The sequence below is a fragment of the Rhinolophus sinicus genome, linkage group LG11, assembly GCF_036562045.2.
Source record: "Rhinolophus sinicus isolate RSC01 linkage group LG11, ASM3656204v1, whole genome shotgun sequence".
NCBI classification, from domain to species: domain Eukaryota; kingdom Metazoa; phylum Chordata; class Mammalia; order Chiroptera; family Rhinolophidae; genus Rhinolophus; species Rhinolophus sinicus.
Window position 1 is genome coordinate 57587530 of NC_133760.1, and position 124888 is coordinate 57712417.

The window sequence follows — 124888 nt, forward strand, 5'->3', positions numbered from 1 at the left end:
TCAGAAATAAAATTCTAACAGGTTAACCTAAGGCCGTTCCCCCTAAACCCCATCCCCCATGCTCCATATGTCCCCTTCTGGGTTGCCAAGCAGATACTCCCAAGGGCCTTGGGGTTTGTTTTGCAATGCCTGCTCCTTCCTTCAACCTCACTGAATACTTTATTATGCCTAATACTACATCTTCAACTCAGACTCCACTGATCTTTCTTTTCTCTGGTGTCTTGTCTTTCTCACGGGTGTTTCTCAGAGCCACAAGCATGTGTGGCCGTGTATGCTATAAAACATGCCACACAGACCTTCTCTGACAGGTATAAGCTGGTCCTGGGCCTGTCCCTGTGAAGACCTGCTAGAAATCTGATACTGGATTTCCTGTGCATGTTGGAAATTGTGTCTTGGGCTTTCCAGACCAAAAGTCTCATTGCCGAGCCTTCAAAATACACCCACGTGGAGAAAAAAGGAAGATGGTTTCCAGATAGCGTCACAAGAGGAAAAGCCATCTACCGTGTAAATGTCTCATTAAGGAATGTGCCTGTGCAAAATATAGTATAATTGTTAGGCAGCTGAACCTATTTATAAATCAAGAATAGAAGAGTGCGTGGGCAGGCTTAGTTTTACTGACAACGAAGAGCATTTGGGATGCAGAATATTAAAACTAAGAGGTTTCAGCCAGCCATTCTGAATACAAGGAGAAACACTGGGTAGCCCAGAAGGTCAGGTTCACTAGGCCAGGGTGTCACTAGTGGACCTGCAGGGTCAATGCTGTTAAAATGCACATGATGAACAGGAGCGGCCCTAATAATTATTAGGTGCTTAAGTAAACAATTCTAATTGATCTCCCCAGGTTGTATGTATAAAAGGTAGCAAGTCCGAAGGTGTTCCCACCTAATCATTTCCAACATCTTGGCCCCAGGCAAGAGAGAGGACATAAGAAAATGAGCAGGGACCTTTGCTACCTAAAACATCTCTACACATCTCCAAAGGTTTATGTCCACCAGGTATCAGAAAGTTTTCTTCAAGGACACACAACCTAAAGTAAGAAGTCAAGGAAAGAAAAAAGAAGAAGGAACGAGCAAGGGCAGTAGCAAAAGAATTCTGGAATTAACTAGGGATGGTATCACGAAGTTCTTTCTGTACGTGGGCTGCAGGTGGACCGAGGGTCAATTATGTGCCGGGTGCTACGTGAGGCATTAACAACATCAAGAAAAGCCACTACCACCATCATCATCATCGTCATAATAATAATAATACACACTTAGAGAAAGCTTAGTCCATGACGCTAGGCATAAGACTAAACACTTTAAATATATAACCCCCATTTAGTTGTCACAGTGAACCTGTGAGGAATGTACATTGTCCCATTTTTCAGTTAAGGAAACTAAGGCTAACTAGATGTTGCATTTTTCACCTCCAAAACTGCAAAATCTTTTGCAATGCAGATATTTTATTTGAAGACCCCTTTGCCTCCCACTTACATCCTTGCAGTCCATCAACTGCTCCCCTTCAGGGCCTCCTGCCTGTCCACCAACAACCTCTTCTCCATCCCCCACGTTAAGCCCTTAGGCCACCATTTTCTCTTTCCATCACATGGTACCATCAAATTCTATCCGTCTGTCTCTCTGTATCTGTCCATCTGCATGTATGTAGAGATAGTGCGCTAGAGATAGAGACAGAAACAGACAGAGATAGAGATACAGAGAGATGCTTTTGTGTAATAGAACTTTTCCAGAAGGTTTCTCCAAGAATGGTTAACAGTGGTTGGTGTTAGGTTGTGGAATCGGGGGAAGGCAGAAAGCTTTTATAACTGTCGTCTTTTTCTCCGTGAATGTATATTACTTTTATAATTTTCAAAAAGGAAAAGAAAGACAAGTGACAGAGGCATCATCTCTTTTTCCTTATATCAGAGGGTTTTCTTGCACTGAGGATGGGTGCACAAGCTCTGTAGCTTTCCCACTTTCTCCCAACTTTACTCCCCTCCTAATCCCACTTGCATTTGTTAATCAGGACAAAAGACATCACCCGTGGGACTGCAGACACGATGGGTGGGTTGGATGGGAATGGGGATGAGGGAGGGTGAAGCATCCAGCAAGACCCAGATAGCCTTGCTGCCCCAGGGACCCTTCCTATGAAAGGGATGGACTGACAACCACAAATGCCCCCTTTTCCCTCCTTTCTCTCAGGGCCAGCCCAGTAGTCTGACATCGAAACATCCCCTGTGTACTTTTCCCAACCTCAGATCAACCAATACTTACCAATAACTTATATATTCCAGGCACTGGGTATGAACAAGTAAACCCAGTTCTTGCCTTCAAGAAACTCTTCATCTAGAGGAAAAAACACTTCAGTAGATATTTTAGTAGGTAAGTCTAAAGATTTTTTTAAAAAAGTTCACCCCTCCCCTACCCCCAGTAATGCTTGCTCGGTGTGGTTACACGAATTACAATAGCTGGGTGGCCGTCTGGCCTCAGTATTATTTTCCCGGGTCCAGGCAGCAGTGAGCAGAGCCCGCGTAGGGAGGGCATCTAGGAAGAGGTCAGAGGAGCAGTAGAAGGCGGGGACCCATACCTCCCAAGGTCTGCGCCAGATGGGCACCCAAAGGCACTGAAAGTGGCAGCAAGGCAGCCATGTGTGGTGGCCGCGGGGGTGCAGTGCAGGCAGATGGTCAGATGGCAGAGAGTCAGCAGCCGAGGGAGCAGGGAAGGGCAGACAGGAAGCGACCCAGGGCACCAAGAGCGGCACAGGCAGCCTGCTGGCTCCACGGCAGCCGCTCCTGGAGCATCTGCTGCCTTTTTTCTTCCTTCTCCCTGAACCCAGGGGATGTCAAAATCACAGAGAGGCTGGCTAGGAGCACGAGTGTTTGTACCGAAAATAGCTGACTAAGTCACTAGAGGGAAGTAAACATGTCATGGAGGGGGGGTGGTTAACCATGGATAGATAACCTAGCAACTTGAGATGAGAAGTACTTCTGTTTGTCTAGTGGCTCCCACCACCTCCGCTCCCTTTGATAAGCTGAGCTTCCTATGAAGAAACCCTCCATGCTCACCTCACACAGGAAGTGGGTACCCCTGAGCAAACCCTCAGACCTTGCTCAAGCTTCCTTTAGATCACCCTTCCTGCCATCTGGTTTGCTGTTATTTACCTGCCGTGACGTAACGAATGCGGCAAATGAACAGCCAGTCCCAGAAAGAGAGAAAGAGATTCACTCAGAATAGCAGATGTTTTCCTACTTAGACTTCTCAACATGCTAGAGATGGGCCTTTGTACCCAGGTGTGAGATGCCACCGGAAGACATGTCTGCCACCGGGCAGACCGACCCGGTTTCCAGCAAAGTTACGACTGTGTGCTCAGTAGTAGCACAGCATGGTGGACCCAACACATGGTCTGCCACACAGCCAGGGCCTTGTACATTTACTTAGTGCAACTGGGTTCCAGAACCATTGAAATCTTATATTAGATCAAGGGAGGCCCCATGTGTGGTAAAGTTTAAGAGCTTTCGAAATATGATGGACGCCATCTATGTAATTTAAAAAGAAACTGAAAAAGAAACAGGTGCTGTTATTTTAATAACATACTTTCACCCACAATATCCAAAATATTATCATTTCAACATGTAACCAATATTTTAAAAGATCCAGAGGCAAATTCCAGCTCCCACCTTAGAATGGAGAAATTACTTGCACCCCTTCCTCAACACAATTTGCCACCAGCAGGAATCACATTCAACTCGGCTAACTCTAGCCACTTCAGGGTATGTGTCTACATTTTTGCTTGTCTGCATTTTAACGTTTTTCTCAAATGGGCACGTTATTACTTGAGAGTAATACCTATACACCACTTGGAGTTCAAAGTTTCCAGGCTCTTTTCTTCTTTCCCACCTGGGTGGGTCCACTGCCCACTCACAGGACAATCATGATTGACTCAGCAAGTGAACAGCCCTCGAGTGGACTCACCACCTTCCAGGAGAGTAACAACTTTGTTCCCTGTCAGCTTATCAGCGTGCAAAAAACCTTAACCAAACAATGACCTGAACGCATACATAAGGATTACACACCCATTCTTAAACACAAAGAACAAGAGAATAGTTATTTCTGGAACTCCTAAGTTTGAACAGTGTTCTTTTTAATTTTGTTAAAAACCCTTAGCATGAAATCTACCTTCTTAGAAAGACGTTCTTTTTCCTTCATTTTATCCAAAAGGAGCTGATCCATCTCCGTGAGCAAAAGGAGTGTGGCGACTGAGCATGTTTCAACAGTATTTAATGGTACAATAAAATTCAGAAAAATAATCCAACATAAATTTAGCGCGGCATCATAAGATAGGGAAAAGAACGCTAGAAATGAGTTCGAAGACCTGAATTTTGGTTGCAGTTCAGCCACTTACTGTCTGTGTGACTGTAAAAGTCTGAGACGAATGTTCCTTTTCTGTGAAAGTACAGGAACGGACTTGATATGTAAGTTTTCCTCCAGTTCTAACACTCAGCGATCTGTACTTAGTGTCCTGTACGTCCCCTGCTCTTTCACTGTCAGGAAAATGCCTCTGCTGTCCTCTCTGTTCTTGTCATCTTGCTTAAAGGTGGCAGACTGGGAAGGACTGAGACCTGGAGACCGTAATAGTGTTTAATTATGTATTAAACACCTATTTAGGATCAGGACTAATTGCAGGAAAGGAGAAAGGGTCTCAGGGAGTTAGACTTGGTAGCAAAAACAGATCCTTAGCTGAGGTTATAGGATATCCACAAGCTAGGGAAGGCACAGGGATGGGGCACAGAATGGGTGTATATTCAGGAATCTGAGAGCTGGACTGTCAGCTGTTACCTGGTGATGGAGAAGTCTGGCAAGTGGTAAGAGAGCATCAGCTACCAGACTGTGAGTCAGTGACAGCCGGTAGTCAAGAACAAGGCAGGATATCTCTCCTGGAGGAGTTTAGCAGAAAGGTGGGGCAAAAGGGTCCCAGCAGGGCCAATCAGAAAGCTCCAGAGGCATGATGTGACATCAGCTGTTCCTCTTCCCTGAGTTCGTAAATACTAGCCAGGCAGCTACCTGTGATGCTCAGGAACGAGCCTTCCCATTCCAGGTTCCCACTGGCCCTCCTGGAGACAGGAGTAAAATACTGGCAGGTAGGGTCCCTGAGGCTGGAAGAAGCAACTGCCTGGTGTTCGCTATCTGAGTCTTCCCCTTGTCCGTCAGTGGCTCTGGGATTTGTGAATGCTGAGTACTCGCTTCACCTCTGAAGATCGCATCTGATCTGCCCTCTGGGATGGATGAACTGCGCTTGACTCGCTTACCTGGCCTCTGACTCATGGCTGCCCAGGCCTGCTTTCTTGGTGCTGGTATCCTGCCTGGTCTGCTGCTGCCTGTGGCCTGGATATGATGGCACCCCAAGGCCCTGAGTATGCTTTTGGGCCTGACGGACATTGTTCCAGGCTCGCTGGACCCAACCCTTCCCTTCTCTGAGAAGGATGTGGAATCCCATTAGCCCAGAACCCCTGGCCTGGCCTTTCTCATTAGAATGTTTGGATGGAACCCCCAAATCTGAAATGATTCTCTTCCCTGCTTTCTCACACACCTGCTTCTCAAAGAAAAGATGGGGCAAATGCATTCCCTTGATAATCTAGTAAAAGGACTTTATTAGAATCACCAGGGAAACATTTGGGCATTCTCTGCTGAATGGAGCCACAGGATCCTGCAAAATGTGGGTTCAGTGGTGCTGAGCTGCCCATGAGCAGGAGGCTTTGCCCTCATGCATGGAGCTGTGTCTCCAGGGCCTGCACCAACAGGGGGTCGGGGGTTTACCCCCCTGCCAAGGGTCCTTCTTTCACTATACATGGGAATGAGCTCACCTTAGAGCCTTAGTATTTTGCAAAGCTTTCAAACTTCATCCAAAAGTCATACACCCAATGACTTCTGCTGGTTTAAAAGGTTTTATCTTGTACAGTGTCCAACAGGTCAGACACAAGTCAAATGAGGACTTTTCGTCCCCACTACCAACACTGGAACCAGAGACCTTCTGCCATGGAATGTGTCTTCCTATATAACTAGCTGCCCTGAGATGTCCTTCCTTCCCTCAGCAAACTTGCTCTGCCCAGGAAAGCCTCTGCCTCAACAGAATGGCCAGCGACCTCATCTATGGATCACACGGGGAATCCAGCTGAAGGTGGGGGTGGTGTGGGAAAGAGCACTTCTTAGACCGCCAGCGCATTCTGTGGCACTTCCTACTCTGTGGAAATACAATTTACACACTACCAACATCCCCACCCATCCATGACTTAGCGGTGAGTCTGCTGCCATGTGTCAGCAACCTAAGCCCCAAGCCCCATTTTTTGTCTTCTTGTTCACTGAGTGTGGGGACAGAGTCCCAGAGGGCAGTTGCCAGGCTCTCGGCCTCACGTGGAAAGGTGCTGGCTTGGGTAGTAGATGGCCATCAGCTGTAACCAGTTAGCCAATTAGCCACTGATATGACTGCCGTGGCTATGTTGGTAGGTTGGTTGGTTGGTTGGTTGGTTTGTTGGTTGGTTGGTTTGTTGGTTGGTTGGTTGGTTGGTTGGTTGGTTGGTTGGTTGGTTGGCAGAGAAGTGGACGGTGGATTGCAAATCGTGTGGATCCTACTTTGTGTGTCTTACCTGGCCGCCAGCAAGAATATAGTGGTATGACTTCCCTATCTATGGCTCCGTGGGTGTTCCTTTTTGGCCTCACCACATCCTGCATTCTTATGTGGAGAGCGGGACCAGAGACCCCACATGACACCCCGCATGACACTGAGCATTAAGGAAGTTACTCCCATTGAAAAGAATACAGACTCTTCTGATTTCCACCCAGACCCCACACCATTCCAGGTGTTCCTCTGCCAAAATCTCCAGCCTTTTTCTCAAGGTTCTCCAGTATCAGCATACCCACTTCCGGTTCCTTAAGCACATAATGCCTCCTGTGAGACGTGAAGAGCTGCCCCAAAGCTGACTAAACTTGGGAGCAGCCTGAGTCACCTCCTTGTGGCCCCGAGACACAGATATTCTGATACAAGGCATAGACTTTGACAAGCTGGAACTGAGACACTCTTCTCATCAATACTTTATGACAGCACCCAAGAGCTGGAGTAGGGCTGGAAATTACCTGAGGGAAGACCCTTGCTTTTCCATTTTCAAAATTTAGGAATGTAGATAGATTCATCCCTCTCTTCAGTTTATGGTCCCACCTTAAAGCAAGACAAGAGGAAAAGAATGCATACCAAATAACATGTCCTAAACCCAGGAAATCTAATATTTAAAAAACAAATGAACGAACACATAAGTGAAGCTTTTTCCTACATCATCCAGGATGAATTTTCCATCTGGGGATCTGAGTTGAAGTCCTAGCTCCTCTTTCCAGCTGGGTAATTTTGGGGAACAGAAATTTAATCGGCCTCTAACCCCAGTGTTTTCCACCCAATTCCTTATTGGGCTGTCACAAGAGGAGACTGAAAATTCTTTGTCAGCTGTAAGGTGATACAGGCATATTATTTTTTATTATTTTCTTCTCTATCTCCCCTATTCCCAGACGCTTAGTAGATGATTTCGCCTCCTGTTTCTCAGAGAAAACAGACGCCATCAGACAGGAATCCCTCATCTTCCTGACACCAAATGTGCAACCCTCTGGCATCTGTTCCATCCTTTCTGCTAGACTACAGGAGCTGGGTGCCTTTATTTGAGTTTAATCCTCCTTACTGGGCTTTGCACCCACCCCTGGCGGCTGCCTTGGCATTTACCCTGGGTGCTGATTAATCTTCCTCTCTTCAGCTTTGAACCTCCCCCTCTCAGCTGGATCTTTTCATAGGCCCTTACCTGTGATCTACTGTCTCCCATTAAGCCAAAAGAAATACTTGATTAAGCTGTTGTGTTTTAGAGCTGCCTCTCCATTCGGTGAGGGCAGGCACGAAGCTTGAGTTTGGCTCTTTCAGTCTTGCAGATAAAAGGGATGTGTCTTTGTTATTGAGGATTCAGGTTTCAAAATGGAATGTTAAGTGTCTTGCTTGGTCATTTAAGTTGGTACTATTAAAAGGAATATTGAGCTCCTGCAGAATTAGAGAACCCCCTCCTCCCTCATATGTATTTAGAGGCCAGGGGTTCTTAAGCTTTTTGTGCCTTGGACCCCTAAGAATACCAAATGCATCGGATTACAAAGGGAAACAATTATATCAAATACAGCTATTATAAAATTCTGATACAGTAATCTATCTACTTCTTCTTAAAAGCATCACATAAGGAAATGTGTAGGCAAGTCCAATGCTACCATAATTTCAAAGTAGTGAACACAAAAAAAGTAAACAATCTGCAACAACTGTTGTAGAATAGAAACGTCTGTGATTTTTATGGGTAATAAAGACAGTACAGTATCTCTAAAACTGATGTGGTTTGCTGCCTATATGCAGAACCCAAGTGCATGGGGGAATTTCAGTTACAGGTTACTGAACGTAAGGGTGTAAGTTTTCCCTCCAATGTGGTGGCCTCTGGATTCTGTCTGTGGATTCTGGGACAGCAGTCCCTGTATTAGTATCTCTGCACTTGGTTTCTTCCTTCTGTCTATGGGCGTTTAGGAGCGGGAAACAGCAACCACAGAGAAGATGGAAGTATAATTTCACCTTGGGGGTGTGTCACAAAGGCGACAACTTAGGAAGTGCCCAAGTCTTATATTTCTAGACGTTGGAAATGGACTGGTTAATATTGTGATTTCATCGAGGGTCAAATTGTACCCGATGAGTGGGATTAGACATTTCGAAAATATAAGCTTTCCCTAGGGAAACCCATAAATTACTTGGGATGGAAAGCCCCACAAAAGGCAGGAGAAGAATTTTAAAACAAAAATCGATGTACTATAATTCTTATAGCCTGATTTTTTTATAATGTCACAATATAATTTTCTGTCAACCAATACAGTTATAAAATATTATTAATGGCTCCATCGTATTCTATTATAGACATACGCCATAATTTATTGAATTAACCCCCAGGTTTGAACATTGGGCTTATTATGTACAATCTTTCATTCTTATGTAAACAGTGCTCTGATGGGTGCTGCAGATTAAATCTTTGTCCACATTCTATTTTTATTTCCTTCGAATATTTCTATAAATGGAACAGCTGTGTCACAATGTAGCAACAACATCAATGCATATTGTAAAGATGTTTTTCATCAGTACTGTCAAATTGTCCTCTGGAAACGTTGTTCTCATTTATAGGAGAACTGGAATCACTGACCTTGGCTCAGAAGGTGGCAAAGAGATTGGGAAAATGCCTCGAAATGGTGAGAAGAGGATCCTGTACAAGAAGCAGGAAGGAAGCGAGCTAAGGTTGTACCTATGATATTCTACTTTTCTCTGGTGAAAAAAAACAGAATGTGGGATGGGACTGCGTCTTCAAGACCTGAAATCCCTTTTGTTGACCTTGATATAATCATTTGGATAAATCCAGCCTTATACAGCTGTGTTAAGGCTGTGTACGGGAGGGGTTTATATCCATGTTTGGACCAGAGTAATACTGAGAATAGTGGAATCAGAGTGCACTTTCAGGGGGGAGGGCATGAGCAGAGCCGGCTATTTGGCCCATTACGCCTGACCTGGAAACTCCCCTGGCAGTGTTTTGTCTGCTCAAACCTTAGGGGTTTGGGTGGAACCGCTGTGGTAATGGAGGTTGTTTTCTTCTTTTCTTTTTACCATCTTTACATTTTCTTTGCTTTGCAACTAGACAATATATTCCAGGAGAGCAGAAACCAGTTGGTCCTTCTTTTGTATAACCAACAATAGTAGATATAAGGAAAAATACTTTCTATTTCTCTCCACTGTCAAAAGAAGGACTGAGATCCTGTCACAAATTATACTGGACAATTAAAATCTAAGCAGACCTCCAGCTGACTATTCTGTCTTCTCTCTCGTGGTTGTATGGATGTGCGAGCTTCGGTTAATTGCTTCCTGCACAGAGACCAAAGATCAGTTCTCTCTCCAGAATCCTATCTGCCAGATCTGCATTAGGTTATTGGTATCACCTCACATATTTCATGTGGGATCCCCCAAAACGTAGTGGTTATCACCGTGAAGTTGAGCCGTCCATTCATAACCTAAAGGTTAAACATTACATCCACAAGACCTTCTCTCACTCTCGCTGTTACCTGCCCACACCAGGGACCCCCTAGCCCACTGCCCTTCTCCCTGTTCAACCTCAGGAGGGACAGAAACGCAGGCAGGGAGCTTTTGGTCTTTGGTGCGAACCAGGTCTGCTCTCACTCTGCATTTTTTCTGGGTTCTGCTCTGGCAAGAGTCTCTTGCCCTTCCTTGCTCACGTGACTTTTCTGGACTCTACTTCTTATCTGCTGTAACTACAGTGCCCACTTGACCCCTGACACCTATATATCTCTCTCAATCTCTTAACCCAAGAAGCCCTTGGAACCTACCTGATCCTCCCTACCAGCCAGAGGGCAAGCCTCCCCTCTCTTGACTGTTTCATGACATCCATAGTCTTATTTATAAAAGAAGACCAAGCAAGGCTCAGCGAAGTTGAATTGGATTTAAAACTCAGTCTTCTAGCCAGTCTTGGGGCTTGACATTTTGATTTCATTCTAGTTGACAGTGAAGTAGCTTCATTCTGCTCCCCCAGCCCCAGTCAGGCCAGGAGTTAGGTAATCTGCATCCCCATCCCCATCCCCATCCCGGAATTTCCAGCGAGCGCCGAGCACAGGTTAGTCTAAGCAAAGGCTTTGCGATCTCCTGAGTGGACAAACCGAGCACAGGAAACGCAAGCATCCTCAGCTGTATCCAACCACGCTTCCGTTTGTGTCCCAGATGCTGCCCCAGGAAGAAAACAAGTGTTTGCGGAATTTGGCGGCAAAGGCCCTTGACCCAGGCTTTATTCTCACCCCACCCCACTTTCTCTCTGAACAGACCCTGAAAATCCATCCACCAGAACTGAAGGGTGGGCCCGGGTTTCTTTACGCGGCTCCTGAGACGCACGGTGGGCACTCTCCGGGGCTCCCCCGGCCCCCGGGCGCGAGCCCAGCCGCGACCCGCGAGGGGCCCCACGTGGGGCTGGGGAAAGGCAGGCGGAGGGAGCGGCGCGAGGCCCGCAGACGGCTCCCGAGGGAGCGCGGCGAAGTGCGCGGGGAGTGCGGCGGCGGATCCCGGGCTGGGGGGAGGCGCTGGGCGCAGCCAATCCCCGGGCCACCCCCTCCCCGGCCGCGAGCAGAGCCGGGGCGGGGGAGCCAGGCGGCGGCGGCAGCGGCGGCGACGGCGGCTGCCGCGGGGAGGGATGGAGAGGGGCGGGGGGAGCGGAGCCGAGCGGAGACAGCCGCGGTGCTGCAGAGAGGCTGGGGCGGCGGCGCGGCTCCCGGTGCTCCCCCCGCGCCCGCCCCGCGTCGGCGAGGGCCCGGCCCCGGAGGCCTCGCGCCATGGGCTGCATCGGCTCCCGGACCGTGGGTGGGTACCGCGGCGGGGCGGGCGCGGGCGGAGGCTGGGCTCGCCGGGTCCCGTCCTCCGGCCCCCTCCCCCACCCCCTCCGCGCCCCTCCGGGTACCTCGCTCCGCGCCGCCCTGCCGGGCTCGGCTGCCTTGCCTCACTTTGTCTCGGCTCCACTCCTCTCCTCCCCGCTCTCCTCGCGCGCCCCCAGGGCTTGCATCCCTCTTGGCTCTCGGCGTTCTCTCGTCTCCCTCCCAGCTTCCTTCCATCGCCCTCCCCCAGGCGCGGTCCCTTTCCATCCTCTCTCCATCAGCTTCCTCTCTCCTCCGTCGCTCTCCCCTCCTCTCCCGTCCCCTCACCCACCAGCTCCAAGCCATCCGCCTCGACTCTGCTTTCTCCAGCGCCCTCGCCCCCATCACCAGTTCTTGAGCAGCCCCCTCCTAAACCCCCCAGCACAGTGTCAGCCCCGAGTCTCTTTCGCACGCCCCCCCACACCCGCCTCCATCTGGCTTGTGTGTTTGGCCCCTTTCTCCTTCCCTCTCCGTTGCCTTTTTCTGTCGTTCCTGCCTCCCCCGATTTGCTTTGTTCACGTGCATTTTCCCTTCGGGGCGGGGGCGGGATGCGTCTAGGGCCTCGGGGAGGCAATGGGTTCCACGCCCGGAGGGAACGGGCCTGGGCCCGCCGGGCCTGGAGGGGAAAGCGGTGGGCGCGGGCGGGGAGGCAGGGGTGCAGAGGGGTCGGGAGCCGGCTCCCAGCAGGGTGGGGCCGGCCCAGTGGAGGAACTCGGGACTAGACTGCACCTGTCAGCGGGGGCTGGCGGGGCGGGGCCGGCCCTTTATTTACCTCTGACTGGGGGTGACACGAGCGCCTCCTAATTCGTCTGACCCCCTCACCTTTTTGCCTTGCTACAGCTTCCTCATCCCCTGCGCCCTGCACCTACTCCACTCTCACAGCTCAACAAATTAATCCAACCCCTCAGTTTTTCCCATTGCAACTCCCCATTTCTCCCGCCTACACGCCCCAGTGACCTCAGGCTGAGAAAATAATTCGTATTATTATTACAAACAAACTCACTCTCTGGAAGCCTGATTTCTCTGAGACCTGATTTATTTCCATGGATACCCCCCTCCTCCTCTGCTTTCACCTCTTCTTCGGGTTCTCTCCCTCCCCCTCCCTGCCCCCCAGCAGAGCTCTGACTCAGCTCTCCCTCCTCTATGAGGCCCCCTCCCCCTCCCCTCTCTCCCACTCTGCCCTCCCCATCTCCCTTCTCAGAGATTGTTCTCTGCCTGCCCCATTCCCACTCTCTCTGCCCGGATGTCCATCTTTCTTCTTTCCCCCAAGCCACAGACTCTGGTGTGACCCATCGCCCCACTCTCCTGTAGCCCCAAGGGAGAGCGGGGCCCATTTTGGAGGGGTCCTACCTCCCTGGGACCCCTTAACCAGGAGCCCTTCCTCTTGCACTAGCTATGTTAAATGCCTCCTCAGGCCCAAGACAGGGTTCAGTTCACCCCTTCTCAAGAGTGGACCTCTCATCCTCAATTCAGAATCATAAAACTGCTTGTGTAGAAAGGATCTATCCAGGCAGATGTCTCTACAGCCATCTGATGCTTGAGTCTCTTTACAACCATCTGAGTGGTTGTTCTCCAAGCCTTGGAGGAGGTACCACCCTGCCCTCCTGCCATTAGTTTCCCTTCACCGGGAGCTCTGGCCTCACCCTAACAATTACCTTCTCAGCCCTCCACTTTCCCTGACAGCCCTCAAGCCTTGTCCACCCCCTCCCATTGTTTTCTGTCTTCTCTTTGACTTGAATGCCTACTCTTTTGGTTCCTATTTTTAAAAGTTCCCTTCTCTCCTCCCGCTGTCCCCCTCCCCGCCTCTTGAATCCATCACTTGTCTCCCAACAGTCAGGTAAAATGATTCTGGCTCACTCTTTGTTTTCTCTGCTCTGGCTGTTTCTGGGTGAACACACCCAACTCTAGCCTCTGTCCCCACCAAATCCTCGTCAGACAAATTCACCAAATCTCTTTCCTCTCAGACGAATTCTCTAACACCTGCGGAGGGTCCACAACATTCCTTCCACCTCACAAATAAAGCCAGCACACAGTGAAGTCCCACCCTTACGTAGAGAGACATAATAGATGAAAAGCACAGCTTCTGAGTACAGGCACATAGTAGAAACCCTCAGAAGTTCCTCAGGGCGGAATGGAGAATTATTTTCCTGCTAAAACCCAACCACTGACCCCTCCATGTAAACAACAACAAATAAGGCCATATACCACTTGTTCTGTGACTGCTCTTCTTGGTTGAGCTCAAACTGAATCTTTCAGCTCAGCATTAGGATTTCTCCTACTCAAAAACTGGGAATAGGGATGGAAAAGGAAGGAGCAACCGGAAGGAGGAAGGAGTCCTAGCTGGAGGGAAAGGAGGGGTCTGCAGGGGCTGCCTCCGTGTGTGGCCTCTGCACTCTAAGACCAAGGAGGGGCCTTTGGGTCAGGCTCACCTAATGCTCTGGCCACTTCAGGGAATGAGGTGATTGCAGTGGACTGGAAGGGCCTGAAGGATGTCGACCAAATCAACATGGACAGCAGCAGCTCACTGCACGGGAGCAGTCTCCACCGGCCATCCACGGAGGTGAGCCCCCTCCCCAACTGCCCCCTCCCCAAAGGACCTCTAAAAGACCCCAGGATCCATCACGAACAAAGCCTGCCAGCTGCCTGATACTTGAATTCTCTTCCTAAATTCCGAGACCACATCCTAAACAATCCTTCAGACTGATGCTTTTACAGAACATTTCTCCTCCATTCCTCAAAACACAAAGCCAAATGTTCTACACTGAGATCCTAATTCCCTATGCTAATCTCAGGAAAGCCTTCCCTCCTTCACACACTTCTGGAAATCCCTCTTAAAGAAGGGGGGTGGGGGGGCACTTGCATTCCTGGAAGTGCCAGGGATACCCACTACCCACTTCATTTCCTCTCTCCCCACAGCAAACCCGAACCGACTTCTCCTGGGACGGCATCAATGTGAGTGCAGCTTCGGCCCCCCCCCCCCCCCCCCAGCTTTCCCCTGTCCAGCCTAACTCGGCTGCCTTCTATTTCCCCTTAGGCTTTCCATAGCACACAGTGCCCCCTCACGCCAACAAGCACTGTGAGCCCTTCTGTTCTCTACCTGCCCCACCCCCTATCCCAAATTTTCAAGGGCGGGTGGGGGATATGCCTCCTGGGGACCTCTGGCTGTAATGGCTTTCTGTCTCATCGGCCCTAGCTCAGATCCTTCCGCCTGGAAACCTCAACTTTCCTCCGCGCGTGTAAAGCAGCCCCAGGCCCTCATCTTCTCTCCCCTTCTCCCACATTTCCCATTCCAGCTCTCCATGGAGGACACCACTTCCATTCTTCCGAAGCTTAAGCGAAACTCGAACGCTTATGGCATCGGGGCCCTGGCCAAGTCATCGTTCTCAGGTGAGACTCCTTACCTGGCGACTCTCCAGACAGATACTTACAGGCTCCTGTCTCAGTCTCCCTGGTCCTTCGGGCTTGAAGAGGACCCGCATCTACCTACCCCTGACCTATTTGCCCTTTCAGTCAAACCTGTCCCATCCTCCAGGCTGCTCTCCTATATGAAGACCTTGGGGACCCTGGCCCCCCTCCATGGGATGGAATCCTCTGGGTCTGGGGTGGGGCTAATGAGATCTGTTATGGGTATCCTGTAATATTCTGGAGGATGTGGGACTGTCTGGCCCCCTCAGGGATTTCAAGAAGCATGAAGGACCATGTGACAAAGCCCACAGCCATGGGGCAAGGCCGAGTGGCCCACATGATTGAGTGGCAGGGCTGGGGGAAGGCACCAGCCATTCAGCCGCAACACAGCCACGAGGCCGTGCGCAGGGATACAGATGCCTACTCCGACCTCAGCGACGGCGAGAAGGAGGCACGTTTCCTTGCAGGTACTCGTTCCCCCAACCCTCAAGAGGCACATTTCCGGGTGGCCAGAGACTGACCCTCCAACCTCACTCCCTGTGAACATTGGCTCTGTCCAAATGAGCACCAGCAGACTTAATTTCCCAACCAGCCCTAATTTCAAAGCTTTGACTTGATTCTTACTTTGATCATCTCAGAAGGGATGTTATTTTTATATTTTATCATCTCTGAGGGGAGTTAACATGGGATTGTGGGTCCACCTAATGCCTTTTCCCTACACGGTGGGACTATCCAACCTCTGGACTCCTTCAATACAGGCAAAAAAGGCAGGGGCCATAGACTTCAAAAGACTCTCTTTCTCCTATTTTTTGAGGAAAAAGAAAGGAAGGCCTTGGGGATTTTTTTTTTCATCCTTACCCAATTAGCATACTGCAGTCATGGATTCACATACTGGGCTCATTACTTGTGACAACCACGAGAAGATCAAGGGACCTGGGTGAAGAGAGGGGGGTGTACAGAAGAGGTTTCATTCCAGTTAAGTAGTATAGATTCGAGACCGGCATAGAGCGCCCCCACAATGGCAGGTCTCAGTAAGATGCCGAGGGAGAATGATAGATCTAGAAGAGAAGGGAGATAACCTTTATGTTGGTGGAAAAAATATCAGTGAGAGGGGAGACAGCATGTAGGGGTAGGGGGTGGTGTAGGGTAGCTAGCAATGTAAGCTTCACCTTCCTCATGGCTTTGACTAGAACAGCGACCCCCAAGTCTCCCCATCCTCACTATCCCACCCTCCATCCCTGCTTCCAATCCCTTGAACTTTCAACTTGATACCACGTTGGACTCATAATCCCATGATGCTCTCTTGGGGATTCTCTGGTGATCTTGGGCTCCACCCCCCTTCCCATCTAGATTCTTCTGTCCTTGACTACCTAATAGTAGCTGTCATCCCTACAAACTTCCAAAAATAAACTTCTAGAAGTCACTAATTTCAATCCTTTAGGATATCTCACCCGAAGACCCCCAACTCTTTCCCCTAGGAATCCTAACTCTGGCCTTCTGGGAAGTCCCCCACGATTTTGCCTCATTTGGGGGCATATATAAACACTGTGCTGTCTAGTACAGTAGCCACTGGCCACATGTGGCTATTGAGAACTTGAAATGTGGCTAGTCCGAGTGGAGATGTGCTATAAGTGTAAACTATCGACTGGATTTCAAAGACTTCATGTGAATAGAAGAATGTAAAATAGCTCTGATTTTATATAGATTATATGTTGAAAGGATAATCTTTCATACACATTGGGTTAAATAAGATGTATTAGTACATAGATGGCTTGCATTATTATTTGTATTGAACAGCGCTGCCCTGATGTCCCCTACCCCATGCCTATGTCTAAGGGTTCTTGGAAGTGTCTGGTGCTAGCTACAGTTCTTCTCTCAGGTGTCATGGAACAGTTTGCCATCTCTGAAGCCACACTCATGGCCTGGTCTTCCATGGATGGTGAGGACATGAGTGTCAACTCTGCCCAGGAGCCATTGGGCTGCAACTACAGTGACAACTACCAGGAGTTGATGGAGAGTCAGGGTGAGGAATGGTTCCAGATTCTTACCCCTGAGGCCTAAGAGGCCTCCTCAACTACCGTGGCTGCTTCTGTTCATCTCTGTTCTTCTAAGACATTCTGTTCACCTCAGCTTTCCTACTCCCCTCCTTCCTCAGTCTCACCCTCAGTTCTCTGTGCTGTTGTTACTGCCTTTGATAAGCTGTGACCCAGCTGACCTCCATGATTCTCTTTACAGATGCCCTCGTCCAAGCTCCCATGGATGGCTGGCCTCACTCCTACGTGTCCCAGGGCATGTACTGTCTGGGGTCATCTGATGCCTGGGAAGCAAGTGACCAGTCCCTCATTGCCTCTCCGGCTACAGGATCCTACCTTGGCCCAGCGTTTGATGACTCACAGCCAAGCTTGCATGAAATGGGGCCTTCCCAACCTGCTTCAGGGTACTGTGCTCAGGAGCCTCCTCCTTTGCTGGGGGGAGACACTGACTGGGCTCCAGGGGTGGGCGGGGTGGATCTGGCAAGGGGCCCTGCTGAGGAGGAGAAGAAGCCATTGGCCCCCGAGGAGGAAGAGGATGCAGGATGTCGGGACCTGGAGTCACTTTCCCCACGAGAAGACCCTGAGATATCCACTGCTCTCAGCCGGAAAGTGTCTGATGTCACATCCTCCGGCGTGCAGTCCTTTGATGAAGAGGAGGGCGAGGCTAACAACTAGCTTCTTCCCACAAGACGCCCTGCCTTCCACTCCCACCTGAGGGGCATGGCTGTGACAATACCCTCCCTTCCCCGGCAATACAGCTGAAACCTGGGCAAAAGACTGCGAGGAACCCAGGAGCTGCCAATCCCCGCCAGGAAAATGCACGGCCAGGATGGCATTTTCTCCAGGCTTGTGCTGTAGAAACCACAGATCCAGGGACCGAGGCCCAGGCAACCAGATGGCTGTGAACTTGACTTGGCTGCGGGCTTCTGGGTCTGTGACAATGAGGCTCCAGTTGGTATCGTGGGGACAGGAGCACAGAACAGCCTGCGGCCATCGACTACATCTCACTCTCTGATTTCGTCTTCCAGGAGCTTTGACTGTGGCTGTTTGAACGCCCCCTTCCCCATGTCACTCTTGCTTTTTCCGACTCTGTGTTTTCTCTGGCTGTGGCCCCAGTGGGACCCTACATATGAGGAACAGACCTCAGGGGCTGTTGAATGTGGCTCGACAGGCACAGGGAAGCCACATCTCCTTAGAGGGTGGCGAGTCTGCCCCCAGTGGATAACGTGGCTTCTGAGATCAGGACTCATAGGGAAGGTGGACGTGGCAGCTGGGACGCACAGGGGCACAAACAGGATTCTTTGTATAAGGCCCACCCCGAGATCAGAGAGTCACTGATGGCACCAAGAACCAACATGGCCACCGGTTCTGGGATCTTGACTATCTTGTGGCTGAAAGGAGGGGCCTAAGGGTCTGGGAAAAGACCCAGTGAGCTGGCTGCCCCAGCTCTTGCTTCCTTTGTCTGCCTTCTTCCACCCCCTGCTCTGGGGACCCCCGCCCTGAGGGGGTGACACAGATTGCAGGAGTCCTGCCAGGCGGGGAAGCATGAAGGCTGTGCCTCCCTCCATCTACCCCCTAATTCTCTGGAGCTGTTTACACTTTTCTCTTTGCCTTTTCTACATTTTTATAACTTCTTGGGGACTCAGGTTGAGCGGAGTGGAGGGAGGAGTGTGGTGCTGTCAGGCCCCCCCCAGGTGGGGTGTTTGCTGAGGAGCAGTGTGGGCACTTGGCTCCTTTCTCCTTTCTCCCCCATATTCACAGTTCCTCCCAGGACTCCCAGGAGGCCCTCACAGGTGTCCTTCCTCCCTCACGGGTTTACAGTGATGCATAAGCCCCTGAAACTGCTTGCCCTTCCACACCGGATCCACCTCCACTGGGGACTTCCCTGCAGAGCACATCAAGCCCCGACATGTGTAAGGGATCCTGACGACAGGGACAGGCTAGAGCGAAGAAGTGGCAGCTGTGGAGCACACTGCCCCTCCCTGTTGCAGTGGGACCCCATTCCCTAGCCCCTGGCAGAGGGAGAGTCTGGGTAGCCGTGAGAAGCTAAGACATTCATTGCCTGCCTCCCCTTTTTCCTGTCTGTCTGCAGCTCCGAGTCCTGTCTTACCCAAACTTCAGCAGGGGACCTACTGCCTATGTCCTCTGCCAAAAAGGGAGCACTCTGTCACCTCTCTCAGACCCTGGGCACAAACTACCCCTCCCCAGAGACCTATTTCTTTGGAATGAGGAGGTTGAGAGTTGGGGTGTTTCTGTCCATCTATGACCCTACCCCCCCATGAAGTTCACACTTTCATACACGCCTGTACCTGAAATGCAATCAAGGCTGGGGTCCCATGTCCTCAGGGGAGGAGGTCAGTTGTTGGAGTAACCAGAAGTAGGCATGCTGAGCCAGGTGGGTGGCGAGTGGCTTACCTCATGTAAAGCTGTGGCTTGTGTGTGACCACGTGACCTGACTCACACGGTCCCAGGACCTCCTGTCTAGGAGCTCTGGGAAGTGGCCTGTGCCCATGCTCTGCACTCCTGCTGCGGCTCTTGGGGTTTTGCATGCTCAGGGTTTCCTCCTCCCAGGGGGTCCCTGTGTCCTCGCCTTGAGCAACTTGCTCTCTCCACGCATCATCTTTTCCTCTTAGCATCATCCCCTTCGTGCCCCGTATTCTGCCCCCAGACCGCAGTGGACATCCACTCCAGTGAGTGGGCTCATCCATCACAGTTCCTTTTTGCTCAGGGCCCTGGGAGTTACAGGAGGTAGATGAGACGCTCTTTCCTCCTTCCCTTCCTCGAGGAAGCCTTCCTTCGGTTCCTGCCCAAGGATGACTGAACTGTGAAAGAATCGAGCAGAGTTAAGACACCAGCAGGGTTCCACGTCCCCAGTGCTGCCGGCTGGCATGTGTGCAGACCAGAGGTCCACTGAGGGTCTGCATTTGCAAGGAGCTTCCCTCCCACTGGAGAGGGAGAAGACCCAGGGAGCTGGCCTGGGACCCTCTTAGGACTCTTCTGGAGGGAGGGGCTGCCTCTGGGGCTGGGGGCAGTGTGCATGGGGTTTGCTTATAGCCTTTGGGGGGGGAGGGGGAGCATGTGCAGGAAGAGGCTGTTGGGGGTGGGGGAGGGTCGCTTTTCCTTTGGGGTTAAAGGCTGTGCAGCACGATTTACAACAGTCCTGGGAACAGGGCTGTTTTTACATTATTGTGAATGAAACTGCTCATGCTAAATGATTTTCTCATGGTGGGGGGGGGTGAGCTTTTATTTTCAATTCACTTTATTAAAGGAAAACCCGAATCTTCCATTCCTCCCCTTCCACTGCCCCAATTCCCGGCCCCTTCCTTCTTATCCTTGTGTTAAGGAGGGAATCTTGATGAATGAGTTTCAGACCCTCTCCCTGCCCCCACCTGTTCAGCCCATACTCGTCTTCCAGGTCTGGGGAATATCCATTCTTATGGCCAGTCTTAGCATGTTTTCTTAATGTGACATCCCCACCCCAGGCCCAAGAGAGATTCTATGACATATATTGCAGAGAGAATTATATATAAATATATATAAATATTATAGATTATATACACATGGGCATGGGCTTGAATGCCCACTGCCAGCCCCCGCCTCAGGTTGCAGCCTCTCTTGGCCTGGGGAGGGGGCAGGAATGGAACATTGGGGAGGGCTCCAGGCTGTGTTCAATGGCACTAAACAGAATGTGGTGGCATCCTCTGACTTCGAGTGTCTTCTTTGGGGGATGAAGGAGACTGGGCCCCTCCATGAGGGGATGGAGGGAGGAGAATGTCATGTTGGAGATGGGACACAACTACAGAAGGCATCAAAGCAAGGAGGGAGCAAAGCGCTGGGTGTGGAAGCAAGGGTTTCAGATGCTGGGAGCCCCTGGGGCCACTTACAGAAAAGGCAGGCTAATGACAGGCTCCCTGTTGCTGATTTGGGGAGGATAAGGTTCTGATGTGCCAAGTGTGGAAGCTCTTCTAGCGGCTCCCCCCACAGTCGCTTTATGCACGTTTTACTGGTTAAATGGGGGACAAAAGAGGGGAAATGGGGTTGGCCTTCCATTGCCCTAGTAAGGGCCCTGGCTTGGGGACAGATAGTGGGAGCCAGATAGAGTCTAGAGGCAAATTTAGGAGAGTGGATGTGGGCAGAGGGGAGCCCACCAGGGTGGTGGGGGACTCAGAGAAGAGGCTGTCGACAGTTTGCAAGTGTGTTCTGGGGCCGTCAGTCTATGAGGCCAGAGGTGGTCCCGTTTCCTCCTCCAATATGGCACTTGCGGGGCCTAAGTGGTCCTGGGCCTCAGTCCCCTGCGGAGACTGAAGGACAGATGGACAAGACCAGGAAGCTGCTGGGACAGAACACTAGGGAGTCTGGGGGAGTGAGGGGAGGCGCAGAGAGGCAGGGAGTTCCCCAACCACACATCAGGAAAACTCAGGGAGCCCCATGGGGTATCAGGGACTCTTCACTGGGATGTCTGGGAAGGGGGAGGAATGGCCTAAATAATCGACCACAGCTACTCTCTGCCCAGATTCCCACGCCTCCTCTAAGACTATCACTGTCACATTTTACGATTCCCAGGAGGGGCCGGGGTACTGGCATGATCTCTCCAACTCGAGGACATACCCTCTCCCACACAATTGCACTCTCTGGCCTGGGCCTCTCTCAACCGCCATCTCTCAGGAGGCGGTCTTGGGAGGTGGTCAAAAGATCAATTCATCTTCCTCCTCCTCGTCTGTGGATCGCAGACTGGGGCCCTGCAGGATGTCAGCCAACTCCTCTTCCAGCCCTGGACTCTCCACCAGCTCCAGCTCCTCCAGCTCACCTTCCGCCTTGGCTGGAGCCTGGGGGAGAGGGGTATGTGGGCAAGGGGAGGGTGTGCGGTTCTCTGGCATGGCAGGGGTCAGGTCCTCTGGCCCAGCGGCCCCAGTTTCATCCTCAGGCAGGCTCCAGGCCTCTGTGGGAGGGAGCGGGCTCCCAGGAGTCTTGCGAGTTGAAGTTGTGTTCCGGAAGCTGGCAAGGGGAGGGCGGAGCTGCACCCCCGACTTGGTGTGCCCCTCGATGGCCTTCTGCAGCTGGGGGGCAGAAGGAAAGGGAAAGAGGGTACCGAATTGGGAAAAGAAAGATGAGGCAGGGTGAGAGAGAGACAGGAGAGGAGAACAGATACAATAAAAGGGAAAAGGAATGGTAAAGATGGAGAGTGGCAAGAAAGATGGACAACACGGACAGATCAAAGAAGACAGAAAAGGGAAAACAAAGGGGTATGACCAAAAGACCCCCCTGCAGAGCAGTGAATCTCAAGCCTCCAGGGCCACGTCCTCCTGTGGCCCCCTTCCTAGTAACCTTCAGGCCCCCTCCAGCCACATGTCATCTCTTCCCCCCTTCCATGGCCCTCCCCATAGTACACTCCTGTGAAACCATCACTCAGGCCCTGAACCCCAACCCCAACCCATGCCAGCCATGGACAATCTCAAGGGCTATATCTGGGGTGGAGATCTATGTCCCCTTCAGGACTGCAGCCATAAAAGACTTGGCCGTCCTCTCTACTCCCCCGACCCCAATTGTTGTACCCCCAATCTCTGTGTGAGAAATAGAGAGGGAAATGGGGGATTAAGGCCATCCCCTCACATCCTGTGCCAACCTGTTCCTCCTGCTGCTAAAATGGAACACATCCCTCTTACCTCCTCCAAGGCCAGCACCCCCCGGAGCTTCCCCATATTGGTCACGTAGGCAAGGTGGAGACCCAGGAGTGAGAACAGCGTGTGAGTCTGTGTAGAGAGAGCAGGGGGTCAGTGCAAGGGGAGCCCCACACCCCCCACACCCTCCCAGCAGCCCTGAGTGCTGGGCAGGGACTAGCCTGGTGCAGAGACGCCTGCTCCACCAGCTGGAAAGGGGACTGGTCAATACAGCAGCAGTCAAAACAGACAGGCTGGCTCAGCTGCTCCTGCTCCCAGGCCTCTATCTGTCGGGCAGAGTAGGGGAGTCACCCCAAATCACAGGAGTCCCCCTCACCTCAGACAGGAGGAGGCTTTGATCCCCAAGCAGCCCTCCTAGCCCCAGGCCAGAATCCTGAAATCTGCGAGGAACTAGCACAGACCTTCCAGATCACTAGACCGCCTCCCTCCCTTCTTCCCAGGGGATGGCCCCTCCACAGGCCACAAATCAACCTTCAGCCTCAGGCACTGGGACCCCTCTCCCGTGTCCACCCCTGGTGCTCCAAACACTTGCTATTAGGTTGGTGCAATAGTAATTGCGGTTTTTGCAATTATTTTTAACCTTTTAAACCGCAAGTACTTTTGCACTGACCTAGTGTTTTCGATGCACCTTTGCAGCCTGTTCCCCTCCTCCGGTCATACCCACTGCTCCAGCGAAACCGACTGCTTTCTGTTCCTCAGACATGCCTTCGGGCTTCCGCGCTGGCTGGGCTGCAGTTCCCTGACCTGCCCCCCCTACGCCCACACAGCTCTCCTGCCACTCCCAGGCACTGGCTTTGCCCCTTTTCAATTCCTGCAGCACTCTGCCAGTCTCTGCTTTTCAGAAATGCACAGACCATGCTCCCTCTTGCATCGGCATTTGTCTAACCTCTGCCATTGGACGTGAACTCCTTGAGAGTGTTACTGGTATCGATGGCTGCATGTCGTGAAAATAGTAGCACATTTGCCTTTCACGCCGCCGATCATACGAGTATTTTTTGGGTTTGAAGAGCTGTACTGAGTCGCACAAGTCAAAAAAGCTATCCTTTAAAACACAATGGCCAATTCACCTCTTGACTTTAGATACAAAGGCCAAATCCCCAAGCTTTCAGGGAATCCAGTATAGCTCTGGCTTTCATAAATGAATCTAAAATTTTCTGAAATTCTCATCTTGTCTGAAAGGTGCACATGTGAGAGTTTGGCCAGCTCTCACAGCACATGGTGACCACTTAGCAGGTATGTTGCAGAGACAATTTATAGGACGGGCTAGACCCTTGCCAACTCCGCTTTGGCTGCTCCTGTCCTGCTGGACCTTTCTGGGATAGTTCCTGGCCTGTCCTAGTTCCATTTTTGCCTTCCCTTAAAGAACAGCAACAACAGAACCATTTCTAGCACATGTTTCTAGCAAACATTTCCTCTGTGTCAGGCATTATTCACATTGCTTTACACATCTTCACTCATTTAATCCTTTCCAACAACTATCATTATAGCCACTCGACAGCGGAGGAAGTGGAGGCACAGAGTGCTTTGGTAGTTTGTCCAAGATTATACACAGGAGGAGCTGGGCTGCTGAGGTGGACTGCCGACAGGGTTCCAGGTATCCCCCCAGCTCTTGCCCAAGGGGAGGAGGATGCCTGCTCTTGGCTTTGAACTTGACAAAGCTCAGCCCCAGATACACACTGGAGCTCCAATTGTGTGGACTCCTGACAGGGTAGCAGAATGAAGTCGTAGCAGGGACTTCGGATGATTGATAACTGAATTCTTGCACTATTCCCATAGGTATCACCCTTGGTATTACCAAGGATGTCACCTTGATCGAGTCTGAAAGCCATGTTCAAAATAATCTGAATTTTGACTCCTCTTGGGTCTGATCCCTCTCAAATGTCAGCTGGGAGCTGCCGAAAGTCTTCCTTGGGAAAGATATAAACTAAAAATGTACGACCTATTGACCTATCTTCTTTTTATCTCTGGCTAAACTTTTAATTTCCAGCACTTATAAATAGACTTGCTGATCAACTAGCTGGCTTCCTCTCTTTGGAATAATAATAATAACAATGGTATTATTATTGGTTTTAGCACCTTAGCAATGTACTTCTTATTGCAGTTATGACCCGTCAGATTCCTGCTTGTGGGCAGATGTAATGGTTTTTCTTTTTCTTCCGTGGTCATTGATTTGACTTTTCCATACGTCATGTATTAGACGTGTACGTGTTTTGAAGGGTGACACGGAGAGGATGGGGAGGTTTCCTTTCTCTCTTGTCATTCCCCAAACTCTCCTCTAACCCCGGAGTACTTTCACTTTTCAACACATTTATTCTGGACGTCCAATAAGATGTCCACTGTGAAATGATCTCCATTGTGGTTCTGTCAGCTACAAAGCTCTACCTTTCAGCCCTCACAGCGAGTCTGCATTCTCCTTCACTAAATGGAATGGCCGCTAATGGATTTTGTTGTGTCTCCACACACCCGCCAGGGTATCCCAGCAGAAGTATTCCCGGTCACCGCTCCACCTTCTTTCACTTCTCACAGCCAAGCCCATTCATTCGGTGTGCTCAACTTTCTCTCTCGTGGACTTGATAACTAACTCTTTTGGGAAATGGGCATGAGTCCCAAAGAGGCAGCACTGTCAATATTTGTCCTCAGTTTGTGGTTCTTCCCAGTCTTGCTTCCTGGCATCCTCCAGTTGTCCACTGTCTCAGGGCCCGGATCCCTCAGGAGAGTAACCTTCACCAGGCCCTGATTTGCCCCTTTTAGTTTCCATGCTGTTTTTCCACAGTGTCAAGGGCTGGTGCCATTTTACTTCAGGTAAAGCTCAGCCTTCCCGCATAGCCTCTGCCTGGTCCAGAACGTCTCTGATGTCTAAAGGGTCTGAGGCTCATCTTAGCACCATGGTCCTGTCTACGCATGCAGACTCAAAACTTACCTCTTCAGAAATGATGACAAGCTATCTGAGAACACACCAGGTCTCCCTCATCTCTGAGCAGTGTGTCCATCACTTTCCCCCTAAGCACACCTCCTTTCCAATCTCTGAAAATGCTTTCCACCCTAGACTCGCATCTTAGTCTTCCGACAACACGATGAACAAGGTAGAAAAAGATGAGCAATATCTTCATTTGACAGAACCATCCACCCCAGCTTGCTGTTTCGCTTACTTACCTCTTCCGGTGACATGTTATCCACTAAATCCGTTGAATCCTAGAGAAGAAAGACAAAGGTCCAAGTTGTTTCCCAATGGAACCATAGGCACATCTCCCCGACCAGGGCCACAGATGCCTGCTTTCCAACTCCTCATCCCTTCCATGTGCTCAAACTTCTCTTTGGTGGGACCCCTTCCCTCCTGATCTAAGGACCATGGGTTTCTCACTCCTCAAAGACGAGATCCTTTCCCCTGTTCCCTCCCCAACACATCTCTCACCTGACTTGTTTTCTTCTTTGTGGGGCGAGTTTTGCCCAGCAAGCAGCATAGCAGAGACCGAAAGATGGAGGGTCTTTGACCTGAGACTAGTGGGGAGCGGATGGAAATGGAAACAAAAATAATACTCATCCTGGGAGGAAATGGCCAGGGGCTCCCGAGTGGTCCCCCGATCCTTTGCCACAAAAGGCCATCTCTGTCCTTCGGAGATGGTTTACCACCACAGACGCCCTCTCTCCTACTCTCCTAAATCAGCCCTCGCCCCACTCCTTGGGTCAGTGATATGGAGACTCAATGAATAGGAATGCCCCCACACCACCCTGGCCTCTCCCCTCCTCCTACTAGCAGCCCTTAGGCTGAGTGAAGGTGCAGGATGGGAGAATCTTCACCTGCAGGCTCTGGGGCTTCTGGCTGCTGTTTGTGGCTGGGCAGGGGCCCATTGGGCTCTTCGGGGTGCAGTGGAACAGTAGGAAGGGGGTGAGGAGGAGGGAGAGGAGGCATCTGTAAAGAACAGGAACAATTCTCAGTCCCTGAGAAGAGGGCTGCCTGGTGCTTTCCTGCCTTTACCAGCTGGTGCCCTGGGAAAACGAATTCTATTCTTCCTCCCCAGTTCAGAGTTCCTCTATCCCTTTGAAGTCTTCTTGGTACCATCATCTGCAATCTAATCTAGTCCTTTGGGCTCAGGGGCACTGGTCTCCAACTTTCTCAGTGACCAGCATCTCCACCCCTTCTCCCTATTTCCCTTTGCACCGATCTCTCCTGCACCCCTGGCCCTTCCCAGCTCGGTCACCTCAGGCTTCCCAGAGAGGTCCTCCTCTTCATCCTCATCCACAAAGGCGAAGGACTCCGGCCGGCCCCCGGAGAAGCCGCGGCACCCCTCCCCAGCCTGCCGCGTCTTCCCGTCATAAGGCAGCTCAGACAGCTTCCTGGCCAGGTCCTGGGCTTCCCGCAACCTCCGCTCAGGACACAGATGGCGCTGCAGGAGGGCCTGCAGCTCGGACCGCTCCACGGAGCCCAGCAGGATCATTGAATCTGGGGGCCATCCAAGCTAGGCCTGAGGATCTGCTCATTACCAGCCCCCAACTCCGCCCTTTTCAACAGGATGGGGCAGGGACAGAAAACAAGCAGCCCCTCGCTTCTTCCCAAAAACTCATTTTAAAAATCTGCCAGGATTGACCTCACTCATTCCCTTATAGTTCACCCATGTAGCACTTAGAAACCCAATTAATCGTATACTAACTGGTGCTAATTTGTACTTATTTTGATATAGCCTGTTTGCAAATAGGTGAACTTGGGATTAAAGTACGCTAATCAACCCCATCTCCCAAAAAAGAAACATTAAAAGCCATCCATTTAGGTGGAGATAATAGTATACTTTGAAAGAAATCTACAGGGATATCCGATGTTTAATCACTTAAAGACTCTGTCCTCCTAGGATATCGTGTTTCCCCAAAAATAAGACCTAGCCGGACCATCAGCTCTAATGCGTCTTTTGGAGCAAAAATTAATATAAGGTCTGGCATTATATTATATTATATTATATTATATTATATTATATTACCCGGTCTTATTTTATATAAGACCCAGTCTTATATTATAGTAAAATAAGACCAGGTCTTGTATTAATTTTTACTCCAAAAGATGCATTAGCGCTGACGGTCCAGCTAGGTCTCATGTTTGGGGAAACACGGTATAAACAGAATGCCTACTTTTCCTGGGAAGATCTTTTATATGTTTATCAACATTCTGCTATATTTATGAACATTTTCATTAAGTTTTAGGGCCATAAAATTGTGGCAGTGCTATTGCGACAAATCTTACCTTTAAGTTTTAGTCATTATTATGAAAACCCTGAACCTCACTGGCTGTACCCCTGTCCAATGAAGAGCCACTGCTTTAGAGGTCACTTAGCAGGTATCTGGGATTTGGGGAAATATTAAAACTAACCTAACTTGGGCAATTTGGGCACTCTGATTATCTGAAATCAGAACTAACCATTTTAATGGCTCCAAATGGCCCTCCATAATTTTTTGCTATCACACAAATTCAAACATTAGGCAAGTAGCTATTTAATATCTAGTGAATACCTATGAAGAGGTGGTCTGAGGGAGACAGAAGTTCTAGTCTCTGGGAATACCCACTCCAGTGAGGGAGATCAGATAGAGATCTATAAACCACAGTAAGAAATAATACAGAGCAGGATTAAGTGCCAACGGTGGGCAGGAAGGATGGTGAAGGAAGTGAATTGTGAAACCACTGCTTACTAAAATTGCCCACTCCTTCACATGGAAGCTTCATCAGCCCCTCAAGTGGGGTATTAAAGAACAGCTATCATTTATCTAAGTAGCAAAGAGAACCACAGAAGGGGCTGTAAGACTTCCAATTGACCCTCATTATTTGGGGATTCCCTATTTGCTAATTTGCCTACTGGCTACAGTCGTATTTGTAATCCAAATCAATACCTGTGGAGCTTCCGCCATCATTCACAGACATGCGCAGAGCACCAAATATCTGAGTCGCCCCACGCACACATCCCGGATGAGGGTTGAACACCCTGTATGTCCTCTAGGAGCCATGGTTCAGTGTCATAGCCCCAGTTCAGTGTTCATGGCGACTTTATAGAACATAACCATAACGAATAATGAGAACTGACTGTATTTCTTTAGTCGGGTTTTAACCTCCTTCCTGTGCCTGCATGACAGCTGTATTTTCCCTTCCTGGAGGATGACCACGTGCCCTAGGAGGACAGGCTGGGTGGTCCCTAAAGACGCGCCCACACCACAGGGCCCCCTCCACCTCTATGGGACCTAAGTTTGGGTCACTAGCTCAGGAGTGGCCTACCTTTCTTCCCACTGACCTTTTGAATCAACCAGTGGTAAAGTCTTGAGTGTGGTTGTCTGGAGCAGGGTTTGCAACTCCCCATACGTGCAAGAAGCTGAAACAAACTTCACATCACGGACCATGATGTCTTCAACAAAGATTGTAAATTTGCTACAGAGGGAGAAAGCGTGGGGCGGGGTTAGCTCCACCATATGCTGTCCCTTTGCTGTCCCTTCCACACCTCCCATGAGGTTGGCCAGGCATTCGATCACTCACAATATTTAGTAAGTACATGGGAATAAAAAAATCAGTAAAAAGCGGTGCTTCCAAACACTGACCCTAGCCTCAATCTCAACCTTACAATCTCCCACCCCCACCCCCTCAAAGCTGAACTAATTCCAGCTGGTGCCCCTGACCTGAGCTGGTTCCAACCAAGGTCAGGCAAGTAGGGTAGCTTCTTGACCTGGATGATGCTGTCATAGAGGGAGGGCTGCAGGCTCTGAGCCACCATGTTGGCCAAGATAACAGCCACCATCATGGGTAGGATGTGAGCGATCTGACCCGTTAATTCGAAGCAAATCACAGCTGTGGAGACGGTGTGGGACACGGCGCCAGTCAGCGCTGCTGCTCCTAGAACGAGACACAGGAAGGTCCTGGTGCATTAGAGCTGCCATTCTTGGCATGGAGGGTGCGTGGGGGTGTGATGGGAGTGACACAGAGTAGGGAGACATGACCTCGTCAGTGTCAATACTCCTGAGATAACCACTTGTCAAGAGGAGGGGCTAGAATGCTGAACTGTCAGGAAATCGTCCTTTTGATTTCATTCTATGATCTTTGACAAGCTATAAAATCTTGGTGTGTGCCCTAATTTTCATTTATAAAATGGAGGTGGTGATGTCCTATCTATTCCTTGTTTTTGAAAGTTTGGGTCATTCTTAGCTGAGTATTTTAAAACCCAGTTATGGCGGTCTACTTTGGAACTCAGGTTTTGAGCCAACAATTTATGGGAGAGTAAGAGCATCATATGAGCAATAAAGCCGGTTAGAACTCCTCTGTCGAGAGGAGGCATGGCCTTAGACGTTATGGGATTTCGGTGAAGAGAGGAGGGAAGAGGGAAGAATAATAATTCCGGGGATTACATTGGTACCTGTGTTAGACATAGTTTTTGGTTGGATGGGATAATAGATTAGATGAAAAGGAAATCATAGACTCAGAATAGTAAAGCTATAAGCTATCTCAGAAGTCACTTTACAATAAAGAAACTAAGGCTCAGAAAAGCAGATAACTTGTCCATGGTCATCCAGGTGACAAGTGGCAGGGATGGGTCCAGAGCCCATGTTCCTTAGCTCTTAGTCATGTGCTCTTAAGTCTTGTCAATATTAGCACATCTGCAAGGTGAAAGTAGCCAAGCCAGTCACCTGCATTGTTGTTTCCATGATTCTTTGAGGAGAAAAAGAAAAACAAACCCTTACCAAACACTGAGACACAATCATAGGTGCTTTCATCCTTATTATTTCACTTAATCCCCATAATCCCTTTTCTCCTTGAAGAAACTAAGTTTCATAGATGTTCAATAAATGTTAATGACAGTCAGAACTAAGGGTTGAGTATTTGAATAGAAGTTGAATTAAACAGCATTAAATTAAAACCATACTGTGTGGCATGGAATGAAGATGTCATGGGAGAGTTTGAATGTGGGCATTTGAAGGACTCAGTGTTTGGTTACAGGAGGGTGGGGTGTGTCTCACCAATGACCGCGTAGCCCCCAGGTAGAATCTTGTAGATGATGTCATCAAATAAGATGCCATCAGGAAATATCATGGCCATGATCTCTCCTACCAGCCTTCCAAATGCAGCTCCTGGAGGAAAGACAACAGGAAGGAAGGTGTTAGAGATTCATGTTCCTTGGCCTCTGTATTTTCAGAGCCAATCCCTTCTTGGGTGCTAAGACCAAATACAAGCCTCCAGCTTTCCAGGCCTTTCTTTATTTTCCCAGGACCCTAGAAGGCAGCTATCAGTAGGCTCCCAGGCTCCCCATCAGAACTTACCTAGCACAAACACAGGCATGAAGCCTCCACAGGGTATAGGCATAGTAGTGGCCACGATGGACATCCAGAACTGGGGTAAAAAGAGGCGTCAGGACACCTTCTCAACTCTGCCCAACACACAGATGCACATTCAGCCCCTTCCCACTATCTTCCTTCTTGCTTCAAGAGTCACAGAAATCCTGGGATGGCTCATCCTTCTGGAAGCCATCTTGTCTGTCCCCCTTCCTCCAGAATCAAAAAACCATGGAGCTCTCAGGCTAAGAGATCACCAAAGACAACACAATATGAAACTTCCTCCAGATGGTTACCCTAAAGCCTGCTACTTGGAGTGACGATATTTGCCCCTAGGCAATCTAGAACAAGGACTGGGGCCCCAGAGTTCTCCTCTGTCACTGCCCAGAAAAAGGGCCTTGGCCCTCTGTACCCTCTTGGCTTGAAAAGCTCACCTCAGCAGAGCAGGCTGAAACTCTTGTAGCTGAAAAATACCTTTTTCCTGGTCAGATTATGTTTCTGAAAAAGATCCCCCGTTCTAAGTGGCAGACACACCTTAAAGTCTTAGTGACTCACTGTGTGACTAATTGAACTTTGAGACGGTCATTTACAAGCCATTTATATGATAACCCTCACAGGAGAAGCTGTAGTGGAGACTGTCCTGCCTGAGCCACTTCCTGTGACATCAAGTCACTTTAAACCAAGGATCCAAAAATCAGATCTGGCCTGGCCATACTAGAAAGGCACATTGAGAAAGCCAGGTGACTCAGCTAACGTAACAGAAAAAGCGTCCAAGGCCAACTTTGTCAGGTAGTATTCCAACAGAAACTGGGATAATTTTAGAAAAAGCAATGTGTGCATTTTGTGGCAAAGGATGCAAATAAACTGACAAATAGAGTGGGGAAAGGAGTAGTGGTTGAACTTTTGAAACATCTGTAAAAGAAATAAAAATACGAGACATAATATGTAAATTAAGCAATAGATGTATATATCACTTCCAAAATAAATAAGCCAATCTTGGAAAAGGATCTCAAACTAATTTGGTGAAAGATGGTAGAAGCTAAAGTTCAAAACAAATTGCCAGGATCAAAATAGTTACAATTTAAAAACCAATTGCATTGTAAACTAACGAGAAATAAATTTCTTCATTTCCTGAACCTTAGAAAGTATTCCCTGGAGCCAGGGATGACCTCAAGAGGCAGTGACGAGAACTCTGAGGTTTTATCCCAGAAACTCTGAGATGAGGCAAAGTACATACTTCATGTCAGAATATCACTGTTTGAAACAGTTGAGAACTGAAAAAGTGAAATGTACAAATGAAGAGAGTGTAGACTGAGAAATCCTTGAGTGTATATAGCATGAGTGTATCTTGTTATCTCTGCCTTCTCTTTGCACTGGCACAGGGCTCAGTAAATGTAGGTAGGATGTAGGTAGGTAGGTAGGTAGGTAGCTAGGTAGGTAGGTAGGTAGGTAGGTAGGAAAGAAGGAAAAAAGAAGACAGCTTAGTCAAACAGTATTGATGCAAAGCAGAAAAGTCTTCTCAGAGCTAATATCTGCTGCAACACCCAACAGTAATGCTCACAGGGAACTTGTTTAAACTACAGATGACTTGACACCACTGGAAGCCACCACATCAGACTGTCTGGAGACAGTTCTAAGCACTTGTAGTTTAAGCTTCTAAAGTGATTCTGACCTCTGACAGTTTGAGACCCCCTTCAACTATTCTGTACCATCTCTTTGGAATACATAAGGGATTCTGAAAAGCCATAAGGGATTTTCTAGGCTCAGGTCAATCTGAAAACTCCAGTAATACAGATAATAGGTGGCCGATAGGTCTGATTTCAGAGGATGAACTTTAGATTAGCTTCCAAGATCTATGTAAGACCAGTATAGGATCAGAGGATAATGGAAGCTCAACTCCTATAGCACCAAGAATGACACGAGAGTAGCTGGCTTTTGAGCTATTAGCTCTTGCAAGGAAAGATCCAGACTCAGTGTAAGTGACGTGGGAACACAAATAACTCCCAAGATTTTAAACACCCAATCCTAGAGAACTGGGAAACTAGAGACCCATGATTGTAGGTTCCACTTTCTTTAGACCTTTCACAAGAAGGAGTGACAGATATGAAGGTCAGGCAAAAGGAATTCTACAGAGCCTCCGGCTGTGCTCCATGATACTAGGCAACCACGTTAGATGAACTGAAAGGGAAACTGAGAAGTTGCAATCATGTTCATACTCATTGTCAACGCTCCCGACTTACAGCATAATGATACTTTCCATGTCTTAAGATTGAGGAAGATGAAAGTGCCCTTCGTCAATATTATAAAAGGTCGGAACTGAGACCCTTATCTTCATGCCCTGACACTGTGAGTGTAGTTACCACATAAATTTTAAGTCAGACTATGGAAAAATAGTTCTAGTCACTTTTATATTTTAATTTGGCTATGTACCCTATTGCCCACACTCTGGAAAAAATAAGGGTATGCGTATGTGTCCAATGGTAAGACAGGGAGAAATGCTGGAAGCAGTGAGGACTGAGTATTATCATGCATTGGGAGCCACGAATGGTTTTATGTTTATAAATATTACAGACCATTAGAGGCCTGCTACAAACTGTTGGACTTGAAATACAGCCCAGGAAGTGTGTGAATCCCTTTTCCTGATACACTTATGATGTAAACGTTATCAAGGATATAATTCAGTGAGAAATTAATAATAGTGACAAATACAAATAAATACAGTTGAATTGTTCTGTATAATCCAGGAGGTTTCTCAGAGTAAACTTTAATCCGTGAAGTGGAATCCACATATATACTTGGGAATCCTGGGAGGTGAGGTGAGGTGTGGATAAAATGTTGAAAAATGTATTGTGTCGCTCAAAAAATTTTCAAAAGCTTGACGCTTTAAAAGTATGGATGACCTCAAAATTACCATACAGTTCAGTCTAGAGGAGTATCAGAAAAACACAATTATTATTATTATTATTATTATTATTGAACAATGAAATTCTGAGATGCCATCAACACTTGGAATTGGTTACTGTAGGTGGGTTTGCATACTCAACAGCCAATTATAGGAAGCTGGGATTGATAAATCAGAGAAGATGAACTCTATAACGAAAGCCCAAAAAAGTCCCTAACAAGATATTGAGAACTTATAAATAATAAAAATATCAAATCTGTTGAAGGCAGGAATTAAAACGGTATAATTGATAAAGTGGGTGTGCAAAATGTGGAAGCTACAGACCCAATTATCCCCCCGCAGTGAAACAGGAAAGAACATACATAAATTCAGCTTCTAAAAACCCACAGCAAATCCTGAGAATGTAAATTACAGTGTTGGAACCTGGGGCGTCAAGAACCTGGCATCTCTCATCATAAGATCACTGACAAGGACATTAAATGAGCATCAATAAACAAAAAAGGAAATTAAAAAAATTTGTTTCAATCATAAGCATCAGATTTGCCAAATATTAGTGATTAAGTATTACACATTTGACACCTAGAAGGTGTAAAATAACATTTATTGAATAAATGAATAAACAAACCCACTATAGTTATTACAGTATAAATATCACTTAGTGACTCATATCCTAGGGAAATATAGATTCATAGAAAGTATCATGAATAAGGTAATAGCAAGGTATTCAAAAGCATGAAAGTTCAGTGTGGACAGACTTTTAAATGAGAGCCCTAATATACAGAGAAAAATGTTGGCTTATTTAGGCAAGACATACTATTAGTAATAAGGCAATTCACCAAAAAAGAAAAAAAAATGCGATCGGCAATTGTAATAGACAGCATAACCAGGGGTGGAAATAAAAGCATCTTTGTACAAGGCAGTCATTGAGAAGTCTATAAATACATGATCCTTGACGGGCAGATATGAAAAAGAACTAATGTAAAAAGAGATCAGCTTTTGTTTCCTAATTGGAATGAGAAGAAAGTGGTCTGAGCATGGTAAAACCCTCACAGCCTCGCTACCTAAATAGAGAATATCAACATTTATAAAAATTATTTCTAGTCACTAATAAAATTAAATATTTTATCTCTTTTGCAATTCTAGAAAAGAGATTACCGACTAGACTGGGGGGAAAAGGGGATATGCCAATTATCTAAAAATGGATTACCCAATACATGGAGAATGAAGTGCCTAATTATATAATATGTGGGGGTCCTGGTTAATTTAGCTGAGGTTTTCACAGTTATCTGTATTGCTAAACTACAGCTTGTTTTTTTTGACTTGGCTGCCGTGATGTCTTAATAATTTAGCAAGTGGAACCTTTAAGGGTGAAATAATTACGGCAACATCACTAAGCTGACATCAGTGGAACGGTTAAGCTAGATGTTGGTTCACTTATATACAGGAGCAACTTACTTATGGTCTGGTTTCCAAACTATTTCTTTTTAGGTTGGATGAAGACCGGATGAAGACTGACCCTTTCCTGCCCTATGCAAACCCCGGGTTGAAAACAGAAGCGTAGGGGATCAGGAATGTTGGGAGAGGTACCTTCATGACAAAGAAGAGGAAGATGATGATCACGACGTTGACCTGTGGGTGGATCCACACAGCTGACGGGCCCAGGCTTTCGGGGTCACCTACGTGTTTTACCCACGTATTGTTGTCAAAGAGCGTGCTGATGGCTTCCCGAGGCATCAACTATGAGAAGAGAAAGCAAAAGGGGGCAGTTCTCCAGGGATGCTCTGTCCTTCCTCTTTTGACGGAACTGACCCCCATTCTCATTTTTCAAGAGTCCCCTCTGCTCTTTGCTCAGGGACAGATGCTACCCTTGGGCAAAAGTACATATGCTCAGAAGCCTGAGGAACATCTGTGCGCTTTCCTCCTTTGCATGTGGCCCAGTCCTGGCTTCGTCCCTGTCATGCGCTCAGTGACCTGACCCTCACCCTCAGACCCTCCTTGGAGCTGACCTCTCCAGCCATGAATTGACCCATTCCTGGTGGAAAGGTAAACGAGGCGATGACAAAGGTGACAATTCCAGGATACAGCAGGCGGCTGAAAAAGGAACAGAATGAATCATCCCCCAAATTTAGCCCATCCACAGAACGCTGGCAAGCTGAAGTTTCCTGCAGTCCAATGTAGTCTCAATTCTTTAAACACTGCGCATTCTCTCCCAAACGCCATCTTGAAAGGGGAAATCACACCACTCGCTCCCTACACAGGGTATCAGGGCTTCTGTATTTTATTATAAGTCACTGAAAGGCATCTAATGCCTTCCACAAGATTAAAAAAGAGGAACTCTTGGAGAAACCATAAAAGTGGGGAGGGTAAAGGAAGGGCAGTGACTCACTGCTTCGCAAGAAACTGGCTGAGGGCCTTGTTTTTTCGGACGCCGAGCATGACTTGGCGATGCAGATACACAAATACAGCTCCCAGGAACCCACAGCAAATCCTGAGGGTGTAAGTTACACAGAAATTAAACCCTCAGACCTAGCCACCGGGGACACAAATACCAGGCATCTGCCTTTCCGTTCTACCAACCTCCCACTAACAATTTACAGTTCATCCAAGCCACCCCACCTTCTTCCCAACTTGGGTCCCTTCCAATCCAAAGCCACACCCACCCCCAGCTCACCACTCCCAGACCAGGTGACCCCACTGACCCAATGACGGCAAAGGCTGGGAGTTCCTTCAGGTCAAAGGGGAAATCCATTCGGAAACTGGTTCTGAAGAGAGCAGTGATGGTGTCTATAGGATGGAAAGGCCAAAGATCATGGTGGGAGTGTCACAGAAACCCACCAAGAGGGAACCAGAGGTCATTAGCTTTTAAGGATCAACTCCTTTCTCCCTCCAAGCCCAGTGGCTCCTCTTCTATTTAATTTCATTTTTCTGTGAACAACCAACTACTCCCCTACTCCATGACTTATCTCCTTGTCTGATATCCTTGGGTCTTGGTCCCACGTCCCACGTCAAGCCACCATTCCTTTTCTGCACTGCTCCCCAGAGCTTCCTCCCACACCCCTCTGCAAGCCTCCCTATTGCACAGCCCTGCAGCCCGGGTCTCCCGTTACCAGCATCCTTGTTCCACACAGCTAGCACGCGGAAAACAAAGGCACTGAAGGTGGCCGCAAAGAACCCTCGCCAGTAGTTGTGCACTGCAAAGTAGGTAGAGGTGACCTCGATGCTGAAGAGCACTCCTGTAGGGCGTGGAAGTCGGTCAGGGGCAGACAAGCCTGAAACACTCGCTCCCACGCTCCCACCCCGCGGGTCTGAGGAACGTTCCCTGACACTTGACTCACAAGGGGAAGCAGTAGTGGGAAGGAAAGATCTCTTAGAGTCCCTGCTGTAAACCGTCTACCTGCTCGTGGTAGCAGCTCTTTGCAGGCCAGAGGTGTGGCTCAACAAGATCCAGGGAGACTGGGACATGAGGGACCCTCAACCCGTGACACACGAGGATCAGGTGGTCATGTCCTCTCTGTCCCTTAGAAAGGAGGGTTGGGTGGGAGTCACGATTGTCAGATATTCACAGGAATTTAAGGGTCACTGAAAATTTTCTGCAGGGACCTTGTGAGAAAGAAATCGTTCAGAGCAGGTGCGTACCAGAGTGGCCGAGCTGAGCTCTAGATTGTATGGGGACTCTCCTTAACACCCCTTCCAATCTTTCCTCCCTCCTCCCATGCACCATGTATTCCAGGGCAATTTTGTCAGGAAGAAATCAGAAAAATGAATAGGAAAGGGCTTCACAAGACTTGACAGGGCTCCACAGTCCAAGAACATAAAGTAGAGGATTCATCTACATTTAAAAAAAATTAATATTAAAAACTTGACTTCAAAGGACCAAAGCGAGGGGAAAAACCAAGAGGCTAGAAGAAGTGAAAAATAATTATGCTGAAGAAAGGTGAGTGAGGCAGAAGGAACACCAACGTCCTAAGCAGCACTGTTTCTGGGAACAGACACAGGAGCAGAAAACAAGGAGGCAGATATGTAGAAAAATAGCAAGGGTTGACAGGGACGCAGTTCAGAACACTAGTGAGGACATAGGAAGCAAGATTCAAGAGGAGCGAAGAAAATAATCTTCAAACATATTAAAAATAAGGGAGTGGACTTTGATTAGATGCAAAGTAAAGATTGATGACAAAATTACCTAAAACCTAGCCAAGCCGCATCTTTATCAAAAAACTAGGGAAAGGCAGCATGTAATCAGGTGAATGGAGAGGACACCTGGCCCCAAGAAAGATCATGAAATAGGTAAGGCCGGTCTCTTCCTTCCGCTCCGTGGTAAGTGGTTTCTGGTCTATAAGGACCACTCCTCCCAATCCTGGTTCCCTCTTCAGGTGGTGGCTCATGTCCTAGCCAGTTTCTTCTCCCTGTTCCACATTCAAAGCCATATCTCTTAAACTTCTCAGGACTCCAGCCCCTCTCTTCCATATGTGACAGTCAATAGTCACAGGGGAGGTTACTCCCTCGTGGAATAGCTGCAGCATTTTGGCAGAGGACTCCTAGAGGTCAGCTTAAATGTCAGCTTCTCCTGGAAGCCATCCCCAATCCCCTCCTCAGGTAGACACAGCCCCTCCCTCACCTTGTTCTCTCAGTTTTGAACCATCAGAGCACTTCCCACTTTCAGATGTAGTTATTTGTTTGCATCTCTGAGTCCCCCCAGGACTGAACGTCTCTTGGACCCCAACACCTAATACAGTGCCTGGTACATAATCAGGGCTCAATGGATGAACAGATAAGGAGAGGACAGCGGAGGGGAGGGGAGGGGAGGAGAGGTGAGGAGGGGAAAAAAGAGGGGAGGTGAGGCCACGGAAGAGAAGGAAGAATGAGAACAGAAGAGAATAGGATGGGTGGAATTTCAGAAAACAGAGTGAGGGAATGGGGAATCTGGGACAGACAGAGCCTTGCCAACCACCCTTCTGCACCTGCTCCTCGAATCTCACCAGGTAAGGCAGCTGCCTCTTTGCCCTAAAAGGAAGATTTGACACAGTAGAGAATCAGGTAGATTCTCCTTTTCTTTACCAGAAACAGCACCAAAGTCGGCTTTGATGTGTCTGGGTGTAAACCATCCAAGGGAGGACTATATTACAATCATTTTTTTAAATCCTAGGCTAGATTTTTCTCTCCCACGATGTGGTTCTGGGACACTTCCCCTAACAGTCTGTCACTGTATACTCAGGAATGAGAACTAGTTTGAATATTAGCCTGAGCCAAACAGAAAATGTGCTGCTGAAAGGAAACACAGCATTACAAACCCAAACAGCTTCTGGAAACTCTCTGATCTCTTAGGTTCAGGAATTTCGCTCTCTTCTCCCACTCTGCATGTTCCCCGTTCTCCTCTGCTGCTGTTACCTCTGCCCAAACCCAGGGCCTTGTCCTTGGTCTCCTGTTCTTGCTATTCTCAGATACACTTTCTCTCTCAAGTTCATTTATGCCCATGGATTCAACTACCCCCTATAGGCTACTGGTTAATAAAAGTCTGTTTTTCAGCCCCGTTCCTGACCTTTAGACTTGCCAAGCCAGATATCACTTGGATGTGCCCCAGAACTTCAAACTCCACACATTCAAAGTGAAAATTACCAACTCCCCAGACCTGTTTCACTTCCTATATTCCATCTCTTGGTTCCAGCACCGCTATCTACCGTTTCCTTGTTATAAATTTGGGAGTTAGCCTAGCTTCCTACTTCTCTCTCACCCTTCATAACCTCACATAAAAGCAACCACGAGAGTGCACCAATTTTACTGTCTCTTGTCCGTGTATTTCATCCCCTTCTCTATCTCTCTGCCTCTGCCCAGTTCAGGTTCTTAACATCCAGCATTAGGCCTATGATGATGGCCTTTTTGTTAATCTTGGATGCATCCTGCTCATCCACAGGCCAGTTCTATGCTGCCCACATATGCCAAAGGGATTGGGTGACCATGCAAAGCAGGCCATGTCTCTTCCTTGCTCACAAGTCTTCCGTGGCTCCCCTTCACCCATGACAGCATTTCCCAAAGTCAGGTCCATGAGATGCTCTAAGTCCCACGAGAAAGTCCTTGCAAAAGGGATTCTGTGGGAAATGCTGACTCGGAGCCACATTTTGGAGAGTCACAATGCACGTCAGCATAGCAAACGTTCCGATAACTTCCCAGTTTAAAAACCTCTCTGTTTAACGCAATAGTTTTCAACTTATTTGACCTCAGAACCTTTTTTACATGTTACATCTGTTAACACCATGAAGATCTGTCTTCTGTAAAAACACATTTGGGCAAATTGTAGCCAGAAAATAAAATCTACATCCTTGTGCATGGTCTATGAGGACCTTCATGATTTAGCCCCCATTTACCTGTCCAGACTCATTTCCTGTCATTCCTCCCCTTCCATCCTCATCGACTCGACTGTAATTATAGCTCCCAGATTTTGATTCTGCAATACTGTTTCTTCTGTCCAGAATACCCTCCCTCATTGTCTTCCTTGGAAGTTCCTACTTATTACTTAAGTCTCAGATCAAACATTATCTCTTTTGTAAAGCTCCGCTGCCACCCTCGCCCCCACCCAGGCAGCTTAGCAAGAGGTGCCCACTGCACTTGGCCAGGCTGCCATGGAGACACCTGTGCTTGCCTGCCTGCGACCCTCGGGAGGTGAGCCCAGGATCCAGCAGAACCTGGAAAGCACACGGCACAGAAAGCACATAATGGATGCGAGAAGATGCTGGTCATTTAGGTAATTTGTTGACTACATAGTGAACAAATGATCTTAATACTAATTTCTTCTTTCAGAATTCGTGTATGTCTATGAAATAAAACCAGTCAAGTTATGTGATTGGCAAGGACATTTAATACTTGCCACTTAATACAAACATTCTGAAGACAGCACCTTAACTTTTCTATGTTTAACATTTTCGGTTTCAAGAATCACGTTGTAGGCAGAAAATCCAGATCCTCTTCACTTTAAAAGAATCTGGCTATAAACAAAAGCAAACAAACAAACAAAAATTCTACCTGTCTTTTTAGCTCTTGTGGATGTGTAAGGTGAAGAGTAAATAAAGGTGAAAGTGGGTATAAATGGGAATGCGACACAATGTGTGTAGAAATTCAAACACACTACCCTTCACTGATGGGGACCAATGACTCCAAAGACAAGAGCTGAGAAGGGAAGTGTAAACAGGGCGCCAGCTGACGCATTTGCTGAGCTCATCTCCTTACGGCGTGCACTGGCGCAGTGTCAGGACGAGTGAACGTGATCCATTTTCATTAACTCGAAATGCTTATCCATGCATCCTTCCTGAGCCAAGCCATTATAGCCACCTGAAGACTCTACGCTAGGACCAACCACCTTTTCATAATTGAAAAGATACCTCTAACAGCTGGTGCGTTGAAGAAGCATATGCCTTTCCTGAAATTGATTTCTCCAATTGTCAGCTTGGTGTCCTTTTTGTCACCAGTGAATCCAAGGACTGGCCCATATAATCTCTGTTCAGTTAACCTGGCTACAATAGATATTGAGAGCAAATAAACACACACAACAGCTCTTTCTGACCACGCCCACTTGTCAGACGTCCCGGACAAGGAAAGTAACCTGTAAGGTTGCCCTTTGTCTCGTACGTGTAGAAAGAGCTAAACCCAACTTTAAATTGCAATCGAGGAACAGCGATCCTTTAACTCCCACGAGTAGTCCTCCTGCAGAGCTGACCATTCATCTAAATAAGCTCCACCTAAAGTCATGACCGAATAACACATAACAAAATGTAAGCTTTCCGTTGGAGAAGAAAGTACACAGACTCCTGTGAGAAGATGTGAAAAGTGGAGGGCAAAAATAGCCAACAATACAATAAAAGGTTGTAATGTATGTAGGGGAACTGACTGGGATTGAATTCCTGGCTCTACCACTTACTAACCTTGCTCAACTCACTTACTTTCTCTGTAATCAGTTCTCTCTTGTATAATCTTGGTCTCATACAGCTTTTGGCAGGAATAAATGTCAAGTGCTTAAACGCTGCCTGCACACAGGAAATGCTCACTACAAGTTGGCTATTCTTGTGATACCCTTGTTTTAACTGGTAATTCCTACACTTGGGGATGCTGACAATTGTTTTGGGAGCAAGATCAGGCAAATGGACTGCTGTTAGAGTAAACAAATCACTTGCCTCCAAGTGGCGTCCCGAAGCAACAGCCGACTCCAACAGCACAACCCACCGTCAGCATATCCGTATAATAGTATGGCTGCTACTAGGGGGAGAGACCAGGAGACAGGTGGGCGAGGTGAGGAAGGAGGTGGGGGAGAAAGGAAAGGAGAACAAGCAAAGGTGGGGAGAAGGCAGAAGGAGAGGCTTAAGTCACAGGGGATCTCAGTGGTCCCATCGCCCCTGCAATTCCCAGGCCAAGAGAAACTCAGTGAGTTTGGCAAACAGGAAGTGACCTCACAACGCAAGGCCAAACATAGAAAATAAAAGTTAGGCAAATATATGGTGGGCAGGTAAGCCAATCAATCAATGATCACCAGAGCAGGGCTGGAGGTTGGGACAGTCAGGGACACGCGTGTCAATTGCAAGAGACAGGAAAGGACTTCAGACAAATAGTGCTACTATTAAAGCCTGCATGAAATAGTTACCAGCCTTGAAAGAACACAAGGCCCTGTGGTAGAAAAGTGTGGGTGCCTGGAGACCAGGAGCTGGGATCCAGGGTCACTCCCTGATTGCCCACCCACCAGTCCCTCAGCGAACACCCTCCTCCACCCCAAAGCTTGTGGCAGCCACCCAGACCTTACTTCTAAGTCGTGCTCAGGCAACCGGGATGGGGAGGAAGTGGGACTTGCCTCCTGACAGGGGCTGCAAAGCAGCCTCCCACGCCCACTGCACAGGCTGACACCAGGAAGTCAAGCTGCTCAGGCACGGTCTGCAACAGAGAAGCACGCGGGACGAGGAGGGCAGAGGGCTGCGCAGGGGGCAGTCGTAGAGAGACGAGGTGGGGGCCAGGAACGACAAAGGGGCAGCATGGGAGGCAGTTGTGGGGGGAACTGATATTGGGGGGCATGTGGACTGGCAGATTAGCAGAGGAGCGGGCCGTGTGCAGCCCTGATGCAGGGGTACCGAGCAAGGAGAGGGCGTTACTGGACAGACACAAGCTAAACAGAGGCGTCAGGTGGTGAGCATAGGTGGTGGGGTGTGTGTGGAGCACAGGGGAGCATGGATGAGCGCCATGCCCCATTTCAGCATCACAGCCAGCCCGGAGCAAAGGCAGCCCCTGCCCTCCATTTTACTTTCTCAACCTTACCTCATAGACCCCACTGAACACAGACATAAACTTGCTGAGCACAGCAGCACAGATGCTGGCGATGTGGACGAAAGGGCCCTGGGAGAGTTGGAGGGCAAGAGGTCAGGCGCAGGGGTCCAGAGGGGGCCTTTGTGGCATCCCACGGACTAACATTTATTGTCCCGGGCACCGTACGAGGTACTGGGAACAGAGAAGGAAGACAGAAGTCCTGCCCTCACAGAGCTTCATCCCAGAGAGGAAGGGAGACAGTACACCAGCATGTTAGCATTTCAGAAAATTCTAAGGGCTAGGAAGAAATGGTGGGAGGGCAAGGGGCCAGAGAGAAACAGGACAGAAGAGGCTGGGATGGGACGGGTTTCTGGAGAAGGTGCTCAGGGAAGATCACAGCTGAGTAGGGCCTGACGGAAACGAGGGCGTTAGCCACGCGGGGGTCAGGAGGAAGGATGTCCCAGGCAGAGCAAGTGCAGAAGCCCTGAGAGGGGACACGCTTGCGTGGTTGAAGGACGGGGAAAAGGCCTTGTCACTCAAACGCACTGAACAGGGGCAGCCTGGGAGAACAGAGGGGGGTCAGAGAGGAGCCAGGTCACCACAGGCCTCCGAGGCCTCAGTGAGAAGTTTGCACTTTATTTTAAGAATGGAAAGCCCTTGGGAGTTCTTGAGCAGAGGTCAGACATTACTGATTCCATTTTGAAAAGGGGACTCTGGCTGCTGCCGCAGGACAAGAACGCACGTGAGTATAACCTTGAAGAAAGCACAGCCTTTTTCCAGGTCTCGGTTTCGCATATTAAAACAAGGGCATTGGTGTGGAGTGTTTCTAACGCTGTGGTCTTCAACTGGGGGACATTTTGCCCCCCTCCCCCCAGCAAACATTTGGCAGTGTCCGGAGACATTCTGGTTGTCACAATAGGGGTGCTACTGGCACCGAGTGGGTACCGCCAGGGGTCATGCTGAACACCCTACAGTGCACAGGACGGCCCCTCAGGACCAATCACCTAGGTCCACGCTGGGAGTCTCTGCGCTAAAGCCCTCCCAGCTCTGATGACTGTTATTCTGCCTCAGGACTGGGGCCTCCCCCGTATTTCCCCTCCCTGGTCCCTCGTGGCCCTGGCCCTTGTCCCGATGCCCATGTCCACGTCTGTTCCCAGAGCCACTCTCTGCCTGCCGGCCGCCCAGCTCCCACCTCAGTGACTGCCCACCTACCTCCTTCCCCACAGGGATGCCACTGCCCAGCCCAGCAGTCAGGGCCACAACCTTGGCGAAGAAGGCCTTGAGGGTGAGATACTCCTTCAGGATAACCCCACGGAGTATTGTCTTCATTTCAGGGATCCCAGAGCCTAAAAGGGTTCCAAAACGATTATGTGCACGTTCAAACTGGAGGCTAACAGGGAGGTGAGCATCCAGGCAGGGGACCCGGGGATGGGGGCAGGGACAGGGCTGTGGCGGGGAGAACAATGGCAAAGCAGGTGCATGAGCTGTAGTAGGGCTGGGCAAGGGAGGGGTGGGGTGGAAGGGTCAACAGGACAATGAGATTACGCGGACCACGTGCATGGAAGCAAGTTCTCACCAACGGCCTGGGGAGAGATGAGTTGGCAGAAGAGGGCGCTGAAGAGGATGAGAGTAAGTGGGAAGGCGACCCAGACGAGGTACTGCAGAGGCAGGTTGGGCTGCACCTGGTAGTAGGTCCACTTGTAGGCTGCAGAGACACGCGCCCGGGCTCAGGCCAGGGGGGTGGGACGTCGCTGCCAGTGCCACGCCGCCGCACGGGACAGTGCAAAGAACATGCGCGCGCCGGGGCTATCCCATTTGACCTCGCGAGATGGTGCTATTGTCATTTGACACGTGCGTGGGGAACCTGACTTGCCGGAGATCCTCTGACCCGTTCACGTTCCCACCACTCATAGGGATGGAGACCCTGGCAGTGCTGCAAACCCCACTGGACGCTGGGACTGGTCATGTTAGAGGTCACCCAGGTGACCAACCACCCCGGTTTGCCTGGAACTGAGAGGGTCCTGGGACCCAGGACTTTCAGGGCTCAGACCGGGAGAATCCTGGGAAAACTGGAGTGAGTAGGTCACCGTATTAGAGGGGCGCCCACAGCTTGGCTGGTAGCAGGTGGAGGGGCAGGAGAGACGGATGTGGGTCAGGTGGCCAGAGTCCCACCTGATCGCTTCTGTGCAATGTCCCCCTCCCAAAAGCTCTAGGCACAGCCTCAGTATGGGGAAAGGTTGAGGGGCAGGGCTGGGTGAAACCTACCCTGAAGGGTTTTGGCACTGACATAATCCATGCTCCAGCTAACCAGAGCCATGAGAAGTCCCAGAAGCACCAGAAAGATCCAGTCTTCCCCTAATTTTCTTCTTACCATGCGTCCCAGGCGGCAGATACAATCTAGGAAGAGAAAGGGGTGAAGAAGAGCGGTAACCCCTCACCGCTCAGGTATGTGACTGAGGTCTTGTTCAGACCTCTCATTCACTTAGGGTCTTGTCCATACGTCTCATTCACCGAGTTTCTCTTCACCTCTCTGCCAGGTGTGGCAGCACCGGCCCCTTCCAAAGGCACCGAAGTCCAGCGCCCCACTGGATCCTTGAATGCCTTTGTAAAACTCATTTCTTGGGGCTGGGTGGGCGGGAGAGTGGGGAACAAAGCAAATGAGAAAGAGATGGGGAGAGATGCCTCTCCTGAATGCTGGGGTGCACGTGGGGAAGGGGGAGGGAGGGCTATATGCAGTGGGGCGTCCAGCTACTCTCCCAAGCCTGCACCTCCTTCTCGTCCACACCCCTTTACTGCTCAGGCCCATCACCTTGACACTTGGAATAGTGGTCCTCGTCCTTGCTGTCCGTGCTAGCACTGGAGCCCGTCTTCTTCAGCATCCCCATGTCCTGCTGCTTGTCTGAGAATTGCTCTTTGTGATGGCCATACATCTGGACAGAGGGAGAACGGGAAATGTCTTCCTTTTGAAAAAATCCAAAGGACTAGACAGAGGGAAGCACATAGACCCACACACAAAAAAAACACGAACGGCTTTGTAGACTCCTGGGTGTTGAGGGCCTCATGCAGGGTCCCTGCCCTGAACTCCCCACTCTCCATCTGCTCATTTCCCACTCTTTCCCCTGGTCTGTCCAGCCCCACTCCCTCTCCATCCGTCCTCATCTTGGTCGATGACAGCCTTCATCAAGGAGGCCAATTTCTACTCTGCAGCAGGGATAGAACTGTGCTAAGGCTGGGTATCTGTGTCAGTTAGGCATTTTCTGTCACTCTGCTTACTGTCTCTCCGCCCGTCTCGCTAATGTCCCCAGACCGCCTGCACTGACTCCCTCCTAGGAATGCTGACATGAACAGGGTGAGGACAGACCGGCCCGTGATTCTTGGTTGCACTGAGACTTGGTGTGTCTAGTCTCACTGGAGGCCCCTCAGATGCTCGGCCAAGCTTAGAGAAAGCCCATCCCTCACTCCCTGGACTTGCATGCACAAACAGGAACCAGTCCCGACAAGGGAAGTCAATCCACTTCTTCCCAAAACAGGATAATTCAATGTTCCTCCAAATGTAGAGGGTGGAGCAGTGCCCCTCGTATGTGGTCGCCCTCTGCTCTCATCCCCAGGTAGAGCAGGTGAGTTCGGAGTTAGGAAGCAAGGGCTCTAACTTCTTTCAGCCTGCCCCACCCCCCCACTGCACTAACTCTGTCCTCTGGGGCCAGGGTCATGCCAGGCCGTGTTGCTGGTTCTGAGACAACCTGGGTACAAGAGATCTGATTTCGCAATATAAGCACAGCTCTGAAGCCTGGGCAGTGGACAGGCACACACTAATTGCCCTGCTTGTGTCTGTTTCGTCTTCTGGGATGGGGTTAGTAGTGGCTGAAGGAGGCAGTGTTTCCCTCCACGCCCCACGTGGGACCCAGAGACAAGGCACTAGCAGTGGCACTCAGTGCACGCGCTTCCACAGGCTGTCTCCATCCCTTGGGACCCAGGCTGAAGGAGTTGAAGAATAGGGGTGCTCTCTACCAACCCTGGCCTGGAAAACGCTAGAGGAGCTCAGTCTGTGCTGGCTGGTTCAGGGCTAAGTACCACAGCGGAGCAGGGCTGGGGGGGAGGGAGGAGTCCAGCCTGAAGGGAGGCCGAGTCTGGGCTTGGTGTGCTGGGGTGGTCCTGCGTGTGGGTGAGGGAGCTCGCACATGCACAGGTGTGGGATCCCTGGCCAACCACTCGTGCAGCTTATGTAAGCACAAGCTCGGCACGCATGTGTGGCTTTGCTGTCCCCCATTGGATTCGGGTGCTCTGTTGGGAGAGATTATATAAAAGGACGTGTGTGTCTGGCAGTGCACAGGGAGCTCGGCGCAGCCCTTCAAAGGACTGTCGCCTTTTGAACACAGTGCCATGTACTTTTTTAAGTGAAAAAGAACATTGCTCCCTCTTTCCCCCAATTTCCTAATTTCCCCCAATTCATCACACCACTGTCTCCTTGAAACCCCTGCCCCCCATTAGGACCTTACCTGTGTCTGGTGGGTGTTGGGGTGGGGGCCTGCATCCCGCCGGAGCCTGTGCTGGAGGCCCCCATTCTCAGAGGGCAGGCCGTAGCTGGTGCAGTGTTCGAAGGCCATGTACTGGTACTGGGGGGCGCTACCCCACCAGCTTTGTTCACCCCCACGCCTCAGGGACTCCGATGGCTTCATGCTCCCTCCCCAGGCCAGGCCGTGGCCTGCTTGGCCCCGTCCGCCCCCCAGTACAACTCCTTAAGCCTGTCCTCTTGCCTGTCCCCAAGGCGTCTGGGGCAGCATGCCCACCCCCAGCTATTTATAGCCATCTCTCCATCACATGACCCCCCCACTGCCACATCTGATCTGCTTGGGGTCGAAGCAGGTGTGAGAGCAGTGCGGGGGAGGGGTTGGGATAAGAACCTGAGGGACAGCCCCACAGGGTATTCCCTCGGCAGGGCCAGCAGCACTGTCCCCTCCTTGGTCACTAGGAGGCTTCCAGCCCCAAGTCACTGGTCCCTCTATAAATATCGCCCAGACCAGGATGGGAAACTGCTTAGCATGCTTGCAAACCTCTGCCCTGGCAGAGTGCGCAAACTCGTCACCCTGTGTGTCCCACCTCTTCTGTCCAGGATGGAAAGGTGAGGCTTGGTGCTGGATGGCGTGATTCTAAGGTCTGGGAACACTGCAGTCACTCACCTGGGAGAGTAACCTGTGCCTCTCTGCCATCTTTCCCTGTTGAGTTGTGCCCAGCTCGGTATCTTCCCAACGGTTAGTCCTCCTCTGTCAGACCAGCTCTGCCTTTTCTGTCTGCCTGGGGCTAATAAGGCTTTGGTGCCGTCTCCGTGACCCACCCTTATCACCCACGGTGTGGGGTGCTGTGGGGAGCAGGCTGATAGCCTTGAGTTCTGGCATTTCTCCCACTTCCCAGACTGACAGGTGCCAGCCCCACCAGTCGCCTGGATGGACGGGGAGGGACTGAGCTTCTGTATGGCCTGTGGAACACCGACCTAGGTTTATCGGGGCACATTAAATAACGGGGGGGAAGAGAGTATGTCTCATGACGAGCCAACAAACCTGAAAGATAATGGGGAAGTACTGTGCTATTCTTCCCTTTTCAGGTTAATAAATAACTTGTGTCCAAGGACAAACTATCTGGCATTACATTTTCTTTTTTCTTTTACCAATTTCCCTAGGACATTCCTTCCCCTATGAACTCCTCACTATAGAAGCAAAGTTACCTACATGAGCCAATGTGTCATTAAGGATCCATCACCAAGCAGGGTCAGTCCAAGTTCAGGGACAACAGGGTAGGGACACCAAACAGTGAAATTTTGATCTTGGCTACATGGAACTATCCAAAGCAGGTGGGACGATGGATACCATTGGAAGCACCTTTTCTAACATAAATCCTACAAGCCCGAAGGCCGCCAAATCACCCACCAGATAACCGTGTGCCAATTGGAGGGACTAAAGGTGATATCTGCCTTCTCTTCAGGCAGAAAATAAGAGATCTGAGGGGTTGGTAAGATGAAAAGAATACTGTCTTAATAAAGAAAACAGTGCCAAAGTGGAATTATATATATATATATATACACACACACATATATATACATATATATACATAATATTTTTTTGGGGGGGCGGGGGGCTTGTTTCAGAAACAGGAAAGGTTTTCAACTGCTTGTGGAGTATGGGTTTCTTGAACGTAGCCAGTTTCTGTAGGGCCTTGATAATCCCAAGGAACAAATATCTAAGGCAATTACCATTTTCCCACTATTCCTGAGAAAGGTCCTGGTGACGAATTCCAAGATTTGAAGGCTGAGATCAGTGGGGCTGGGAAAGCCCTCACACTTGACCAAGCCAAGTGGAGGCACCAGCTGAAATTCTAAAAACCAGATTCTGGAATTAGGAGGGTCACGGGTAACTACAGCTGCTAGGGCAAGGATTTGAGAGGAATTATCTTGAGTTTGAGATTAGAAACAGTTAGAATCTCATAGGTTATCATCCTGTAAGAGAAGAAAATAAAATGTGAAAAGCTCCTCGATGTGGAAACTAATTCACAAGCATACATGTATTCTAAGACATGCATACTGTGTAAGATGTATTCTTCTTGGGTTTTAAATACATTTTCTTGAGGTCCGTGATACCCAAGATTGAAACCGATAGGCTTATGAATTGCTCTTTGAAGGTTGGTTGTCAAAAGTGACCATATAGGACACACATGCAGAGGAAAGTGTGTACTGGGGTGTAGGTGGCTGTGAACAAGCCAGCTCTGTGGCACCCCCACACCTATGTAAGCACGAATCTTCTCCCAGGGTTACACCTTTGTTTGCAGACTCCCACGTCTTCAAGTCTGGCTTCCCCTAGACAATACTCTGTTCTACTCTCTGGAAGGGAGTTTCCAGTCGTTACTTTCTCTGTACTTCCAGCCCAGCATGGAACTCATGACCACCTTCTTTCTGAAATTTCAGTTAGGCAACTGCAACTTCCTCTGCACTTTCTCTTTGTAATTGTAGTCATGTCTCATTTCTCCTCTACTCCCTGTTGGAACTTACCTTCCAGATCCTTTAAAAATCCTTGGTCCTTTCCCCACGCCCTGCATATGAGGCTTTCCTGATAGCACTGGACAGGTCTTTCTCTCCCCCTTCTGGTTTTTCAAGCACCATGCAATTTGCCCCTATTCTCTGCTAAGATGGAATAATAAAGTCTTTGGTCTCAGGTTTATTCTCTCGGCTCAGTGGGAAAAATCTATAGCCCCCAAAAGTGAAGAGAAAAATCTCATGCTAGGGAAAGTCACAGAAGCACTATTGTTAAGGACGCACACTCAAGGTGACAGATTGATTCACACCCTGGCCTCAGTTTCCTCAGAAAGGCAGTAAATTAGAGGATTATGGAAATGAAAGAACGCATGCAAAAGTTACCATAATATTTGCCCCACAGTTAGCACTGAAGGAATGTTATCTCGTGTTATGAGACTGAAACGCATTCTGAGTTAATGTGTTAACAGCATGTAATTTACCAGGCACCATCACAATGAATCCTATCTTTTAAGGTACAATTTTCCTCATTTCAGATAAGGGAGATCGAGATTCCATGAGTTTAGGTACCTTAGCCAAGGTCTCCAGTATCTTAAAAGGCTAACATTCAAAATGTTTGAATCTAAGTCCATGCCCTCACAGCTACATTTCTTCCTTTTTTGTACAATTGAAGTCTCTGAGCCTCCTTTGCCTCTCCTGTAAAGTGGGAAGGTAATGGCCTTGTGGGGTGTGGGGAGGCTGGACAAGCTCCCAAGCACAGGGCCGGCTCAGCTGTAACTATCAGCGGCTTCCTCCTCAGATTCGACACCTTCCCCCTTTGCTCTGACATCCCAGTTCATTTCTTCCTGTTCTGTCTTCCCCATCAGAGGAAACAGGCCGGGGGAGGGCAGCACAGGGCAGCCCCCAGCTCAGGGAGGGGATAATTTTAGAAGAGAATCCCTGGCAGAGGCGAGCAGAGGGGAAGGGAACTGAGCAGTGAAACTGAACTTGATACCCTTACTCAAGGGCGGGGATGGCAGGGCCACACAATCCAACTCAGACGGACGCTGCTGTCACCCCAAACATCACACCTCCAAAAAGCTTTCCTGTCCCGAAAATGGGTCCTTCCTGTCCTCCTACTTTTCCAGTACTTTCTTAATGGCTCCGAGACTTCGTGTCCCCCGTCCCGCGAGGCCAGCCCGCCATTCCTTCTCACAGCACAACCACCGGTTCAGTCAGTCCTTGTGCCGTGTGCCCTCAGCGCTGCCTGCACCCGTGATGTGACAGTGCCTCTCGCTCTTCCTCCACGACTGGCCCCCAGTCCCACTGCCGCTCCTACAGGGCCCATCTCTTGCTGAACCTCCGTAGGCCATGCGCACTTGCCTGCTTGCCTCTCCAGCATGTGGTTTGGACACACCGCATCCCAACGGCTCCCCGACTCACGCAGCCCACTGCTCAGATGGTGTCCTGGCTGCCCAAGAATTCTCTCACAACCTGTGCCCACCCTACAAAATCTGAAATCCAAATTGGACCACGTGAGGTAAGCAATTCTATTCCCCATTACCACCCTATTCCAGCCCAATGTTTCTCCAGCCTTCATCCCATAGCTTAAAATGGATTCATCTCAGGTGTGGACCTTTACGTATAAAAAAGATCTGGCAGCAAAATAAGAAGGGATATGCCTGGTGAGATGGTGAGGAACGCGGTAAGGGGCTAAGAAAATAAAAACATGTGGGCTTCATGCGATTATCTACAGACAGAGACATCAGGCACACATCACTAATAAATACGAGAATTTATTTGGCACCTGATGGCAATACATCCTGGCAGTGGGAACTGGAAAAGTTGTCACCCAGATACGACTTCCATGAGATAAGGACCCAAGATAGGACTTGGCCACACGTCTCCGATCCTCCTGGCTCACAGAACAGTATTTACTGAGCACCTGAAGTGCTGACTGGATACAAGCCGAGCACGGTGCCAGGCACGGGGGACATGTGGAGAAGTTGTCGTACATGTGACATGTGTCTTCAGGAGCTAACACCACCAGTGGATAAAACAACACACAAGAACACCACCAAACTGTGTGTATTGTCGAAAAGTAGTCTTCTACCTACGGCTGCAACATTTACTGAAGACCTACCATGTGCAAACATTTACTGAAGACCTACCATGTGCCAGGCACTGGATACATACTGGTGAACGAAAGAGACAAGGTTTTGGCCCTGATGGAGCTTACAACCTAGTAGAGGAGACAGGAATGAACAAGTGAAGCAAGCAAATATATTGTGATAGAGTGTGAAAAGTATAATATAATGGAGGGATCAAGCAGGACACAGTAATAAAGAAACACAGAAGGCCATTTAGAGAAAACGGCTTGGGAGGCCTCCAGAAGAAAGAGGCATTTCAGCTCCAACTTGAGGAATAAGCAAGCCACCGAGAGCGGTGAGGAGTGGCGCTCAGCAGCCCCCGAGAGTGGTTCAGGACAGGAAAGAGCTCAGAACGTTGGAAACTGAGGAAGCCACTGTGGCTGTCGCTTAAGAGAAAAAGCAGCACGTACTGAGGTTTGAGGGGGAAGGCAGGGACCCTGTTGGCCAAGTTCCTGGAGTTTGGATTTTATGTGAGGTGCAGTAGGAAACCAAAGGGTTCCAAACAGGGAAGGAACGTGATCAGATTTCTATTAAAAAACCCCAAACCAAAACCTGTCATACAGACATTAGATTGGAGCGGGCAAGAATGGAAGTAAAAGAGAAAGCCTCCAAGAACAGGCACGTTTCATACAAGCACAGACAAAAAAGGCTTCCAAGGGAAACAAGTAACATGGACAACAATGTGACAACGGCCTCCTGGAAACAGACTTAGTTGGAAGGGGACATAGGGCATATATAAAATCAAAAGGGGATTTAATACTGAAACAGAAAGCAGGAACAACGTACATCATCACATCTTTGAGCAGCCAGATAACCCAAATGAGTAGATTTTAGACAGATTTCATGGCAGCAGTAAACAGGATGAAATGAAGGAAAAGAGCAGAAAACAGGAAGCAGAGAGATAACTAGGAAAGTTTTACAGAAAGGGACACTTCAGAGGAAGAAACAGAAGAGCAGGTGGCAGGGTAGAGTATGAGGAAGCATACCGCCCTTATTGGCCTCTGCTGGCACTCTGCCAAGGCTCGTTTCAGCAACAACACTCAGAGAAAGAACCAATGAATAGATCTTTGGAACTTGCACGGCAAAGATCGACCAATTCCAGACACAGGCATCCAAACACTCCCCTTTGCTGAAAGCCTGGACCTTCTGAGTCCAAAGGAGCCCCAAGGGGCACTGAGAAGACTGTCCCATCAGTGGGTGGCCTTGCCACACGGAAGGAATGCACAGGTCGTTTCCGCTGATCCTGTTTGCTCTTTCAAAGCCAAATGAAAAATGCCTGCATTACATTAGGACGCCTTCCAAACTCACTCTGGGACAAAAAGGATTGGGATATGAAAGGAAAGACAGATGACCACTGAGCTATCTTAACTAATGTAATAAAAGCAATGACCAACGTGCCATCTACAAAAGCCTCGGGGCAGGAAGTGAGCACACACTTTGAGGAAACCCACATGCCCTCTCCCCATAGAGACACCGCATTCACAACATCTTTTGCCAGGCTCCTCTACTGCAGCCAAACGCCCCTGGCAACCAGTCCAGCCAGGGCCGGCTCCACAGGGAGAGTGTCACACAGCAGCCGGCCTGCAGTCCCAAACCCAACGGAGGCAACGGGCATGTGAAACCTGCCCGGGAGACTCCCAATCCCTGAGGGGGAAGAACAGAAACCGTAATCCTGAAAAGGCTCCATCACGCCTCCGTGATCCAGTGGCCTCAATCTGGCATGAGTGACAGGGAGGTGGCATCACGTGGGAGGATGTCCTGGGAACAGATAGAGGTGACGGCACAGAGTGCTACAGTACTCAGACATCTCCTTGCACCGGTGGAACTCCGTGCCAGGGGCGTAGCCTTCTCGCTCCTTGATTAGTGCATTCACCTGGAAAGGTAGAAACCAAGGGTCCGAAGTCAGAGAATCGGGTGTTCTCATGATACCGGCAGCACAAGAGAAGAGCAGAGACTGTGAAAAATAGTGCAAGGGAGGAGGGAGGGGGGGCACTGTCAGAGGGAGGAGCAAGAGGCTCACGGAGCCAGACTGAGCGACTGACCTTCACAAGCATATCGGCCACGTGCATGTCACAAGCCCGCTGAGAGAACACTTGAGCGAGGGCCTCGATGTACCAGGAGCCCCGTTTGGTATTACGCATGGCAGCCGTCCCTGCAACCAGGAAAACAGTAACCCGTGGGTCACCACAAACTGGACTTTCATGGCACCTCGGACCCTCCCTGGCCAGACAGCCATGCACGAAAAGGTGCAAGAGTGTAACGTTTGGATTATGCTTCTGGCACTCCAAATACCTTTAAGGCAGGCGTAACCACATATCATGTCTGAGCGAGTGGGCAGTCTCATCTTCAGCAAGTCCTCTCGACCGGCATCAGTCTCCTCGCACCCAGGGGACGGGGCGTGGTTCTTTCCATCTTGCTGGTCAACCCCACGGTCTGTTTCATCTGTGGGAAGGCAGACAGAATGGACAAAGATGTTATTTCCTCCCATCTCTCTTGGGCCCGTCACAGGCAAGCCCAGGTTCCCTTTACAACCTTGACTGGGAAGAGCCATTTCCAGCTATTGCCTCCAACCTATGTTTGATGAATTGAAAAAAAAATCATTACTCCCATGCCTCCCCCAGAAGGTATCTGTCACTCGGGGGGTGCACACATCCACAGTCTGAGCTTTGTCCATTCTGTGTGAGACAGGGAACGTGCTGAATCCAATACTCCTTATAAAGAGCTAAAAATTGTCCGTGATTTATTTGTTCATGGAACAGTGTACCTGGAAGCCACAGTGCTTTTTATTGCAATATACAACAAAATATTGGTATTTTGACTTTTATGATAAAAGGAAAAACAAGTTAATAAGCCCAAAGTATGATTACTACATATATGCTGTATAAAAGTCACAACCTCAAATCTGAGTATCGACAAAAAGATTTAAAACTAAGCATGACCAGATGTTTCCAAGGCATTTTTGGTATTTTTAAATCACTTACTTGTTTATTAATGTCATAAGCCAAACCGTAGCAGGCATTCAAGATTTAAGAGACATTTACAGAGGAAAAACTTAAAATTGGAATTATTTGACTATTTTGTCCTATACAATCAAAAAAGAACACTATTATTCCATTTTAGCAGTAGCTTCTCAAAATAACCTGAGCACATGCCCAACCTCTTGACTCAGGGCTTGCCTACCCCCAGACATATTCTTATGTTGATATTGTTTCATTTTGGGGGTGACGGGTGCTGTTGGTAGGAAAGAGAGACAGGGAGGACACACAGCTCATCACACCATAGATAAGAGTATGCTCTTTTACATTTCCTGCTCCATGCAACATTCAAGAGAGCCTAAAAGGAACGTGAAGCTTGAAGAATGGTGGGGAAAACAACCGAGACTCGTCAATCTAATAAAAATTCATCAAGCAACTGCCATGTGCCAGGCACTGTTTTTAAGCCCTAGGGACATGGTGAAGACAAAGTCCCGCTCTCATGGAGCTCACACTCCAGCTAAGGAGCCAGTCAACTGGGGTGAATGGTACTTCTACAGACATCAATCATATTAACTGAAATACAGTGGGAGACAGGGGAGCTCAAGTTTTCAAAGGAACAGCTGGCTACCGGTCACTCCCCTGAAGGATTTAATGGCAGAGAGAAGGTTCAGATTACCCCAGAAGAGAGCAACTTCTCCCTAGCCACATCTAGTATTGCCTATATGGCTGAATATGGGAGGAGGAAATGATCGCTAATGTTTTTATTTCATTTTATTTTGCTGGCGACACCTCCCAAAGGAACGAGGCCAAGCTGACTGTTTCCCTCAGGAGAAAGGAAACTCCTCTCTTGCCTTCATGTCGCAGATCTATTAATCAATAAATGTTACTGGCTCTTTCTTCACAATATCCTCATATCTGTTACTTACATTACTACTACAACTGTTTTAGGCAGGTTAATTTTTATCCATTCATTCAGCATTTATTAAGTGCTACCATGTATCAGGCAGTGTTCCAGGCCTAGGAATACAGCAGATGAATAAAAAAGTTCCTGCCCTCACATACTCTTTTCTTACTGCAGCTCCCTGCCGTGGTAACCGTCCTAGAAGAAAAACTCATCACATTATTTTTCTTAAGCTCCCAACAGCTCCATGCTATTATCTGTTGAGGTCTGCAATCTGAGTCGTGGCTAAAGGTTCATAACCAGCTGGCTCTACCTCATGTGGCTACATCTCACTATGTCCTTCTAGAAGCTCGTTTTTTTTTTCATTAGATTAGGGCATACTTCTGACTCAGCACACCATTTTTTTGGGGGTATCCTTTTAATCTTGGTGTGCTTGTCATATTGTATTCCCCCTCTCCCCCTAAAATGCTCTATCTGCTATTCCACACCTATGTAAATCTTATCATTTTGGGTCCAACTTAAGTCTTATCTCATGCACAAAATCCGTTCAAACTAAGCTGAGTTAAAATGACTATTCCTTGCTGCCTACCTCTTTGTATGTATCTCACTAATTTCAGCCTTGCTTACTCGAGGCATTTGAACTATATTCAAGCTACTTCATGTATATTTGCTTTATTTTCCTACTAAATAGTAGGTTCCTTAGAGAGAGAGAGAGACCGACCACATTTGCTTTGGCTTTTGTGATTAGTAACTAATGTCGTCCTAGTCATATCGTAGGACCTTAATAAATGATATTCTTTGGTGACATTAGGAGGATACTAACATCATTAGCCATTTACATTTGTTGATCACACGATAGATTAAAAAATTTTTTTCAACATTTTAAGTCACCTTTAAACCAAACAACGCCCTGTGAGGGCACAGACCATGTTAGAACAGGCACAACTGGCATTTTTTGTGGATTTACTATGAGCCAGACACTGTGCTAAGTAAGCCCTTTATAACTTGTATGTATTAATTCATTTAGTCATCACAACAACCCTCTGAAGTAGGCTTGATGATTATCTATCTTTTACTTTGAGGAAGTGAAGGTGGAGGGACATCAAGTATCTTCTCTAACTTGACATAACTAGTCAGTGGTAGAGGCAGGCGTGGACTCCAAAGTTAGAGCTTTTAATTATTACTGCTTTCCTCCCAGATGAGAAGCATGCCCGCGTGTCTTCTGTGCCTAGTGACAGAGTCCTGGCTCTGAAAGGGGTAGCACAGACTGCATGCGAGAAAGAAGCGGATGGAAGCAGAGGACGGATGAAAGAGGAAGAGGCAAGGGCTGAGCTGGGCTTCCGTACTGCTGTCCTGCATGGCACCCGGATGGTGAAGAAGAGAAGAACGGAGGCAAGAGTGGCAGGCTGGGTGAAAAGAGAAGAAAAAGGAGAAAGTGGGAAGGGAGAGGAGAGATGGAGAAAGGAAAAGAAGAAGGGGATAAAAGCGAGAGGGACAGGGACGGGAAGAAGACACAGATAGAAAACCCGGAACTGGAAGGAGTAACAACAAACTGCATCAGGGTTATGAATAAGCAGAGAAACGTCGGCATCCTCAGCAAGGAGGGCAGAGACACTGACAGAGAGTCTTGAGAACAGCACAGGGCGGGGCACACAGCTGATCGACCTGAGAGCCGTGTCTGCCCAAGTCCCAGCACACCCCATGCATTGGGAGACACTTACAGAGCAAGAGAGGCGGTGGCAGCAGTGAACAGAAGGAGGTGCCCAAGGGATCCAATAGCACCTGAGAGGAGCAAACAGCAAAGTGAGAGCTGGTGGGAGGCTGGCCAGGAGCCACCACCCAGGTGCTGCTCGGCTAGGGCACTCACCTCCACGGCAGGCCTGGATGAAGAACATTTTCGGCTTGTTCTGTAGACTCGGGCAGTTGGCATTGTCAAAGATCTGGAAAACCTCTTGCAGCTGCCAGAAAGAAAGGAGGGAGAAGGGAGGGTAAGCAGTCACTCAGACCTCCTAGGCCTACACGCAGCACAGGACCGGCAGGTCGGCCAGGGGGGACGCGCCCGAGCCAGACTCACGTCCGCCACAAGACTACACGCACCTGAAGCAGTCTGCCGTCCACACCATAGACGCCACCGTCCACGCCGTGAGACAGGAGGGCCACTATGCAGGAGTCCGTGACACGGTGAGCGGGGAACCGGGCAAAATCCTGCAGTTTCTCTTGCATTTCCTAGAGGACAGATACCTGTTAGCCTTGTTCACTGTAGTCAGCACCAATATAAGCTTTTGTTTGGTGTCTGGACCCCCTGCGGACACTGACAAGTGATGCTGAGATCCCTTCCGAGGAACTAGCCCAGAAGAATGCACACAGCGGGCCTTCCTCATCTGCGGGTTCCCAACTGCGGACTGAAAATACTGTTTCCTATCTGAGGTGGGATGAATCTGCGGATGCAAAACCTGGGGATACAAAGGGCCCACTGTACATTTATTGAAAAAAATCTGCATATAAGTGGAGCCACGCAGTTCAAACCCACGTTGTTCAAGGGTCAGCTGTACTCTTTACTAGCTAACTGAGACTTAATTATATCAAAGACGTGAAAGTCTCCAACTTAATCTGAAAATGGAGTAACTGGCTCTATTGAAAATGTATAAGCCAACCACGACACTGGAAATCTTAAGGTAATAAAAGATACCCAAAAGTAATTTATTTTGAGAATATATAACCTCAAGAGACTACACAAGTATGAATGCTCCTCCAAAGAGGACCATAATATAATTTAACATATAGCAGCTGAAATTAAGTTTGCGCGAAGAAGGGAATAAAATGCTTGGCACCAACTCACGAGCCTCTAAACTTAAGAGAGATCATAGGTAAGTAAACTGAGGACAAGTCCAAAGCAAGAACACACACTTTCTAACTGAATTAATAAGACTAAACCACTCAATTAACGGGGATTAGTCATTTGGGAGAATGTTTCCAAAGGTAGCATCACTTAAAATAGGATTTGTAGATTTCTAATACAGTACTTCTATAAATAGTCTCAACTCTTGTGTGTGTGTTTTTGGCTGGAGGACATAGGAGAAGAGAATAACCTGTGAACCCTCTGAAATTACATGCAAAATTTTGTGGGCAACTCATTTTCCTGGAATGACCCATAACTTGTTCCTATATTCTCAAAGCAGTCTATGACCCAAATTCAAGTTAAAAACCAATACCACATGGTAAGAGAAAACTTGCCACTGAAAATGTATCTTATTCCCTCATATGTGTAAACTGTAATTCTATAACCAGCAACCTCATGAGGGAGACACAATGAGAAGAGACTTGATGACAAAGAGAAAAACTGGAAGCCTCCGTGAGCAGTGAGTACCAGTGTGCTCTCCAGCCCCATCCAGGAAAGAGGATCTTCTAAGACTATATACTATTTCCAGTTTGTAAATGGCATTATCTCTAAAGTCAAGAAGGAAAAAAGAGAGGATCTTAATTGTTTTGATTCTGTTTCTTTGCTCACCAAATAATTATGTGATCAAAGAGTTGAGTTTCTTGAGAGTTTCTACAGGAATTAAGTACTTTGTGCAGGTGGCCAATGCACCAAATTATCATACTCATTGCGATTACCTGCTTGTAACTGTACTCAGTTTGGCTACTGTCACAAACTAGTTCTGCAATAATCTCCTCCCATTTCTGAGTCTCCACAGCTGAGGACCAGGCTGCATGAAGGACTATATCCCAAGGCTCAGGCCTAAACCGTCTGCTCTCGTTACTCTAAATTTCTCTCTCAAAGATCTCATACCCTCTCATTAAGTATTTTTCCTACCCAGGTAATTCCCAAATTTACATATTTGCTCCTGACTTCCTCTCAGGGCTTCAACTCCTTAATTTTTCCATCGTCCTCTATAGGTGCTCATTCAATCACCAAGCACTGAAAGTACTTCACGCCATTAGACTGTTTTCACACACATTCTTTCCCACACTTATTGGTCCACTAACCTGCCCAGGCCCTCATCATGTCTGACTGGCATTATAATATTAACTCCCAACGGGAGTCTCTGCTGCTACTCCCTACTCCATTCTTTACAACAGTGTCAAATTCATCTTCCTGAATTATCACTGGGAATGCACCACCTTTGTGTTCAAGAATTACTATGATGTTCTACTGTCAAAACGAGGACGTCAGTTCCTTTGGGAAGACACCCAAGGAAGGCGCTGTGCACCCTGGTCCCTTTATCTCCAATCTTGTTGGCTCTCCTCTGCCCTAGGCATGTGGCGTGCCAACTCGGGCCCTAATGTCACACACACATTTCTCGTCCAAACGTGTTCTTCTTGCCTAGGATGCGTTCCCCACTCCTCTCTGCTTTAGTAGCTTCTATCCTTCAAGGCCAGCTCAAGTCTCACATCCTCCATTTATGTTTTCGACCACATCTACCCAGGAGATTCTTTACTTCTTCCTCTTAACGACTGTAGAAGACACTGTCTCTAATCCTGCTGGGTCCTGGGGAATATAAGGTGATATACTTCCTTTTTTGCTGATGTCAATACTTTCTTATGTATCTGAGGTCCCTTGAATTCAAGGTCCACATTTTTTGAAATCTCTGATACGTAACATAGTTCTCCCCATTTTAAGGTACTCAAAGCTTAATGCCACTGCAATTCCAGTTATAGATCAATGGAACCAGAGAATGAGAATCCAGTGGGTCTTTGACTCTGCACCAGGTTTAGCATAAACAGGAATGGTGTTTGTCAAGTGAGGTCATAGGTCCATCAAATCTACTGACTGTCTCTGAAACACAATAATAGACAGCTGACTTGGTGATTCACGATTGTATCTTTCACTATCATCAATGTAAGCTCCCTTATCGACTACATACTATTTAGAAAACCAGGACATAATAAATTCCTAGTAAAAGGAATGACTGGACCAACACCTGTAAGAAAACATGTGGAGCATTCACTTTCTTAAAGTGACTTTCTAATAGGATTCCTTCAGGAGGAATTACGGCTGATATCCCGCCCGTATTCTCTTCACGCCCAGCAGGCCTCAGGGGAAAGCGTATAACCTACTTATACTTGGTGACTAAAGCAGCTGTTTCAGCCATGGCTTTGAAGCAAGGGTGGGTTTACTTCTTTGCATGGGCTGTTACTGGAAAGCTGGCAAAACAGCATGTAAAGAATAATCTGAGTACCTACTGTGGAAACCAGCCTTACCAAAAGTATATCAAATACATACTTTCCTCATAGAAGCAAGCCAGATGAGAAACAGAGACCACAATGTTGAAGACGAAACAAAGACCCCCCCCACCCCCCCAACCTCAACAGATTAAAGGGAATCTCCTAGAAACATTCATTTTACCACTGACTTTCCCAAAGGCAAGTTTAGGAAAGTACTATTATTCTGGAATCAAAACGAAGCACTATTAATAGTATCATTTCACCAAGAGGCTATTATCAATTTCAAAGCAGAAACACCTAAAGGTAACAAAGTCAGTAACGTATGCTTTATAATCGAGGTTAACGGGGAACAGCCCATGAGGAAAATGCTTACGATCTGCAGGAATCTAGTTCAGAAGTAATCTACCTTCAGATCTGCCTTGTGGCCACACAAGTGATAAAAATAAGGAATTTTTCCATGTTAATTCATTAAACTGTCACAAAATGGTATTTAGAAGGACAATTGCAGCGAACTTTCATGTGTAAGAATTTTATCTGCCAAAGCCATCTTTACAACCATAACCGCTCTCCTGTTTTTATTAACCAAGTAAATGTCCTGTGTAGTCCTGGCTTAGAAATATCTTTCTGAGTCGGTTGGGTGAATCTCAGTGTCTCCTCACTTCCCGAGTGACTGGGAATCAAGTTGCCGAACACAGAAAAGTGAGAAACCAGCCCTGGAATTTCATTTCTCAGGGAGAGGACAGCTACCCTGAGAAGCAGCTGCCTGGCCCTACCTAGTCGTTGTTGTTCTTTTTAAACTACACTGCAAAGCGGGAGGCAGAACAGAATGAGTAAAAAGGGAAGGAGAGGCTCTAACTCTAGTACGACATATCCCTGGAGGGAGAGAAGCAGATGTAAGAGCAGATGTTTCTGGCCCCAGTGTTGCCCGGCCCTCTAATGTACACGGCAGCGTTTCCTGCCTCCTGTACCTGTGCCGTCTGGTCAAGGAGAACGTGCACTTTGTAGCCCAAGAGCTTGAAGAGGGTGACTAGAGTGCTGTGGTCCACATCCCCTCCAGAACGAAATTCCAGGTCTTTCTCTCCAGTGAAGTGCACATTGCTTAGCACCAGGGCCAGGCCGCGAGGCTGAGACTGCAACCTATAGGCCTGGGGAGGGGAGGCCAATTAGACCATGAGCTGCCTGAGGACAGAAACTATGCCTCCCCCACCAGATGAGACATTTCAGAACACAAAGACATAAATGCTTCTTCTGAACCCCACCAGGTCAAAAGAGAGAAATGCCCCCAGGAGACGTTCCATCAGCAAAGACCTCCTGACTAATAAAGCAGGGAGGCAATGTATATGCAAACTAAGTTTAGATGCCAGGAAGGGCATCGCATTTCCCAGCTCTTGTCCTCTTGCCACTCTGCAAGACTCACCAGCTGACAGTGTGTTTGATAAAACTCAGGCGTGCAAGGCGTCACCTGAAGGCTGGACGGACCATCTCCGTTGTCTAGGGGCTGTTCCACAGTATCTGGGGCACAGAAAGCCAGAAAGCTAGCATATAATCTACCCATCAATCCTCGTGCTTCTCCAGGCATCCTTTGGTACTGGGGTTTCCATAATTACTGGTCATGCATTCCACTAATTTATAAGATCCTCGAGGGCAGAGAGCCTGTGTATTTAGCCTGTATACAGTAGGTGCTAAACCGACTGAATGACTGAATGAGATAGACAATAAAAGCCTTGTTCTCATCAGGAAGCAGTTCAATCACAGGCTGGTGGCCCACACTGGAGTCTGTTTGCATTCTAAAATCACTTAGCTTTATACACACAGGCCAATCACAGGCAGGGCTGGAAAACAGTCGCTCCAAGGGCCAATTGCCATTTAAAAAAAAATCTGTGATGGAAGGCAAATAGGCCTAAGCAATGCCCCATCCACACTGCCCTGCTACTCCCTAACGAGGTCAGTGAGGGAACTGTTCCCCAGATGAGAGAAAATGGGTATCACACTAGGGTAGTAAGATGCCAGTCAAGGAAAGGGACAGCAATCTGTGGGACCCATTTTAGCTTATCAGTTCTCACCTGGAGACAGGCGGAGCTTCTTGTGAGAGGAACAGGACTCACACACCGGCAAAGAGACATTCAAGTCGTAGTCACACCTTAACTGTAAGAAATCAGGCCCCCCAGGCCGGGACTTAGGGAGATGGTCCAGGCCAAATACAACAAAAATCTAGTCTCCCCACCCTCCTTCTCAAAAATGCCATTCCCACCAGACTAACCCTTCTCAACCCACCCCCGTCTTGGGCTCCATACCGGTGGGAGTACACGCTGAAGACCCGAGAGGGTTGTGAGCAACAGGTCCTCCAGGTGACCCTGCTTGGTCTCCCTCAGGGCCACACAGAAGGCATCAAAAGCCTGGGGACCCCTCTTGGGCAGCAAGTTGAGGAGCTCCACATTCTGGCTGAAACTGCCCACTTTGGCCTATGATACAAGAATGAAACACGAAATCATACTTACTTATCTAGCTATCATTGTATTTCTCCAGATGAGCTTCCTGAAAATGGCACCATCCATCTCAAGGATTCCCTTTACCGGCAAAACATGCACGGGTGACACCCTTCCTGTTATTCTTGAACCACATCTGTTTTCTGCTAACTGCTCTGGGGCAGAGTATTTCCACTGGCTGAGGAAGGCACTGCCTCCTTTCCCCACTTTATCACATTCTGCTCCTACTTCTAGCCAATTTACTTGGCTTCCCTCTTTTGCCTCCAGATACCTGAATGTGCTCCCTCATTTCCAAGGTGATGATGTCTTTCTCCAGCAGATGTTCTAAGAGTTCACCCAGCAACAGCTGTTTGGCTAGCACCACTCGGTTCTTTTTTAGAGCTTCCTGATGGTCAGGATGCATGCCACAAACTCCCAATATCCTACAGATAAAAGGCAGAGAGAAAGACTGTGAAGTGCAAGATTTGGTACAGCAGAGTGGAGTGGAAGAGGCGTGGGGTGGAAGAACAGAAAGAACAGGACTTACAATAACCAAGATCACGTACATTTTATTGAATCTGGTTACAACCAAAGGATGAAGCAGTAACACACTGACCGTAAGAAAATTATGTATATAATTCTTTACTGAGTATGTTCAACTGAGAGCATCACCTGAGACAAATGGTCTGTCTAGGGGAGGGAAATCTCTATCTTGACAAAGATAACATACACACAGCAAGCAAACATGTATTCACAAGAAGGAACATTCCTCTGACAAACGAATTTCAATTAGGAGGTTACTCCAGAAAACATTTCACATTATTTATCTCGGCTGCTGAAAGTGATATAAGTTTAACATCATCCTGGGTGAGGAATAAAATCATTTGATACACTGGCAAAAACTCAAACCAATGGCCAGCTTTAATGGAAAATAAATGAGACAAACAGACACATACTCTGTCCAGCCTACTTATAACAACTGTAACTATGGCTTTTAAAGTTTTAAAACTTTAAAAGCCATAGGACAAAATGACAGTAGAAATGATAATGAATCCTGTAAGAACTGGGTAAGTAGAAAGTATGACAGAAAATCACAGTAAATAAATACCAATGACAAACCCAATCACCATACCTTGAGGTCAGTTAGAAGTAATGCACATAAAGGATAAATTATTTTGGTAATTTAGTTTACTAGGGATGTCTTAATTTCAAGGATTCCTTAGTTTTGCTATTGCTTTGGAAAGAGATCAATTTCTGTTTATGAACCAAAAGAATCCCATTTCCAATGTATATCATCTATGTGCCTAGTTTATATGAATCCAGAGCTCGCCAGCCTGCTTAGCCAGTTTCCAAATATATGACAACTGTAAGGGCGTGATGGTGAGAAAGGATATGGTAATAGCTTGTTTATAATTTAAAAACCTATCCAAAAGATGCATTCTGATTTCAAAGATGTTAAAATGTGCCTCTTAGAATCAGTGAAATACCATGCATCTATATAGGATGTACTTGGCTTAACTCTAGGTTAGAGGAGAGAACAGCAGAGTCTCTGAAGAGCTGAGAGCATGTGGGATCCTAAAGCAGAGGAAGTGATCAGGAAAACATTCCCAGGATTGGAAGCAGCTAACTTAGGTTAAAGTTTTGGTTTGGAACAGTGCTGGTCCATTTTAATTCTTGTTACCCCAAAACTTCAGTAAAACCCTGCTACAACACCACAATCTAGAGAAATCAAAAACCCCATTTAAAATCACCTTAGAACACACCAAAGCGTCATAATGATGACATGTGAACTCCGGTAAAAAGAAGTGATATTAGGCCAACCACGAGATAAACATCGCATGCAGCTGGATGCTCTTTCCTTAGGATACATACCAAAGGCAGAGCAGGTTTACCTGCTCGGTTTCTTCCCCTGGTTTACCAGAGCATTTTTTTCTCATTAGAACTTTCTCCTCCCAGTAGATAAGCTGTAACAGATTGCCCCAGTTGCCTTAATTATGCACAAAGCTAAATGATCATATTTCTTGTTTTGATTTGAAAAAAGTGCATTGTTTTGATTTGAAAAAAGTGTATTGTTTTCTTGTCCCTCCCTTTGATGAAAAGTTACCCTTTGAACGGTCCTTTTGATGTGAACAGATGTTTTGTAGGACAAAAATCTAAGGACTGATTTTAAACTTAAAACATTCCACTTTTGTAATTCATTTTCAATTGTTTGATGTATAGGAGTAAGCACAACTGTAACCTAGTTTTAAGAGAAACCAGTGCTTTCTTTTAGTTCAACTGTATTTCCCTTGTTATTGCAAAAGACTTGCAAGTCATTTTCTTGGGAGAAAGTTTGAGTGCAAAGCCATTTGTAAAAGGCTTTGCCATACTTTAATACCGTCTGCTGCTAACTTTTGATGAATGAAAACCTAAAAAAAAACCCCAAACTTTCTCCTCCCTTGGTTCTCTTGACACCATTCTTTAGGTCCTCTGCCCACTACATTCCACTTCCCTCCTGAGAACCTTCCCCTACCCCCAAAGAACCTCTTCCTAGTCTATCTCGTCCTACTCACAATTCACTAATTGACTCCCAGTTAACTGTCACGTTTCAGATTTGAATATTCAATGAAAAGCTCCTTAGGTTTCGTCTGAACCATCACCGCCTCTCCACACACTTGCTCTTTCCTGTATTCCATGTTATGCGGAGACTCAAATGGGCCCTTTTCAAAGTAAACACAATGATCTAGAACTTTAGGGCACATCTGGAAGGGGGAAAAGGGTGGAGAAAAAGGACACAAAGAGAGTTCTTCAGTCTTGATTCTGTCCTGATGCAGGTTCCGGTTCTGAGGTCTTAAATTAATCTTCTGGGTCTGCACCAGGAGGCATTTAAATGTATCATCCTGGGTGATGTCTGCCATTACAAGACTTAACTGGGGCAGAGAAGGAGACACACTAGGTGCCTGGGGAAACTGCCTGTCCTTTCAAAGTACTCAAATCCCAAAGCCTGTGTTGACTGCTTCGCAAATCTGGTCGTTATACCCAAGCAATATGGGTCATGATATATTCAATCCAAATCAAATGCACATCAGGCAGAATTCCCAGGTCTGCAGGGCTCATCATCAGTTTTTAAGGATTGAGTATAGTTCCTCATAAAGGAAGAAAGGGAAAGATTCTCTTAAAGACTCAAAAGATGGAGAATTTTAAGAGAAGCCGAGATTTGGCAGGACTGGAAAGAGCCCCCCTGGGTTGGACGAATCGAAGCTGGCAGCGTTTGCTCACGAGGGACAAGGCCGAGAAGAGGCCCGCCCGACCCGGCGTCCCTTGGGGGCGCATCCCGGCCTCCCGGCCTCGGCAGGAAACGCGAGCACAGCTGCTTCCAGGCTCTTCAAGGGGAGAGGGCGCGAGGGCCACACGCTTGGAACCCCGATCTCCCTCCCTGGGCCCCACTATGGACCCCTGGGACCTTCCGCCCCTCACCTGCGTCCCCTGTCAGCGGTCATCAGATCGTTTGGCTGGAAGGCGGGCCGGGAGCTTGCGATCGGCGTCGCCATTCCTCGCTTTTCCCGGGCTAGGAGCGGACCGCCCACAACCCAAACAAACCCAGAGCCGCCGCGTCCCCGGCATCCCACCCCCGTCCTCCGAAGCACAACGCGCCTGCGCCCTGCCTCCCTTAGCTCCACCCCCTCCACGAGGCGGCCCCGCCCCTACCGCCGCCAGTGCGCGCGCCGTCCAATGGGGTGAGAGCGCGGTCGGCGGAAAAGGAAAAGGCGGGCACAGCGGTGGGATCCGCCCAGTCCTAGGTGCGACTGAGATTGGTGGTCGGTTCCCGCGGAAATCCTGGCCCGCTTCCCGGCACCTCCCACCCCGCCTTCCCGGCCTATTGCAAGGACTTTATGGAAACGGGTGTCGCCGGGCTATTCATTTTATTGAACGGGTGGGGCAAGGGTTAGGAGGAGGCGGAGAGCGCGCGCAGGCGCTAGGCAGACACCCGCGCGGTGACTGAAAGCCTGAGTGGGGCGCGCACCCCGGAGCGGGGTGGGTCAGCGGTGGTTGAGCAGCTCCCGGTGGCTAAAACCTACAGCACAACCGCAGCACGATTCCAACCTGGTGTTTTGCTGGGAGTTGAGGAAGGGGGGAGGGACGGGGGCGGGCCGCGCTGGGGAAACGAGGTGGCGGTCAGAGTGCAGGGGTGAGGCTGAAGCGACGACAGGCTGTGCAAGCGGCCCCAGCGCTGCATATGGGCGAGTCGAGTATCTCCTTAGATCCTCCGCCTCCCCGCCCGGAAGCTCACGTCTGATCCCTGCTGCCCCTCCTCTCCACCCGTCCTCACACTGGGACGTCTCTAACCTCGGGGCAGCGTTGCTCCGCTGCTTCCCCCATTGGATGGGCAGGAGCTGTTCCCACATGGCGCAGGGTCCGGCACGGCTTTGATTAGCTCTGCTCCTCTAGGAGGCTGGGCGTGCGCCTCTGCGCCTCGTCACACTCAGCCTGCCCTGTGTGCAGACACAGCGGGCCCCCCGTTCCGTCTACACGAAGTCTTCCTCCTCTCGCTGGCAGTGGTCCAGAACGGAGACCGAGATGTGCGGATGGCCTGGCGTCCTCTGCCTTGTCCTGACAACACAAGGGGCTTTGGGAGCAGGAAAGCCAGCGCTCAAATCATTTGTATGCTATTTACTAGTACTGTGTCCCTGTGCAAGTAATCACTTTTCTGACCCTGGGAATCCTCATTTTTCAATTGCAGGTAATAATACCTCACATGGCTGAGAGGCCTAAGTGATCTACTAGAGAGAGGCAAAGCACCTGGAACAGAAGCAACAGAGCTGTCACTTAAATGTTTCTTAATTCCCCAGATTCTGTGTATCATGACCTCGTCTCACCCTCTGTTTAACTCCGGAAATATCGGATATGGGGTAGGTCTCTGAATGTTGCCTGAATGTTGTCAACTGCGAAGGGCTTACCCTAAGCCGGACTCCTCTCTGGATTCAATTCCCCATTTGTTATGTCCAGTTCCTGACACGTAGCAGGCGGGCATTGGGAAATGTTGGTCAAATGAATGAGCGGGTCTGGTGCAGAGAGATGATATATCCTGGGAAACTCTGTCAGGGGGGTGTCCAGTTGTCGTCATGGAAAACATTGTCATCATCAGGGTGACCGAAGCTGACATCATAGGCGGGGGGTGGAGTAAGAGGTTCCAGTTGGGGGAGCGGCTCCAATTTGGGGAGTGTCCCCAAGCTCTGCAGATCAGGTGCAGTGGCCACTACTCGTCCCCGAAGCCGCAGGCTGATTAGAGCTCCTCCAGGGCTTCCCCGGGTCATAGAGCTTTCTGAGCCCACTCTCCTCTCCAGTCTGTCTGTCCTGGGTCCCTCTGGATGGCTAGGCTGTCTGTCTACAAGTCCTGGGGGGATTTCAACACTGCTGTAGGGGGGTGGTTGATCCAAGTCTTGCGGAGGGCACTGTGATTCTGACACCACGGCCTCTTCATAGGTGGGCACCTCAAAGGCTTCGTTGTCCCTGAGGGAGGAGAGATAAGGTCATTGGTGGCTTCCTGAAAGGAGTCCTTTTTCCGCTTTCTATCTACCACAAAGGACCCCTCCACAAGCCCGTGACCCCTCCTCTCGCTGATACGGGTGACAGAGGAAAGCAGAGCCTGTATGTCTAAGAGACTAGAAGGACACAAGGAGAATGGATCCCCGGTGAAGTCCTGCAATCCTGCCCCCACCTTAACTCACCGTGCATTGCTGGAGGCCCCTGGGTTCTCTGTCTGCACTGATTGGAACACCTTTTTCAGAACACAGGCCAGGAGGCAGGCACACATGCAGAAGCCACCCGAGGTCAGAAAGAAATAAGCAACAGGGGCAATGTGTGGCTGTTTGCCCAGCAAAGCCAGCCCCAGGAGGAAGGAGATGCAGCACAGGTAGAGAAACAGCTTCTCCAGTCTTCCCCACAGCTGGCTGGGCACCATGGCCCTTCCCCAGGCTCCTGCAAAAAGATACACAGCTGTTGTGTCTAAACTAGCAATTGGCAGCATGGCTGGGTCAGATTCCTAAGTAACCGTATTAGACACCTTTCTGGATTTCAAGTCAGATAATTGGGTTTCAAATCAGATAAATGAGCAGCAGGGTCCTCTCCAGCCCAGTAATTCTTTTTAGGATCCCACTGTCATCCCCGAGTATTCGTATATGTGGACTAACTAGCCAGGAAACCAGCCCAGGAGTTCTGACTCCCAGCCCTCATGCCAGTTGACTGTGTCGCAGTCCTGCCTTCCTTTCTCCTTCTTCCCTGTGGTCTCCCTTCCAGCTCTGCTTTTCCACACACACCATCCAGGATCCAGTCCTGGGCGGGCTCTGGGGCCTTGGGGTTCACTGACACCCCTGGAATCCAGGTGATGGGGCAGACCCTGCCCTTCCTCTGTTACTGCTCTTGCTGGACCTCCACCCCCTAGCTTCCCAGTCAGAGACCCTCAGTATGACCCTGTTGGGGTGAGTAGGGAGAGAGGAAGCACCACTCACCCTGTCTGACCCCACCTTCCTATTTCCTCCTGTCAACCCATGCTCCAGTTGGAGGGAGAAAATGCTCATAGGCCCAACACAGCCACAGGGACACAACTAAGTGAGAGAGAATCTTACAGACAAAGGCCTAGGGCGGTGACAGTGGCCCAGATAACTCCTGATCTCTTTACACCCCGCATCTCTGCCAGGGTCTCCCATCCTGTTCTGGCCCTAACGCAGTAAAGACAGATTTCTAGTTTCCTGCCTGGAGTTACCACCGTTCCCTGGAGTTGCTTAGGGGCTGGGAGGTTGGTAGGGAGAAGCCTTTCCTTTCCTTTGCAGCACCAAGGCAGCTGTATCCCCAAACCAGCCTGTCAGGAGTTCCCTGAACTCTGAATAGCAAGGACTCAGACTCTGCAGTGGGGCCAGACCTCCTCCTTCACCCCAGCCCCAGTCCCAGGACCCTCCCGCCCCTCTCACCGGCCTTAGGAGTTCCTCCCACACCTGCCTGGCCAGACTCCGCAGAAAGTAGGTTGTCGGGGGGAGTCCGAGGCGGGGAGGGGGTGGAGCCCACTGGCCCCACCCTCTCTTCTGCCCCAATCCCTCAGCTCCTGCCCCGCTCCATTCTTCCCTTTTCTCTGTAAGGCTGACCTACCGCCCCACCTTGATTTTTCCTCCCTCCATCCACCCCCTGCGGTGCCTTAATGAGAGGCGCCTCCTTCCCACCTACAGCGATCTTTGTACTTCGGGCCAGAGTTAAATTCCCCTTTCCTTATTCCTTCTCAATCCGGTGTGTGCTGAGCAGTTGCCTTTACATTCAGGGAATCTCTTTTGTGCCTAGGGGCGGAGACTTTGGTTTGTTTAATCTCTGTAAATCACACAGTGCTTTGCATACTGTAAACTTCGCTGTGGGCCTGGAATGAATAGTGCGTCTGCTTCTGTTGCCTTGGTGCGTTTTCCATGAACTCCTTGTTTTCTGCAGACCTGAAAGACGAGTTTGTATGTCTGCTTCTTGGCCAGGTGAACTCTTGATTCTTCCGAAACCACCTTGGAGGCGAAGCCTGCTGTGGAGGCTGTCTCCACAGTATAACCGCCTACCTCTGTCACTTTACCTGTTTGTATAGTAATTTTCAATGTATGCACCTTTTTCCCCCTGTGAGCCTCTCATGGTGAGTGATTAGTTTCCATCGTCTCTGAATCCCTGCAACTAACTCAGGTCCTGACAGACACATAGTAGGTGCTCACTAAGCATAGCGAAATGCTTCGATTAGAAACTACCGTTTAGCCTGACCTCACCACACACAGGAGAGCCAGGACCCACTCTTTTCAGTTGCGGATTGGGCAGTAAATCTGGGTGAGGTGAGTGCTGGGAGGTGCAGAGGGGCTGGAGGCACACTTTGTCCTTGCAACTCAGAGAAGGACAGCCAAGACTGTGCTGAGTGCCTTCAGAGTCACCACTGGACAAACAGAGGGGAGTGGAAGATAACGGGGCACAAATCTAATCCCAGGGACAGGCGTGCGGCATAGGCGGTGTGTGAGCATGAGTTTGTGAGCGGGTGTGTGTATGTATGTGTGTGAGAGAGAGAGAACATTGATATTTCTGGGATGGAAATGCTTCCAAAGAATCCTAAATCCTCAAGCATGTCAGGATAAAGCAACGTTGTCATGTCACTGACTAGTTGTAATATTGTACAAAGCTCGCTGGGAACGAACTGAGTGAACAGCGGGGTCCAGGCTGTCACTCTTGCTCAGATGTTCAGCACTAAGCCACAAAAAGCGATTCTGGAATTTGAGAAATTGAGCGTGGTTGTTGCCAAGGGACAGAAAAAGCACTGTGTTTATTAGAAGTGTCTACAGAATGTAGCAATCTTGCCACAGGGTGCCACTTGCATATGTCCCTAACTGGGAGAAAGCAGGGAGGCGTTGTGGTTAATCACAGATTTTGTGGACTTGGCCAAACCAGCTTTCAAATCTCAGTTCTACCATCTGTCAAACTTGGTTTCATACGTTCTTTATTGTTCACTTGCTATGTGGGACTCTGAGGTGTATACAGTAGATCCCGTGGGACTCTCACACTCAAGGAGCTTACTGCCCAGGAGAGGACGGCCGTGTATGTGACTAACTGTAAGACAGGCTACAAAGTGACCAATGCTGTGAGCAAGGTACAAAGTGCTGCTGGGCTTCAGGGAAGAGACTTTGTGCCGAGAAGGGCGGGGCTCAGGAACCCATCGCAGATAAGAGTGGGGTTTGTTTACACTCCTCTTACATCCGTCTGATTACTAGGCGAGGAGGAGACAATAAATACTCGGAGGATCATTTATCGGTAATTGGCAAATACTTATAGACTTAATTATTCCTGGTCTTCTGATCCCTTGATCCTCCCTCAGTTGCCTGCCCCTGCTCCCCCATTCCCTTTCCCAGGCTCTTCCAGTCTGGCCTCAGCTAGAGCCGGTCATAGCCTTGAACGAGGGCTTGGCAAAAGAGGCAGTTGGTCTGCTCCAAGGCAAGGAAGGGTTTTCGTTTTCCCCACCGTCTGTGAAGACATTGAAGGAACTCTCTAGGCCGGAATTAAGGGCCTGGGACAAATGAGCACCGGTCCAGTTTGTCCCCGGCCTCCAATCCTCTTTTAGCCTGGGGTCCAAGTGGCTACCTCTTTCAGCTTCCTGTTTTGCGTATCCTTGGGAATTGTGGTGGAACGAAGAAGGGCTGTGATTCCTCTGAGGAGAGTAATGAATAACGGCCCCAAACTCCTCTACTTGGACCCCTCTCTCTCTGAACCTGCCTGCCTCCCCGGCAGCGTCATTTCCTGGAATCTCCAACTTTTTTACTTTGTGACTTTATCTGTCTCTCCTTTGATCTTGTTATCTCCTCATATTTTTGCTACCTTCATGACTTTCTTTTCACTTACTTTCTTTTCTTTGTTTCATTTATTTGATAAGCATATACTCAGCATGTATTACATGCTTACAGGATCAGCTACAGGTGCATAATTTGTGGGGTACAGCACAAAATGAGAATGCAGGGCCCTATTCTAAATTGCGAAGCATTTCCAGACAGCGATAGCAGGTCATAAACCTGTCGTGAGGTCCCGTGGGAGAGCGTAGGTGGCAAGTCCCTGACGCCGACCTGTGTGCATAATCCTCTGGTGAAAATATCTAACATCACAGAATTACATTTCCATTGCATTCCCTTTCAAAACGTTTTTATCCTGCAAACATTCCAATGCACACAAAAGAGGAAAGGATAGTACAGGGAATTCTCTGTGTACCCATCACGCAGCTTCAGTAACGACCAACATTTTACCCCTCTTGTTTGTCTCTTCCTTCCACCTCTCCTACCTTTCAAACGGCATCACGCCACTTCCACCCTAAACATTTCAGAACGTAACTCCAACCGGTGAGAACTCTTTTTGTGCACAGCCATCCTGCCATTATCACACTTATTGAAATTAACATTAATTCCTGGATATCACCTAATATCCAATCCATGTTATTTCCCCCCCATTGTCTCAAAAATGTCTTCTGACAGATTGTACATTCTTCTAAAATATTTTAAAAACTATAGCTGTTTATCAAAACAATTCAATTAGAAAATAAGCAAAAGGCATGAATAGACATTTCACTGAAGAGGATGTACAGACGGCAAATAGACAAGCACACAAAAAGCTGTTCATCATTAGCCTTTAGGGAAATGCAAGTTAAAACCACAATGAAATATCACTGCACACATGTTAGAAAAGCTAAAATAAAAGAGTAATACCAAATGCTGATGAGGCTGTGGAGAAACTCACGCATGCATTGCTGGTACAGTTACTCAGGAAAAGGGGGCAGTTTCTTACGAAACTGGACATGCGCTTATGCTACTCGTATGACCCAGCAGTTGTACTCCTGGGCACTTACCCCAGAGAAATGCGAACTTATGTGCGCACAAAAACTTGTCATGAATGTTCATAGCAGCCTTATTTGTCATAGCCTCCAACTGGACACAACCCAGATGCCCTGAAACAGGTTGAAGAAACTGGCACGTCTGTACCGTGGGACACTACTCAGCAATAAAAAGGGAACAGACTACTGATACATACAACACCTAGGGTGGCCCTCAAGAGAATTATGCTGCGTGTAAACAAGCCAGTCTGATTCCGTTTATACAGCATTCCTGAGAGACAAAACTATGAATATATGGCGAACAAATCAGTGCTTGGCAGGGCTTAAGAAAGTGGGGGTGGGGTGGGAGCTGTCGCAGGGTAGCCTGAGGGACCCTGCTGATGGGAGCCTTCTGAATCTTGACTGTGGTGGTTACCTGAGTGTACAGGTGATACAACTATTTGGAACTAAATACAGACACACAAAGAGTTCCTGTGGAACTGGTGAGGTCTGAATAAGGTCTGATCCTATTGTCAAGTTTGTGGTTGTGTTATTGTACTGCAGTTAGGCAGGATGTCACCATTGGGGAAACTGACGCAGGGTGTGTGGCATCTCTGCGTTATGTGTAACATTTACATGTTAAAAAAATATGGACATTTCTGGGAGGATATGCAAGAAATTGGAGTAGGAATGGGAAAGGGTAGACTTCACCTTTCACTTGACATCTTGCTGGTGTTTTCTTGGTTTGTTTACCACGTGCATACAATACTTTTTTGTTGTTAATTACCACTTACGTTTTAGGAATTTTATCCGAGAAGGTTGTGTTTTAGAAGCAAAATGTTATTTGGTAAGCTTGGAATTTGAATGAAAATCCAAGAAAGTGGTTCCCAATTCTGAGTATTGACATCATTGCAAATTTGGTATTACGTAACTACTGTTGATAGAAGGAGGGAGAGGAAGAAGCTAAGAATAGGTATAAAATTCTCTTTGGATTAAAGAAAAGAGTGTTTTTTTATTTAATAAAAAATATAGCTGCATTTGGGGGCCTTTTTTTTTTTTTTTTTCTGTGATGGTTAATTTTATACACTTAAACTTCACTGAGTAACGGGGTGCCCAGATGGCTGATGAAACATTATTTCTGGGTGTGTCTGAGGGTGTTTCTAGCAGAGATGAGCATTTGAATCGGTAAGCTGAGTAAAGAGGGCCCTCACCAGTGTGGATGGGTGCTGTTCAATCCTTTGAGGGGCCCAATAGGACAAAAAGAGAAGGGGCAGGGCCAGTTGGCTCTCTGAACTGAGACACCCACATTCTTCCGCCCTCAGATACCAGCGCTCCTGGTCCTCAGGCCTTTAGGCCCCACCTGCTTCCCTGGGCCTCCAGCTTGCAGATGTGTGACCGACCGCGGGACTCCTCAGCCTCCATGATCACGTGAGCCAAGACCTCATAATCGATTTCTGCTTTGTCTGTATATCTATAAATATGTTCTGTGTCTTTGGAAAACCCTGATGAATACATTCATTGTGGGTTCTGTTTGGCAGAAGTTGTTCAGAACTTATAATCTAGATCATGTGTGAGAGGGTTAGTCTAGAAATTGTCTCCTTCCTCCAGAGAAGATTGAATTCTGCTATTGGATCAGGACAATAGGGTGCTAGTCTTTGAAGAAGGATGGGCCGAGCTGGGAGCAACGCCTCTGTGGTCAGATTATCCCACATTAACCTGGGTAAGATTTAGGGTTAGGTAGTGCAGTTGGTACCTTTAGAAAACAGTGGGAAGAATGCACAATTGCACCCAAATGTGAACATACAAATTCTTGTTGTTTTAAATTTAAATATATATTTATCAGAGCATTTAAAAAGTTATACAAATAAAATAGAAATACCTTGACATATTTAATTCCAAGATTAATATATTAACATCTTCTGTAATGTATTTTAATATATCAAGATATAATCGAGATCATACTATATAGTTTCATCTTTTTTCCTAATCAATATTATATCCTAAGATTTCCACTGTGCTTTAAAATTCTTCACACATACAATTTTTGATGGCTATGAAACATTACATATGGGATATACCATAATTCATTCAAACATCCTCCTACTGTTAGATATTTAAATTATTTGGTATCACAAATTATGCCAGGACAAGTATCTCCTGAAATCTCCTTTGAAGGAGAAAGTGCTTATTTGGAGATGGACTACTGGCGTTACTTTACTATGATTTGAAATCCTGGGATATTCTGAAATAATGGAAAAGGGGGAGAAAAGAGGAAGACAGAACAGTGATGTGGGACAAAAGGGGAGTATGGGATGTGAGATGAGAAAGAGCCACAGGGAGGGGGCAAAGGGAAGATGCTTTCCACACGTGCTTTCCACCCCGTGTCCAAGTGTTGTTTCAGCTTCTCAATAAAGACATTCTCAAGGAAGTCCAAATACTATTGAAACACAAGGTATTCTACTTATTGCACAGTAGGCAGATAGAGCAGGGGCTTTGGATAAATAACTGGCGTGTGGGAAAGCCATAAGTTTGTGTGCAAGCAACAGAACTTATACTAGGCCAGGGAGAGAGGCTGGGGTTTTCTCAGGATCTGCATGTGGGTGACAGGAGGGAGCTCAGAGGGGATGAGCAGCTTGCCCAGGCCATGGCAACTCCAGCAGGTCTCCCTATGCTGCCCTGGTTCTGCTGGCCAGTGAGCTGGACCCAGTTTAAATATCTGGGCAAAAGCTCAGCCATGCTCTGGTTCCCTCCAGCCTTCACTCCCATTGGGCCTCTGGTCCCAGCCCCTCTCAGACACCGTGGGGGGTCAGAAGACAGTACGTGCCAAACTGGAGAGTTGCAAAATACACCTGGCTTAGTTTTCTGTCCTTGACAGAGACCTAGGGAGTTTCTGCAGAAGAAGAGGGACTGTTTCCAGCTCCTTGCACACGAGCTGCGCCAGGTGGGCAGGGGAGCTGGGAGTCCGGGAAGAGCTGTTCTAAGAGTAGACAGGATATGACTGCAGGAACAAGAACACAAACGCCACGGAAGACACAGATGCAGAAATATGCCTAATGGCATTAGGTTTATTTTGTGCGAAAGAAGAGTTTGGGGCTCTGAAAAGGCACTTAGAGGCACAGAAGTAAGAGCTGCCAGGAGGATAACATAGAGGACGCACCACACAGCCCCTGCCTGGCATCTCCGGGGCTGGGGAGGCCAGAGCCCCAGTGCCCCACGGTCAGCAGATGGTCAGCTGGTTCACCCCAATGGCTTTGTTTCCTCTGGGCATCCTTAAAGCCTGGATTCCACAGCTGGAGGCACAGGACCCATCCACTTCTCTCCTGGATGGAGAAAACCACACATGTCAGAGGCGGACTTCACAAGCCCCCAGGGGTTCTCTAGGAAGAGCACGCTTGGCTGCAAGGTACAGAAGGCTTCCTTCTCTCCTATGGGGGTGAAGGTGGCCCCTCCCATTTAACCTACAGGCAAGCACCCCATGCCTGGAAGAGGCTTTGCTGTTGGAAATGCCCAGAACATTTTTTTCTTGATGCTGTTTTTGAGTTGAGCTGCTGAATTCTCTGCCTAGGACATATTTTGCTCTAAATCTGTCCTGGTGAACCAATAGGATGGGAGTAAGGCTGGGGTCAGGGGCAGCTCAGTGTGACCCTGTAACTTACCCAGCAGGTGTGCCAGCAGCTCCATCCGGTCCGAGCCAAACAGCATGTGGGTTTGGCCATCCACATGGGCCACGGTGACGGGCAGCCCAAAGGCCTGGAGAAAGCAGTTCCAGTGCAGGGAGGAAGGTGATGGAGCAGGTGTTTATTAGGCTGGGGTCAAGGCTAGGAGCCAATCCTTGTCTGGGGTCATACAAGCAAATGGCCAGAGGTGTTTGATAAGCGGCTTCACAGCTCTAAGGAAAGTTTTCTGTTTCTAACTCTTGGATGCTCTGCCTTTGATCACCATCTATCTCCCTCTCTTCCATTCTTTGGGGGCAGGGCCAGGAAGGGAGAGGACAAATGTCCTCTGGGAGAGCTAGGGAGGCCTCCTGTAGGGAGGGGCTTCTGGACAGGAGCGTGGGGACCCAGCAGAGCGGCTCAGACTGCCTTTCACACTGGCGTTGGGGACACACATCACGAGTTGCTCACCCCGTATTTGCAGGCCGCCTCGGTGGTCTCCTTGAGCTGGTTCTTCACCTGTGGTGTGGAGGTCTTTTCCAGAATTCTCCGGGCTTGTTCTGTAGACATGCCAGCCTTCTCTGCAGCCTGAGGGAACACAGCCTGCATCAGCGGGGGTGGGGATCTCAGGAGTCTTCATTTGCTGCTCCCAGGTTTTCCTGGCAAGGCCTTTACCCACCCTGCAGGGGAGGTCTATCCTCGTGAAGAGGGGCTATGTTTTCTTCCTTCAAAAACCTTGAGATTGGCGGGAAGAGCAGGTGGCAGAGTCATAGTTGCAGAAACTGAACACCAGAGAGCATCTTAGAGACAGCTCCTGACCCCTCAGGACGCCACCAGGAGACTGAAGTTGAGCAGTACCTCACTGGTCATTGTTAAAGACTCAAGGTCAGAATCTGAGTCCCTGCCTGTGAAGTCCGGGGCTCTTGCCTTCCTACTTCTCAGAATTCCTGACTATCTCGTGCTTTTCTGAATCAAGGGCTGGGTTCTAATTCCCAAGGAATTTCCTGGAGACTTCTGAGGAGGGCACGTGGCCTCTGCAGCCACCTGCCTGGCTTCAAGAGAATGACAAAGGCTCAGTTTGGGTTTGTCTTTATAGTCTGGGATCGGTGGTTTGGCTGTACATTACAGTCTCTGGGGGGAGCTTTTTAAAATCCCAATTCTCAGGCCACCCTCTAGAACACTTGCATTGGAATGTCGGGGGGTGGCAGCCAGGGGTTCCAGGTGATTTTAACCTATAGCCAGGTGTGAGGAGCCCTGAGACCGACCGCTTCGGCCTGCAGGGGAAACACGGAATCGTGCTTTCTGAGGTGACATTGTCTTTGACTTGGCTACATACGACGTCTGTGTCCCAGACCAGATGTTCAATCATAGGAGAATGGTTAAGTAAACAAAACCAACCACGGAGTGGAATGCTGCGTTGGGAAATGATTGTTAAATATTAAGTGACAAGGGAAGCCTACGCATAAACTGGATGGGGATAAAACCACAGGCGGATACATCGGCCATTCTTTGTATGTTTAAAGTTTTTTTGTGATTTGCCATTTTGTATATTCAATTTGAATATACCTCAACTATCTTTTGTAAATTGAAGGGACAACATTGTTTTGAATTTCCTGATTTAATCGCAAACAAAACACGTACTTTTTATACCTCCATCTATGGCTGGCACCCATGTCAATGTTTTGAGCTATTTCCACTTGTTCTCACTCAGACTTCTGTATAATTCTGGCTTGAGTCAGTTATCTCTTTTTGTCTTTTTAAAGCCTGTTTTAAAAGTCTCCTGCTTTCTACTCTGGACATTTTGGTGAGGTGTGTGTTGGACTGTTTGGGTCCAAGACTTGTCCATACTTCATCCCTCCCCGTCTGTCTGGAGGGGTAACGTTTATGGTCTCTCTCCCACTGACTTCCTCTATCACATAATTGTACCCGTGCAGAATTTTGCACTTCCCCTTCCAACCATGAGATATTCGTGTGAGACTCCTCTTAGTTCCAGCCTTGCAGTAATTTGGCCCCTCAAACACAGGTATCCTTTCTCCCCAAATAACCATAGCCTCCGCCACCAAGACAATGATGGCTTCTGCACCCCAAATGCCAACTGTTCTCAGATTCTTTGGGGGGGGGGTGGCACAGAGCCAGGACACTCACTGCCAGGATGCTTTGGGGCTCTGTGATGTCTTCATCCTGAGAAGAAGCGAACACTCAGTCGGAAGGAGGCGGCCCGGCGAGGGGTGGGAGGGAGGGATGGAGGACAGGAGGGCAGTGAATAGGGGAGGGCAGGAGCAGGTGTCTGGAAACAAAGGGAGGGTCACCAAGTCATCTGGGGTCTCCCAGGTGGGTTCCCAGAACCCTGCCCTCACCCGAGACCACACACGCATCCATAGTTCCCTGGACGCTTTCTCCAGCATCTCCGGGTGTTCCGACTTCATGGCTGTGAGGAAGCGCATGGCCGACAAACTTCCTGTGGGGCAGAGGCACTGAGGTAGGGCTCTCCTAGTTTGTTTCCTGATGGAGAACTGGCTCTTCCCTGCTTCTGACATCCCCCCAGAGCTCCACTGCCCTCAGCTTCCCACCCAAGTTTCTCTTAACTGATCTGTCCTGCTCTTTGTCCTCTTATGTCCCCACAACCTTCTGTTCGCTCAGTTCTGATCCTGAGTTTTCCCAGAGTTTGGTTCATTGACGTTAGTCACCCAGCCCCTCCTTCCTGGCCCTAAGTCTCCAACTTCGCTGCCCTCCACCAGCTCCCCCATCTGTAGCCCATTCTCTTCACCTTTTTCAAGGATCACAGAGAAGAAATCCTTTGGGAAATTGATGGGAACCTGGATTTGCTGTCCCAGGAGCTTTATGTCATTTGTCAAGTATTTGGCTTTTCGGGGAAGCATTGCTGGTGGCTTGTTTCCTGCAAGTGGAAAGTAGGGCCCCGCTGCTGAGAGACACCTGAGTCCAAGGCTTGGGGGACCCCTACTGCGTTTTGGGCACAGGGCAGATTACTAGCGGCTGGTGCCAGTACAAAGACAGTTGAGGGCAGCCTCCCTGGGCCTCTGAAATCAGCCCTCCCTCGAGTCGCTGCCCCAAGCCTCTGCCTTTTTACCACTGTCTTTCATGATCCCTGCAATGAGGCTCGGGCGCAGCTGCAGATGGATGTTCCAGATGTTCTTGTATCGGCACAGGATCTGCAGGAGCAGAGACGATCTAGAGCCAGTGCTCAAGGTGGAAAGCATGAGAATGGCAGAGGGAAAGACAAGGGTGTTTCATGGCAGCTGGTTTGCCAGCGGCTCTAAGCGCAAAGTAGGGGTGATGCGGACCCCCTAAAGTACTTGGTTTGAGATGGCAAAACTCTCTCCACTCCTAGCAATCTATCCCAGGACCTCTGCTCCTGTGCAGTTTCCATCCTGTACCACACACTACCCTGTCACCCCTCCAAACTGACATCCAGGGCTAAGAGGTGGCGGTGCCATGGCTTTCTCCTTTATTCTCTGGAGTTGCCCCTTTTCCAAAGCACTGTGGTAAACTGCGATAGACCGGCTTGACCTGGAGCCAGTGACCTTATTCCCTTTAGAAATACCAAGTGACCTTCAGCCCTGGCTCTCTATCTGCATGTCCTAAACTGTTTTGGGCAGTGCCAGGAATTGCACGAGACCATGGACCCTGCGTCCTGCACTCTCTTCTCTCTGCCCTTGCCCTCCCAGACCCGGCGTCACCTCGAAGCCCAGCCAGGAGTAGGGGGACAGCACGTCGTAGAAGAACTCCAGGGTCCGCGGCGCGGGCCCCATGCTGGCGCGTAGCGAAGGAGAAGCGATAGCGGCTGCAGAAGAGAGGCGGCGACACCTCCCAGATTCCGGGCCTGCCTGGAGGACCGCCCCGTGCCTTCACCGCGCAGCCTCGGAGAGCTGTACCTCCGGAGTCTGGCAGCTAGTTGGGGTGGGCGGGGCTGCGCCGCGGGGAGCCAAATGGGTGGGGTGTCACCGCGGGAGCGCGTGGGCTTGGTGACCCGCCCACCTCTTGGTCACCGCCCTGTCCTGGGGTGGAGTCTGGGGCAAAAGAGGGTGGTTTGAGAGGCATGCTGCGCCTCTCAGCTGTGCGCTTTTGGCAAGCCGCTGGACCTCTCTGAACCTGTTTCCTCATCCCTCATAAATATGGGGACACGCAGTGATAACTCCTACCTATATAGACTTGGGAGGAATGAGAAGACTGCGGTGCACGTTAGTTATTAGTGTTACTTGGCAGTTGCATGAACTTCCTGGGGCTGGGGCAGAGTAGGAAGTGGCTAATATGTGTGTGTGTGTGCGTGCGTGCGTGTGTGTGAGTGTGTGTGTGTTTCTCAGAGCTTAGCACATGCCTGGAACATAGATTTGACTGTCAGTACATATTTTATAAGTGAGTGAAGGAGACATGGAATAGTCTGCCCTATTAGTATTTGTGAATGTCATATTGTCTTATAAAGGGATTACATTTACCGCAGACACATAATTTTTTAGAGTTCCATTGAATTTCATTAAAATTATTTTTAACATTGTTAATTTTACGGATTGGAAAGCATGCATGTATTCCACTTCTCATTTGTATTTATTAGAAAAAACCCAGGCCATCAGAATACAAAGACACAATATAAATGTTCAGATAGACTAGACTAGAACATATAAATGGAACAAGAAATGATGTTATCTTTGCCCCCTTGCAAATTAAACTACTTGCGTGACGATCATCAAAACTGAAAAATTATGCTTAGTTTTTCTCCAGCAACATTAATTTACAAGTATCCAAGAGCTAATTTAGCCCGGTAATAAGATTTTATTGTAAAAGCAGATCATCACTTATTTTTTCAAAACCTTTCTGTTTGGAAATAATTTCAGACTCACAGAAGAGTTGTAAAGATAGCATAGAGTCTCTGCATGCCCCTGGCCCAGCTTTCTCCTACGTGAACATCTGTCATCGTCATGGTGGAATGAGCAACACTGTGAAATTAACATTGGTACATTACCCTTAACTAGATTGCAGACTTCATTTGGATTTCACCAGTTTTTCCACCCCACGTCCTTTTGGTCCAGGATCCAGTCCGGGATACGACATAGAATTTAGCTGTCATGCATCTTTAGTTCCCTCCTGTCGGAAAATTTTATTGACTTTTTCTTGTGACACCTTTGAAAAGTATTGGTCAGGTATTTTATAGAATGCCCTTCAATTTGAGTTTGAAGTTTTCTCACGACTAGGCTGGGTTATGGATTTGGGGAATACTATGTACCAGGGAGGTAAAGCGCCTTTCTCCTCAAATTGTATGGGGAGGGTGTCCCCTGATACCAACATGACATTACCGGTGACGTTAATCTTGACCACTTGCTTAAGGTGGAGAAACTGAAGATTTTCTCCATAAAAATCACTGTTTTCCCTTTTCCATCCTCTATACTTTGGAAGAGAGTCACTAAGTGCAACCCACTTGGGGTGGAGGTAGTGATTGGGTAGATTAAACCTACCTCCTAGAGGGAAGAACATCAAAGAATTTGTGGACATACAAGTATGGTAGAAGTACTATGGAAATTAAGACACTTTGGGGGAGATACTTTGAGGCTATGCAATGTCCTGTTCCTCCTTAAACTTTCACTCATCGATTTTATCACCAGTGAATTCTTGCCTGCAGCAATTACTGCTGTGATGTTCTAATGGTGATTTTCTATTTCCCTCATTCCACATTTATTAATAGGAATTCTTCCGAAGGGAGAATTATCCTATTTATTTATTCAGTCATTTATTTATATCACTCTGGACTCATGGGCTTTTTTTTTTTTAAGAATCATAGAATGGTAAAACATTGATCTGAGTCTCTACATCCTGCTTCCATACATTATTATTATTATTATTATTATTATTATTATTTTTAGGTTGGGCTTTGTTTCGGGTCATATGGAGTGGGAACGACAGCTATGCAAAGGCCATGCGCACGTCAATGGACAATTATCTTCATATTGCTGAGAGGTGTCTAGGGACTGGTTAGAGCTGTTGGAACAAGAAATAGTGATGTAAGTCAATTTTTTTAAGTAACAAAAGTAACTACTAGAGGAACTAAATGTGAAATAATTACAAACACTGGAGGAGGGAGAGAAGGGGTGCTGTATGTAAACCAAATTCTCATCTTTCATGGACGAATCGATGGTATTGTCTATGTTTGAAACATCACTCGCACTTTAATCATGTGATTTGGAATTAAATCTTTGAAACCAGAAATGCTTTAGATAAGTTGCTTTTTCCAATGAGTACAAGATGGATTGTTCCGCAAGTGGTATTGGGACAACTGGGAGGTTTAAACGAATGTAAATGGACCCATACCTCATACTTTATATGAGGAGCATCTCTAGGTGGATCAAATACAAGTATTTAAATGTTAAAGAAAGAAACCAATAAAGTGCCTGGGGAACTTATGGAAAAATGTTAAAAAAAAAAATCTATGAGGAGAGACCGCTTTGCTGACTGTAATACCAAATGCAGAAACCTTAAAAGATTTATACATTCAATTACATAAAATTGAAAAAAAACACCTGTTTGGCCAAATCCAATAAGTCAAAAAATAACTGGGAAGAATACTTGGGTTCATTTCTCCATCATACAGTTAATTATCCTAGTGAAGAGAGAGCTAAACAAACCCCAAAAAGTGAAAGAACAACCCAGTGGAAAAATAGGCAAATGAAATATGATCAGGACAGTCACAGAAATGGACATGATGGCTCTCAAACATAAAAAACCTGTTTGTAAGTACTTATGAAAATTTCAAGTGAAAATTATACTATGATATAGTTTTATCTCTCAAGTTCTCAGAGGTCAAAAAGTTTGATGACTTGGGGTGTTAGTAAGTTTGTCTTATGTAACTGGTGGAAATATAAATCTGTACAACCTCTAAGAACAGTCTAGCAATCTCTTTCTGTTTTACAAATGCACACACCCTTTGACCTAGCAATTCCATTTTTAAGAATTTGTGCGATAAACATGTTTGCCTACATGCAGTAAGGTGTGTTATGAGGTTATTTATTATGGCATTGTTTGGAATGGCAAAAGATTGGAAACTACCCAAATGTTCCAGGGACTAATTCAATACATCAACATTTACATTTTCAACTTTACACAAAGGTTTTGGAAGCTCTATATAATGATATCCTATATAATAATAAGTGAAAATCAAGATGTAAAACAGTGCATATTATTTGCTATCTTTTAAGGATTGAAATACTTTCAAGTGTGTGGATAAACACATATGCATATATATGTGTTGATTTTGCTGGGTGGAGAGACAAAAAGCTAATCAGATTGGTTGCTTTTGAGGAGGGGAGCTAGGTGACTGGGGGCAGGGCAGAGGAGGGGGAGTTTCTGTTGTGTATAACCATTAACACTTTTTGATTTTTGACCCCAGTGAGTATATTATCTACCCAGAAAGAAAGGAGGGAAGCTGCTGTTAGGAGCTTGTCCTGGCAGAATGGGAAGGGGATTGCAAGGGCTTATTTATATGATTTATTACCATTTCTATATTTTACTTAGATTTAAGGAAAATATCAAGTATGAAGGGCATATAGCAACACAGGAGACACAGTTTTAAGATACAGTATTTGCCAAGCTACAGCTGAGTATTTACATCACTGGTTCTAAACGCCTGACATTTTCCTAAGGATTTACTGAGGGTTATGTGAAATTCTGTGTGCTAGTGTTTGCATTTAAGGCACCGTACCAAAGTGCAAGAGAGTGAAGTTGGCAATATTATGGCCGTGACCTTGGATATGCTACGCTAGACTGGAAGAGGTAAGCCTTGGCTAACTGGGTACTTTAAATATGGTTAATTACAAATTTAGTTGGAACATCTCACAGTTCATCAGGACACGCCAGTGTGACAGCTTTGCAGCTGGAGACAGCTAATATATGCTGTCACTGTCCCCTTGTAAAATATGAACAACATTGGTTATGTGCACAAAAACGAAAGACGAAAAAAAATGTAAGTAGCTGTATTAGGGACTATAAACCATTTTTCTTCATTTCTCAGACTCCCTTTCAGGTTTGATAAATTTCTTTTTTCCTTTTATTTTTTATAAAATAGCTCTATTGAGGTATAACGGCCATACAATACACTGCACAAATTTAAAGTGTACACTTGAAGTTGTGACATCTGTATACGCCTGTGAAACCAACACCTCCGTCCATATAATGAACGTACGTATCCATCATCCCCCAAAGTTTCCTGGTGTTCCTTGGCAATCCCTCCCTCCCAGCCCTCTCTGCCCTCTTTCCCGGACCCCGTGATCTGCTTTCTATCACTAGAGATCAGTTTGCATGAAACTGTCACTATTCGGTTCGATTTCTTTTGGGAAGGTTTCCGATGACTGATTCAATTTTCTTACTGGTGATCGGTCTGTTTAGATTTTCCAGTTCTTCATGGTTCAGCCTAGGGAGACTATATGTTTCTAAGAACCGATTTCTTTTATACAATAAAAATCTTCATGTTCAAAATAAATATTAGGAGCCAGAGCCATTGTGTCCTGGTGTTACAGTTAGGAGGCCAGACTCCCGAGGTTAGAGAGGAGGAGCTTTATCAGTGACGGATATTAGGACTGCCACCTGAGGAAAGGGAGGGACAAGAAAGAGAGGAAGGGCGGCGGAGGGAGACAGTGGGCGTTGGTGCTGCCTCAGCTAAGGCCTCCGCCTGCCCCACGGGGATTCTGAAGCTGGGATGGCCCTGCAGGGCTCCCCCAACTTAGGTGAGTGAGCTGGGCCTTTACACCCCAGTCGCAGGAGGTGGGCTGGGGCTGTCCTGGGAAGAGGCCCTGACCTGGGTCTGTCTGTACCCGCAAGCTGCAGGTCATGCCTGAAGGGGGATCTATGCAGACATCACAGTGTCGCTGACCTGGTATTAATAATACCGAGACTTCTCCCATCCTGCGGAGTTCTTTGAAAATAATGTCATTAGAGAAACAAATTTCAAATTGTGGAAAGGAAAGCGGTGTTGAAATATTTTTAGAGGCTTTTTTCTTTTAGAATTTGACAGTAAGAATAATCCTTAAATTCAGGTCTCAAAAAAGATTCATTTGTTTATGAATTCACACTTTCATCCACTATGGCAGAGTTTCTCCACCTCAGCACTATTGACATGTTGGCATGGATAATTCCTGATTCTGGGGGGTGGGGGTGGGGGTCCTGTGCTTTGTACATGTTTAGCAGCATCTCTGGCCTCCACCCACTAGATGCCAGCAGCACCCTCCAACCCCAGTGCGATGATAAAATATACTAAGTGAAAGAAAACAGATGCAGAGGACGCCATTCATATGATTGCATTTCTGTGAACTTTCCAGAGAAGACAGCAAATCAGTGGTTTGTCCTGAGGCTGGGGGTGGGATCAGGGAGTGACTGAGAATTGGCATGAGGGGACTTTTTGAGGTGATGGAATTGCTAGATGTCTCCTGAGGGGTCAGAATGACTCCTGGCGGAGAACCACTGCACTAGTTCTTATTGAGTGCCCGCCCCTTCTGTGCCATGTACTGTTCTGAGTGCTTGGGGATGCAAACACAGTTTATCCTTTGATGTGGGAATCAGAAGGCAAACAGGTTGGCTGGCAAATTCAGTACACTGTATGGTGTGTGTGTGTGTGTGTGTGTTTGGGGTGAGGGGATGTTGGGGCAAAGAGAAAAAGTCAGGGAAATCTTTCCATGGAAAGTGACCCTAAAGGAAGACTTGAAGGGTCAGTAGGTTTAGGTAGGAGTTCGACCAGTGAGAGAGAAAGCAGGTGGATCTCCACCGAGGACCTAAGAGAAGTTGACCTTGGCTGAAGGATTTAGAAGATGGCAATGGCAGCAGATGAGGCTGGAGAGGTGGCAGGTAGAGTCCAGGTCAGGTGACAAGTTTCAACATCAATACTTGAATGACTTCAAGCATAATAGGATTTTTTAAATGCATTTTATGGAAGAGTAGTAGTAATTCCATTGCTTAAGAACTCAGAAGTACTTCCTGTGGTGTGGAAAAACATATGAGCGCTGTTAATACTTTACTCACGTGTTGAATCGCAGAGCCACAAATATTTTCTTTTATTATTTAGTAAATACACATAGGACACATAAAGCTTACCACTTGTCAGACGCTCTTCTAAGTACTTTATAAAAATTAACCCATTTAATCCTTGTAACAATCCTACAAAGTAGGTATGATTTTTAGCGGCTTTATTGTGGTTGAATTTATGTATCATAAAGTTTACCCATTGTAAACGTGCCATTCAATGATTTTTATTAAATTTGTAGGGTTGTGCAACCACCATGATCCAGTCTTACAGTATTTCCATCACCTCAGAAATGTTCCCTCGTGCCAGTTTGCAATCAAGTCCGTTCCCACCCCTGGTAACAGGAAACACTGATCAGGGTTCTGGCTCTAGGGATTGGCCTTTCCTGGAAATTTCATGTAACTAGAATCATATAATGTATGTGTGTTTTGCATCTGACTTCTTTCATTTAGCATACTATGAACCTAGCATACTAGGTTCATCCATGTTTAGTGTGCATCGGTAGTGTTTTTTATTGCTGAATAGTATTCCATTGTATGGATGTACCAGTTGTGTTTATCCATTCACCACGCGATGGACGGTTTGGATTATTTGTAGTTCTTGGCCATGGTGAACAGTGCTGCTATGAATATTTGTATACAGGTCTTAGTGTGGACCTGTGTTTTCATTTCTCGTGGGTAGATACATGGGAGTGGATACTTGGGTGTAATGGTAAGTTTATGCTTCACCTTTTAAGGAACTGACAGACTGTTCACCAAAGTGGCTCTTCAGGTAGGTACTGTGATTACCCTGCTCCTAATTTTACTGGTGGGGAAAATGAGGCATGGAGTGTCAGAAACTTGCACAAGGTCATAAAGCCTGTAAGTGGTAGAGGTGGGAATTGAACCTGTGCAGTCTGGAGCTGGCCTCTGTGAACTTGACACTCACCTTTGGCTGCCACGTCCTGGCTTGGAAATTGTTCTCAGTTTCAAAGAATGAACCTTCTCTACTTTTCCTTATTTGATTGTGGTTCCACGCTGCTAGAGAACATGTTATTCAGCTCTGTCCGTGGGAATTGTACTTGAAGGAATTTCTGTGATGTCCTTTTCCTTCTTTACTTCCAAGGTCATTCCCTACGCAGATGTCAGCCCACTCAAGTGTTTTTATTTCTGTGTTCCTTCCATGAGAAAAATGAGCAAGCCTCAGGAGTGTTTGCAACTGGGATTTGTAACCTCTCCAGGGACCAAGTCCCCTTTCTGGGACCAAGAACCACCTTCTTAGGACAAAATAACATGCTGGCTGCTGGTAGAGTGTGTGTGCCTGGCAGATTTCCTTCTGGTGCAGCAGCTGGTAACCCACGGGGCACCTGCCAGTGATGCTCAGAAGACCCCTTTCCTCTGACTGGTAATTACTGGTTTTAAAGGTTTTAAAGGTTTTAAAGGCCAGCACAGGCACCTCTCCCTTCTGCGTCCAACACTTGATGTGCTCAGCCCCCTCTGCACCTTGACTTTCCTGAGGACAACAAAGAACAAGACAGCCCACTCTCCATCCTGCTCTAGACAAACCTTTGGGTTAACTTATAAGGGATTAATAACATGCAATTTTGACTGCTGTTCTTAAAGAGCTAGGAGCTATTTTGAGAGAGGTGTAATCATAGTTAAGGTTATGGCAAGGTTCTCCTGGGGTCTTTGAGTTCTAGCCATATAGTCTCAGGGCGTGGCTGTTTTTCCCACGTCATTACTCCGGGAATGTAACTGGCCCAAAACCATAGGCCAGTAAGGGCCACAACTGTGAGCCCCACTCAGATCCCACATCTTCAGCCCTAAACTATGCTGCCCCCCAAGACTCCTATCTTCCAGGATCACCTTGCGAAAGTTCCTCTTCGGGGTTCCTGCGCCAACCCCGGGCATTCCCCAATCATGGCCCTTACCGTAGTATATTGAAATTTTCAGTATCTCCCGCTGTATTGTAAGCTTCTGCAGGGAGGGAGACGTGTGTGTGTGTGTGTGTGTGTGTGTGTGTGTGTGTGTGTGTGTACGCACGCACACTAATTTTCCTTGTATAGTCCAGCTGGTGGTTTCCTGTAGCTTTTAGATGTTTGAATGTCTTTTCCTTCACTATCATCTGTGCCTTTCATGAATGGAATGCTAAGCAAGTTTTTGAGCTTTGGAGGTCTTGTTTAATAAGCCATTCTCCACCCTTTAGTCGCAAAATTATTCTCTAGTCTATTAATTTCATAATTTTACCTTGCACATTTAGAGCTTTTATCCATGTGGATTTACCTTTGTATAAAGTAAGAGGAAGGGATCCAACTTAATTTTTCTCCAAACAGGGAGCCTCACTCCACTACCATTTAATAAAGAATCTATTTTTTACCCACTTGCATATATGGGTCACTTTTCATCATATCTTAAGTTCCAATGGATATTTTTATGGTCGTTTTCCTGTTCTATTAGTCTAACTATAACTTAGTACTATGCCTTAATATCTGGTAGAGATTCGTTACTCAAAGACCTTTACTCTTCCATATAAGGTTTAGAGTAAATTATTGAATTCACTAAGTCACTAATATTTTATGGTACTATACCTGGAAAGATCTAGCAGATTTGTTGATAAGTAAATCCCTTGCCTCTGTATGAGTCTTATTTACCTTACAGCCTTACCACCTGGAACAGTAGCTCACATATACACTAGCTCAGGAAATATTAATAGAAGTGACCTGTTGTCCAACTGATTAATGGTCTCCTTTCAGTGACTGGGTAGGAAAACAAATGACGCGGTGATGGAGGTTGCATTTGAAACCATCTTGTCTTCTTTTGAGCCAGAGGAGAAAGATGCGGACAAGTATCGGGGGACTGATCTCTTCTGTAACAGGGATAACTGACTTCGGTTTTAATGGTAATAAATACTGAATAAGATCACCAGCTCTTGATTGGGAATAGCTTCTGCATAGAGTTTTGGAGCTGGTTACACACAAGGGCCGATAGCTGGATTCCTGGAATTTCAAAGGAAAATGTGGAGCTTAAACCAAGAGATGAAAGGGGGGAAAATACTGTCAGTTAATAACATCAGAGTAGTGATTTGCTGACTATTGAGTTGCAAATTCTTCTGCAGAAAAGGTTCGCAGTGCAGAAACGAGGAGGGTGCCATCTAGTGGCCACAAGTCCAAACAACACCATGTGATCTTCAGTCCTGAAGAACGATAGGAAACAGTGCTTGCAGGGTACTAGGGAGAATTCTAACAATTTTGCACATTACATCAATCACCCCACTAGACAGAGATATTTAGTACCCCTGTTGTAAAGGTGAGGAAATGGAGGCTCAGAGGAGTTGAGCGACTTGCTCAAGGTCACAGAGCTAATAATACTGTGTTGAAATCTAGACCGTGTGGCCGGAGTCAGTATGTCCGATCGTTTCGCTGTCTTGCCTGAGCGGAAGGGGGCAGTGATGGCCTGGAGTTGGCTCCCAGCGGCTGGAGAACACGGTGGTCGCTGCTCTTCCCAGCTTCCCATCCAGTGACGTCACTCGGTCGTGTGAACTCCGTCCTGGTGAGAGTAGTTACACAGGGAAAACACAAAATTCTACCCAGCGGGCGTCCCCTGCCCCCTTCCTCCCCCTGCCCCAGAGAACTGCTTTGCCAACACACCCTGGGTGAGAAAGACTGAGAATTCAGAGATATAGCCCTAAGCTTTTGTAAAATTAGTTTCCGGGGTACAAAACAAGATAAAGATTAGACATGTACACCCCTCACAAGTGGGTGATCACCCCAACAAGTCTACTACCCCTCTGACATTGTATGTAGCTGTTACAGTACCATTGGTTATACTCCCTGTGCTGTACTCCACGTCCCGTGACCGTGTGTGTGTGTGTGTGTGTGTGTGTGTATTTGACGTGCAATATTATTTTATGTTAGTTTTAGGTGTATCCCTGAGCTTTAAATTTTGGGGAAAAAATGGGATAAAGAGATCTTAAGACTTTTCTTCATGATTTTTTGGATTAGAACAGAAACAGGTAGTTTATGACTAAGGTAGAACTCCTTAAAATAAAGATTTACTGAAGCATAATGTGAACTTTCTCAGTTGCTTGAAGAGGAAAGAAAACAAAACAGTTGCAGGATCTGTGTTGCAAAGCACACATTGAAAATGGTCAAAGAGACGGATGAGTAAGGAGAAGCAAGCAGAACCATTTTAGAGGAACTTAAGCTAATTGCAGCAGGACGAACATTGTTGGGATGGGCAGAGTAGACGTGGAAGAGCTGACGTTCAGAGAACAAACACCCCTGTGACAGTTTGAAGGGGCTCAAAGTCAGACGGAGAATGGCCGTAGAATGTAGGAGAAATGCACCAAATTGCTGCAACTTCCTAATTTAGAACCCACAGTGTACTGAGGCTACTAGAAATATTTGAATCATATAATAACCCTCCTCAAAAGCCTTCGGTAGACACAACTGGCAAGATGCTGATAGTTGTTGAGGCTGGGATACATAGAGGATCATTACACTATTTCTCTGCTTTTCTGTAGGAAACTGTCCACGATTAAGATTTCAAAAAAGAAGCAAGCCATCAGGCTCTTTAAATGATGATATTCAGAAAAGTGAATTAAATAAAGCTTTAAGGTCTGTCAGAAAACGTAGGCCTGAGATGCACTGCTAAGGGCTTTGCAACCATGTGATGGGTAATGAAGCCACTGGAAGCTTTTAAGCAGGTAATACACCTGCTTAATAGGTATGTAAGTGAAGTTCAAGTGTATGCATGTCTGCTTACAAAGGAATGGCACTGGAATAAATGTCATGGCTGGAGTTGAAAGGTAATGCTTGAAATCTGAATATAGCCTTAGTCATCTGGGTGGTAGGAGGGGGACCAACTACCAGTTTGTCCAGGACCGGAAGTTCTTCTGACCAGTCTTGGATGGCTGGTCCCCTTAGTGGTGGCAACAAAGTGTACAAATTGTGAGTGAGTATTATGTTTGGAGGGTGCTTGATGGATAAGGAAACAGGAGAAAAACCAGGCAGCTGACCAGATGCAGAAGCCAAGGGTGGAGAGGCTTGTTACCAGTGTGTCATGCCTCTGGGGACCAGACAGGATGGAGACTCAGGCCAGAGGGTTTGGCTTTCTAGAATGACTTCTTCAGGTCACGACTGGCCAGACCTATCTTCAGTTACTTAGCCTTTGAAAACAAAAAACCAAAGCAAAACTGCCATGGGGTACAATCTAATGTAATCAGTACTGACACCGTATTAGTGCTTCCAGATATTAGAATACACATGCAGGAATTAGTTAAATAACTCATGAAAAGGTAAACTGCAACAGCCAAAGCCTTTTGATCATTTAACAATTTGATTAGTTCACAAAGAGGTTAAAACAATCTTTTGCAGGATTTGTAGATATTTAATTTTTATTGTATTAAGATAAATCAAACATAAAGGTGACCAAATCTTAGTCAAAAATATAAACATAAAACATAAGCACAGCTAACTTCATACGCTCCAGAGCAGCGAATTTTACTCGACCTGCTCGTCTTGCTGGTCTTGATGGATTGCGTCCATCCACTTGGCATTCGTTAGGCTGCGCGATGCATGAGGGTTGCAGAGAATGGAAAGGTGAGCTGGCGTCTTCCAGCGCGGTACTGAATGCTTTCCTTTTGTTAGAAGGCTGCGTCAGGCAGCGTGGGGAGCAGATCCCAGGCTGTATATTCCCTCGGGTTTGCAGCTTCTCCTTCAGGGTTTCTTCACAGGGGCCGTCTGGGCGCTGATTCGCTGGAGCGGTGCCCTGTCTGCTCAGACACACCTCAGCCAGGGAACCTCAGTCACTGCTTGGCCAGAGCTTCCCCTTGGCTTTGCTCCCTGTTGTTATCTCCGCACATTCCGGGAGTGCAGAGAAACGCTCCGGCCAGTTCTACTTCCTGATGCCACTGCCTGTTAGGACCTGCTCAAGTGGGGTGAGGCAGCGGGGAGAGGTCCCCTGCTAGGGCAGGGAATCGGGGTGGCGGGCTGGGAGTGGGGAGTGGAGGCCGGAGTTCAGTCGCGGTTTTAATTGTGAACATTTGCGGTGCCTCCCTGACCCCACAGCACATAGACCTCCACGGAAGTATTCCCCACGTTGTAATTTAGTGAGTGAGTTGTTCCTTCCCAGCCTGAGCTCTTGGGGGGTGAAATTGTTGCTGCGTTAACCTTTGATTTCTCAGCATCTAGTTCAGTGCTGAGCCCATATGCTCAAGACACTTTTGTGGAATGAATAAACACACTCATCTTTGTATGGTGGCTCATAGTTTGTTGTGCACACATATATGTCTTCTTTTGACCCTGGAGAAATTGAAAGTGGCAAAAATATTTGGAAAGTTGCAATGTTCAGAACATGGCAGAAGTTGTCATGATAAGTGTCTCTGGTTTTTGGTGAGAGTAACTGGGGTTTGGTGGTGGGTTTCAGTGCCTCCTTGAGCTGGAGAAAGTACCGAGTACAGGGTCCACACACTGGCTTGGGGGTCAAATCCGACACAAATAAATGGATCCAATGCCTGTTTTTGTACAGCCCACCACAAAATCAGAATGTTTTATGCATGTTTAAATGGCTGAAAAAAAATCAAAAGACTATTTCATGACCTGTAAAAATTACATGAAATTCACGTTTCCGTGTCCGTCAATAAAATTTTATTGGAGCACAGCCGTGCCCATTCATTTACATGTTGTGCCTGGTGGCTTTTGTGCTGCAACAGAAAAGATGAGTACTTGTGACAAGGACTGATGTGACCAACAAATCTTAAAATATTGACTATGTGGCCCCCGAACTGGAAGTTCACTGACTTCTGACCTAGTACCTGCTTTGTTCAGAATAGGCACTTCCGAATAATTGCCAGGGGATGAAACCCTGGACACCAGATGTCTTCTGATGGTGCCAGGAGGAGGACAGGAGCCAGAGCCAGTCTCCCCCAAGCTGGGTGATTGAGCCAGTGGGACCTCCACAGCCACATCCTGCCCCCGAGGCTGTGGTCCAGGCCTCGCCCTCTGGGCATCACCCAGTCTGGGCTCTGGCTTTCTCACATCTGGCCTGCTGTGAGCGTCCTCATTCTAGACACGCTGCCTCTCAGTCTCACACCCCTTACTTTCAGAATATTAACGGCTAACATTTATCGAGCGCTTCCTCTGGGCCAGACACTCATTTCTTAGGAGGAGATAGATAATCCTAGGAGGTAGGTATTGTCATCATTATTATTGTTATTCCCATTTTACAGATGCAGAAACTGAGGTTCAGAAAGATGCAGAAACAGGCCTGTGTCACACAAGAGGAAGTAGCAGAGCCAGGGCCCAAACCTGAGTCACCTTGACTCCAGGGACTGCATGGCAGGATGGAGGGGGTGGGAGGGGGACGCAGCTGCCCAAGGTGAGATTCTCCCATCACTGTTCTCCGTTGGGATTCTTTCCTTGGATTCCTTCTCGCTGCTGTGCCGCCGCACCCAAACCAAACCAAACCCAGAGGATTGTTGATTCTTTTTCTCTTTGGACTGCCTTCAAAACCACTTTTCTCTTATTTTCCCCTGATGCAACTGAGAGAAGGCAGAACATTCCTAAGATACTTTACTGAAATAAAGAAGGAAAGCCAAATGAGAGACAAACCAGAAACTTAAAAAAAAAAATCCATTCCCCCCCCCCCCCCAGTGAGGCTGGTTGACAGGGTAGTTTCTCAGACACAGAGTATTTTTGCAACACTGCACACTGAACTGTGAAGGTCCCACCCAGAAACGTTCCTCTGGAAAGCTCTGGAAAGACGTGGTGTTTTGTTGCTCACAGGGACAGTCCCCAAAGGCCCAGGCAGGAGCTTCAGTGGAGAGCTTCTCCCAGCTGACTGTCTTCAGCACCTTCCTAACTTCCCTTTCCAGGTCCTTCTGCTCGGCTTTCCACCCCACACCGCTTCCCTGGGCTGCCCCTCCTGAGCCACGTCCCAGGCTCCCAAATGCTGCCATCCTCCTTCCACCAACAGAAACTTCTGACCACGTAACACGTTACCTCCCCACACAGGACATCAGAGATGAGCCTTTCCCTCCAACCTTCACCTCTGCTATAGTAGGCAGTTCCTCCTTGGTCTAGAGAAGGGGGTCCCGAGGGCTCCCCCAGCTTCAGACAGTGAGGGTGGCTCCCCGGCTGCTTTATGCTTCCTCCTCCTCCCACAGACCCATCTTTCTGAGCATGTAAGAGCTTCTCATTCCTCCCACCGCTCCTTAGAGGATTCCACTTCTTTCCAGAGGGAAGAGGGAACCGATTCGGATGAGAAGGCTCATGTCTTCCGCTGTCTCGCCCTTCCCTTCCTGCCGTGATTGCTTAGGGTTTCTGCCCTTGGGTTCTACTCCCGTCTCCCAACTCAAGACTGAGCTTACTGTTTCTTTTCCCTCATTCCTGTCGCTACCCTAGAAGCCCAAGGTAAAAATGCCTGAGAGAATCACAGAAGAGAATTCCTGCAGACAGGGCCTCCTATGCGAGGACGTGACCCTGCTCTGCCCTGGTCCTTCCAGATTGGAATCCCATGGCAACCAGCATCCCCTCAGCTTCTCCAGGTGACCTTGTGGGGAAAGGAATCCTTCACACCACAGCTCAACCGCTCTTGGGACAGGGGTGTCACAGAGCGTTTGTAAAGAGGATCCTCTAGGACTTCTCATTTCTGTCCAAAGCCAGCCAATCTGAAGACCATATTTGGCTCGTTCTGGAAGTTTAGGTGGGTTCTACAGAAAGAAAGAGGAGGGAAGGAAGGAAGGAAGGAAGGAAGGAAGGAAGGAAGGAAGGAAGGAAGGAAGGAAGGAAGGAAGGACTGTAGAGAACTTCATCTGGTTGAAGGTAGGGCAGCATACAGGATTGTCAGTCGATAAGGGTGTCATCATCCCTGAAGCTCCCATTAGCAATCTGTGGCCTTTGGCTCTTGCAAACAGTGAGATTGTATTTCTTCAGAATAAGCTTGGAGAAGGATTAAGCAGTTTGTTATCTTGGCGTGGTTTATATTAACGACATGGGGACTTTAAATCAATCTCCTGTTTTTTTTTTCTGCGATGCATTAGAGTGCCCTCAGTGGGCATGTAAGCATGTATTCTTTGGGGAAAAAAAATGTATTTCTCTATTCTTTAGGAATTGGAATGAAATCTCAAAATTTGTCTTACTATAGTAACTATACCAACCCTAAATAGTCATACAGGTAAGTATCACTTAGGAAAACGACCCAAGTAGTGTGTTTTCATAAATATTTTCCTTTCCAGTTAAATAAGTTCCAGGCTGTCTGAAGTATAAAGGGATGGGCGTGAGTGACTCTGTGTGTGTGTGTGTGTGTGTGTGATTCTTTAGTCTTTGCTACTGACCTCATATTTTCATTTGGGAGCTACTTGAGTTTTGTATGGTCCATAGCATTCTTTTCACATTTTCCTCAGTAATTCTGATTTAAAAAATAGCAAATACAGGAAAACCCCAAATTCCTCCCTTTCTGGTGCCACGCCACCTGGGGGCGGTGGGTGTCTTATTTTGTGAACAGCCCTCTGAGGCAATGCTGACAGCATTATTCTGAAGAGTGACAATGACAGTAATACTTTTCTTATCCTCAAATAGCCATGCTCTGGTAACCTGCCCTTGCCGCAGAACTGGTAAAGCCAGAGGCACAGGTGCCACGCGCATTGTCACACAGTCAGGAGTGAAGCAAAGTAGACCTTCCTTTACTCCGGCCTCTTTACTCCGGGTTCTTCCTGCTTTGTACACACTTCACTCTTTTTGTTTCACTCTTCCTTTTCTCACTGCTCACTTTGTCCCCTGTTATTTGGAAAAGTAATGCATTCAGTTGGCCATGCACTTATCCAGCGGCCACCCTGTATTTCATCTTCATCTCCAAACCAACTCCCTCACTGCGTGGACCACCTTGTCTGGAAACTCCTGTAATCTGAACGCCAGCTTGCCTCTCTCTATTTGTAGTACACGTGGCCTCCTTTAGTCAAATCCCAAACCTTTTACTTTACTCTCCTTTTGCCTTAAAACCTCAGCAGCCCTTGATCGTTTCGGCCAGCCTTTGCTCCCTGAATCCCTTTTCTCTGTAGGTACTGTGGTTACCCTTCTATCTCTCGGACAGCGTCCCGTGCTCGTCACTAGCCCTCCTCTTTCTTAACTGTGGGTTAATAGGCTGCTTTAAGTAGGGTGACCATATACTTTTTCATCCAGGTGAAGATAGCCTGGAGAATTCCGGGTGCTCAGTAACACCGGCACAAACGGAGATCCTCCCGGACACACGGACATGTCTGGTCACCCTCTCCTTAAGGCTCCGGGAGGAGGAAGTGGAGAGGAACTCAGGGCAGGGTATGAATGAGCATAGATCAAGGAGCGTGCATAATCCGTCTTAGGGTTGCTTAGCTACTTCTGCTAAGCATCTCAAGTTAAAATTCAGCTTCACATTTATGAGACGATTCAGTGTCAGAGCAGGATTAAGAAAGAAAAGATGGGTGAGGAAGAGAGGTCCAGGTGAGGAAAAGGCGGAGCTGTTTGGACCGGGTCCCATGGTGCTCTGTGGGTTCCAGCCACAGAGTCTGCCCTGGTAGGTAAAGATGTGAACTTGGTACTGAAACCGCTTCCAGGCTCTTCTCAGCCTAGGGTTGCCCAAGATCAGTAGCACCGAGTGGCCAGTAGGGAAGGCAGCCATGATGATTTTGCACAGAATATTCCAGGAACTGTTGGCATCAAAGACGGACAAGAAAAGATACAGAGCAACTGTGCTGAAAACGTAGCGAATGAGACAGTAGCTGATAGCTCTGTCGCCCCCCATGTGGGCCTCCATGCTGGGGTCCCTGGAGCCACATGGCTTTGCATGTGGAGGGTGTGTCCCTTGAGAGCGATGATCAGCAGGGTGGCCGCCGCGGTGAACATGGTCAGAGGAACGAAGACCCCCAGGCTATAGAGAAGAACCAGGTTGACCACACTGGGCTCGGTGAGGTAGGTCTTAGTGGAGCTGCAGGAGGGATAGGAGCGGAACTACTCACATACACGTTGGAGATACCTTTAGAGAAGGGAAAGCTGAAGCATAAGGTGATGAACAGTGACAGCCTCAGAAACCAAGGCACCAGCACCGTGATTTTCCTCTTCATCAGGGAGAACGAAGGGTGAGTAAGGTTGGCAATTTTAAGGCAATAGAAGGTATTAAGCCAGATGGTGAGCCAGAGGTTGGAATAGTTCAGAAACACGGCGAGGACTTTGAAAAGCACATGCACTGTGTTTTGGTTATAAGTGGCCTGTGGACTGTAAGACTTCTCCAGCGTCATGCAAACCTGTAGGAGAAGCTGAGCCGCAGCGGGCTGCAGTCACCAACAGGAAGCCTTTGCATCTGGCCCACTCCGCCCTGTGGACCGCCGTGATGCAGCTGTTTCCGGTGACACCAGTGATGCCGTCAGTTCCGGAGACCAAGGTGAAGACGATCTTAAACCTGGACGTGCTCACTGTCGCCATTCTGTGTGGCCCGGACTGTCAGGTTTTCATGCCACGAACTGCCACCTGCTCTGCAATCTTCTGACCCTCACTCAATGTTGCTGTACTTGTTTTCTCAGTTAATGGTTATTTCTAATGTTTTCTTCATTTGCATGTCACATGGTTACAGGTTAGAGGCTTGAAATGCAAGTTGAGAATATCTGGTTATTGGCCGTCTCCATTTTTCATAAAGACCTATTTGTCTTGGGTTTTCAGGAGCTCATTGGAAAGACTTTGAGACAGGTTTCTGTCACAGCACTTTCCTCCCTTATTTACCTGACGGGGCAAGAGTTCCAGGTGAGGAATCTTAGTGACCTCAGGGCCTTTTCACTTGCCTCACAGATCTGTTACCTGCTAAATTATCTGTAAAAAAGGCATGCAGTTTCTCTGATCTGCCTCCTCCTGTTTCTTTTATCGTCTCTTTTATTTTGGGAGAGCTTTTATTCCTACGCTTAGCATGTTTATCAATAAGAAATTCTCATCAGCTCATATATGAGCATCTTTTATTTAGAATTGTCTCCAGAAAGGACAGCTATTATAATGTCCTCAAATAGTCCACGGAAAAGCTAAAATTGGATGCCATTTGGGTTAATTAGAGATAAGAAAGACTCGCTAGTCACATTTTCATTGTGTATATATCACCAATTGCAATTTACTGATGTCCACACCACTATTTGATCTCAGGTTCACTGGAGTCAGCCTGGGGGGCTTCAGAGTGTCCTGAACACGGTGTTGGAGTTGGGGCATGTGACAGGATACTGTGACGTAGAAATTGAATTCCCTATTTCTTTATCCTGGCTGTGAGAAAGAGCAAACTCTGGCACTTTAAAAAAACTATATAGACGCCAAAGACTCATTCTCCAACGAGCAAATCAGAATCTGAGGTAGGGCCCAGGTATGCTGTATTTTTAGAAAGCTCAAAGGTCATATTGCTCAGGGCTAGGGTTAACCATCAGAGGCGGGGCCAGAGTTCAGTGAATCTCGCCTGCAGTTGTGTGTCTCATTTATCTTGTATTGTCTAACTTTGGACAGCATTACTCCACCAGCGCCTGATACGTTGTTTTACTGGCCAGCATTTACATTTAGGAGAATACATATATGCACATAAAATCAGTCTTTTAAAAATGAAACGATTTGGCAATATTGGGTCTGCCTAGTAGTTCAAGTGCAATAGTGACTGCCCATCTAAAACAAAACAGGAATGCACTTTGCAGTGTGTCACACATCCAACAATTCCTTGGGTCTTCTTGACCCCGAGGCCTCGTGCCAGTGTGCTTGCCCTATTACAATTTTCATACTAGAAATGGAGGGATGATAAAAATAGAGTTCCCTGCCCCACATTAATTTTATTTCAAATAAAGAAGTCAGATTTATTTTTATTATAAAATTGTCTCATATTATTACATTATTTTGTATAAAAATAGCACCAGACAGAGCAATATTTTGCAAAATTAAGCAAGCATTGTGTAGAGAAATGAAAGTCCATGTCAACACAAACTACAGGAATGTTCATAGCAGCTTCATTCATAATAGCCAGAAACAGTAAACAAGATTTGTCCACAGTTCTGCATCTTTGGTAACTTCTTTTACGTCTGCTAATAGAGGGGAGTAATATTTATCAGCAGCTTTCGCGTACTCCAAAACACCAAACTCATTTTTTTTGTAGTTTATTTTGTTCCAGTTTAGGCAAGTTTGTAATGAATAGTATCTCCCCAAATTTCTTTCACATATTTGTTGCTTTCCACTGTGCTGGTACCATCTTCTATGGGTTTTCATTCACGTTTTTCTCTGATTTTCAGAGGCGAGGGCAATGGGGGCTGGTGAGCATGGTCTGCCTCCAGCCCCAGAGGCAGGTGGAGGGTACAGACGGGAGCCGTCATGGCGGTGGGGCTGGGTGCTGAGGCGCCTACAGGCCGGCAGGCTCAGCCGCAGACTCCCCACCACGCACTGCACCGTGTGGTAGGGATGTGGGAATCCGTTTCTCATCCTGTGATCCTTTCTCGTTTGGGGAGCTAGAATGGAGGTACCTTTATTTTAGGGAAACTCTCATGGAGGAAACAAACACCAAAGGTTTCAGATTCTTGGCTATGAAGTTCAAAGCCTTTGGTCCAGGTATAGCATGGAACAGATTTGGAAGAATATGTGATTAGGGGACGATGTGATTTTCCTTTCATTTCTCTCTCAGGCACCACCATGCAGACTAGAAAACGTTTTCCCAGTTGGGGAGGCATGAGAGAAGTGGCAGGAAAGGGTTAGAGGAGAGCATCTCTGTGAAAGGGGCCTGTGCCGTGGTCACCACTCATGCCTGCGTGGGGGTGTCAAGGTGGGGGCAGGCTGCAAGATTGCTCCCGGGCCTCCCACCGCCCATCCACGCTTGGCAGAGCTGCTAAACCTTCCTGTGCCCACAAAGAAGGGTCTGGGAACTTGCTGAGGCGTTGGTGGATTTCAAAGGGGTCTGGTGGTTATTTCAAGGAGGCTTTGGGAGCTTGGGTTCAGATGACGCCAATGCAAGGAGAGCGGAATGGCCTTGGAAGACACTCCCCGCTGCCCCCCCCCCCCCAAGGCTCTGTTTGACCCCAAGAAACGAAGACGTTACCTCAGGGAGGACAGGAGGGAGCGATCCTGATAAATCTTGTAATGATAGTGTTCAAGCCTGGTAGGGCTGAGAAAACACTAAGTGTAATTGTTGGTTTGTGGAGCAGTGTCAACTCAGTGGGATAAACACAGAGACGTTTGCTTCTTTCGATCAGAGTGCTCAGCTCTGTGCCACTGAATGTCCCTTTCACATGGCATAGTGACATCTTGGGCAGCTTTCACCTTCTTTTAGACTTTTTTGGTTATTGATACTCAACCCAATTTAGTTTCATATGTGGTTTACATCTCACCTTCTCTTTTTCCCGAAGCCCAGTTGGAACTGAGACGCCATCTGCTTGGGTTGGAGGGGATGGTTGGGCTCTGGGACACCCATCTCTCCCTCTTCCACAGTGGCTCCTCCAGGGCACTGGTGTGGGGAGGGGACAGTTTCCTGGCTGCTGTGGCACATGTGCTGTCTTGTGGTTGCTGCTGCTTTTCTGGCCAACACCATCTGGATATTGGTGACTCGGGGCCAGACGTCCATGGACTGGCTGTCTCGTGGGGAACGTGTGTGAGGTCTTGTAAGGGCTCTGCTGCGACTCTCCAGGGTGTGGCCCATGACTCCAGTTACCCTGCCCTTGTCTCCCTTCCCTCATCTTTTTACAAACATAGGGCTGGGTGGGGGTGGCTGTTGGGATTGTGGCTGGTTACAGTGAAGCGGGTATTGTCACCTCTTAGCAAGCTTTGCAGGAGGGTATCAGCGCCAGTTCTTGGCTGCTGCCTTTACATCTGTCCTTCTCAGCTCCTCTACGTACCAGAATTGCCTGAATTATCTGCAGGCTTTTAAAAAAATTCCATACCCATGTCCCACCTACAAAGATTCTGAGTAATTTTTCTGGAGAAAAGCTAAACATTGGCATTCCCAAAACTCCCCTTTGCAGTTCTAACATGGAGCAGGGAGCGTGGGGGACCACTGCCCTTGGGGGCAGCACCTGCTTGGTGTATAGTGGGGGCCGTAGGGTTAATTCTGGGGCAACAGGAACCGTGCCACCCCACGTCCTCGTGGAAGTGACTGGATGACTGACTTCCGGTGAGAAGACTAAGAGGGCTTGCTCATCTCTCAGGTGGAGGGAGACCAGATCCAGACGTTGAGTGATAGAACATGAGTATCATATTTTGTAAAACTGAGTTTTTGGCTCATGAAAATCACTTCCACTGTCTGGTATTAGAAAAGGAACTATTTCTCATATCTCTGTGAAAAAGTAGGAAAAAGGAGACACACCTTGAGGTCATAAGCTCCACTTTGTAAACTGAAGGCCGCTCCCATGTGCTTATTTGGCAAAGGTTGTAATTAAAGAAAATAGCCCAGACGCCATTATGTAACAAACTACTGTAGGAACAAAGACCAAGGACATGGAAAGATCTGTGATCAAAACCCAATGAGCTGCAAAGAGACTCGGGAGAGATATCAACAAGCTTTGTTTGTAAAATAAACAGTTTTGTATATAAGTGAAAAATCTGCCTGGGATATCACCTTCTTCACAGATAGCAAGTCATAAAAGAGTGTCTACTGAATGTAGCGGAAATCATGTCCTGAAAAGATACAAGCATGTGCAAACGTAAGTGTGACCAGGAATACTCTCATTCAATGTCCTGGAAATAGGCCAGGAAATAAAAGATAAATTGTGTGAAAAAAGTTTTAAATATTGTGACATTTGCTATTGCAGCTGCTGAGGGTCCATATTTAGTAATACTTAGATGTAAGCTCTATTTATTCACTGTGAGTGTGAGAGTTTTTATATGAATTAAAATATTTTAGACACTGTGCCCACGGCAGGCACGTATACCAGGAAGTGACAAAGAAATTAATTTTTGTAATTGAGGAAACTTTTGAACAGTTTAATACAGATGATATTCCTGGCATAGATGGTGCTAATATTGGACTTGCAATCAAACTTGAGTTCCACGTGGCAAGTTATGTAAGAATACTGACTTACATCTATTCATCTGTGTTATTCAGCAGGAATTGCTGGATGCTAGAAGTTGAAAATGGAGCACGTCATGGACACAGAGCTCACCACCAGTAAGCTGGCTCTCCTCCTGGGGCTTGGGTCACAGAACGTTCTGGATACTGTTTGCTGAATTGGACACAACTCAGCAGTCTGCTCATTACATGTAAGGGGGTGTCGTCTCAGCACAGGAGAGTTGAACTGTGGAAGTGAACTCATTCACATCAAAAACTATTTGCTTATGCTAAGCAGCTAAGATGGTTATCACATAATTGGCCTTTTGGGTTGACCACCACTTAGACTGTTTCCCTGCAAAGGCATCCACAAGTAGCTATGCAACATTATGGAGAAAGTTATCTAGCATCACATCTGCGAGTTATTTGCTCCTCTTTTCTGTGCTAGAATCTGTTTCTAGAAATGTAACTGGTGGCTAGAACCCTGTGACAGGAATTGTATGACGCGGAAAACCGCCTTCCCGAAGTGGCTGACTGACCAGCCTCTGTGTGGATCCCCTCCCACTGCTCAGTGCTCCTTCCTCAGCTCTCACCTGCAGGGCGGAGGAGGACCAGTGGTGTGACACAGGACAGAGCATTTAGTACAGTGACACTGGACGCCAAGCGCCTGCAAATATCTTAACAATTGTGCAAAGATTTTGAAAATCATGTTTGAAAAAGTGTATGTTTTTGAACAGCTCTTTTCCATTATTAAACTAAGTAAAACTAAATATCACCCCTAGCCAAAGCTACCTGTCAAGGCTGGACTCTGTGTTCACGTTGAACTTGATACAAGGTTTAACAACGATATGTCGATGCCAAAGAAAGAGTCACAGATGTCTGGGTCCAAAGCAAGTTAACGAATTGTGAAAGAAAATGTTAAAAGTAAAACATTTCTATTTTTATCTTGTTTTTTTCAAACAAGAATTTACGATGCAGTTGTCAATATCCTACAGGTATGCATTATGTGGCATGGTTGCAAACAAAAAATGTTCAGAAAAATAAAGTTTGATTATTTTCCTGGCACTTGGTTTGTTTTTGTCACCTCTGTCACATCCGCCCATAAGCCTCTATGTCCCTGGCTCCTATAGACCCTGGAGTTTTCAGTAATCTCTTTTTCTTTTTTTTTAAATTTTATTTTATTAAATTTATTGGGGTGACAATTGTTAGTAAAATTACATAGATTTCAGGTGTACAATTCTGTATTACATCATCTATAAATCCCATTGTGTGTTCATCACCCAGAGTCAGTTCTCCTTCCATCACCATATATTCGATCCCCCTTACCCTCATCTCCCACCCCCCACCCCCCACCCCCCTTACCCTCTGGCAACCACCAAACCATTGTCTGTGTCTATGAGTTTCTGTTTCTCATTTGTTTGTCTTGTTCTTTTGTTGTTTTTGGTTTATATACCACATATCAGTGAAATCACATGGTTCTCTGCTTTTTCTGTCTGACTTATTTCGCTCAGCATTACTCTCTCAAGATCCATCCATGTTGTCACAAATGTTCCTATATCATCTTTTCTTACCGCCGAATAGTATTCTGTTGGGTATATATACCACAACTTCTTCATCCATTCATCTATCGAAGGACATTTTGGTTGTTTCCATGTCTTGGCCACCGTAAACAAAGCTGCAATGAACATTGGAGCACATGTGTCTTTATCTCTAAATGTTTTCAGATTTTTTTGGTAGATACCCAGGAGAGGGATTGCTGGGTCATATGGCAATTCTATTCGTAATTTTTTGAGGAACCTCCACACTGCCTTCCATAACGGCTGCACCAGTCTGCGTTCCCACCAACAGTGTATGAGGGTTCCTTTTTCTCCACAGCCTCTCCAACACTTGTTACTATTTGTCTTGTTGATGAGCCATTCTGACTGGGGTGAGGTGATATCTCATTGTGGTTTTTATTTGCGTTTCTCTGATGATTAGTGATGTTGAGCATTTTTTCATATGTCTATTTGCCATTTGTATGTCCTCTTTGGAGAAATGTCTCTTCAAGTCCTCTGCCCATTTTTCAATTGGGTTGTTTGTTTTTTTGTTGTTGAGTTGCATGAGTTCCTTGTATATTCTGGATACTAGCCCCTTATCGGAGGCACTGTTTGCAAAAATCTTCTCCCATTCAGTTGGTGGCCTCTTTATTTTGTCAATGGTTTCTTTTGCTGTGCAGAAGCTTTTAAGTTTCATATAGTCCCATTCTTTTATTTTAGCTTTTACTTCCATTGCCTTTGGAGTCAAATTCATAAAATGCTCTTTGAACCCAAGATCCATAAGTTTAGTACCTATGTTTTCTTCTATGCAGTTTATTGTGTCAAGTCTTATGCTTAAGTCTTTGATCCATTTTGAATTAACTTTGGTACATGGTGACAAATAGCAGTCCAGTTTCATTCTTTTGCACGTGGCTATCCAATTCTCCCAGCACCATTTATTGAAGAGGCTCAGTAATCTCTTAAAAGCACGTCTTGTGTGGGCCCTGAATGGGACGGTTCTAGAGCGTAGCTGACAGTTTTCACCACAAGATGGCGCTTAGGAGTCCTTGGAAAAATCGGGCAATTACTTAATTCGTCCACTAGAGGGCAGGCGTGCTCTTTCTAAACAGGAGCCTGGAGAAAACCTTTGAAAACGTTTTCCGTTCTAGAAAGTTGGCTAACAGTTTTTACCTGCCCATTTTTAGGGAGAGCGCTGAATCTTTATACTCGTAGTCAGAGCTGGTTTTCATGAGAACATTCATATGGTCTTTTAGTAAAGTATCTTTATTAACAGATCCCTTAATCTTTATTTTTGAAAGATAAATTGCAAAGAAAAACTATTTCTTTTTTTTTTAGAATTTTTAAAAATTTATTGGGGTGACAATTATTAGTAAAATTACATAGATTTCAGGTGTACAATTCTGTGTTACATCATCTATAAATCCCACTGTGTGTTCACCACCCAGAGTCAGTTCTCCTTCCATCACCATATATTTGATGAAAAACTATTTCTTAAATAGACTAACTTGAGTTGACTACAGAACCTGTCCCTGAAGAATCCCAGACACGAGAATACTAGGACACTGCATGTGACCTGAGAGTGGGTGTGGTACGCGGAGCTCCGGTTTGGGGATGCGTGAAGTAAGGCCGGCCGTAAGGAGTGCAGGGAACTGCCTAAGGCCACACAGCTGCTGAGGTCATCATGGCACCATCAGGGAGTGCGTTTTGGATGGTCCTTCTACACTGGCCTTTGGACTTCTGTTAGAGTTCTCTGCAGGGTCTCTCTCTACTTCCTCATCACATCTCCTCTGCCTCCCACCCTCCTGCCTCTTTCCTATGAAGACCCTTGTGACCACATTGGACCCATCGTGATAATCCAGGATGATCTTCCCGTGTGAAGGTCCTAAACGTCATCACCTCTGCAAGGTCCCTTTACCCATGGAAGGTAATGTGTGCACAGGTTTCACACGTCAGGAGGAGGGCACTTTGGGGAGGGCGTTCTTCCGCCTGCCACAATCAGAATTTGGGCACATGCCCGCCAGAGGGCACCAAGGAGCCAGATGCACCCACACTAGTTAAGTAATACCCCAGTGTCATGCGGGGTGTTATGCGGGGTCTCAGCTCCCGCTCCCTGCACAAGGACACAGGATATGGTGAGGCCAAAAAGGAACACCCACGGAGCCATAGATGGGGGAGTCATACCACTCTATTCTCGCTGGCGGCTGGGTTGGAGACACAGGAAGCAGGAGCCATACTATCTGCAACCTGCCATCTGCTTCTCTGCCAACCAACCTCACTTGCTAACTGCAATCCTCTGTGCTAACTCCACTCCCCGCCTCTCTGCAATCCACGCTTGCTAGCTTAGCCATGGCAGTTATATCAGTGGCCAGTGGCTCACTGGTTACAGCTGACGGCCAACTACCTGCAGCTGATGGCCATCCGATCACAGTTGATGGCCATTTACTACCTGAGCCAGCACCTTTCCACGTGAGGCCGAGAGCCTGGAAACTGCACTCCTGGCTCTGTCCCCAGACCCAGGCTTTCAGCGTCCTTCCTCCCCCTGCCTCCTCCGAGGGACTGGAAGTGCTGCGTGTGGAGGAAAGGTGAGGAGACCAGATCTCACCCACCGCTCCCCATCACTGGACCTGGAGAGGAGCTGTGTGGCTCTGGCCCAGCTCGAGAGAGGAGACACCTTTACATTAGATGGGAGGTGATGGTTTTTATTACAATGGGACGAAACTTTTTTTTTTAACTGAAAATTACGCTGTTTTAATTCCCAACACATGTGGAAAGCCACGGGCTCTACCTGGAGGGTTGTCCATAGTTGGAGAAAGAAGCTCTTCAACAGTGAAACCGAAGGCAGTGGTGGGGGGAGAAAGCTACCCCACATGGTCCCTCGTGGACTCCAGCTCATTGCATGAACCTGGTACAAGATAGTTTTGGGGGAGAGATTTTAAAAGTCTGCTGATTGACCCCCTGAACTGGAAAGATCCTCTTCGTAGAGGGGGAGAGATATTGGAAGTAGGACGTTGTTTATGCTTATCTGTGGGTGCATGCTGTCTGCGTGCCCCAAATGTTACCCAGGATTGGCTGGCAAAGAAAAGGATCTGGGTAGCTGGGTATTTTTTCATTTTCAGGTGGGTGGGCTTCAGCTGGATCGTGTCTCTCCGTGTATTTGTAGCTGTGTACCTGGGGACAGGTGCGTTCTACTTTGAATTACATATAGTAAAGTCTTATTTTTGAAATTAAGGAGATTGTGCCTCAGTAAGTAACTTGGTGAAGGAAGGAAAAAGGAAGGAAGGAGGAAAGGGAGAGTGGGAAAGAAGGGAAGGAGGGAGGGAGGGACAAGAAAAGACGTGCCTCTATGTGTGCGTGCACGTGCGTGTGTGCTCTGTCACATGATTGTGCTTCAAGAAGTGGCACAGGAGACTAATGAAGTGAGCGCTGTGAAGGGAAGGCCGAGGCTTTGGGTTGTGACAGGGCGGCTACTCCGGTGCCAGATGTTCAAGGTTTGTGGAGGGAGGTGTAGAACTGTCCTTAACTCTGTGAGCGAGGGTAAGAAATGTTATCTCGAAGATGGGGTGAGCTCCCAGTGAGCTCACAGAGCCTTGTAATGCAGATTCTTCCCAACAGCTGCCCACTCGCCTTTCTCTGGTGCATAAATACAGTAAACTCACGTAGCTCGTAGCTCCAGCTCTCTTGGTTTATTGCCCTGCCCTCAGACCATTTCTTCACCCTCCCCAAGAGGCTCCTACTCCCCATCTGTCCATGTGTTTGGCACTGTTAGCCCTGTGCTCGGCTTTGGTTTCTTATTTTTTATTTGGGGGAGGAGATGTCCACCTTCTGTGATCCCCAAAGAGGTTGCCATTGTTCTCACTTCACAAATACTTTGTGTGCTGTACTGTGTCAGGTGGCTGGAACTCGGGTGGGTGTGAATAAGAGGTGCTGCCAATATTAAAAGTAAAAGAATCTAGGTGTGCAGTGGCTCCTGAGCCATAGTCGTGGAATTTGAAAATGCTTCGATGTGTATTCTTTACCCTTTGTCTTTCTGGGTTCTCAATGCTGTCTTCATTGGTTGTCCAATCAAGACCCCAAGGCTATGGCCCCCATGATCAAGAGGGTTGTTTTCTGCTTTAGTAAGTGTAAGCCATGACGTTTCTGAAGAGGGGTGGCACAATCCAGACGATCCCTGAAGAAGGCAATGGCACCTGCTGTATTTGGGGTTCAGGTAGGGAGTCTAAGTTGGAGCATTGGGAAGCTAACTCGAGAAATGAGGGAATAAAGTAAGATATGTATCTTTCTTCTCCTTGTATATTGAAAAAGAGAAAGGGTTTCCAGTTCAGCAGAAAATGGGAGCTCGAGGAGATCCTGGGGCAGAGACAGGAATGGTCCACAAATATGGTGTTTTGGTCCCTGTGTGTCCCTCCCCCTTACAGGCAGGTCATTCCCTCTGAATGGGCTGTGAGTAAGATTCCTGACATCCTTGCCAACTCACAGAAGAGGGAGCTGACAGGTCCGCAGGCTCCCTTCACCTGCTAAGGTGACCCCGGGGCCTCATTTGGGCTGGTGGAGCGTTGATGCCCTGAGATGGCCCAGGGAGAGCGGCTCCTGGGAGTGCTTGGACCACACAGGGCTGGGAGGGGCAAGAAATGCACGTGTGGGGCCGGCCTGGTGGCTCAGGCGGTTAGAGCTCCATGCTCCTAACTCTGAAGGCTGCTGGTTCGATTCCCACATGGGCCAGTGGGCTCTCAACCACAAGGTTGCCAGTTCAACTCCTCCAGTCCCGCAAGGAATGGTGGGCAGCGCCCCCAGCAACTAAGATTGAATACGGCACCTTGAGCTGAGCTGCCTCCTGGATGGCTCACTTGGTTGGAGCGTGTCCTCTCAACCACAAGGTTGCCAGTTCAACTCCTCGAGTCCCACAAGGGATGGTGAGCAGCGCCCCCTGCAACTAAGATTGAACATGGCACCTTGAACTGAGCTGCTGCTGAGCTCCCAGATGGCTCAGTTGGTTGGAGTGTGTCCTCTCAACCACAAGGTTGCTGGTTCGACTCCCGCAAGGGATGGTGGGCTGCACCCCCTGCCGACTAGAAAACGGCAACTAGACCTGGAGCTGAGCTGCGCCCTCCACAACTAAGACTGAAAGGACAACAACTTGAAGCTGAACGGCACCCTCCACAACTAGGATTGAAAGGACTTGATTTGGAAAAAAGGTCCGGAAGTACACACTGTTCCCCAATAAAGTCCTGTTCCCCTTCCCCAATAAAATCTTTAAAAAAAACAAAAAAAGAAAAATGAAAGAAATGCACGTGTGTTTCTTAAGCCATTCAAACTTTTTTTTTAGGGACGATGAATTTAATCAAATACTTTAAATAGAATAACTTTTAGTTTAAAAATATTTACACAGTATTTTGTAATTTATAGAGCATTTTTTCATAATATTATTTCCTTTGAAGCCCACCGTAATCCTAAGGTAGTTTTTCTTTTAACTTTTATTTTGACTTAAAGTCAGACTTCTAGAAAAGTTGCAAGAAGAACGCAAAGAGTCCCTGCATACTGGTCACCCAGTTTATCTAAATATTACCATTTTACTGCGCTGCGTGGTTCTTTTCTCTCTTTCTAAATATGTATACATGTGTTACTTTTTGTGTGTGAACTGTGTGAGAGGAAGCTAAACATACGTAGGAGGCCCCGTCACCCCATACATACTGTAGTGTGTTCCCTACAAACAGGGACATCAGGATCTTGTGTTTTGCAGCCTATCCTAGCTTATTCTAGACCAATACATCACATACGTGGTGCTTCTAAGTGGGGAAGGTTTAATATAGACAAGAAGTCAAAGTGGTAGAACAGAGGCCACACATAGTCCATTACGGAAAAACAAGTCTGAATTTAGAAGCTTAGAATCTTAAAGGAAACAGGTTTTTAATTGATATTTCATGATGTGATACGATGTGGCATTTAGGGAACCAGGTAATGGTTAATGGGAAGGGGATGAGGCATTCGGGGGTGCGGACAGAAGGACTATAGAAAATCTGTTTCCCAAGCAAGGTAAAACTGGACTTGGTCGCTATGTTGTGTACACGGTTGGCCATTACTTTCACAGTATATGGAAATGTTTTCACTGAAGTCATCTTTGTTTGCTCCAGGCCTGAACACGTGGCACTGGCAATGATGACATTATTAAAAACGATGTAGTGAATAAAAGTATAGGACGGTACCTTTGTGTGGGGTGGCAGGGCCAGCAGTTGAAAATGACTGTCAGTCAACTAGAGGAATGCTGTTGATAAAATTCAAAGTCAGCTTAGGGTTAGACACGGAGCAATGCCCTGCCCACATGTCCATTTTGACAGTGAAATGGACTCATCAGTCCCACTTTCCAGAACTTGGTCCTTTCACTCCTCTTTCCAAATCCCCCTCCACTCAAGCTTTCTTTCAGTCTGTGCCCAGGATCTGGTTTGAATGAGCCACTGATTTATTTGCAGCCCTCCGGGATCTGGAGTGTAGATGCAAATGACAGTTTCCTCTGGTAAGTGTCAGTGGCAATTGGATCATTTTCTGATTTGCATTCCCAAGGCCTCCAGCCTCTCAGGAAACCACATCTCACAGGCAGTCTGGTGGGGACTATTGTTAACCTCAGCTATCAATGCCAGTCCATAATAGTTCTTAAAACTGAAAGAGCTTTCATTTGCAAGGCAGAGGATAATGAGAGATAGTCTTTAGCGCAGCAAAAATCAGGGATCAAAAAGGAGATGACTTGGCCACCGTCACCTCAATAAATTTAATAATAAAAAAAAGGCTCTTTGGGAGACTTGAGGGATGAGAACAAAGGAGTTTGCTCGGGGAGAGCATGTGGGGAGAAAGATTACCTTGGGTACGTCCCACATTCTGCCGTTCTTTTCCAAAGTCAGTCTCATCATAAATCATCCCTATTTCCGACATTAGCGTGACTTCTGAGGGCCCATCTCATCTGCTCGCAGCTTCTGAGTCTCCCCACTGTTGGGAAACCCTGGCTCTGGGCCTTGCCTGGAGGTTATTTTTCTCCAGATTCCAGTCCAGAGTTTAGAATTGGTTTCTGTGCAGGTGCGTGCTCCGTGAGGGTATTTTGAGATCTCAGATGAGCTCCCGCATAAAGTAGGAATGAATTTTTAAATTTTCAAATTGAGTGTGTGAAAAAGCAACTTACATTTTAAAAGTAATTAGTTTAACGTTGGCATAGCGTCCCCCCCTCCATCATCCACCTCATGGGTGGAAACATAATTCTGGGTAAACTCACTCATTTTATGTACATCCATCCCAGTTAAGACATTCTCTCCTGCTTTGAGCCTGGCTGCTAAAGGCAGAAGGAAGGTGGTTTGGGCTGGTGTATCTTTCCCACCTGCAGAGGCACAGCCTGCAACCTTCGACCTCTCCCTTTGACACCTACCAGCTGTATGACACCTTTCCTCTCCCTTAGATGTCCCTTCCCTGGCTCACTCCCCTGGTGCTAGCAGCTGGTCTTTGTGTTCAGCTCTCTTTGCTGTACAGAATCCCATTCATTACTTAATGGTCTGAGTGATATCTCCATGGTGATACAGGCCCTGGTCTTCCTAGGGACTCGGCCACCATGTCTCCTTAACTACTTGGCAGGCAAGTCTGAGTTGGCCGGGGTGGCCTACATTTGGCTTTTATCTTTCCTGTGATTGGTCTTATGCTCTTTTATTTTTTTTAATTTCAGAGATAATGGTGAGGGACACGCACACAGCTGTGGAGAGTGCATGCTGAGAGTTTCCTTATAGATGTTTCTTTTTAAGAAAAGCACCACTTAACTGACCACTTAACTTACTGATGAAAACCTCTCTTTTCCAGTGTAACATGTAGCATTCACCAAATTCAGCTTTCTGGAAGTTTTCTAAGGAAGGAAATTAGGAGCTGCCACTGTTTGATCCATTTGAGGAATTGATAGATTTTCCCAAGGGGTCACAGAGTGGAATTAGCAGGTGTGTTAGTGAACAGGTGAGAGAATTACTGACATAAAACAAACACAAAAACAAAAACAAGGCTGTTATCAGTGGAGACAATGTCCCAGTTCAAAAATGTCCTTAGAAAGTTCTTGTAGAAAACCAGTTTGGGGCAATTTTTATGACGTCGAATTAGGAGTTGGGCAATATAAGATTAAACTTCTGAAATAGATTCAGAAGTTCTTGAATAATAATTATTATTATGTATAAGGATTTTCGTTTTAAGTGTGAGACTCAACAAATTCATTTGCCTCCCCTTCTGAGACTGTTGACAAAAAAAAACAACCCAAAAAACAAACAAACAAAAATGCAAAAAGCAAAACCCCACAAAAAACAAACAAACAAAAAAAAATTCCCTTAACAACGAAGGGAGAGAAGTGGGGACGGCCAAGGGCAGAGTAGTGATTTCGTCTCATTTCTCGGATATGAACCACCAATAAAAGCATATTTTGTTTCCATGGAGTAGAGGATACTCAGAAGACGCGTGTGCTGGGCCTCTGAGGATGTGGTGGCTGATCAGCTTGCTGAAAGCCTCCTCAAGGACCCCGGATGTAGGGTTCCTACCTTTGGATAGTGGGAGTGAGGCAGGGTATGCAACCAGAGGCATCGGTGAAATTCTGTCTGCCGGATAGCTGCTTTCATGATCCCTTCCAACCCTTTCACAACCACTGCACACAGAACCACCGGCAGCCCTCAGCCTGATCATTCTCTTCTAGAGAAACTGAACATGTTTCCCAGAGAAAAGTAGGGCTTCTGGTGTAGGTGTTTGCACACAGGTTAAATTCTTTCTTAGGACATTTTAGATTTCCAGGACATTGTCCGATTCCTTACCCACGTACACAGAAGAAAAGCCACCAGTCCTGATGAACTAGATGGTCCAGTTACAAAACCAAGCTCCCCACCAGCCTTTCCGTTCAGGAGAATGTCCTACTAGGGAGTAATACTTACTTATGCAAAACAGTCTTTCATTTTCCCTCGTGAATTAGTAATCAAGGGTTATCAGAAATAGGAGCAAAATCCACAGCCTGAAAGAGAAAGACCACGATAAACATTCAGAATAAATGAGCCCTAATGAAATAAAGATCAGAAAAGAACACACAAAAAAATCAAACTTATATCCTCAGAAGGCAGAGAAGATATTGTACCCATAAAATAAGAAAAGGATGCTATTAAACATAAGTAAGTGAAAATAAGAAGCTTTTAGAAATTAAAAATATAATTTAAAAGTACACTCAGTAAATTATGATTTTAGTAAAAATGAGGAAGTCAAGGTAATGTCTCTGCAGAGCAAAACCAGTGATGAAAACGATAACAAAAAAGAACGACACGGGTGTTTAATCCAGGAAGTCTAAAATCGGACTGAAAGGAATTTCAGGGAGCAAGGTTAGAGAAAGTGGAGAGGGAAAAAATTATTTTTAGGAAATAGAAGAAAATTTCTCAGTGCTAATGAAAGAAACGGTCTGTTGTGGTAGGCCCTGAATTAGTCTCGTACAAATGGAGCATCTGATACAAGTTGCCTACGCCGTGAGCATTCTCCCCTTTTCCTCATTATAAGTTCTCTGATTTTGTTTAGAATGAAAGAATTAAAACACTTTCTTCTACAGATTTCCTGGCAGGTGTGTCCATATGCCCAGTTCTGCCTGTGATGTAGAGATGTCTCCATCCCGTAACCATGAACAAGAGGTTCTGTAACATGATACGGATGGAAGGATAGAAAGCTAGAAGGATCCAGGGCCTTAATTACTTCCTGGAGCATTTTCTCCAGCCTCTAGACTTCATGCTACATTAAAAAATATTAGCATTATATATGGTCATTTAATCTATGACAAAAGAGGCAAGACTATATACAGTGGGGTAAAGGCAGTCTATTCAATAAATGGTGTTGGGAAAACTGGACCACCTTCTTCTACCATATATAAGAATCAACTCAAAATGGATTAAAGACTTACATGTAAGACCCAAAAGCATGAAGCTCCTAGAAGAAAACAGGCAGCAGTCAACTCTCTGACATTGCTCTTAGTAATATTTTCTCTGCAATATCTCCTCAGGCAAGGGAAACACGGGTATGTAAAGTACAGCATTGAGAATATAGTCAATAATGTTGCAACAATGGTGTATAGTGCCAGGTGGGCACTAGACTAATTAGGGAGATCACTTTATAAATTATATAAATGTCTAACCACTGTGCTGTACACTGAAATTAATATAAAGTAATACTGAATGTCAACTATAACTGAAATAAAAATAAATTTTAAAAAGGAAGGTAAAAACATATATTCGGCATTATATGGTCACTATAGTCAGATTTCTGTTATATGCAATTGTAGTACAAGCCTTGTGAACAGCTAAGGATACAAAGAAGACCCTTAAAAGTTCTGTAGAAAGAAAATACAGAAACCTACAAAGAAAAAAAATACACACAGGTTGTTTTCTGACTTCTAATTAATAACAACAAATGCTAAAAGATAATGAAGTTTCTTCAGGGAAATGATTTTAGACCTAGAAACATATACTCAACCAAACAACGAATCAAGTGTGAGGGCAAAATAAAAAACATTTCCACCATGATTAAAAACCCAAACTAAAATCTTGCATGGTGTTGAGTGACTAATGGAGTGTAAGAAAATGCATTTGACTTCTATGCTGGAAATACTCTCCTTTCACTTGGGTCTGTGGATCGTGTCATTGACCTTAATGGAAAGCATCTTTTGGTCCTGAATCCAGTAATCCTTTTAGTAACAATATTAGGAATGCTGTTTATTTCCACATTTAAAGTAAATTCATAGAGAAAGCAGAAAGGACTGAACTATAGTTACAGAACAGCATATAACAATGTAAAAGGAGCATTTGCTTTCCAAAAGTTAGAAGGTGGAAAAGGAAAAAGAGCAGAAGGAAGGAGAGGGGAGTTAATATGCCATTTTTATACCGTGTTTCCCCGAAAATAAGACCTAGCTGGACAATCAGCTCTAATGCGTCTTTTGGAGCAAAAATGAATATAAGACCCAGAGTTGATAGGCACTGACTACAAATAGTAGAACAAGAAATTGAAACTTAGAATGATTAATAATTTAAAGGCAACAGGAATAAGAGCTGAAAGCAGTAAGGTAGCTCAGAATTTGGGAGGAGGACAAAGGGCAATTTGAGTGCAATGTAAGTGACACTGGAGTTCTCATCTTTTACATGATTTTACAGTGATGAGTCAGTGGATTATTGTTTACAGATGGATAAAGCAATGTGTGTGTATATGTACGTGTATGTGTGTATGTATGTGTATGTGCGTAAGCATTTGGAGCTATGAGTGTAATCGCCACAAAAACGAAAGCCAGAAATCAATAGAAATGTTGTTTCTGGGCAGTGGAAATTGGGGTGAGGTAGGAGACTGTTCCTTTTCATAAAACACCTTTTCACTATTTGATTTTTATTTTTTTTGGCTCAAAACTAGTATTACGTTGATAATAATAATCTAAAATATAAACTCAAGAAAGTAATTTCAATTCTGTAATTCTTGGGTGGAGATTTATAAATGAGTATTATTATTATTTTTTGTAAATATTGACAATCTCATTAAAAAAGAAAAAGCCATCCATGAGAATTTGTTATTTTAATCTGGCTATTTCACAAGAAAATAAAACCTCACAGCGTTGTCAGAAAAATAGTGACAAACAGTTGTGACATGTGACGTGGACTTCCCAATTATCTGTTACCTGGGATGGTTGGGAGCTGCTTGGTGAGGAATCTGATAATTTCCTGTAAATATTTTCTCATGGGCGACTACTTGGCTTTGATGCTGTGTTTTCAGCAACCCATGGCCATGTTTTGATAGTCATTGACTTAATGTCTTCAGCCCCTGAGAATGGTGAGATAGGAGAAGGTGGTGGTTTGCAGAGTACACCTACCAGTCTTCTCAGCATCCAGTATATTATTCAAAATCCACTTGTTAAGGTACAAGGAGGCACGCCATCATTTTGAGTATCAAATACTTTTTAAAAAACAACAACAATAAAATCCTCTATAAGGATCAAGTGACAAATAATGAGGTATGTCTAACATTCACACCTGAAACAGTCATGTTTTTACCTGGAAGGCTTCCGTGGCGTCAACAAAAAGTCCTATTACTTATTGGTAGTCTTTAAGGATGGCACATGGAAGGAATACTGGCCAGTGCAGCTGAGTCTTTGGCCCAATCAGGACTTCCCCAGGGGTGTCCATATTTACTGATTGTTATGAAATGGGGGGAGGGGAGTTCACCCTTTTTCCTCTCAGGATGGTGGCCCTTTCCACTCCAGGACATGACTAATGACAGCCTGAAGTCCAAGACCTGCCCTGAATAGGTTCAAATGATCGGTAGCCTCTCTTTCCTGGAATAAAACGTTCAAGGTCTTTTTTGCATTTTGCCTTTATTTTCTCCATAGACATTGAAGATCAGAAAACGAGGCCCTTTAAGAGTCTCTGTATTTTCTTGAAAAGAAAAAGGAATAGTGCCTCGATTTCAGAAGGAATTTAACCTAATTCTTTGCAGATAGGAAGAGAAGGTGGAGTAAGTTTTATATGGTGACTTTATTATAGAGTAAGTTCTGGAGATTGGTGATCCAACATCGGTTGCTCTCTCCAATGCATCTCCTTTTAATAACAAATCTAGCCATCTTGTGTCAGTCATTTCCCATGGATGCATTATTTTACTTATTGTTCTGGACTCTCCTGTGAGATCAGCACTATAATATAATATAATTTATCGTCATTTTATAGATGAAGGAATTAACATTTGGAAAGGTTAGCTATTTGGTCAAGGATAAACAGATTGTAGATGGCAGAGACTTAGCACTTCAACTTGTGCCTAACTACTCTGTCAGTATCCTTACCATTCCTTGCCTATAGACTACAAACTTGCGGATATTTTGTTGTGATTGCTACTACTTTTAATGTTAAATAATTCAATTGTTTTTAAAGGTTCAGCTCAATTTCCTTCTCTGAGCATTCTCTTAATTACTGACTCCTCAGAAGTTTGTTTTCAGCTGATTTTTAGTCTCCAGTTTTTTACATGCATTGCTATCTGCCCTTTTAAACTTGACTGTAGGTTACCTTTGATCTAATGCTGAGTGAAAGAAGTTATTTTTACTAAAGAGCCAGCAGGTGATACGGGGGTGTTACTTTATCACTCTTCTAACAGAAATGAGCAAGGCAGCTTTCTAGGGCTTTATCATACCAATAATGATGGTGAATCGAAAGCAAAAAAAAAAAAAAAGGACCCAATTAGAGAGATGTTCTATTCTACATTTTAGATTTACAAGAAAGCACTTATGAATTAGACAAAGATTTTAAATTGGTAGAAACCTCAGTGAATACTCTTCAGTATGAATTTTTTTTTTACCTGAAGTTTAGGAAAAGGAAGGAAATGAACAATTCAACAAAGTGCACTTGAACCATTTTAGAAAAGTAAGGAAAAGGAAGAAAGTATAAGAGCTTAGAAAGTTCAAAAGGGAGGGATGTTCAGTAACAAAATTTGATTTCTATGTCTACTAATAAATGATCCCATTCAAAGCTCAAAAAGTGAAACTCATTCTAAAATTTCCAAATGGAGGTTCACAGTGCATCTTGTCAAATGAAAGGCTCTGAGGAGAACTGTGATGGGACATCTGTTTACGGTGGTCTAACAGCACTTCTCAAACTTCTTGGACAGAGAAACATGTCGGTTATAACCCGAGTGGGCACCCATCGAGAGTACTCCTGGCCTTTGGAGAATGGTCGTCGCATTATCAGATGCTAGTTCTTGATCAGTCATGAAAAAACATCCTTTGCCACTGTGGCTGGAACAGACCAAATATCTGGAAACAGGGAGAGGCAGAGGGCATTACAGTAAGCACGGCGTGCTTTCTATTGAACTATTAGGACTGCAGGAGAAAATTGGTGGTTTTATAAATTTGCTAATGGAAAGATGAAGGAATGTCCTCCTAATGATTTTTATCAAGAATGTAAGGGCAACTTAGCAGTGGAAAAAGAAGCAAGGAGAAAAGGGGTTGGAGGTTTTAGGACTTGAGAAGATAGGAGATAGTCATTTTGGGTAGTTGATGAGTAACTTCTCTAGGGAAATATGGGATAGAAATGCCCAATGAGTTTACTCATTTCAGGCTGAAGAGCATGAATCTGTACGAACATAAGTTCATTCAGTTATGAAACACTCTCAAGTAACACTAGGCTGCTTAGAAGTAAACGTGGAGTGTTAAATGGTGGAGTTCATCTAGATGTGAGGTTTTCCACGTGGTGAGGATAAAGAGGGAGAGGGGCCGGGAAATGAGAGTATTTTACTATTCATTCATATAAAAATTATAGTAGGGAAAATTTCAAACATACTCTGAAATAGACTTAATATCAAGAACCCCTATGATGTTGTTTGAAAGAAATCATGGGCATATGACTAATCCAAACCTCTCTACTCTTCTCTCCTGTGCCCTTTGCCAAATTATCTTAAAGCAAATCTCAGAAATTATCTCACTCTATCTGTAATTACTGCAAGTATTTGTACAGATTTGGGTATAACACTTCACCAGTAATCCAAACCGGATATGAAGGGAAGCGAAGGGAGGGACAGAGAGTATAGATACGGCAATGGATTGAAAACCCATGACCTTCCCATGGCAGCCCTTGAGTGAATGAATAAAATGGAAAATAGGAGATAGTGAGAGATGTTTAATTCAGGATTTGGGAGGTTTGCATTTTTTAAATAAAAACAGACATAGTGAGAGGCTCGGTCAACTAACTAAGCTTCGCAGTTCTCTCCCTCAAAACTTTCCTATTTACCTGTTCTCTCTCTTATATATAAAAAAATCAGTGTAAATCTTTTACATTTTTGAAATTAATGCATACATGTTCTAAATAGTTCAAACAATGCAGAAAGGAAGAAAATGTAGTGTAAATGTTTCATTTATCCAAACATACTCAGTGCCACTACTCAGAAGTCCTCTGTTGATCATTTTGGTACATCCTTCCAGAAACTTTATTCATATGCATGTAGACACAAGAAATATAGGTATGTTCCATAAAAAGAATATAAATTATAAATACCTCCTTGCTTTTTGTGCTTTTAAAGACCCATTAAACTGGAGCCGAGGATACAGTGGGTTGTGGAAGGTAGTCCATGCTAAGCTATGGTACTTGGTCTTTATCTTGTGGGAAATTATTTTCCTTTCTCAAAACCACATACCCTTGATCTCTAAAGAAAAATACAAAGTACTTCCTTGTATTGATTAACTGAACATTAAAAATGACACACAATTTTCCTGTTACATATTCATGTGCTTTAATGAGCTTTTTAGTCATATTTACTTCCAATACCATCACTCTGGTATTTTTATGAATAATATATTTTCAATATATCTTCATAAAATTGCCTGCAATGTTATTCAACATTGTATTTTATAGTTAATACATTTGAAACTGTTGATACCTTCAGTTGACTCTTCTCTATTAATAAAGTAGTCTTTGTAGGTGTTGAGATAATTAGTACATGCTGAGCAAATTCTGTTGAATGAAAGATAGTCTCAATTCTAACTTTGTTGATGTTGAATTATGTAAATATTTTAGCTTCCATTCAGAAACTATTCAAAATATAAGACAACTCAAATACATTTTCTTTTCCATAATTTTTTGAATGTTTTACCAACTTTAAATCCTGAATAATTCTAGTCCTCCATTTTATTTCATTGTAATACAGAATATACATTTACCCAATCAGAAGTAATAGCTCCATCAAACTATTCTTTTTAGAGCTTGAGATATTTTAAAGCATAAGTTTTAAATTTTGAAATTAAATCTTCTATACCATTGAACAATCATGGTATATTTCATTTAGTTTATTCCTTTTGGAGAAATAAATATCAATGTTTTCCTAATTATAAGTTGTGATTCAATCTTTGTAATTTACACAAAGCTTTAAAAACAAACATTTTTTTGCTCTGTTTGTTTAATACTTAGATTATATATTTCCCTCTGATTCTCCACAAAAGTAATGAAAACTTACAGGAATTGTTAACCAAAACAGTCAATATAATTGTAGAGAATTTAGATTCATTTATAATGTAGTTCTTCAAATATTCAAACATATCTAAAATATGACTGAGGAGAGGAGCAAAGAGAGAAATTATGTACTGCCATGCTGGAGTATTTTTTGGTATCCAATATGAGATTCATTGTAGAAATTTTATAGGCCAGTTACTCTGCTTATATAAAAATATTTGCAAAGCATATCAACTGCCGCTTCTATTTTGATTGGTAAAGTATCTCAGCTTGTTTGAATGCTATTTGAATTATGTTTGTACCACAAATAATTCTAATTATCTTTCTGCTTCATAGATAACTTAGTGAGAATATTACATTTTAATGTAACACTATGCTCCACTAAAATCTGTATTTATATTAACCACCAAATAATTTTCATCTTCAATGTTTGCCTTTTTAAATGAATTTCAGTAGCACATACCAGAATGTCAGCTATTTCATTTTCAATAGAAAGAATTTTCAAAAGCTTTATTTTTATTTAATGAATTGGATGAACACAATCTAATTATTGTTTTAATTAAATGAGTTTTCTATTTGAAAGACTGATGAAACTGGTCTAAAACTGAGATCATATTACTGAGAATTTTTTTCTTCCACTAATGGACTTAATACATTAATAACTTTCAATTCCTTTTTGATACATGCACAAAAAGCTTGAAATTGAAGATGTAAACCTTGGAATTTTACTTCTTTTCAGTTTGGATGCCTTTTATTTCTTGCCTAATTGCTCCAGCTAAGACTTCCAGTACTATGTTGAATAGAAGTGGTGAGAATAATATCCTTGTATAGATCCTGATCTTCGAGGAAAAACTTTCAGTTTTTTAGCATTGAGTATGACGTTAACGGTGAACTTGTCATATATCGTGTTATAATGTTGAGATATACTTCTTCCATACAAAGTTTGTTGAGTGAGTTTATCATGAATGAATATTGTATTTTGTCCAATGCTTTTTCTGCATCTATTGAGATGATCATGTGATTTCTATCTTTCATTCTGTTCATATGTTGTATCACTTTTATGTTGAACCATCCTTGCATTCCAGGGATAAATCCATTAGATCATGGTGTGTGAGCCTATTAATGTGCTGTTGAATATGGTTCGCTAGTATTTTCTTCAGGATTTTTGTATCTGTGTTCATTAGAGATATTGTCCTATGGTTTTCTTTTTTTAATGTCTTTGTCTGACTTTATCAGGGTAATACTAGCCTTATAAAATGAGTTTGGAAGTATTCCTTCCTCTTCCATTTTTTGGAAGAGTTTGAGAAGGATTGACATTAATTCTTCTTTAAATGGGTGGTAGAATTCACCTGTGAAGCCAACTGGTTCTAGACTTTTTTGTTTGTTGGGAGGTGTTTGATTACTGTGTCAATCTCCTCACTTGTTACTGGTCTGTTCAGATTTTCTATTTCTTCATGATTCAGTCTTGGTAGATTGTATGGTTCTAGGAATTAATTTTTTCCTAGCTTATCTAATTTGTTGGCATATAATTGTACATGGCAGTCACATATCCTTTTTATATCTGTGGTAACAGTTTTAACATCTCCTCATTCATTTCTGATTTTATTTGGTCTTTTCTCTTTTTTTCTTAGTTAATCTAGCTAGAGGTATTTGACCAAAATGAAAGGTCATGTTCTGCTGAGAGATATGAATGAAATTCACTTTCTACAGATGTCATTAATGTCATCTGTAGGTATACAATCTTTTTAAGGTAACGCCTATCTTTTGAAGTAGATACTGATGCTTCCGCAGCAGATTTAAGTTGAGGGTTTGCTTATGGTTACTGATATTATTATAGCTCCCACAATAAATGGGAAATGACAGCAAACATATTCATTGCCAACTTTCTTGAGAAAGAAAATTCAGTATTTAATTTTTCATTATCATACATGTTATTTTCTTGAGCTCATTATGCCAAAAGGTTTACTGCAAAAAAGTTAAATAATAAAACAAATAAGTAGCTGTAGATTTACACCATACAAAAAGTGACAGAATACTGTAACAGGAACATTCATGCTTTATGGCAGGACTGCTCAGTCAGTCTCTACTTCCTGTACACTTTTCACCTAAACTAAAATTTCTCATTCCCCCCCCCCACACTATTCTCACCCACTGGGGGCCTGACAGCTTCATGCAAATCTCACGCCACAGCATGAGCTGTGCCCTGTTGGTGGGTGGAGCTGGCGGGAGTGACAGCATTGTTTACTCTCCTACTACCACCCAAGGCTGGACGGAGCCAGGGATCCATGAGATCTACACTCTCAACAAATTTTTAAGCGTACAAGACAGTATTGTTGACTACAGTACAATCTGAAGAGCAAGTCTAGAGTTTATTTGTCTGGCTTAACTGAAACTCTATACCTGATGATTAGTTTCTGTACAGGCCTTATAATTTCTGTTTGGAGTTTCAATGTGAACTCTTCTTTCCATGGTCACCCCTCCCTGTCTAGCAATTTTACGGTGTTCAAGTGACCTTTTCCTGGTCCTCTGGTTTCCCAGTCTAGAACTAGAATTCTTGTGTTGATATTGTTGGTATTCCTGAGACTTTGGTTCTGTGACTTGTGGTCCTTTCTAATGTGTATTTTTGGGGAACCATTTGGCTCCGAGTTTTATGTAGTTTTCCATCAAAATATCTCCTCTTAAAACCCTCCCTCCGTTTCTGACCCTGACACATGCCTAAAGTTTTAATGTTTTGTTTCAATTTGTGGTGAGATCCCATAAAAATGTGACCTTAGCTGAAGTGGCTACATGGAAAGAGACATATCAGAATGTTTCGGAGCCATTTCACGCCACCACTGTCTGATAGGATACAATGGTTTTCTTTTCCTTCCCTTCTCTTCTATAGGAGTTGCTGTTGGTGCTTCAGCCACATCTCAGCAATCATTATTCTTAAACACAATGAAATCTTTATTTTAGTTTGTGTTCCCCCAGAGGCAGACTTTGCAAAGATTTGAATGGAAGTATTTTTTAGCTTTTTGGAAAATTGAGGGAACACAGGCAAGGAGTGTGGGTATTGATATATACTCAGGGGAATGTAATAAATAGAGTGTACATTATTAAGCCAGTTACCACAGTGGAAGGCTGAAGCGTAATCCTGAGGAGAATCTCTGGCAAAGGTGTAAAACACATGACTCATAATTATTACATCCCAGGGGAAGGAGCTTGGGTATATCCGTGTCAGTTTCCATCAGTTTTTGGTTGAGGGTTGCTCCTCAAGGTTTTGTGTCTCCATCTCTACCCAGCCTTCCAGCCTGCCAAGTGTGTTGGCAGAGTTGTCTTCCATATTTCTGTAAAAAGCCCACCAGCCCAGAGATACAGATTGCTATATTGTGATTTAGAAGAAATACTGATTTGGTCATTTAGATAACCAAAATATATTCCTCATACATATTTGGTATTTGTCAGTCCGTTTTCCTGGCTCACAGCTCTTCAAACCCTGGAGTTTCTTATGATGAGAGTGATAAAGGTGTCTTTTGTTAGGTCAATGAGATGAGTTTTGGGAAGCACCTCAGGAAGGGGGCTGGTTGCTTGGAGGACCGCCCACATGATTAGAGGGTTGGACATTTCAGTCCCCTCTTCTCTGCTCTCTGGAGGCTGAGTCAGTCCTAATGGCCAGTGCGTTAATCA

At 46.5% G+C, this 124888-nt stretch overlaps 6 protein-coding genes and 1 long non-coding RNA gene across 13 annotated transcripts; 1 reads left to right on the forward strand and 6 right to left on the reverse strand.

Annotated features, from left to right (window-relative positions):
- The first annotated feature begins 10820 nt into the window (after window positions 1–10820).
- Window positions 10821–20615, forward strand: FAM131B (family with sequence similarity 131 member B). 2 transcript variants are annotated; one of them, XM_074315244.1, is made up of 7 exons: window positions 10821–10969; window positions 13931–14040; window positions 14397–14432; window positions 14774–14867; window positions 15155–15352; window positions 16765–16908; window positions 17121–20615. In XM_074315244.1, exons 2-7 carry the CDS (start codon window positions 13987–13989, stop codon window positions 17591–17593), a joined length of 999 nt encoding a protein of 332 aa, XP_074171345.1. In that variant the 5' UTR covers window positions 10821–10969; window positions 13931–13986; the 3' UTR covers window positions 17594–20615. The 2 variants fall into 2 exon arrangements, with proteins under 2 accessions (XP_074171345.1, XP_074171346.1); XM_074315245.1 differs by lacking the exon at window positions 10821–10969 and adding an exon at window positions 11098–11430.
- CLCN1 (chloride voltage-gated channel 1) lies at window positions 20160–49100 on the reverse strand. Of its 5 annotated transcripts, none has more exons than XM_019715350.2 (23): window positions 47557–49098; window positions 45870–45990; window positions 45326–45457; window positions 44637–44765; window positions 44273–44406; window positions 43073–43150; window positions 41947–42025; window positions 36895–37020; window positions 36487–36571; window positions 36174–36275; window positions 35794–35878; window positions 35375–35524; window positions 30874–30943; window positions 30574–30684; window positions 29242–29455; window positions 28863–28996; window positions 26796–27037; window positions 26395–26506; window positions 26009–26094; window positions 25750–25788; window positions 22758–22862; window positions 22582–22668; window positions 20160–21975 (listed from the first exon to the last, which is right to left on the reverse strand). In XM_019715350.2, the coding sequence occupies exons 1-23, from the start codon at window positions 47734–47736 to the stop codon at window positions 21604–21606; spliced, it is 2973 nt and encodes a 990-aa protein (XP_019570909.2). In that variant the 5' UTR covers window positions 47737–49098; the 3' UTR covers window positions 20160–21603. The 5 variants fall into 5 exon arrangements, with proteins under 5 accessions (XP_019570909.2, XP_074171339.1, XP_019570910.2 ...); XM_074315238.1 differs by having other exon boundaries at window positions 48238–49097; XM_019715351.2 differs by lacking the exon at window positions 22758–22862.
- Window positions 49101–51833: 2733 nt separating this feature from the next.
- CASP2 (caspase 2) lies at window positions 51834–67376 on the reverse strand. 2 transcript variants are annotated; one of them, XR_012490327.1, is made up of 12 exons: window positions 67171–67347; window positions 64007–64157; window positions 63544–63711; window positions 63313–63394; window positions 62667–62761; window positions 62218–62394; window positions 58181–58309; window positions 57951–58041; window positions 57805–57865; window positions 54500–54649; window positions 54250–54359; window positions 51834–54080 (listed from the first exon to the last, which is right to left on the reverse strand). XR_012490327.1 is itself a non-coding variant. In XM_019715374.2 (11 exons), the coding sequence occupies exons 1-11, from the start codon at window positions 67242–67244 to the stop codon at window positions 53949–53951; spliced, it is 1359 nt and encodes a 452-aa protein (XP_019570933.2). In that variant the 5' UTR covers window positions 67245–67376; the 3' UTR covers window positions 51834–53948. The 2 variants fall into 2 exon arrangements, 1 of the variants encoding a protein (XP_019570933.2); XM_019715374.2 differs by lacking the exon at window positions 57805–57865 and having other exon boundaries at window positions 67171–67376.
- Window positions 67377–68599: 1223 nt separating this feature from the next.
- TMEM139 (transmembrane protein 139) lies at window positions 68600–70886 on the reverse strand. The gene is made up of 3 exons (XM_019715372.2): window positions 70662–70886; window positions 69423–69672; window positions 68600–69204 (listed from the first exon to the last, which is right to left on the reverse strand). The coding sequence occupies exons 2-3, from the start codon at window positions 69653–69655 to the stop codon at window positions 68793–68795; spliced, it is 645 nt and encodes a 214-aa protein (XP_019570931.2). The 5' UTR covers window positions 69656–69672; window positions 70662–70886; the 3' UTR covers window positions 68600–68792.
- A 6195-nt stretch (window positions 70887–77081) lies between these two features.
- On the reverse strand, window positions 77082–81600 carry GSTK1 (glutathione S-transferase kappa 1). Its single transcript, XM_019715373.2, has 8 exons — window positions 81396–81600; window positions 80786–80867; window positions 80465–80593; window positions 80055–80155; window positions 79843–79878; window positions 78169–78285; window positions 77701–77794; window positions 77082–77364 (listed from the first exon to the last, which is right to left on the reverse strand). The coding sequence occupies exons 1-8, from the start codon at window positions 81465–81467 to the stop codon at window positions 77315–77317; spliced, it is 681 nt and encodes a 226-aa protein (XP_019570932.1). The 5' UTR covers window positions 81468–81600; the 3' UTR covers window positions 77082–77314.
- A 9497-nt stretch (window positions 81601–91097) lies between these two features.
- LOC141567569 (uncharacterized) lies at window positions 91098–94455 on the reverse strand. The gene is made up of 3 exons (XR_012490328.1): window positions 93201–94455; window positions 92743–92857; window positions 91098–91236 (listed from the first exon to the last, which is right to left on the reverse strand). It is a non-coding gene; the product is annotated as an uncharacterized LOC141567569 (long non-coding RNA).
- A 3571-nt stretch (window positions 94456–98026) lies between these two features.
- TAS2R40 (taste 2 receptor member 40) lies at window positions 98027–99429 on the reverse strand. Its single transcript, XM_019715340.2, is given in 5 exon segments — window positions 98027–98251; window positions 98254–98498; window positions 98501–98653; window positions 98656–98984; window positions 98986–99429. Coding segments are annotated over 5 exon segments (1008 nt in total). The 5' UTR covers window positions 99144–99429; the 3' UTR covers window positions 98027–98128.
- Window positions 99430–124888: the final 25459 nt, after the last annotated feature.

Coding starts and splice junctions, on each gene's coding strand:
- FAM131B (XM_074315245.1), top strand. CDS start 11,403: ATGGGCTGCATCGGCTCCCGGACCGTGG. Junction 11,431..13,930: donor CATCGGCTCCCGGACCGTGG/GTGGGTACCGCG, acceptor TGGCCACTTCAG/GGAATGAGGTGATTGCAGTG. Junction 14,433..14,773: donor TCTCCTGGGACGGCATCAAT/GTGAGTGCAGCT, acceptor TTCCCATTCCAG/CTCTCCATGGAGGACACCAC.
- CLCN1 (XM_019715350.2), bottom strand. CDS start 47,736: ATGAAGCCATCGGAGTCCCTGAGGCGTGGGGGTGAACAAAGCTGGTGG. Junction 44,407..44,636: donor CATCTCTCCCCAGGCCGTTG/GTGAGAACTTGC, acceptor GAACCCTTTTAG/GCTCTGGGATCCCTGAAATG. Junction 26,507..26,795: donor ACCTCTCTGGGAAGCCTGAG/GTGACCGAGCTG, acceptor TGTTCTTTACAG/ATGCCTCCTCTCCCTCCTCC.
- CASP2 (XM_019715374.2), bottom strand. CDS start 67,244: ATGGCGACGCCGATCGCAAGCTCCCGGCCCGCCTTCCAGCCAAACGAT. Junction 62,395..62,666: donor ATCAAACACACTGTCAGCTG/GTGAGTCTTGCA, acceptor TCCCCTCCCCAG/GCCTATAGGTTGCAGTCTCA. Junction 54,360..54,499: donor TGGTTACGCCTGCCTTAAAG/GTATTTGGAGTG, acceptor TCCTGGTTGCAG/GGACGGCTGCCATGCGTAAT.
- TMEM139 (XM_019715372.2), bottom strand. CDS start 69,655: ATGGTGCCCAGCCAGCTGTGGGGAAGACTGGAGAAGCTGTTTCTCTAC. Junction 69,205..69,422: donor GGGGCCTCCAGCAATGCACG/GTGAGTTAAGGT, acceptor CTCCTCCCTCAG/GGACAACGAAGCCTTTGAGG.
- GSTK1 (XM_019715373.2), bottom strand. CDS start 81,467: ATGGGGCCCGCGCCGCGGACCCTGGAGTTCTTCTACGACGTGCTGTCC. Junction 80,868..81,395: donor ACTCCTGGCTGGGCTTCGAG/GTGACGCCGGGT, acceptor CTGCTCCTGCAG/ATCCTGTGCCGATACAAGAA. Junction 77,365..77,700: donor GCTGCTGGCACACCTGCTGG/GTAAGTTACAGG, acceptor TTCTCCATCCAG/GAGAGAAGTGGATGGGTCCT.